Source organism: Macaca mulatta, chromosome 5 (assembly GCF_049350105.2).
Source record: "Macaca mulatta isolate MMU2019108-1 chromosome 5, T2T-MMU8v2.0, whole genome shotgun sequence".
Classification (NCBI taxonomy): domain Eukaryota; kingdom Metazoa; phylum Chordata; class Mammalia; order Primates; family Cercopithecidae; genus Macaca; species Macaca mulatta.
This window is the reverse complement of record NC_133410.1, coordinates 65,229,597-65,358,022: the sequence shown is the minus strand read 5'-3', so window position 1 is coordinate 65,358,022 and position 128,426 is coordinate 65,229,597. Positions and strand designations below refer to the sequence as shown.

Sequence of the window (128,426 nt, the reverse complement as noted above, 5' to 3'; positions counted from 1 at the left end):
GAAAGAAAGAAAGAAAGAAAGAAAGAAAGAAAGAAAGAAAGAAAGAAAGAAAGAAAGAAAGAAAGAAAGAAAGAAAGAGAAAGAAAGAAAGAAAAAGAAAATATATAAAAGGCAAACAGGTATATTTAAAAATCCTCAACATTGCTAAGCATCCGGGAAATGCAAATAAAAATCACACTGAGATGTCATCTTACCCCAGTTAGAATGGCTGTTATTTAAAAATAAATAAATAACAGATGCAAGAAAATGGAACTCTTATACACTGGGAGTGGGAATGTAAGTTAGTATAACCACTATGGAATACAGTATGAAAAGTTCTCAAAAAACTAAAAGTAGAACTGCCATACAACCCAATAATCCCACTACTAGGTGTCTATACAAAAGAAAATAAGTGTATCAAAAGGACACCTGCACTTGCATGTTTATTGCAGCACTATTCACAACAGTAAAGGTATTGAGTCAAGCTAAGTGTTCATGAACAGACAAATGGATAAAGAAAATGTGGCATATATAAGCAATGGAATACTATTAGGTCATAAAAAAGAATAGTTATATCATTTGCAGCAACATGGAAGAAACTGGAGGTCACTGTGTTAAATTAAATAAGCCAGGAGGAGAAAGACAAATTCCACATGTTCCCACACAGATAGAGAATAAAGTGATAGATACCCACGGGTGTGAAGGGAGTGAGTGTAAGAAGGGCCAATGAAGAGAGGTTGGTGAATGGGTACAAACTTAGATAGAAGAAATGAATTATAATATTCGATAGTAGACTAGGGCAACTATAGTTGTCAACAACATATTGTATATTTCAAGGTAGCTAGAAGACTTGAAACGTTACCAACACATAGAAATGATAATACTCAAGTTGATGGATATTCCCAAATACCTTGATGTAATCATTACACGTTCTATGCATGTAGAAAGCACTCATATGTATCGCATAAATATGTAAAATATTATTTATCTACAAAAAGCAGGGTAACAGTTTGTGTGTGGGAGGGGTGAGGAAGGTACATGGGAATTCCTTGAACCTTCTGTTCAATTTCATGATAAACTTAAAATCACTCTGAAAGAATACAATATATTAAAAACAAAAATGTGATAAATGATTAAAACATTGAACTATTAGGTCCTAGTTCATGTAGCATATGAAGATTTTAAAAGGAGTGATCTTCATACAGCTTTACAAGCCTTCATAAAACAAATTCTGAGGGTTGACAGGCATTAGTAATTTATACTATAAAAGTGAAATTACTACACATGAATTTTCTTTCATTAGCATTCAGCACCCTTAGTTAGACACATATTGCCACATGTGGGCCAATACCACACTGTGTTTTTTTATTGTTGTTGTTTTTTGGTTTTTGGTTTTTTTTCGAGACAGATTCTCGCTCTGTCACCCAGGCTGGAGTGCAGTGGCATGGTCTTGCCTCACTGCTACCTCTGCCTTCTGGGTTCAAGCGATTCTCCTGCCTCAGTCCTTCCAGTAGCTGGGATTACAGGTGGGCACCACCACACCGAGCTAATTTTTGTATCTTTAGTAGAGATGGGGTTTCACCTTATTGGCCAGACTGGTCACGAATTCCTGACCTCAAGTGATCCGCTGGCCTCGGCTTCCCAAAGTTCTGGGATTACAGGTATGAGCCACCACGCCCAGCCCACACTGGTTTCTATTGCTGCACTGTTGAATGATTTATTATCAGTCAAAAGACAATGCATGTTTGATGCAATACATCAATAAGGAAAAGTCAATGATAAAATGACATTACACCAGGATGTCAAGGGGAGAGTTAAGATACTGCCAAATTGATCATGTTTCTTCAAAATCAAAGAATTTTTTTTTAAAACCCCAACATTTAGAATAGGCTTTCTAAAAGGATTCTGTGCCCTTCCCTATAATTTTTGACTTTAAAATAAATTAATTAAATGTTTAACTTAATAAATGAGTCATCAGCAAATAATTTAATTTATACCTACTAATAACCTAAAGGTTGGCCTTAAGTTTTGCCTTGTACTTGTGATGCAATCAATGTACTATTTTTTCCACTGAAGAAAGAACATAAGGGAATTTAGTGCAGAATCACACCTTTCCATGTATGAGCAATCAGATCCAAAAGATGAGCATCCAGAAGATGCAATCTTGGAAAGAAGAGGCCACCTTTAACAGCGACAGAGAGTCCCAGGAGTTAGAATGAATGAATCATAGGCCTGAGGAAAGGCAGACCAAATTGAGTGGCCTTTATTATAAGAATTGATATGATTTGTCTCAAAAAACTAAAACAATAAAAATTGGAGAAACTCATGATAAAATCTATTCATTTCTATGAATCACTTCCATTTGCTCATTAAATTCTGGAACTGAGAGAAACAATATATGTGCATTTTAACTCAAAAAGTGTGTCTTGGAACACATCAATGTTCAAGTCAATAATTTTTCATCAGATCTTTATTTTAGAAAACTTTATTTTTAAGCAAAACATATATTTTACACCTAAGAGAAAAAGGTCACATTTGAATTATCAATATATAACTTAATTACTTCATTATAACCATATTCAAAGGTATACATACTCTATTATCACTCAAAGGTCAAGTGTGAAATGGTGTCCTTGCTGATAAGTATGTGTAATAGTACCTAAAACAATTTTATCAGTTTTAAACAGTACAGTGAAACTGCAGGAACTGACTTAACACAGCATTCTTTGGTCTCTTCATAGTTTTGGGGGTTTCTATTTTCCAATAGATTTCTAGCTGAACTCCATCATTTGTTTCTTTCTCCTTCCAACACACATTCATGCTCGCTAAAGACTGTAATTACCCATAAAAAGCATTTTCATCATATGACTATTTTTTAAAAATCTTTTGGCTCTCTGTTTTCTACCTCATCAAGAATATACTTGACCTTCAAAATTTTCTAAGAATTAAATCTATCCCAACTTCATTTCTCATAATAGGTCACATTATGAACTTTAAGTCTAACTAAGCTTTGTCATTTTTAAAACATGTAATTCTCATTCTAACTTTGTAATTTATCTTCTATTATCACAGCCTCCTTCCCATTGGAGTATTCTCTGCATTCTTTTCTCTCACTTAAATATGACACTTTGAAAAAGCTCAGTCTAATTACCACCTCCTTAACGAAATCTCTGTGAGATTAGGACAGCAGTTTAAAGTGCAGTTCCTGTATATAGACTGCTTGGACTCAAATGTTTGTTCTGCTAAGAACTTTTTGACTTTGGTTAAATCACTTTTTCTGTGCCTCCATTTCTTCATCTGCAAAAGAAAGATGAAAGTAGCATTTATCTTTTAGAATAGTTCTGAGTAGTAAATGAAATAATGAATGTAGATGAATTGGAATGCTAATAAATCACTAAATAAATATTACATCATTATCAACAATGACAACAGTTTAGTAGTAGTAGCATACTATTCCATTAACTCTTAGCCTGTACTCTATAAGTGATAGATTTCTTGGAACACTATGTAAGAAATCACTTAATAAGTCAGGCACGGTGACTCATGCCTGTAATCCCAGCACTTTAGGAGGCCGAGGTGGGTGGATCACGAGGTCAGGAGTTCAAGACCATCCTGGTCAAGATGGTGAAACCCTGTCTCTACTGAAAATACAAAAATTAGCCGGGCATGTTGGTGGGCGCTTGTAATCCCAGCTACTCGGGAGGCTGAGACAGAATTGCTTGAACCCGGGAGGTGGAGTCTGCAGTGAACCGAGATCGCGCCACTGCACTCCAGCCTGGGCAACAGAGTGGGAGTCCATCTCAAAAAGAAAAAGAAAAAGAAAAAAAAGAAAAAGGAATCACTTAATAAATATTACATCATCATCAACAACAACAACAGTTTAGTGACAGTAGCATACTATTCCATAAATCTTAGCCTCTCCTCTATAAGTGATAGATTTCTATCACTTATAATCCATGACATACAATTTAGCCCTTAATTATATGTGGGTTTGTGTTATTTGCTATTATCATATGTATTACTCTAGTTTTGTCTCTTCAAGTACATTAAAAATCCTAAAGACTCTAAAAACTCAATCTTTTGTTTCTTAGATGTCTTCCAGTGTCGGCTATTGGAACTTTCATTGCTGTTACAAAGCAATGACAAACCAAAGCTGGAGTCCAGTGTTAACAGAAGCAATCTATTCTGCAGATAGGAAATAAGCGAGTACATTATCTATGAAGAATTTTAAAACAAAGTTGGTGTGGTTATTATGATGATCACCTCTCACCAACAATTTTCAACAACATCACTGATAAAATATACCTCCTTGCTGGGGGTAGAGACTACTACCCACTGACACCCTACCCCCACTCTTCCTCCTAAATCACTGCTCTAACACTACCCTTCCAGGAATTAGATTTTTTCCTGGTCAATATTGGGGTTTCTGACACTTCTGAGTGCAGCATTATTTTTCAAAATTTTTACTATGTTCCACAGTAAAAATATATTTTAAATTACAGCACAGTACACACATAGATACACATACATGTTTCACAGGAGTCATGTGACTACTAAAAGGTCATGGCACTGATTTTGAAAAAAAATATTGCTTTAATTTGATCCTTAGCAATCCAAATTAGAGCTACCAAGAATCTTTTCTAAAATGAATTTAGGTAGTTTCCCTGGGGTCCTGTGAACTAGATATATTTCAACACTGAAACAAACTAGACTTCTGATACTGAGGGGTAAAAAACAGAAATAAAAGAGTTAACTTATTTTCTTGGGCCCTGTATACTAATAGGCATAAACAAGAGATAACTGTATACCAAAGCTAATCCCCAGGCTCAGGGGTGAGTATGACGGACTCCCCAACTTTGCTCTTTGGAATTTTTATTCCCAAGTGTGGCCCTAACCATCTCTCAATTTCTCCTCCATTTCTATTCCTCATCTAAAATATGCTTATTACTCTTACTGAATTCTAGCCAAATTTGTATTCCATTCCAAATTCACAGAACACTGAAGCTCATCAATGTCCATGCCTTTCTAGACCATGTGTTTTGTTTCATTCATCTCCAGTGAGCGTACTAACTCATTAGTTATCTCTCTCACTATCTATCCATAAATCAAGTACCTGTCACTGGAGAAATTACTTTATGCCCGTAATTCATGAATGAAACCAGTCATGATGCAATATTGGCTGGTCAGGATTTCCTCATGAAAGCTATAGTTAGAAGCCTAATTAACAGTAAGATGAGAAGTTTAGGCTTAATGACACATTTCAAATATTATAAATTACTCCTTCTTACCTACTCTTTGGTTTAGGAAAGAGAACAGTTGTAAACAGAGACTTAATCATTATTATACAATTTCCAGAAGTGTATTTAAACAATGAAAACTTTATCAAAAAGCCCTTGGTAAATATTGAAAAGAGGATGATGTATCCTTAGTTCTACACGAATAGCCATACAGTTACTTCACATCAACTACAAAGATGACCTAAATCTGTTTCAGTAGGGATTGTAGGGATTCATTATAGATTAATATGCATACTTTCATTGACTAGCTAGTGTTAATATGGGCTTTTATTTCCTCTAAGCTACGGTTTCTCTAATTGTTAAAAATTAAGGTTATAAATACTATCAACAGTTCTTTCTATGCTCATGATAATATAATATAGCAGGAAATTATACAAGAACATTTAACACCTTGCAGGTAAAAACACTATTTGCAAAAATGTGATTTTCTACATAGAAATTCCAAGCTAATTAAGAGGAAAACTGAACTAACAAAGAATTTGACAGTAACTTAATACAAAAAATAAATATACCAAATTAAGTAACTTTATAAGCCAACTGTAAATAATTTAAAAATCATTTCATTCACAAGACCAAAAATCATACAATATAATAATAACCTTTTAAAATGTGGAGAACTCATGTAAAAAAAGTTATATACATTTTTAAAACTTAACTTAAATTTATTTTATGTTCTGGGATACATGAGCAGGATGTGCAGGTTTCTTACACAGGTAAACGTGTGCCATGGTGGTTTGCTGCATCTATCAACCCATCACCTAGGTATTAAGTCCCACATGCATTAGCTATTTATCCTGATGCTCTCACTCCCCCCACGCTCCGTGACAGGCTCCAGTGTGTGTTTTTCACCTTCACATGTCCATGTGTTCTCATTGTTCAGTTCCCACTTATAAGTGAGAACATGTGGTATTTGGTTTTCTGTTCCTGTGTTAGTTTGCTGAGGATAATGGCTTCCAGCTCCATCCACGTCCCTAAAAATGACATAATCTCATTCTTTTTTATACTTACATAGTATTCCGTGTTGTATATGTACCACATTTTCTTTATCCACTCTATCGATGGGCATTGGTGTTGACTCCATGTCTTTGCTATTGTGAATAGTGCTCCAATGAACATATGCATGCATGAATCTTTGTAATAGAATGATTTATATCCCTTTGGGCATATGCCCAGTAATGGGATTGCAGGGTCAAATGGTATTTCTGGTTCTAGGTCTTTGAGGAATCACCACACTGTGTTCCACAATGGTTGAGCTAATTTACATTCCTACCAATAGTATAAAGGTGTTCCTATTTCTCCACAGCCTTGCCAGCATCTGTGGTTTCTTGACTTTTTAATAATTGCCATTCTGACTGGCATGAGATGCTGTTTCATTGTGGTTTGGATTTGCATTTCTCTAATGATCAGTGAGGTTGAGCTTTATTTCATATATTTCTTGGGCATGTAAATGTCTTCTTTTGAGAAGTATCTACTCATGTCCTTTGCCCAATTTTTAATGAGATCGTTTGTATTTTTCTTGCAAATTTGTTTCAGTTTCTCATAGACTCTGGATATTAGACCTTTGTCAGGTGGATAGATTGAAAAAATTTTCTCCCATTCTGTAGGCTGTCTGTTAAATCTGATGATAGTTTATTTTGCCGTGCAGAAGCTCTTTAGTTTAATTACATCCCATTTGTCAATTTTTGCTTTTATTGTAATTGCTTTGACATTTTCATCATGAAATCTTTGCCAGTGCCTATGTCCGGAATGGTATTGCCTAAATTTTCTTCTACATTTTTTATAGTTTTGGGTTTTACATTTAAGTGTTTAATCTATCTTGAGTAAATTTTTGTATAAGGTGTAAGGAAGGGGTCCAGTTTCAATTTTCCACATATGGCTAGCCAGTTCTCCCAGCACCATTTATTAAATACGGAATCCTTTCCCCATTGCTTGTTTTTTGTCAGGTCTGTCAAAGATCAGACGGTTGCATATGTGCGGTCTTATTTCTGAGTTCTCTATTCTGTTCCATTGGTCTATGTGTCTGTTTTTGTACCAGTACCATGCTGTTTTGGTTACTGCAGCCTTCTAATATCGTTTGGAGACAGGTAGTATGATGTTTCCAGTTTTATTCTTTTTGTTTAGGATTGCCTTGGCTATGGGGCTGTTTTCTGATTCCATATGAATTTTACAGTAATTTTTTCTAATTCTGTGAAGAATATCAATGGTAGTTTAATGGGAATAACATTGAATTTATAAATTACTTTGGGTAGTATGGCCATTTTTACAATATTGATTCTTCCTATCCATGAGCATGGAATGTTTTCCCATTTGTTTGTGTCCTCTCTGATTTCCTTGAAGAGTGGTTTGTAGTTCTTGAAGAGTTCCTTCACTTCCCTTGTTAGCTGTATTCCTAGGTATTTGATTCTCTTTGTAGCAATTGTGAATGGTAGTTCATGCATGATTTGGCTCTGCTCGTCTACTGCTGGTGTACAGGAATGCTTGTGATTTTTGCACGTTGATTTTGTATCCTGAGACTTTGCCAAAGTTGCTTATCAGCTTAAGGAGCTTTTGGGCTGAGATGATGGGGTTTTCAAGACATAGGATCATGTTATCTGCAAACAAGATAATTTGACTTCCTCTCTCCCTATGTGAATAACCTTTACTTCCCTCTCTTGCCTCATTGCCTTGGCCAGAATTACCAACACTATGTTGAATAGAAGTGGTGAGAGAGAGCATCCTTGTTTTGTGCCAGTTTTCAAGGGGACCGCTTCCAGGTTTTGCCCATTCAATATGATATTGGCTGTGGGTTTGTTATAAATGGTTCTTATTATTTTGAGGCATGTTCCATCAATACCTAGTTTATTGAGAGTTTTTAACAGGAAGGGATGTTGAATTTTATCAAAGGCTTTTTGTGTGTCTATTGAGATAATCATGTGGTTTTGGTCATTAGTTCTGTTTATGGGATGAATTAAATTGATCTGCATACGTTGGACCAGCATTGTATCCCAGGGATGAAGCTGACTTAATTGTGGTATATAAGCTTTTTGATGGGCTGCTGGATTTGTTTTGATAGTATTTTATTGAGGACTTTTTCATCAATGCTCATCAGGGATATTGTCCTGAAATTTTCGTTTTTGGCTGTATCTCTACTGGGTTTCAATATCAGGATGATGCTGGCCTCATAAAGTGAGTTAGAGAGCAGTGTCTCCTTTTCAATTGTTTGGAACAGTTTCAGAAGAAATGGTGCCAGCTCTTCTTTGTATCTCTGGAAGAATTCAGCTGTAAATCTGTCTGGTCCTGGGCTTTTTTTGGTTGGTAGGTTATTTATTACTGCTTCAATTTCAGAACTCGTTATAAGTCTATTCAGGGATTCAACTTCTTCCTGGTTCAGTCATGGGAGGGTGTATGTGTTCCCGGAATTCAATCATTTCTTCTAGATTTTCTAGTTTATTTGCATAGAGGTGTTTATAATATTCTCTGATGGTTGTTTGTATATCTGTGGGGTCAGTGGTCATATCCCCTTTACCATTTTTTATTGCATCTATTTGATTCTTCTCTCTTTTCTTATTTATTAGTCTAGCTACTGGTCTATCTATTTTACCAATTTTTTCAAAAAAAAAAAAAAAAGCAGCTCCTGAATTCACTGATTTTTTTAAAGGGTTTTTTGTCTCTGTCTCCTTCAGTTCTGCTCTGATCTTGGTTATTTCCTGTCTTCTGCTAGCTTTTAGGTTTGTTTGCTCTAGTTTCTCTAGTTCTTTTGGTTGTGATGTTAGGGTGTTGATCTGAGACATTTCTAGCGTTGTGATGTGGGTATTTCATGCTATAAATGTCCCTTTTAACACTGCTTTCCCTGCGTCCCAGAGATCCTGGTATGATCTCTTTGTTCTCACTGGTTTTAAAGAACTTCCTGATTTCTGCTTTAATTTCATTATTTACCCAGGAGTCATTTGGGAGCAGATTGTTCAATTTTCATGTAGTTGTATAGTTCTGAGTGAGTTTCTTAATCCTGAGTTCCAATTTGATTGTGCTGTGTTCCAAGAGACTGCTTGTTATGAGTTCAGTTATTTTGCATTTGCTGAGGATTGTTTTACTCCCAATTATGTGATCAGTTTTAGAGTAAGTGCCATGTGGTGCCAAAAAAAATGTATATTCTATTTTTCTGGGTGGAGAGTTCTGTAGATATCTGTCAGGTCCACTTGATTGAGAGCTGAGTTCAAGTCCTGAATATTCTTGTTAACTTTCTGTCTCAATAATTTGTCTAATATTGACAGTGGGGTGTTATAGTCTCCCACTATTATGAGAATCTAAGTCTCTTTGTAGATCTCTAAGAGTTTGTTTTATGAATGTGGGTGTTCTTGTAATAAGTGAACATATATTTAGGATAGTTAGCTCTTCTTGCTGAATTGATTTCTTTACCATTATGTAATGCCCTTCTTTGTCTTTTTTCATCTTTGTTGGTTTAAAGTCTGTTTTGTCAGAAACTAGGATTGCAACCCCTGTTTTATATGATTTCCGTTTGCCTGGAAAATTTTCCTCTATCCCTGTATTTTGAGCCTATGTCTCCTGCACATGAGATGGGTCTCTTGAATCGAGCACACCAATGGCTTTTGACTTTTTATCCAGCTTGCCATTCTGCATCTCTTAATTGGGGCATTTAACCCATTTACATTTAAGGTTAATATTATTATCTGTGAATCTGATCCAGTCATCATGATGCTAGCTCATTATTTTGCAGACTTGTTGATGTAGTTATTTCATTTTGTCATTGGTCTTTGTACTTAATAAGTATCCTTATTAAGGATATAAGTGTGTTTTTGCAGTGGCTAGTAACATTTTTTCCTTTCTATATTTATTGCTTCCGTCAGGAGCTCTGGTGGTGACAAATTCCCTCAGCATTTGCTCAGCATCTGAAAAATACCTTATTTCCCCTTCACTTATGAAGCTTAGTTTGGCTGGATATAAAATTCTGGATTAGAAATTATTTTCTTTAAGAATGTTGAATATTGGTCCCCAATCTCTTCTGGCTTCTATGGTTTCTGCTGAGAGGCCCACTGTTAGTCTAATGGGCTTTCCTTTGTGGGTTACCTGGCCTTTGTCTCTGGTTGCCCTTAACATTTTCATTTCAACCTTGGAGAATCTGATGACTATGTTTCTTACTGGGGTTCTCTGGATTTCTTGAATTTGAATGTTGGCCTGTCTTGTTAGGTTGGAGAAGTTCTCATGGATGATATCCTGAAGTATGTTTTCCAACTTGGTTACATTATCCCCATTTTAGGTATAGGTTCAGTCACAGGTTCAGTCTTTTTACATAATCTCACAGTTCTCAAAGGCTTTGTTTCTTTTCATTCTTTTTTCTCTAATCTTGTCTGCCTGTCTTATTTCAGCAAGATAGTCTTCAAGCTCTAAAATTCTTTCCTTGCTTGATCTATTTGGTTACTGATACTTGTGTTGCATTGTGAAGTTCTCATGTTGTGTTTTTCAGCTCCATCAGGTCATTTATATTCCTCTCTAAACTGGTTATTCTGGTTAACAGCTCCTGTAGTGTTTTATCATGATTCTTAGTGACTTTGCATTGGGTTAGAACATACTCCTTTAGCTCAGTGAAGTTCGTTATTACCCACCTTCTGAAGTCTACTTCTGTCAATTCATCCACCTCATGCTCTGCCCAGATCTATGCCTTTGCTGGAGAGGTGTTGCAATCAAGTGGGGGAGAAGAGGCACTCTGGCTTTTTGAGTTTTTGGCATTTTTTTCATTGATCCTTTCTTATCTTGTGAGTTTATCTAACTTCAATCTTTGAGGTTGCTGAACTTTGGATGGAGTTTACATGGGACTTTTTCTTGATGCTGCTGTTGTTGTTGCTTTCTGTTTGTTTTTCTTTTAATCCTGAGGCCTATCTCTGTAGGGCTGCTGCAGTTTGCTGGGGGTCCACTCCAGAAACTATTTGCCTGGGTCCCTCCTACACCTGGATTGTCACCAGTGGAGGTTGCAAAACAGCAAAGATGGCTGCCTGCTCCTTCCTCTGGGATCTCTGTCCCAGAGGGGCACCAGCCTGATGCCAGCAGAAATACTCCTGTATAAGGTGTCTGGCAACCCCTGTTGGAGGGGGCTGTTACCCAGTCAGGAGGCATGGGATCTGGTACCCACTTAATGAAGCACTCTGGCTGCCCCTTGGCAGAGGGGGTGTGCTGTGCTGGGGGGAGTCCCACTTGTCTGGACTGCCCAGATTCCCCAGAGCCAGCAGAGAGAAAGACTAAGTCTGCTGATCCACGGAGACCATGGACACCACTCTCCCCAGGGGCTCAGTCCCAGGGAGATCAGAGTTCTGTCCCTAAACCCCTAGCTGGAGTTGCAGGGAGTTCCTGCAGGGAGGCCCCATCCAGTAAGGAGGGATAGGTCAGGGTCTGGCCTAAAGAGAAAGTCTGGCCACCATCTGCCACAGCCACTGTGCTGTGCTGTGGAGAATTCCTCCTGGGCCCAAACCATCCAGTCTCCCTGCAGTGGGATAATTTAGGAATCAGAGAGATCGAGGGGTTGAGGAGGATACTTATTATTAATTATTTAGGTGCACCAGCCCAGTCAGATTAACATCCAAAAAGACTGAGTTCCAAACATAGAGTCTGGTTACCTTTTAACCATTTTGTGGGGCAGGGGGAGATCTGTGCAGGGGGAAGCATATTACAGAAGCAAGAAACAAAGACAGTTATTCAACTGAGACATGCGTTACATCATTTCTTATTTTTCAAGGAAAAACATGTTTTACAACTTGAGATTATCTGTCTAGTGACCTTGCAGCTGCACAGCTAGAGAAACAGAGTCTTCATGATGCCTTGGAAGGGGAGAGACAAGGCTCACCAGCCACAGAAAAACAGGCAGTTAATTTTTAATGGACTTTGGCTCTTTCTCTTCCTCTGGGATAATTGGATTTTCTTACATACAGCTGAGTTTTTGCTTAGACATTCTTTAATTTCTTTTAACTCCTGTTTCATCCCCAGCATTGGCAGGGGGAAAAACCACAGACTGGAGCTGCAGTGATAGCAGCTGCCCCTACCACTGGGAGCTCAGTCATCTTAGGCAGCAGGCAGCCGCAGTGATGGTGGCCTCCCCTCCCCCTGGGAGTTCAGGTGTCTTAGGCAGCAGGCAAAAAGAATGAAGATGGCTGCCCCTTTCCCTGGGGAACTCTATAGTTTTAGGTGGTCTCCAGTCGAGTGGCCACTGAGAATCTGCACAGTTTTGTGCTTGGCACCCAAAGCCTCAGTGGTATGGGCTCAAAAGAGGGATCTCCTGATCTGCAGGTTACACAGATCCATGGAAAGAGCATGGTTTCCCAGGCAGGGTAGCACGATCACTCACTGCCTCCTTTGACTGGGTATGGGAGCTCCCCTTGCCCCATGTGGCTCGCAGGTGGGCCGTCACACCACCCTGCTTTTCCTTGCTCTCTGTGGGTCATACCAAATTCCTAGAGTCCCAGTGAGAGAACCTGGATACCTCAGTAGTTGGTGCAGGATTCACTCACCATTTTCATTCTTCTCGGTGGGAACCTCTGACCACAGCTGTCCCTAGTCAGCCATCTTGGCCTCTCCCTCAATAGCATGCATTTTAAAGATACTACAAAGATATGCAGAAAAATATTACAAAAAAAAATATTTTTACAATACAAAATGTGATTTTTATATATAAACACTGGCAATATAAAATTGTTTAAAAAGTGTAACAGTTTTAAGTATGAAATTTCATATTAGGTATCAGGATGTGGAAGAGTAGAGAAGGGAACAAGTAGAGGTTTTCAGCAAGATAGAGAAAAAAATGGGTGGCAAACAGTAAAACAAATAAAAGAAAGAAAGTGAGAAGAGAACATAGGAAATTCTGGGGATTACAATATTAAAATGTTCCTTTAGGTATAAATTTTAGAATGTTCTCTGGTCATGGCTCTTCAAATTTTTTTTATCTATGATCTCGCAGAGGCTGCAGTTTAAATGGCAGCAAGAGAGGGACAGAACACAATTGTCAAATAGAAGGCTCCACTGATTGTCACCCAACAAGGACACCAAGTTAACAACCATCTACACCAAAAAAATAACCTTCATAAGAACCAAAAATCAGGTGACTATTCATAGTACCTGGTTTTAACTTCGTATCACTGAAAGAAGCACTAGAAGAGGGCAGACAAGACAGTCTTGAATCACGGATGCCATCCCTCCCCCATCCACTGGCAGCAGTGGATTCTATTTTTACTTGCCTCTCCACCCCCTGGAGTTCCACTTCAAGTGGGAGCATGAGTAAATGTGCATCTAACCTCCTTTCCCCAAGTCTTTTTCATTCTCTTCATAATTTACCCAATAAGAAAAGTTCTTTTTTTTTTTTTTCTCCAGAATGGACCTACCTTATCATAACTTTCTTCCCTGAGGCAGTAATCCTCAGAATTTAGTTTTAAATAAGGAAGGAATATCCTTTCTACACTATGGAAGGAATGTTAACAATCTTGTCCTGGCTTGGCTCTAAAAATGATCATTGGAGCTAGCAGGATTTAGAAAATACTTTTTTTTTTTTCATGACAAAGCTTAGCTTTCAAATTATGGCTTTCCCTCAACTACGAATAAATTTTACTTTGGATTTCAAAAGTTTTATCATTCTCTTACAAAATATTCATTGTAAAATTCCTAACCCAAGGCAAATGGATATACTCGGCATGATGAGGGGTTGTTCATGCATGAAAAAATGCAAAAGAGAAAAGCACAATGATGTAATTTTTAAAATATTACCTTATTACATATACTTGTCATCCTTTATTTCCCACAATACTGTACTTTTCATAAAGAACATAATGAATAGAATCTTCTGACAGTAATACTATCTCCCATTTTTCCTTAAGTATGGAACCCACTATTCTAGTCACTCATTTTCTTCTCTTTTTTTTTTAAATTTTCCCTACTCCATGTAGAACTTCAGCTGAACATCTCCCCTTTTGACTTGTGTGAATTTAGGCTTCCATATTTAACTGTGGTTTATCCTTTAACATATCAGTATAGTTATAGGGAACTTCCAGTTAAGAAATTTATAGGAAGCAGAGTATCCCAGTATAAAGATCTTGCATTCTGGAACTCTCAGGATTTTTTCTTAAATCATTAACTCTCCTTTGCTTTTCTCTCTTAAAAGCAATAATGTAGAATACATTATTAGATTTATAAAAATATATACCCATTCAAAACCATGTACATAGAAAGTGTCTTTAAACAATTACAGTATGAGATGTGGATCATAATATGAATGTGTTTAATGTGTGTCTTTGTTAGGCTACAGGTAACAATAGGATAAGAAAACAAAGCAAGGTTGACATTTATAATACCTTTGGGTTTTTCCCTAACTAGGATCTCAAGTTTCTTGGGTGTGTTTTTTAAGGAGTTCTCTTGTGTTGAAATTGTCTATGACTTACAGTCCAATCAGAAATAGCTAAAGGGCACATTGTTCCTCTCATTTTTTCACAGAACAACTATGATATACATATTCAAATCATGAGGAAAGTTGAAATTCATAGATGCAATGGTATCTTTACTTATATACAAAGATATTTTAATGATTTTCAACCTTAAATTTCCAATTATGAAAGCATAGCAATCGAGATAAAAACCACTGATTTTCTATCATGTGCCATATGCCTCATCATATCATGTTTAATCCACATTAGAGCACTTGAGGTATTACTATCCCCCTTTAACATATGAAGGAATCAATACTCAGAGAGGTTAATGACCACATTCTAAGTCACACAGCTTGTAAGGAGTAGGGCCAAGATTTTAGCTTGCAGAGATTGACTTTTTCTACTACACTACGTCAGCTATTAATCTAAGGGAAAATGTTGATATATGTCGGTCTCTTCTCTGTACTAAAATTTTCTGCATGCCTGCTCTCCAAAATTTAAGCAAAGGCTGTGAATTAACAGTAACTGCCAATATCTCTCACCTCTTTCTCTAATTCCACAAATGTATGGGCTGTTGAATCCCAGACAATGGATATGAGGCCTCTTAGGATCTATATGACTGACTTCCTGACAGAGTTAACTCATTCTTGGCCTCACTATCTTTTTCTGAAAGGTGATTTTTAAAAATTCAAATGACTCTCTTGTCTGAAAAGAGGTGATATCACAGAGAGATGGGATTAAGAAAGAGTCAGAGTAGAAGCCCAAATGTCAAATATCTATTGAGCAACCTAAAAGGAAATACAACCAAGATAAATAGACAGCAGGAGCCAGACACAATCCCTGATACCTCCAAAAAGCTAAGCCCTCAGCTAAAAAGAAACCAAAGAAAATAGTAAGCAAAGAAGCAAGCAGCAGACGAATGGATGATTCAGCTAAGGCTAATTTATCTCTAAAAAAAAAAAGTCCTTTGTCACTATAAGAACTGATACCAGAGCATTTTCACAAAGACTACCTGTGATTCAACACAGCAAAGGAAGGACCATGACTCATGACTCACACAGTGACTGGAAAGACACATCCCAGATATGAGGGGACAAGAACAGGATATGTTACTCTGATTCAAACTATTTTACCTTACCCCCTTAGTATAATTTTTTAGTTCTGCTGTCTCACTCCCTTAAAAAAAATGTTATAGACAACAGGAATGGAGACAGTGGGTCATTATGACAGCAAGAAGGAGGATGTGTTAGAGAAAAGAGAAGATATGTTCCTGCATGTGTGGCTGTGTGTGTGTGTGCGTGTGTGTAATAGAACAAGAACTTCGGAGGGGAGCAAAAATTACATGCTTGAGTGTTTTAAGCATTTTGTTTTGTGGAGGAGTACTGAGATATCAATGTCTAAATCTATGGCATTGTCTATGGTAATGGTTTCATGGGTGTATACTTATCTTCAAACTCATCAAGATGCATACATTAAATACATACAGCTTTTTTGTATGTCAATTCCTTTATTTGTTATATATAGATCAGGCTAGAAATAGGGACAGGGGAAATTGGCATTAATCTGCCAACAGAGATAAAAAGTAGAGTCACCAGCTACAATACAAGATGCCCAACTGAATTTGAATTTCAGATAAAAATAAATTTTGTAGTGTACGGTGCGTGCAATAGTTTACATACTCCTACACCCCAGAACTGTACTGCTCAGGTCTTAAGGTTGCCACTTATTTTCTAGGACAAGCAATATTTAGGACATATGTATTCTAAAAATCATTGTTGTTTACTAAAATTCAAATTTAACTGGGTGCCTTGTATTTTTATTATAAAATCTGGCAACTTTATTCCAAAGTACATGATTGATCGATGCATATATTTTTCTAAATTTTTATTATCATGCTTCTCAGCGTGTGTGTTTGTATGCGTATGTGTCCATGTGTATGGGGGTGATGGGGGTGGAAGAGAGACTGAGAGAGAGACAGACAGAGAGAGAAAATTTAGATGACTTTGGATGAGGGATAACAAATATATTCTTCACATTACTAAAATACTTTTATTGTATTAGTATATACAAAATTTAGAAAACAAATAAGAATATAAAGTTATAACATTTATAATTCCATCACCTGGAGATAATCACTGTTAAAATTTTGGGTTTTCTTAACTCTTTATTCCTCATATCCACAAATACAAAACTGTTATGAAATGTTAAGAGCTACATAAATACTAACATTTATTGCAGACTTAATATATGCCAGGCAATGTATTAAGAGCTTTATGTGGATTAATTCATTATAATCTCAGTGAGAATCCCCTATTCTTGTCACTACTGTTTTACCAATGAGAGAACAATGAATAAGGCACAAAGAAATTAAGCAACATTCCCAAAATTACTCAGTAAATAAGTGTCCCAGCTGGGATTCAAATCTGAGCAGTAATGCTCTGGAGTGTGGGCTGAAAGACCATGCCCAATCTATAATTCAGAGACTGAACTTTATTTGGAGCTATTCACTCATTCACTCATTCATTCATTCATTCATTCATTCATTCATTCATTATAACATTTAACCTACTAACAATGTCAAAACCACAGACCTCTTTTTTTGTTGTTTTTTTGTTTTTTGTTTTTTTGGCTTTGGAGCTAGGAACAAGATATTTCCCATAGAAAAATTAAGCTACTTCTTCAATAGAATGAATAAGTCATTAGCAGTTCCTGTGACTGATTGGAAGTTTAAGAAAACTTTTAGAAGTGAATTTTTCCATATGGCAGAGCATCACAACTGAATTAGATATATTTGGATTTTTCAGCTCTGCTGTTTACTAGTTACATAACATTGTGGATGTGATATTTCAACCTTAATTTGCAAATTTTTTGATAGAGAAAGTAAGAATACTTACCCCAGGGATAGCTTCAGGAGAGTGCAACTTGTGTAGTCTTATAGAGCACCACCCACTAGAATGGCCCTTGCTAGATTTAAAGTTTTATTCTTGCCATCTTTAAATTCTTAACAATTTTATATTTGAACGTGCATTTGAGTAGAGGCAACATAATAGGCAAGAAAGAAGGAAGAGGCAACCCCCGTAAAGAGACAGAGGGTGGGGACCTCCAACCCAAAAGAGGAAACCCCAAGTGTGGCAGAAAACAGTCAGTTATATGAGGAGGCAATGTCTGATTTGCATAGGACCCAGGGGATTGGTTTGACCAGCTATGTCATTCAAGTAGCAGTGGCAAAAAAACTGGCCCTCCAACCCTGGCCTTTTAACATGCAAATACAGGGCGCCATGATGTTCTACACACGTGGGGATATGTGGGGGCAGCCATATCGCCAGGCACAGGTGGGGACCTGAAGAATTGGCCGGAATCGCCATGTTTGGGTGTACCCAGCTTCTAATGGTGGGCCTTTGCATATGGAAGCTTGCTGGCCCAGCCCGGGCTTTTCTGTTGTACAAGAAAATTTTCTGGAACTGCTTTAAAAATAAATACATAAATAAAATAACTTCCCAAAGACTCCTTGTCCTATCTGCCTAAAATAGTTTCTTAATAACTCCTATAACAATTAGAATAGCATTAAATCTGTAAATTGCTTTGAGCAGTATGGCCATTTTAACAATACTGATTCCTCCTATCCATGAGCATGGAATGTTTTTTATTGTTTGTGTTATCTCTGACTTTCTTCAGCCATGTTTTGTAATTCCCATTGCAGAGATCTTTTACCTCCTTGATAAGCTGTATTCTTTGGTATTTTATACTTTTTGTGGCAATTGTAAGTGAAATTACATTTGTGATTTGGCTCTGAGATTGGATGTTATTGGTGTATAGAAATGCCAACATTTCTACATTGATTTTGTATCCTCAAACTTTACTGAAGTCATTTTTCACTTCTAGATGCCTTCTGGCAGAGACTATAGGATTTTCTAGGTACAGAATCATACTTTCTGCAAACAGAGATAGTTTGACTTCCGATTTGGATGCCTTTTATTTCCTTCTCTTCCCTAATTGCTCTGCATAGGACTTTCAGTACTATGTTGAAGAGGAGTGACAAGAGTGAATTTACCTGTCTTATTCAAATTCTCAAGAGAAATGCTTCCAGTTCTTGCCCATTCAATATGATGTTGGCTGTCGGTTTGTCATAGATGGCTCTTACTTTTAGGTACACTTGACGCCTAATTTGTTGAGGATTTTTAACAGGAAGGGACACTTAATTTTGTCAGAGACTTTTTCTGTGTCTATTGGATGATCATGTCATTTTATTGTTAATTCTGTTTATGTAGCAAATGACATTTATTGATTTGCATATGTTAAACCAACCTTGCATCCCAGAAATAAAGCCCATCTCAATATAGTGAATTAACTTTTTGATGTGTTGCTGGATTCAGTTTGCTGGTATTTTGTTGACGATTTTTGCTGTTATGTTCTCAGAGATATTGGCCTAAAGTTATCATTTTTCATTGTATCTCTGCCAGGCTTTGGTGTCAGAATAATACTGACTTTGTAGAATGAGTTATGGAGGAGTCCCTCCTCCTAGATTTTTGAAATAATTCCAATAGGAGTGAGACCAGTTCTTTATACATCTGGTAGAATGTGGCTATAAATCCATCTGGTCCAGGACTTTTTTTAGTTGGTAGGCTTTTTATTAACAAGTCCATTTCAGAATTTGTTACTGGTGTGCTCAAGATTTTAATTTCTCCCTGGTTCAGTCTTCAGAGGCTTGTGTTTCCAGGAATGTATCCATTTCTTCTAGGTTTTCTAGTTTGTGTGCATAGAGGTGTTCACCATAGTCTCTCAGGATTTTTTGTATTTCTGTGGGGTTGGTTGTCATATCACCTTTGCCATTTCTAATTGTATTTATTTGGATCCTCTCTCTCCTTTTTTTTTTTTTTAACTAATACAGCTAGCGGTATATCAATCTTGTTTAATCTTTTGAAAAACAAACTTTCGGCTTCATTTGTCTTTTGCATGGGTTTTTGCATCCCAATTTCATTCCATTCAGCTCCGATTTCAGTTATTTCTTTTCTTCTGATTGCTTTGGGGTTGGTTTGCTCTTGTTCTTCTAGTTCCTCTAGGCATGACATTAGAATGTTAATTTGAGATTTTACTAACTTGTTGATGTAGGCATTCAGCGCTATAAACTTTCATCTTAAAACTGCTTTATCTGTGTGATTTTGGTATATTGTGTCTCCATTTTTATTAGTTTCAAAGAATTTTTTTTTATTTCTGCCCAAATTTCATTATTTACTCTAAAGTCATTTAAGAGCACATTGTTTAACTTCCATGCCATCGGATGGTTTTGATAGATCTTCTTGGCACCATGTCTAATTTTTTGCCCTACAGTCTGAGAGTGTGGTAGGTATGATTTCTATTTTTGTTTAATTTGTTGAGATGAGCTTTATGGCCAAGCATGTAGTTGATCTTAGACTATGTGCCATGTGCAGATGAGAAAAATGTGTATTCTGTCATCACTGGATGGAGTATTCTCTACATATTTATGAGGTTTAATTGGTCAAGTGTTAGTTAAGACCATGATATCTGTTAGTTCTCAGCCTCAGTGATTGATCTATTACTATCAGAGGAGAGTTGAAGGCCCCCAGTATTATGTGGTTGTCTAAATCTCTTCATAGATATCTAAAAACTTGCTTTATGAATCCACATGCTCCAGTGATGGGTATGTACATATTTAAGATAGTTAAGTATTCTTGCTATATTGATCTATTATCATCATGTAACACCCCTTTTTGTTCTTTTTGATCATTGTTAGTTTAAAGTCTCTTTGAACTGGTATAAGCATAACTACTTCTGCTGTTTTTAGTTTTCCATTTGCCTGAATAGATCTTTCTCCAGTTCTTTGTTCTGAGCTTATGGATGTCATTACTCTTAAGATGGCTCTACTGAAGACAGAAGACAGTTGGGTCTTGAGTCTTAATCTAACTTGCCACTCTATGCCTTTTAAGTGGGGCACTTAGCTTATTTACAATTAGGGTCAATATTGTCATTGTACTATTAGCTGATTGTTATGTAGATTTGATTGTATAGTTGCTTTGTAATGTCTATGAGGTATGTGCTTAAGTGTGTTTTTATGGTGGCAGGTATCATTCTTGAATTTCCATGTTTAGTGCTCCCCGTAGGCACCTTTGTAAGACGGACCTTACGTATCTGGTAATAAATTCAATAAGCCTTTTTCTGAAAAGGCTTTCTCCTTCTCTTCTGAACTTTAGTTCATCAGGGTATGAAATTCTCAGTTGGAATTTCTTTTACTAAAGGATAATGAAGTTTGGCCCCCAATCTCTTCTGGCTTGTATGGTTTCTGCTGAAAGGTCTATTGTTAAGCCCAATAACATTCCCTTTTCAAGTGACCTACTCTTTCTCTCTAGCTGCCTTTAATATTTTTTTCTTTCATGTTGACCTTGAAGAATATAATGACTGTGTGTCATGAGAATGGTCATCTTGCATTAGTATCTCACAGGAGTTCTCTGAATTTCCTGAATTTGCATGTTGACCTCCCTAGTGAGACTGGGAAAATTTTCATGGACTATATGCTCGAATATGTTTTCTAAGTTGCTTGATGTTTCTCTCCTCTTTCTGGCATGTCAACAATTCGTGGGTTTGGTCCCTTTACAAAATCTTTTTTTCAGAGGTTTTGTTCAGTTCTAAAAAATCTTTTTCTTTATTTTTGTCTCCCCGTGTTGCTTCAAAGTGGTGATCTTTAAGTTCTGAGATATTTTCTCAGCTTGGTCTATTCTGCTGTTAGTGATTCCAAATTCTGAAATTCCTATAGTGAATTTTTCACTTCTAGAAGTTCATTTGGGTTCTTTCTTAAAATCGTTATGCTGTCTTTCAACTCTTGGATTATTTTAAGGTTTTTCCTTGGATTGTGTTTCAACCTTCTCTTGTATCTCAATGAGCTTCCTTGCCATCCTGATTCTGAATTCTATGTCTGATATCTCAACCATTTCAATCTGATTAGGATCCATTGCTAGGGAGCTACTGTGATCATTTGGAGATAAGAAGACATTCTGGATTTTAGAGGTACCAGAGTTCTTGTGCTCTTTCTTTCTCATCTGTGAAGGCTGAGGTTCCTTTTTCCTTTGAAGTTGTTGTGCTCTGGATGGGACTTTTTGTTTTTAAAGATCTTTATTGCCCTTGAGGTTTTAATAGCGGTGCCAGTTGGATATAGTTGAATATCTTCATTTCTGGATGCTTTTAAGGGGAAGGCTCAGCTCTGCACTCATGGACTGTGGTCCCTTTAGGTCAAGCCTTGGCTGGGCTGGAGGGGCTGAGGTGCTCTCAGACAGCTGAGAAAAGCACTCCACAGGGGATGGTGGGGAGCACCAGAAGCAGAAGGTACCCCTTCCTTAGGAATTGTTCAGGGCCTGGAACATGTCCTAGTGCTCAACAACCCTATGAAGGGTTCTCAGCTTCCTCTTCATTCAGTCTGGCATCTTAGTCAACTCTAACTTCTCTCAGTGTATTCTCTCAGATGGTCTTTTCAGAATATTCCAGTTTACTCAATATTCTGGTCTGTCTGGGTTGGAGAAGTTCTTCCTAACTATCTCTAGTTGGCTATCTTAGCGTTCTCCCTCATGATCACATTTAATGGAAAATAACACTATTTTCATATGAGGCTTTAGATGAACCAATTATTAAGGAGAAATAATTTCAAATTTAATTTTTTTATTGTACAGGTACTTTAAATTATATACAAATCACGAGGCCTCTTTCATTTTCTTATATTATTTCCATAAGTTTCAGGAGATGTCAGAAGAAACATTAAAACGCCACTGTGTAAATATATATGTAAAATTGATTTCAGACTAACAGAAAACTGATTTATATGAAGAGTTATATGTTTTTAGAAAAGTTTTTCTGTAAAAATTATCAGCTGTAGATGTACTGAAACTTAAGTTTTGAAATACTTTATCATTAATTTATCTCAATGTTGTCAGAGTCTAAAAAACACACTTAACAGTTCCAGTATTAGTTGTCATAAAAGTTGTATTTAAATTTTGACCCAGGGGTGAATTAGGTGAGGGAGTCTTATCTCAGCCCCTCATCACAGAACACTGCTGCCAACTGAGCCAAAATACAAAAGACCTATCCAGTAGGTGGCACAAGTGGCGGGCGCCTGTAGTCCCAGCTACTCGGGAGGCTGAGGCAGGAGAATGACGTAAACCCGGGAGGCGGAGCTTGCAGTGAGCTGAGATCTGGCCACTGCACTCCAGCCCGGGCGACAGAGTGAGACTCCGTCTCAAAAAAAAAAAAAAAAAAAAAAAAAAGAAAGTGTTAGCCATCTAAGTGCTGGCTAACGCTCTCAGGCGCCACCTATTGGATCACAGCCCACAATACACCATCAAAATATTCTTGCCATTATACAGAATCTGTGGAAACTAAGGCAAAGGCTACCTGCCTCCAGCACCCTATCCCAGCTAATGCACGTGCACCCTGCTGCGATACTGTGGCTACTGGCACACGTGAGCGAACATGGATTCAACTCCCACTGCCATGAGAAGCACTTTGGCCAGCACCTCCCATCAGAGTGTTGTGGCCAGCAGCCCAGGAATGTCTCAGCCCCTCCAGCACAGCAAGTTCCAAATATTTAGGAGCCAGAGAACAAAGTAAAGGGGGCTGGGTACCAGAGTCCCAGAGTTAGAATATGCAGCCCAGGAGTGCTGACTCGAGCAGCTGGCACCCTAAAATCTTCCAAGAATCAAAGTCAGTCTATAGAACCCACTTTATACCATAATCAAAACCCCAAGGGCATAAAAGAAGATAAAAGCAAAAAGGAAATCAACTTCAAAGACTGATGGAATATCACCCCACACAGATGAAAAAGAACCAGCACAAGAATGCTAGCAACTCAAAAAGCCAAAGTGTCCTCATCTCCAAATGACTGCACTAGTTCCCCAGCAATGCTTCTTAACCAAGTTGAAATGGCTACAATCTCAGACATATGACTTAAAATATGGATAGAAATGAAGATCATTAAGATGGAAGAGAAAATGAAAACCTAATCCAAGGAATCTGAAGAAACAGTACCTACTACAAGGCAACAGTAACCAAAACAGCAGGGTACTGGTACAAAAACAGACATATAGACCAATGGAACAGAATGCAGAGCCCTGAAATAAAGTGGTACACCTGCAACCACCTGATAATCACCAAAGTCAACAAAAACAAGCAATAAGGAAAAGACCTGCTATTCAATAAATGGTGCTGGTATAACTGGCTAGTCACATCCAGAAGATTGAAACTTGACCCTTTTTTTATGCCATATACACAAATTTACTCAAGATGGATTAAAGACTTAACTGTAAAACCTGAAATTATGAAAATCCTTGAAAGAAAACCTAGGAAAACCATTCTGGACACAGGCCATGGCAAATATTTCACGACAAATATGCCAAAAGCAACTGCAACAATAGCAAAAATTGACAAATTGGACCTAATTAAACTAAAGAGTTTCTGCACAGCAAAAAAAAACTACCAATAGAGTTAACAGATAACCCACCGAATAGGAGAAAATATTTGCAATCTATGCATCTGAAAAAGGTCTTATATCCAGAATCATAAGGAATTTAAATTTACAAGCAACACCATTAAAAAGTGGGCAAAGTACATGAACAGACACTTTTCAAAAGATATACACGTGACCAGCAGGCATATGAAAAAACATTCAACATCACTAATCATTAGAGAAATGCAAATCAAAACCACAATGGGATACCAGCTCATATCAATCAGAATGGCTTTTTTTTTTAAGTCAAAAAATAACGTTGGCAAGGTTGCAGAAAAAGGAAACATACACTGCTAGTGGGAATGTAAATTAGTTCAGCTATTATGAAAAGCAGTTTTGTGATTTCTCAAAGAACTTAAAATTACCATTCAACCCAGCAATCCCAGTATTGGGAATATACCCCCAAAGAATATAAATCCTTCTACTAGAAAGACACATTTACTTGCATTACTTGCATGTTCATCACAGCACTATTCACAATAGCAAAGACATGAAATCAATGTAGATGCCTATTAGTGGTAGTCTGGATACAGAAAATGTGGTACATGTACACTGTGGAATACTATAGAGCCATAAAAAAGAATTAGGTCATGTCTTTTGCAGCAGCATGGATGCAGCTGGAAGTCATTATCCTAAGCAAACTAAGGCAAGTACAGAAAACCAAATACCATATGTTCTCACTTGTAAATGAGAGCTAAATATTGAGTACACATGGACACAAAGAAAGGAACAACAGACACAGGGGCCTACTTGAGGGTGCAGGGTGGGAGGAAGGGGAGGATCAAAAAAACTACCTATGAGGTAGTATGCATATCATCTAAGTGAGGAAATAATCTGTACACCAAACCCCCATGACATGCACTTTACTTATATAAGAAACTTGCTGCCTTGTGTGGTGGCTCATACCTGTAATCCTAGCACTTTGGGAGGCCAAGGCAGATGGATTACGAGGTCAGGAGATCAAGACCGTCCTGGCCAACATGGTGAAACCCCGTCTCTACTAAAAATACAAAAATTAGCCGGGTGTGGTGGTGTGCACCTGTAGTCTCAGCTACTCAGGAGGCTGAGCCAGAGAATAGCTTAAAACTGGGAGGTAGAGGTGGCAGTAAGCCGAGATCATGCCATTGCACTCCAGCCTGGGTGACAGAGCGAGACTTCAGCTCAAAAAAAAGAAAGAAAGAAAGAAAGTAAGAAAGAAAGAAAGAAAGAAAGAAAGAAAGAAAGAAAGAAAGAAAGAAAGAAAGAAAGAAACTTGCACATGTATCCCTAAAACTAAAAGTTAAACAATAAAATAAAATAATGGAATTGGAACACACACAACAACAACAAAATAAAATACATTTTGAAAAAGCAACCAAGCTTTCTGTAATCAATAGATTACACTTGGAGACATCAGTATGAAATCATCATACTCACCAGTATAAACTCAGCTTAATACAGACACAGATTGTTACCATGGCCAAACCTGGAACAATTTGAACAATAAAATTAGTGAACTAGTATTGGATTTTAATCTAAACTATAAAATAAGTATCCAAGAGTCCACAGTGGTACAAATACATGATTGAATAAATAAATGAGAGAGAAGAGACAAATATCCCATGCAGAAAAATTCCAAATAATTTATGTAGATATTCCACCCTCAGTGAGGTGGGTCATAACTCCCCACTCATTACATGTCATCTCTAAACGGTGATTTCCTTCCAAACAGTACAAATGGAAAGTGGGGAAATGTAACTTTATGGTGGAGAATCCTGACAAACACTACCTAAGCTAGATGATCAAAGTAATATCAACAGAGATAAGTTATACTGATAGTATAAACCAGTGATATGATATGATTAAAATGGCACTTTACCTCTGTGATCTTCTCCTAAAAACCCATGACTCCAAATCCAATTATGTGAATAACATCAGAGAAATCCTAATTGAGGAGCATTCTATAAAATACTTGACAAGTATTTCTCAAAACTGTTAAGATCATCAAAAGCAAAGGAAATCTGAGAAACTATTATAGCTAAAAGGATCCTAAGGAGACATGATGGCTAAATGTAATGTAGTATCCTAAATGGGATCCTGGCACAGAAAGGGGCCATTAAATAAAAACTAAGGAAATATGAATTCAGTATGGGTTTTCATAATAATCATGTACCAATATCAGTTCATTAATTGTAACGAATGTACCATACTTTGGATGGCAGCAACAGGGGAAACTGTGAAATATATAGAAACTTTCCCTACCATCTTAACTTTTTTGTAAATCTAAAACTGTTCTAAAATGAAAAGTTCATCTTTATAAAAAGTAAAAAAACAAACTGTGATCTTACCAAGAGCAACTGGCATTAATTTCAATTATATCAACTGAAGTTTAAAAAGAATAAATTTTGATAAACTAACAAATGAGTTTCCAGAAAAGCAGGAAAAAAATTTATGAGAAATCAAGATTACACATTATAAAGTATTATTTCTTTTATGATCTAAAATTAGAACACCAAAAATTGTATTTTTGCAATTTATTAGTTTATATTGTTATCCACATACCATTTTCATCCCTATTATGTTTTATAGGTGATAAAATATTTTTGAAGTTAAAAGTTTAAGGAGCATTGCATTTTCATTTTTCACTACCACTTGAAAATTATTACTTAGCACCCAGTCAGTTGCAGAGATGTATGCCTATAGTCCGAGCTTCTTGGAAGCTGAGGTGATAGGATTCTTGAGCCCAAGAGTTGAAGTCTAGCCTGGGCAACATAAAAAGAACCTGTCCCTTTACTATAATAATAAATAGACAAATAAGATAATCAATGTTATACTTACCTCACCACCACATAGGAAAGTGCTTAATAAATGCTATTATTAGTGAGCTACAGTTAGTAACCAGTTATTAATTCTCAAGAAGAATTATTCTTCATAGAATGTTTTTAACACCTCAGTTGAACTTTTAACTACTTCATCCAAAATCACTTTATATCGAACTGGTGTTACATAGCTGATGGAAGAGATCTGCATACATATTTGCATGTGAAATAAAATATCTGAGAAAAAATGAGTGAAGAGGTAGGATTTAAGAGTACTTTCTGATTTAAATTTGCTGATTTCCTATTATTGCACTGGGCACTTTTTAATACTTCACTTCCTTAATTATTACAAATGCTGTGAAGTACACACTTTATTCCCATTAAACTGGAGAGCAAACTGAGATCAGGGAGCTTGAATCAACTTCTCAGCTCACAAGGTCACAATATGAGTAACAAGATTGAGATTGAAACCCAGTTTTTATTAATTCCAAGTAGTTTTCATTACCTCACAGTGCCTCTTATCACAGTGCAGGCAGGTACTATTTATTTGCTTTGTCAAAATTTCCTCACTTTGGTGAATACTGTAAAATGGTTGGATACCTCTAAAGAGCTTATTGTAAACTCAAGAACTTATTTTAAACAGGTCAGAATTAAGAATGATTCATTCTCATGTATCTTTTACAAGCTCAACTTCCAGAAATAGTTCTTTTTTACAACTACAATCCATTATCATTATCTCACTCTTTCAGCTCTATAGGGTTACTGGCTAAACCTAGTTTTGGAATTTCTTGGATTCTAGATTGTAGTTTTCTCTAGAATGCTCCTAATGATACTTCAGAAGACTGTCTGGCATCTACCACAGTAGATTATACCATAGAAAAGGGCTTTCAGACTTTGTTGGAGGAAAGTTTGTTGACGTTTTCACATTGGGGTCATGTTTTCATGGTACTACACCTGCTCGGCCAGCCAGTTCCATTGAGCTGCCTGTTCCCAGTCCCTCCTAGGGTTCTCAAACAAAATCTGACAGCATATTGCCTCACTGTTTACACTGCATTTCTTGTTTCTCACGTGAGGTTCTTCTATTGCCTCTGAGACACTGTGGAGGTACACTGATTTGCCCAGTTTTGTTTGTGACGTTGCAAACTATACATGGACAGTGGCAAGTGTCACTGACTTGCTTCCACTCACTAGCTTACTTCATGCAGTGTGGCTGGCACTGTGGATGTCGTCACTGCTGTTTTGTGATCTTGCTTCCTCATAGCTGCTAGAGGGCCAGGTGGTACAACCTAAAAGTGTATCACAGTTGATGTGTCATGGGATGAATTTTTTCCAGTGGTAGATACAAGAAGGTGAATTCTTCTCCCTTCCTGTCCCTAGACAGATCATTCAGAAACGCAGTGGCTCATATAGACTCTCCAAAGATATCCCACTAGCTTGATATAAAACTCTAGCCCAATTGATAATGTATCTCTTACATTTGCTTTCCATCTCCATCCCCTCTTTCTCCATTGATCCCTTTCCCTCAGTCCTTCTTCCCTAGAATTGCATATCCCTAGAAATGCCTTGGGCTCTATCTTCCAAAAACAAATCCAGACTAAAAACAATTTGCCATCCTATGATCACTACCATTATTCAATAGTTAATAAAACCATTTAGGGGTTTATTTATAATTGTTTGATTGAGAGACGAAAGAGGAACAGAAGAGAGAACCTTATTTGCCAGGCTCCAAGAAGGTAGAGGAGGTTGCCCCACTTGGAGAACTGTGCTAAATTTCCTGACTCCAACTTCTATACTTCGTAGGTAACAGATGGCATGGTGGGTGGACGGGAGTTACACACGCAACTATTCAAATCACTAGCACTGAAAATATCTTGATTGCAAGAGGTGATGCTTAGGAATTTTTAGAGACACACATGTCAGAAGTAATTCTGATGTAGCAACAGCAGAATATATAAACAGGTTATCCCGCAGGTAATTGTTTGCTTGCGCACTATTGGGATTTATATTGATGCATAGTATGCATTCTTTACCAAATATCCAGAGCAAATGTGCTAATGTATTGTGTTTAAAGAATTGCAGCCGGATTTGGGGAAAGAAAGGAACACAACAGGACCACTATTTCCACTCCTCTCAAGGGAAGAGAATGAAGTGAAAACAACTCTATCTAATTTGGGGGCTATGAATATTTGTCCTACAATCAGTGGCAATCTAACCGATTTGGTTCTGCAGATGTCAGAATAAAAGGCAAGGAACCCAATAAACATGACAATGTGACACTGACAGTAAAAATTGAGATGTCTTCAGACAGAATACTATATAGTGAATAGTTTAGGTCACATTAATGTCTTATGAAATGTTAAATATATCTTTTGTTGACCTAATGAACATATGAAACAGATTTTGTTTTGATTACATATTAAGTAATCTCATGACGTGTTCTTTTGTGGAGGTTGAGGTTGTACGAGTTCAAAATGTGTTGGTAGTGGATGAGTAGGCATCCAAGTGGCAACACGCACTATCTAATTTAAAATAATACGTTAGAGGTTTAACTCGATTGGGGTTACAGGAAGCTTTGGTTAATGTCTTATCATTTGAGCAATGAAATGAATATTTATGTCTTCTACTTGTATCTCAAAAGCAATGTTCTTTAATATGTTTAAGTTGCAGCCTTTTAGAAAAAAGACTTTCATTTCCCTCTTAGGTATCTGATTGTAATTGGGCCAATTCTATGGCATTTCATTTATTAACAAGAAGTTCTTATTTCAGGCAAAGACTCAATGATGACTATAAAGAAGAAGAAAAGAGTCTTCTGATGCTATTTTAATTTGAATTCTTTACTGAGAAGATGAAAAGGGCTACATATAACCTAATTAATTTGCCTTGTACTACGCATTTGAAACTACTATTTTGTGAACCTGTTTATTTACTTAGCAAATATTTACTGAAGGTTCACCATGTGTAGGCAGTGTTCTAGATGCTGGAGTGACGACGGTGATACAACAAAGCCCTTGCCTTCGTGGTCATTTATATTTAAAGAGAAGAGACAGGTAGTAAACAAGTAGATACATAATACAATGTCGGGTTGCCTTTAGGGCTGTGAAGGAAACTGAAACAGAATAAGGGACTGGAGAGTGAAAAGAACTTGGAGACTACATTAGATAGTAAAGCCAGAGAAAACCTCTCTGAAGATGTAAGATTCAAGTAGAGACCTGAAGAAGATAAAAACTGATAAAAATCAAAATATTGCAGGGTGTGGTGGTGCACGTCTTTAATCCCAGCACTTTGGGAGGCTGAGGCAGGCAGATCCCTTGAACCCAGGAGTTTGAAACCAGGCTGGTCAACATAGTGAATCCTCATGTCTACAAAAAATACAAAAATTAGCCAGGCATGGTGGTGCATACCTGTGGTCCCAACTACTTGGGAAGCTGAGGTGAGGATCACTTGACCCGGGAGGCAGAAATTACAGTGAGCTGAGATCATGCCACTGAACTCCAGCCTGGCAGACAGTGTGAGACTCTATCTCAAAGAAAAAAAATCAAAATATCTATTTATTCATTGGCTCTTTTAAATGAATTTGTATTTTAAGAATTGCAACCCCTCTTCATATTTGGAAGTGGTATGTAATATACATTCAGTTTAAGGCATGGGTTGGCGTACTAACGGATTTGAGGATTTCTTGTGATAACTCCACAACTCACTACTGCCCCTAGGGAACTGCTCCTTTAGATCCATCCCATGTGCCCAACCTATCCCTATTCTCTTTAATGGGCATTTTTTTCCTAGTGCTTCCACTTGCGCCATGCTCAGCCCTTTGACTATTATTCCCCTCACCTGAAATGCCAGCCTTTTCTCAACTGTCTACCGATTGAAATTCTCTCTTCCCATCAAATTCTTTCTTCTGTAATAATAGAGCACTACTTTTTTAAACATTTACTATGTGCTAGGCGCTATGCAAAATGCTTTATGTTTATTATATTTATGTACAAATACAGGTAGCAACTATTGTGATTCCTACTTTGCAGACAAGGACATGGAAACTTGGGGAGTTTAAGAAACCTGTTTAAGTTCATATAGCTTGGCAATGTCAGGGAATGCCTACAATTTTTCTTTACTTTTTGATGGAAAATTGATTTTAAAAAAATTATTTTATCAAAGTGTATTTTCTGTACCCACTAATCAACCTCTCTTCATCTCTCCCTTTCCTTTTACCCTTCCCTGGTAAAGACCAATTTACTCTATCTTCATGAGACCTACTTTTTCAGTTCCCACATATGAGTGACAGAACAAGTGATACTTGTCTTTCTATGTTTGTGATGGTCACATTTTAAATTATTATTCTAGTGTGCCTTCCTAGACCATTCTAGTACAACTATTCTATCTTGGTATGATCTTGCCCTAGAATGTTTATCATCAGAATTGCTGATTAAAAGAAAACCACATTAGGAAATTTCACTAAAAATTACACAAATAAGAGCTATACAAATGCTGGTTCATTTTAATAATTTTTATTAGCCAAAATCAAATGAACAGCCTCAAAAGTGAGGAGATCCCTGTTCTCAGTGGTGTTCAAGCAAAGAAAGAGTGATTCTCTCAACTGGGTGAGAAGTTGGATTTAGTGACCTCACATGTAGAAATCTATGATTTGGATATCTATGCTTTTGCAGCAAGGTTCCATAAAAAGAAGAGGTGGGTGAGTCATAAGCATCCTAGAGGTGTTCATAAATATAATATGCTTACAAAAAAGTTAAGTAGAATTTTTATGACCTGGTAGTATTTTTGAATTGTTTACAAGACTATATTACATACAAGCACTAATGTCTCTTTGTAATTAATCCCTATGTCAGTATTTCAGTTAGTATTTTCCTCTGTGGTATAAAACGCTCAGGAGCCCTTCAGATAAGATGTCCCAGGAAAGTATTTTATTAGTCCAGAGCTAATATTTAGCCAGAGAAAATATGACAGAACCAAGAAGAAAAAGCTACTTTTAGAAGTGAAGGGTTTTTTTATTCCTTCAGTTTTACTTTTAAAGAAGAGATAATCTGAAAATCTTATTTTTGAAATCCGGAAAAAGTCTTTAAGCAATAAAATTTTTGAAAAGTGCTTTTTATTAGCATTCACTGAGAAGAATTTCACTCATTCATGTGTTTTATTGTTCCTTAACAAACCTTATCCTGGCAAATATTATTAGAAGACAATACTTTTACTGAAGCCCATCATTGGACAAAACCTTAAGATTTGTATAAATCTTTAAATATTTTTAACATATAAACCTGAGCTCTTCCAGTGCAGTTCTCACGAGGAAGTGGATATAAGTAGTGCATAGCACAAATGAACAAGTATATAAGTATAAAGAGCCCCAACTTGTACTGTCAGTGTACCACTTGATTCAGCATATTAAGCTTCTACTGTGTTCAGTAGGCTGTTTGTCTCATAACTTTATAATAATGGCACAGAGAAAAGAGACATCGACACATTATTTTAAACAGACTCTGGTTAGCGTTTGATATGGCTTGGGTGTCCTGACTCAAAACTTCTCTGGAATTTCCATGTGTTGTGGGAGGGACCAGGAGGAGGTAATTTAATCATAGTACTATCAGTGTGCCACTTGATTCAGAATATTAAGATTCTGCTGTGTTCAGTAGGCTGTATGTCTCCTAACTTTATAAAAATGGCACAGAGGACTTACAAAGAGACTTAGACTTCTATACAATAATAATGGGAGACTTTAACACCCCACTGTCAACATTAGACAGATCAACGAGACAGAAAGTTAACAAGGATATTCAGGAATTGAACTCAACTCTGCACCAACCAGACCTAATAGACATCTACAGAACTCTCCACCACAAATCAACAAACTATACATTCTTCTCAGCACCACAACGCACTTATTCCAAAATTGACCACATAGTTGGAAGTAAAGCACTCCTCAGCAAATGTAAAGGAACAGAAATTATAACAAACTGTCTCTCAGACCACAGTGCAATCAAACTAGAACTCAGGACTAAGAAACTCAATCAAAACTGCTCAACTACATGGAAACTGAACAACCTGCTCCTGAATGACTACTGGATACATAATGAAATGAAGGCAGAAATAAAGATGTTCTTTGAAACCAATGAGAACAAAGATACAACATACCAGAATCTCTGGGACACATTTAAAGCAGTGTGTAGAGGGAAATTTATAGCACTAATTGCCCACAAGAGAAAGCAGGAAAGATCTAAAATTGACACCCTAATATCACAATTAAAAGAACTAGAGAAGCAAGAGCAAACACATTCAAAAGCTAGCAGAAGGCAAAAAATAACTAAGATCAGAGCAGAAGTGAAGGAGATAGAGACACAAAAACCCTCCAAAAAATCAATGAATCCAGGAGTTGGTTTTTTTGAAAAGATCAACAAAATTGATAGACCGCTAGCAAGACTAAAAAGAAGAAAAGAGAGAAGAATCCAATAGACACAAAAAAAAAATGATAAAAGAGATATCATCACCGACCCCACAGAAATACAAACTACCATCAGAGAATACTATAAACACCTCTATGCAAATAAACTAGAAAACCTAGAAGAAATGGGTAATTTCCTGGACACTTACACTCTCCCAAGACTAAACCAGGAAGAAGTTGAATCCCAGAATAGACCAATAGCAGGCTCTGAAATTGAGGCAATAATTAATAGCCTACCAATCAAAATAAGTCCAGGACCAGATGGATTCACAGCTGAATTCTACCAGAGATACAAGGAGGAGCTGGTACCATTCCTTCTAAAACTATTCCAATCAATAGAAAAAGAGGGAATCTTCCCTAACTCATTTTATGAGGCCAACATCATCCTGATACCAAAGCCTGGCAGAGACAAAACAAAAAAAAAGAGAATTTTAGACCAATATTCCTGATGAATATCGATGCAAAAATTCTCAATAAAATACTGGCAAACTGAATCCAGCAGCACATCAAAAAGCTTATCCACCATGATCAAGTGGGCTTCATCCCTGGGATGCAAGACTGCTTCAACAGACGGATATCAATAAATGTAATCCAGCATATAAACAGAACCAAAGACAAAAACCACATGATTATCTCAATAGATGAAGAAAAAGCCTTTGACAAAATTCAACAGCCCTTCATGCTAAAAACGCTCAATAAATTCGGTATTGATGGAATGTATCTCAAAATAATAAGAGCTATTTATGACAAACCCACAGCCAATATCATCTTGAATGGGCAAAAACTGGAAAAATTCCCTTTGAAAACTGGCACAAGACAGGGATGCCCCCTCTCACCACTCCTATTCAACATAGTGTTGGAAGTTCTGGCTAGGGCAATCAGGCAAGAGAAAGAAATCAAGGGTATTCAGTTAGGAAAAGAAGAAGTCAAATTGTCCCTCTTTGCAGATGACATGATTGTATATTTAGAAAACCCCATCGTCTCAGCCCAAAATCTCCTTAAGCTGATAAGCAACTTCAGCAAAGTCTCAGGATACAAAATTAATGTGCAAAAATCACAAGCATTCTTATACATCAGTAACAGACTAACAGAGAGCCAAATCATGAATGAACTCCCATTCACAATAGCTTCAAAGAGAATAAAATACCTAGAAGTCCAACTTACAAGGGATGTGAAGGACCTCTTCAAGGAAAACTACAAACCACTGCTCAGTGAAATAAAAGAGGACACAAACAAATGGAAGAACATACCATGCTCATGGATAGGAAGAACCAATATTGTGAAAATGGCCATACTGCCCAAGGTAATTTAAAGATTCAATGCCATCCCCATTAAGCTACCAATGACTTTCTTCACAGAATTGGAAAAAAAACTGCTTTAAAGTTCATATGGAACCAAAAAAGAGCCTGCATTGCCAAGACAATCCTAAGCAAAAAGAACAAAGCTGGAGGCATCACGCTACCTGACTTCAAACTATACTACAAGGCTACAGTAACCAAAACAGCATGGTACTGGTACCAAAACAGAGATATAGACCAATGGAACAGAACAGAGCCCTCAGAAATAATACCACACATCTACAGCCATCTGATCTTTGACAAACCTGACAAAAACAAGAAATGGGGAAAGGATTCCCTATTTAATAAATGGTGCTGGGAAAATTGGCTAGCCATAAGTAGAAAGCTGAAACTGGATCCTTTCCTTACTCCTTATACGAAAAATAATTCAAAAGGGATTAGAGACTTAAATGTTACACCTAAAACCATAAAAATCCTAGAAGAAAACCTAGGTAATACCATTCAGGACATAAGCATGGGCAAGAACTTCATGTCTAAACACCAAAAGTAACGGCAACAAAAGCCAAAATTGACAAATGGGATCTAATTAAACTAAAGAGCTTCTGCACAGCAAAAGAAACTACCATCAGAGTAAACAGGCAACCTACAGAATGGGAGAAAAATTTTGCAATCTACTCATCTGACGAAGGGCTAATATCCAGAACCTATAAAGAACTCAAACAAATTTACAAGAAAAAAACAAACAACCCCATCAAAAAGTGGGCAAAGGATATGAACAGACACTTCTCAAAAGAAGACATTCATACAGCCAACAGACACATGAAAAAATGCTCATCATCACTCGCCATCAGAGAAATGCGAGTCAAAACCACAATGAGATACCATCTCACACCAGTTAGAATGGCGATCATTAAAAAGTCAGTAAACAACAGGTGCTGGAGAGGATGTGGAGAAATAGGAACACTTTTACACTGTTGGTGGGACTGTAAACTAGTTCAACCATTGTGGAAAACAGTGTGGCAATTCCTCAAGGATCTAGAACTAGAAATACCATTTGACCCAGCCATCCCATTACTGGGCATATACCCAAAGGATTATAAATCATGCTGCTATAAAGACACATGCACATGTATGTTTATTGCGGCACTATTCACTAAAGCAAAGACTTGGAATCAACCCAAATGTCCATCAGTGACAGACTGGATTAAGAAAATGTGGCACATATACACCATGGAATACTCTGCAGCCATAAAAAAGGATGAGTTTGTGTCCTTTGTATGGACATGGATGAAGCTGGAAACCATCATTCTCAGCAAACTATCGCAAGAACAGAAAACCAAACACCTCATGTTCTCACTCATAGGTGGGAGCTGAACAATGAGATCACTTGGACACGGGAAGGAGAACATCACACAGCGGGGCCTATTGTGGGGAGTGGGGAGGGGGGAGGGATAGCATTAGGAGATATACCTAATGTAAATGACGAGTTAATGGGTGCAGCACACTAACATGGCACATGTATACATATGTAACGAACCTGCACATTGTGCACATGTACCCTAGAACTTAAGTATAGTAATAATAATTTAAAAAATGGCACAGAGAAAAGAGACATAGGCACATTATTTTAAACAGACTCTGACTAGTGTTTGACATGGTTTGGCTGTGTCCACACCCAAATCTCATCCGGAATTTCCATGTGTTATGGGAGGGACTGGGTAGAAGGCAACTGAATCATGGGGGCAGTTCTTTCCCATGCTGTTCTCATGATAGCAAATAAGTCTCATGAGATCTGATGGTTTTTAAAAGGGGAGTTTCCCTGCACAATCTCTTTGCCTGATGCCATCCAGGTAAGATGTGACTTGCTCCTCCTTGCCTTCCTGCATCATTATGAGGCTTCCCCAGCCACATGGAACTTTAAGTCCAATTAAGCCTTTTTCTTTTGTAAACTGCCCAATGCAGGGTATGTCTTTATCAGCAGCATGAAAACAGACTAATACAGTAAATCGGCATCTGTAGAGTGGGGCGTTGCTGAAAAGATACCCAAAAATGTGGAAGCAACTTTGGAACTGGGTAACAGGCAGAGGTTGGAACAGTTTGGAGGGCTCAGAAGAAGACAGGAAAATGTGGAAAAATTTGGAACTCCCCAGAGACTTGTTGAGTGACTTTTACCAAAATGCTGATGACACGGACAATGAAATCCAGGTGGAGGTGGTCTCAGATGGAGATGAGGAACTTCTTGGGAACTGGAGCAAAGGTGACCCTTGTTATGTTTTGGCAAAGAGACTAGCAGCATCTTGCCCCTGCCCTAGAGATTTGTGAAACTTTGGGAGGCCAAGGTGGGTGGATCACTTGAGGTCAGGAGTTTGAGAACAGACTAGTCAACATGGTGAAACCCCACCTCTACTAAAAATACAAAAAAATTAGCCAGGCATTGTGACAGGCACCTGTATTCCCAGCTACTAGGGAGGCTGAGGTAGGCGAATTGCTTGAACCCAGGAGGCAGAGGTTGCAGTGAGCCAAGATTGCACCAGTGCACTCCAGCCTGAGTAACAAGAGTGAAACTCCATCTCACAAAAAAAAAAAGAAAAGAAAAGAAACTTTCAACTGGAGAGAGATGATGACTTAGGGTATCTGGTGGAAGAAACTTCTAAGCCTCAAAGCAATCAAGAGGTGACTTGGGTGCTGTTAAAGAAATTCAGTTTTATAAGAGAGGCAAAGCATAAAAGTTCAGAAAATGTTCAGGCTAACAATGTGACAGAAAAGAAAAATCCCATCTTCTGAGGAGAAATTCAAGCCGGCTGAAAAAATCTGTATAAGTAATGAGGAGCTGAATGTTAATCTTCAAAATAATGGGGAAAATGTCTCTAGGGCATGTCAGAGGTCTTCTCAGCAGCCCTTCCCATCACAGGTCCAGAGGCCTAGAAGAAAAAAGTGGTTTTGTGGGCCAGGCCCAAGGTCCCCATGCTGTGTGCAACCTAGAGACTTGGTGCCCTGCATCCCAGCCACTCTAGCAGTGGCTGAAAGAGGGCAATGTAGAGCTCGGCTGTGGCTTCAGAGGGTGCAAGCCTCAAGCCTTGGCAGCTGCCATGTGGTGTTGAGCCTGCAAGTACACACAAGTCAAGGATTGGAGTTTGGGAGCCTTGGCCTAGATGTCAGAGAATGCATGGAAATGCCTGGATGTCCAGGCAGAAGTTTACTGCAGGGGTAGGGCTCTCATGGGGAACCTCTGCTAGGGCAGGACAGAAGGGAAATGAGGGGTTGGAACTCCCACACAGAGTCCCTACTGGGGGACCACCTAGTGGAGCTGTGAGAAGAGGGCCACCATACTCCCAACCCCAGAATGTTACATCCACTGACAGCTTGCACTGTGTGCCTGGAAAAGTTGCAGACACTCAACACCAGCCCATGAAAGCAGCTGGGAGGGAGGCCGTACCCCACCAAGCCACAAAGGTGGAGCTGCTCAAGACCATGGGAACCCACCGCTTAATATCAGCATAACCTGGATGAGAGACATGGAGTCAAAGGAGATCATGTTTGAGCTTTAAGATTTGACTGCCCCATTGGATTTTGGACTTGCATGGGGCCTGTAGCCGCTTTGTTTTGATCAATTTCTCCCATTTGGAACGGCTGTATTCACCCAATGCCTGTACCTCCTTTGCATCTAACTAACCTGCTTTTGATTTTCCAGGCTCATAGGTGGAAGGGGCTTGCTTTGTCTCAGATGAGACTTTGGACTATGGATGTTTGAGTTGATGCTGAAATGAGTTAAGACTTTGGGGGACTGTTGGGAAGGCATGATTGGTTTTAAAATGTAAGGGCATGAGATTTGTAAGGGGCCAGCATGGAATATGGTTTGACTGTGTCCTTGCCCAATCTCATCTTGAATCCCCACGTGCTGTGGGAGGGACTTGGTAAGAGGTAATTGAATCACAGGGGCAGATCTTTCCCATGCTGTTCTCATGATAGCAAGTAAGTCTCACAAGAGCTGACGGTTTTAAAAAAGGGAAGTTTCTCTGCACAAACTCTCTTTGCCAGCTGCCATCCATGTAAGATGTGACTTGCTCTTCCTTGTTCTCCACTGTGATTGTGAGGCTTCCCCAGCCACATGGAACTTTAAGTCCAATGAAACCTCTTTGTTTTATAAATTGCCCAAAATCAGGTATGTCTTTATCAACAGTGTGAAAACGACTAATATGGTGTTCTAATAAAAATACAAATGATATGAGATCAGAGAACAGAAGAGGAGAGAATAATTTTTGCTAGCAAGTCTTTTTTACATGGAATTTGAGCTGAGCTCTGAAGGAAATCAGAGTTTTAATTGGCATGTTGTGTTGCTAAAGGGAGGAACCCATAGGCAGGACTGGGAATTTAGATACCATTTAGATTATGAAGGACTTGAAAATCAAATTTTAAAAGTTATGCTTCTTAGCGGGGCGTGGTGGCGCATGCCTATAGTCCCAGCTACTTGGGAGGCTGAGGCAAGAAAATCGCCTGAACCCAGGAGGCAGAGGTTGCAGTGAGCCGAGATCACACCATTGCACTCCAGCCTGTGCAACAGAGTGAGACTCTGCCTCAAAAAAAAAAAAGATAAAAATTTATGCTTCACCTATTAGTAAATCACCAAAGACTTGCAAGACTAGTTAGGAAACCATCAGGAGTTAGGACTCGGGAAAAGATGCCAGAAAAGGAGAGATTAGAGGTGATAATAAATTTTCAAGAACAGTAATGCCATTAAATAAATGGGTGAACACATAAAGAGGAACATATATGTAAGTCAAATGATAAAATGGGGTGGACATATTCACTTTTGGGGGTCTTGCATTATTTGGAGTGGTCAAGTAGGTAACTGGAAGTATAAAACAGAGTGTAGTGTTCTAAACCTGGCAGTTATTACAGTTATCCTGCATTTGTATTTGCTGTATACTGGTACTTTCCACTAGGTTATGTGGCTTTTAGAGCAGAAAGTATTACTTAAATACATCTTTATTTATCATGGAAATTCTTACTGCCCTATGCAAGAATGAGTTTTCTTTTTAATGGAATCACGGTTTATATTTTTATTTGCCAGAAATAGGGATGGGGGGGTGTAAGTTTTCACTTTGTCTATTCTTCTGCCTCCTGCTGGGATTGTACTTTGCTCATTTATGAGCGTTCTCAAGTTAACAATGTTAAGTTTGACATTTATGGGAAATATGTGAAGCCCGATACTTGGGTTGTAGTGCCCTCTGCTGGGAAAAGTGATAGAACATCGGTGTCTTCTTGTGCAAAAGAAAAAAATAGAAGTTCAGATGTCAGAGACAGTAATTAAAGGCTTTTTATCCTTTAATCAAACATATATGTGCATATCTATTTTACATTAAAAAAACTCAAAATAGTGCATATATTTAAATACCAAGTTATTCTGGTAATTTAAAATGCAATTCCGTTTATAAAAACTAGCTTAACATAAATTTCATTAACACATTTATGGAAAACAAAAATAAATGATAAATCTATCATATGCCGTTATGTCCCATTTGAGCTTAAAGAAACATAATTATAGAATTTCAGTTATTTGTGACTATGCAACCATATGATTTTCCAAGACTGTTCAATGCAAAATTTTCAATTCATTTCTATCAAGCCAAATGTCCCAATTTAGGCTGGGAAAATATATTCACCATATTCATAAATATCTCATCAATATTTAATGACTAACGATTTATTGAAAATACACTATTTAAATTGAAATTTATTTAAACAAAGGTTAATGAATTTTTTTTTCCTTTTGGTTATAAAGTAACCATGCTCATTATGGAAAATATAAGACAGACTCTAGAAATCATTCATAAAATCACTAGAATAAACTCTGTTAAACAAACAAAAAAAACCCTCTGGTCTCCTGTATTTTTTCTAGTCTTTTTTTCTACTCGTGTTTTATATAGCAGAGACAAACTAGAGAGTAGTTTTATGTAACTTTTTTCTTTGCGTTACGACTTATAAGTCTGTGCAATTTTAAAGAATTCTCATCCCAACATTGTACTTCTTTCCTTTTCCCTTTTCTACCCAATTAAAGATAAAAGCTCCCCAATACTAGCACAGAGCTTTTGATCATTATACCGGAAAGAATCTCTTGCTTGTCAGAGCCTTCCAGGCTCTACTTCTACTCCTCTTTGATCTGCAACTGCACTGCTGCCTACTAGTCAACATTCTAGTTTATTCCCAGAGCCCTCTACTGTTTACTCTGTGAAAACTATTTCTTCTTTGCTACAGTAGAAATTAGTGCCAGCAGTCTTTTTCAACAAATTAGTTTAGACCAGAGAAATTTCTGTGTCTCCAAATATATATGTCCTGTCTCACGTTTCTCAGTCCCCTTAAAGTTAAAAGGGGCCATTTAATAAGTTTTGACAAATGATCTAGGAGCATTAGTGGATATATTTTCATTCTGTTAGTGGGTCTATTAGCAGCATTCTCTTGCTCTGTGATTAGGATTGTGAAGGCAATGTTCACACTGCATAGCCACAAGATGAAAGCAGCCTGGTTTGCTAATCTGGCAGCCTAGGAGAGTCATCCTACTGTCAATAGCCTATGAGTGAGAAGTATATTTTGGTGTGCTAAGCTATGGAGATTTAAGTATGTGGAACCACAATAACATCTAGCCTATCCTGACTAATGCATGATAGTATATTCAGTCACAGTGTTTGACAATGTTGTTTTCTCTACTTTGGGTGCCCTTCCCAAGCACCTCCACCCCTTCACCAAGAAGTTTTTCTTGGGCTTCCTCTTATTCATCCTACAGGGCTCATCTCAGGGGCATTAACTTGATAAACCTTTGATTGCCCCCATCCCTCATTCTGGATTAGTTGTCTGTCCCACCTGCTTCTGTAGCACCATAAGTATATAAATGAACAGTTCTTGGATATTTATGGATTGATGAAATTATTTTGTAGATATTGGTTATATAAAATTTCCTTTAGAATACTTATTAAAACAATTAGAATAGATCAGCAGTTTTCAAAGTGTTTTCTGCAGACCCCTAAGGGTCTCTGAGACTTTTTCAGGAAGTCTGTAAAATCAAACTAACAGTGAAAATAGATTAGTGACAAAAAACTGGGACTTTTAGCAAATCAAGGTAAAAGCACCAAACTATACCAGGAGTTATAGGATCATTGTATTTTTCACTGCCATGCATTTGCAGTAAAAAAATCCAACTTTATTTAAGAATGCTCTGGATGAAACATTAAAGATTACAAATTGTATTACATTTTGAAGTTGAGTGCATACATATCTTGGTTATATTATGAATGACAAAATGAGAAGTAGACATAAGATGGTTGCTGCATAATTGAATTGAATGGCAATCTTGAGTAAAAGCACTGAAGTAATTTTATGATTTGCAAGCTGAACGCATCATTTTTGTCATGGAACAACATTTTATCTGCTAAGAGTGACTGAAAACCTATTAGAATCAGAATCAGTAATTATTTAATATATTTAGAATCTGCATGTGGCAGATATTTTCTTGATAAAGTAAGCTTCTTATAAGGAAAGTGACTGTTGCTAATTATGAAATATGAGATTTATTAAGAAAATTAGAATTTCGGTAAACTTATTTGTGCTACAAATTAATAAACTCTGGCTCTCAGAGGCAGACAGAAGCAAAAAAGATGCCAACTCCCAGACAGAGTTCTGGCATGGATTCACATAAAACAATTACACTAGTATTCAAGTTGCATCTGAAGGCTTAAAAACATAAAATTACAAGATTAATTAGAATATTAGCAGTCACTAGTATCACTTTCCATAATCTCTACTCCTACCCCCACCTCAAGACTAGATCCTTTAATCTCCTCTGCCCCTTCTAGAGGAGTCGGCATCCAGGATCCACCTGAATGGGAGCCAAATTTGCCAGACCATGATTCAGAGGGCATTTTCATATAGGCTCAAATGAGAAATATACAATACCCTATAAATATAAATACTTTTGTGAAAGTAATCCTGATTTCATTTCCCAGCATGGACTTCTTACTGTGTTAGGTATTACCCAAAGCTGTAAGAAGTTTTCACCTTTTTCAGGAAAAGCAAGCAAGCAAACACACAAACACATAACACCAACAAACAAAAACTCCCACAAAAATGTAAATTATCAACAGCTTTGGGCACGGTGGCCCACGCCTGTAATCCCAGCACTTTGGGAGGCCAAGGCAGGCGGATCACGAGGTCAGGAGATCAAGACCATCCTGGCTAAGACGGTGAAACCCCGTCTCTACTAAAAAAAAATACAAAAAATTAGCCGGGCGTGGTGGTGGACGCCTGTAGCCCCAGCTACTCGGGAGGCTGAGGCAGGAGAATGGCGTGAATCCAGGAGGCAGAGCTTGCAGTGAGCCAAGATAGCCTCACTGCACTCCAGGCTGGGCCACAGAGCCAGACTCTGTCTCAAAAAAAAAAAAAAAAAAAAAAAAAAAAAAAAAAATTCACTTCCTTATCCTGGACTTCTATGACTAAAAGGCAGGATTGTGTAAAGTGGGTGTTGTTCTGCATTCTTGGACAAGGTTGTTAACCTCTTGGTATCTGTTTATTCATCTATAAAGTTAAAATAATAATAGTACTCCTCATGGAATAGACAGAAGGATCAATTGGGATAATACATACAAAGTCATTAGAATTGTGCCTGACACATAGTAAGAACTCAGTAAACGTTAAGCATTACTGCTTCAATTATGATGATGATAATGAATACAATGTGTAATGTTAATTACCACCAAGGGAATTAAATATCAATATCATTAATAACTGAAATTTAATACGCTGAGACTACTTTAAAAGATCTTTGGTATTTCAATGTTTTAAGAAACTGAGTTTATGTATGACATAAAGGAACTAAAAATGCCATTTAAAAGTGATTTAATAAAATTTTAGGACAACTATTATTACATATATACTTATTTGAGATCTTTGGCAAATGCAAAATGGTTATCAGTAGATAGTATAAAATCCACACTTTCTGGAAGAAGAAAACTCAGTAAGTAAAAGATTTTCTCATCTATCTAATCTAGGTCATGGACGCTCAAGTAAAATTTAAATATTGTATAAGGACTTATCAAGACACTAAGTCAAATTTTCAGTAAATACCAATAAAAATTTTAATTTTTTAAAAGTGAGTATTACAGACTGTAGTTACTTAATGCGTGGAGATTGTGTGGTTCATAAAACAGGGCTCTACGCAAGCTTCTAGGGACTGTGGGACTGGGACCATGGCCAGAAATTAACATTTATGTCACACAAAAAACCCACCTGCAGACATACCGTGCTTACCTCCTTCTTGAACTCCCTTCTTTCCCGCCTCCAGCCTCTGACTCCTCCTTAACTTCCTCCCCAGACCCCCACTCCCTCTGCAGCTTCCAGAACCATCTTCTTGGCCTTATCCCCAGCCCAAGACCGATTCAGCCTTTCTTTTGTGCGCGTGTCTATTTAGCTCCTTTCCAAAGAACCGTGAGCCAGAATTACTGCGCCGAAGTGGAGGCCGCCGACCGCAGCCTGGTCAACCCGCAGCTGCTGGCGTCCGTTACCTACCTCTCTGTCTTCCTCCATTTCCACCGCGACGACGTGGCCCTGGAGGGCATGGGCCACTTCTTCCGAGAGCTGGCCCAGAAGAAGCGACAGGACGCCCAGAGTCTGTGGAAGACGCAAAACCACCGCGGAGCCCTCTGCGATGCCACCCAGAAGCCGTCCTGGGATGAACAGGACAGCAGCTTGGGCGCCCTGCAAGCCGCGTTGGCCCTGGAGATGAGCCTGAACCAGGCCCTGCTGAATCTGCACACCCTGGGCGCAAAGCATGCAGACCCTCACGTCTGTGGCTTCCTGGAGAACGACTTTCTAGGCCGCGAATGAAAACTCATCCGGAAGATTGGCAACCACCTGACCAGACTCAGCGGGCTGGAGGGGCCCAACCCGCGCTGGCCAGGCCTCTTCCTCTGGCGCAACAAGGAGCCTGCGGCTCCCGGAGGCCTTCAAGAGGCCCGCCGGCCCCATTCCTCTGTCAGACCTGTGGCAGCGTCCACCGGAGCTGCTCCCTTCAGCCTCAAGATACTGTTTTTGTTTTGTTTTGTTTTGTTTTGTTTTGTTTTGTTTTGTTTTGTTTAGAAGAGTCTCCCTGCCTGGAGTGTAGTGGTGATTTCTCCTCACTGCAACCTCCGCCTCCCCGTTTCAAGTGATTCTCCTGCCTTAGCCTCCCGAGTAGCTGAGATTACTGGCGCCAGCCACCACCCCCCAGCTAATTAGACGAGGTTTCACCATGTTGGCCAGGCTGGTCCCAAACTCCAGACCTCAAGTGATCTGCCTGCCTCGGCCTCCCAAAGTGCTGGGATTACAGACATGAGCCACCAGGCCCGGCCCTCAAGATACTTTTTAACCACCCTGTGTCCTCCCGCAAGCCATGGTCCAAGTACAGGCAACCCTTCTTTTTATGGAAAAAGAAGTTAGAAAGGAAAACCCACGCACGAATTCTCAAAGCAAACAAAAACCAAAAAGAAAACTGTCATTGAACAGTTTGCTTTTAAATTTGTTTTAATTAAAATACATTACATATTTTCAGGGTGCATACTTTTCAAAATATGTTACAAATAAAGAATTTCCACAGAAACTTGTAACAACAGTGAAGAACTACTACTCTGCCTGGTCTCTGTAAGTCTAAAATGTGCTGTTTTGCCTGGTTTTGCTGATGTGAAATTCTTTCACAGTGATTGCAAGAATTGATCAAGACTTCATACAAATAAAAGAGTGTAACTCAGTGCCTACATTCAGACTAGATTTAGATCACAACCACACACCTTCCACAAACACTATGATATGAAGGCAGATATAGCATATTCCAACCCAGTCTGCATAAAGTATTGATTCCAGTTACAGTGATTAATTTGCCATGGACAAGGACACACTTTCACAATTCTAGAAAGTCTGAATGACAAAAACCAAGAGTTTATGCTGTGATGAGATAGCCATGATGTGAGTTAATGAAACAGAAAAATAATTCGTATTATAATAGTCTGTTTTTGATGTGAACACTGTCTTTGCTTTGGTTTTTCTGGACCAAACCTGAGATGTCTTGTTTTATTGAGTTAGCTTAGAAGTCCACAGATATTCCCTTGGGATGACAGTTCTTTCAAAACAGCCATTGTACACACTAATTTAAAATGCATGTTAAGTAAGGCTTAGGAGTAACAGGCAAAATCAACCTATAATAGTTGCTAGGAGATGATTTTCTGTTAGACACCAGTCTTAGAGGCAATCCAGTTGCGGTAGGTGGTCACTCGTGTGTAGACCCCTGGACTATTGATTGCACCACATTCATTCCTTCGCCAGCTCACTACTCCAACAAGGTATTATTTTGAGAATTAGGATGAACTAATGGTCCTCCAGAGTCACCCTGAATAAAACAAAGAATATATATCGTTGTGAGAATTTCCTTTCGGATACTTCATTTACACTAAATGATAACTCCAGATAAAGTTTGTGAGTCATTAGCATTTTACCTACAGTGTAAATCCCTGTGTCACCATTAACTTCAACTGTGACTGACCAGAATACCTTGCCTAGGACTCTGGAGTTTACCTAAAACTGAAAGGTGTGATTTATTTTTTAAATTTATTTATATTTTAGAGACAGGATCTCACTCTGTCTCCCAGCCTGGAGTGCGGTGGCATGATCACAGCTCACTGCAGCCTGGAACTCCTGGGCTCAAGTAATCCTCCCACCTAACTTTCTGAGTAGCTAGGAATACAGGCATGCCACCACACTGAGCTAGCTATTTTTTTGTTTTTTGTAGAGATGAGGTCTCACTGTGATGCCCAGGCTGGTCTTGAACTCCTGATATCAAACAGTCCTCCTGCCTTGGTTTCCCAAAGTGCTGGGATTTCAGGCATGAGCCACTGCACCAAAGGTATGATTTAATAAGTTACAAGCTTTAATTCCATGACAAAGCTTTGGGAGACATATGAATATACTTGGAATACGGGACTTCATATCTGAGAAAAAAATACCAGAACTCTAACCATGAGGGGGTAAGAAAGTGAGAGGAATTTCAGAATGGGCTGAAAGTAATTGAAAAAATTCTGAGATGATTATTTATTGAAATGTAGCTAAGAATCTGGACTGTGGTGCTAGACAGCCTAGGTTTGTATGTCAGCTATGATGTGCAAATTACTAAAATTTACCTGCCTCTATTTCCTCATCATAAAATGAGAATACTGGTATTATCTACATCATAAGAGTGTAATGAAGATTAAATGAATCAACATTTGTAGAGGACTTAAAACAGTGTTTGACTCAGAATAAGTCCAGCATAAATGTTTGTTAAACACTTAGAAACATATGTTGCATGTAGGGAAGAATTACTTTAGTGCCAAAGCTGAGAGGAACTTTGACAGGATTGGAAAAGTGCAAATTAATTGAAGTATAGAATTGTCTCCATATTGATGATTTTCGTAAAGTAAGAGCAGTTATTTATATACTACTGGTCAATGTAAATAATAGCCAGAATTACCTGGCAGGCACCAATATTTCCTTCCATGTACCCAGCACATAGCATTGTATCCTGCACCATACCATGATAGGCTTCTTTAGCATTGCAAGTGTTTGTATCAATAATCTTCACAGATGCTTTCTGAAGGAACACTGGATATTTACCTAAAGGAATTAAATATCTGCAAACAAGCTGAAAGAACTGGATGACCTTGCTTTATCCTCTGTACATAAGACCCATATTTGACTGTTGCATACTTTTAGAATGAAAAAGCCCACTCACTTTCCTCATTCAAACTGATAAAAAAGAAATGTTCAAATTATAATTTGAAATATCTTTCTAATGTTGCCTGTCTCTCTTTATCTCTCTTCCTACATCTTTGGACCACAGCTTTCTCAGTTGGCTTTTCCAGGTTAGGGAGGTTCTACAACCAAATTGGTTTCCTTGGAATGTTTGAAACCCAGGCAGTTTGCAAAGTCATAACTCCATATGCACCATTCCCTAAGAGATTGTCTGAGAGTACTCAACATCTGGAGGTAAATGATGCCCTTGACTCTACACCTAGATTACTATTTTCCTGTTGCTTTTGTACCTTACATGGTATGTTACATTTTCCCTGGTCTTACCATTAAATGAAAGTCTTCCCCATCCTGTAACAACAACTCCTTCACCAGGTGCAAAAATCTATGTGGCTTCAGGAAGAAAAACTCGATGTACATCATTCTTAAATAAAACCTTTTTAGTGAGCAGAATAAGTGCAATATCATCATGATGTTCATCCTGGATGTAGTCTTCATGAATAATAATTTGTTGAGCATCATGTTGCATATAGGGTAGAGTTACTTTCATGCCAAAGCTGACAGTATAGTTTTTTGGGTTTTTTGTCCTAAAGAAATAAAAATCATATATTTTGTATTTATTTCAAGATAATAGAAATACATTCTGTATCTACTGTACTCTTCTTGGCATGAATACTTCCTTGATCTATAGTTCATTAGCAATTTATAATCTGATTTTTAACTCATTTTAAAAATCTTGAGCTCCTACACCATACACTATATAAGGCAATGGGGGAATAGAATAAAAATAAGTGGCCATGCCATAAAAAAGTTTAAATCTAGTGAAAGGTAGGTGTAAACACTAGCAGTTATAATAGGTTAAATAGTGGTGTATATAATTAGTGAGACTACAGAATAGGAAGACTTAAATCTGTATTCTTAAGGGAATGGAAGATTTCTTAGGGAAAATAGTATTTTGGATAAGACTATGGGTCTAAGTCGTATTTGCCTAAAAGATGAGCAGATGGGGGCAGGCATGTGCGGAGAGGAAGGTACATATGAAACAGAATGTGTTTCAGCAACTACAAGTAGTTTAGGATGACTGTATTATAAAGTGATGAGAGGTAAGTATCATGTGAAGAAAAAAATGCACTGTCAAGAATGAATGACTCTTCCCATTTTTACTGAAAAGGTAGGAAAGTCTTAGATAGGCTTGCCATATAATTTTTCTTCCAAACCAGGACACTTTTGAGAATGAAAGGGAGTGCTGCTAATATTTAAACAGGGATAACAGGTACAAACTGGAACTTCCTCCAAAGCCTTTGGTTTCTGTTGCCTTGGGCAACATAATGAACTTACACTTTAAAACAGTGAGCCACAGTCACCAAGTATCTTTCACTGATCAATGATGCCCTACAGTAGTGTTGTCCATTCATTTTAAGGCGTGCTTGCCATGGCCATTCTCCTTCCTGAGCAGTGGAACCTACCCTGACTCTAACAAATGTAGGTGACATCCTTGCGCATCTCACACAGCCTGTCAGAAAAAGTCAGTTTTGTTTCATTAAGAATAACATTTGATTACAAAGCAGAGAGTGAGCTGAGTTCGCTTTGTACAGTTATATCTGACAATATCTTGTGCTTATAGCTACAGTGTAATCTGTACAGGAATCATTAGCAGCCAGTGGATTGCCTGCATACCAGCATACTGTCATCAAGACACTAGCACTTGGAGAATGTGTGAGCTGTGGAAGGCAGATAAAGTTATAGTTAAGTTCATGCTCTGCAATCAGACTCCCTGAGTTTGTATTCTGGCCTCATCGTTTACAAGATAGATGAATTTGGGCAATTATTTCACTTCTTTGTGCATCAGTTTCCCCGTCTCAAAAATGGAATCATAATCATCCCCATCTGTAGGATGGTTACAAAGATTAAATTAATTACTCTATGTGTGAAACACTTAGAACTGTTCCTAACCAACAGTAACAAATCATGACTGCTATGCTTTAGATCACCTCAAAACTTTAATTAAAAAGTATCTGAACTTACGGTTGTTGATAATTTCTGCAGCATTGACCTTACTGATTTCTGAAATAGAACAAAAAAATCGCAGTAAATTTAAAACCTAGCACCACTGACCTTGGGGCAATGGATTAAGATGATAGGTACAACAGGGCGGAAGGGTCCATAAATAATTTGCAATTTTAAAATAAAGTGTTAATACAAAGGAGAGAACACTGGCTTATTGGAATTGTTCTTTTACTATACATGAATGTATGACGTGGAGGTACCATCTTCATGGCTCCGCGTGCAAGACTTCTTTCTTATTTAATTAGAATTGTATTCCACATCATCTAAAGTGGAAAACTGTGAGTGTCTTTTCTTAGAAGAAGAGGAATTCCCTACAAGTGAACCTAATTCCTGCCAGTATACAAAAAATAACTTTTAAAAAGTGACCTGTCTTATAGTGGTGGATCCAATGCTGCTTTTGAAAGTTATGGGAGATTTTGTAAAAGATTAGCAAGACACATCAGTACTTATAAGGACTGTTTAGAGTATTAATATCTGCTTTTGAATGAAAAGCAGCCTGCCCTCACCCCTGAATCAAACAAAGGTTTGGTATTATTGTGATTTGATTGTGTTTTTAATAGTGAAGAATACAAATAATTGCTCTGATGTAAAACAATGATGTTCATTAAAAAATACTGAAGGTCAGTTTTGTGTCTGATATTTGTGATATATGCTAGGGATAAAATGATGAAAGTAACGCCACTCCCATCATGAGCTTACCCATAAGCCTCAGAGAATTCAGATCTGTAGTCAAGGATCCTGAATGGTTCTTCAGCATCTAATGGAAGATACTTTCAATTCCTTTTCCTGTGTTTTCTTCCATTGATCTGGGACCCTTGAATACCAGTCGTATATGTGCTGTCACGCTGTTGTTATCAGGACTGGAAACAACATAAAGTTTTCATATGTTGCTGAAAACAGCAGTTTCTTCCTCATTGTCTGATCTTTCATAACTTGGTTTCTTCTGCTCCTTTATGGGTTTGTGGAGTACCTTTAGGTTAAGCACAGGACTATCCATCCTCTTATTTTTGCTTGGTGACAGTATGCATGCAACTGTATTATTCAATATGGAGGACAAGCAGTTACACAAATCTAAAAAAAGGGAGGCCAAACGTGGTGGCTCCCGCCTGTAATCCCAACACTTTGGGAGGCCGATGCGGGCAGATCATCCAAGGTCAGGAACAGACTCAAAGTGATACAGTAAATTGCCAAAGATTCTAGGGCTATTAAATGCAAATTTGTAATATATATAAAATATATACTATATATTTATATTATTTAATATAAATATAAACTACATATAAATATATAAATATATAGTATATATAAATTATATATATAATTTTTATCTGATACATATATCAATCATAAACACAGAAAAGAGAATGTTTGAGATAGTAGATGAAGATACGAAGTAAATAAACAGAATAAAATATTGGTTGAGACAGGAATATATACTATAAAGAGATTTTCATCTATAATAATCAACTGTCAGATTATGAATAAAAATAGTTACCACATAAGCATCTACTATGTGAAGATATTTTAGAAAAACTTTATGAAATATATTAATCTTTCAGGAGAAGTGTAGTCTCAGAGAGACTAAGTAATTTACCCAAAATTATATAGCCACTAAGAAGAGCCAAGGATCAAAACTCAATTTGTCTGACTCCAAAGCCCATACTTAAGCTATTACATTTCCTTCCTAAATTGTCATAGATACTAAGCTACTTGACATATGATACATGTTATCTCCAATGTGATACATATTCAACATTTAGGAATATGCTAGATACCACATAAGAGTGCCTAGCATATAATAAGAACTAAATAAATATTAATATTATTTTGCAATATGATTGTTGCCTTTGAAGATCATCTTGTGGAAGAGATGATATGAATGAAACCATTACATGTGGTATTAATATGATATAATTAAATGGCAAAGTTTATTTTTCAATTGCAAGTTCTATGTGAATGCAGAAAAGGAGACAATATGATTAAATATAATATAACTATAAATGTGAAAATATTTTATAATAAAGTTGATGGAAAAAGAAGTCAGAAAGCTCTCAACAAAATGCTGAAAATGGGTTGATTATAAGTGATTTATGAAGGAACATTGTTAATTTCAGTTAGTTTTTCTGTGGGTTATAGATCTTTTACTATAGAGATAAACTGATAAAGCTTTATAACAGTAGTTTACTAGGTTTTTTTTATAAGTAGCAAACAAAAACTAGACCTTGAAACTATGCAACTTCTCTCTCATAATTCAATTTTTACAATGCATCATTCAGATATTTGGATTCCTAATTATTTCTACCTATTACAATGTTCAACAGCCATGAATATTCCTTAATTAATACAAGATTAAATTAATGTAATTAAGATTGGAAGGATATGGATTGGTTTGATTACAACTGAATGGAGCTCTTTTCCAAAGAGAGTGAATAAATTGAATCTTTAATGTCTATGGCAATTAGGATAAAGAAAACATACCCTAGGACAAGAAAATCAACATTTGAATATCCTGTTACTAATTTAATTCTGTGTAGCAGTCTTAATGGGACACGGAGATTGCTCACTAACTATACCGAGGTCACTGTGAATACAGTCATTCTGCTCAGTTGATACCTAATGAGATGAAAATAACTTCTAGGAATGGGATGTCTACAAGGCATACTTGTACCATACGATTAACATTTCCATCTACGTAAGTAGTTTAAATGCCAGTATGAATTGAGAAAGATGTATAATAGAGCAGAAAAGAAAGGAAATCATTCTACAACTTTTCCATTACTTAATTATTTAAAACCTATAATTAAGTATGTTTAATTATATTAAAACATATTCTAGAAAGAAAACCTAAAACACACACATATACATATACATTTTTTTCCTGAGTGCTCTGGATGCAATATCAAGGTTTAAGCATAAATTATGAGAGGACTTCTATCTAAAGACGACAGAGCAAAATCACTTTTACATTTTCCTACCCCTAAGCCCAGAAAAAGAACAAAAGATAAGAATAGTGGGCTCCATTCTAAGGAAACAAACAATAAAGCTACCAGTTACAACTTCAAATTTTAAAATGTGAAGCAAATATGCTCCAAACTGTGAAATATACACTGAAGTGAGAGATTATGTACGTCAGAGATACATCTCACAAATTAAGCTAGATGTACATTTTTCTAAAAGTTCTCAGTGACTGAGTATTAAGACTTGAGAGCTGGCCAGACGTGGTGGCTCACACCTGTTATCTCAACACTTTGGGGGGCTGAGGTGAGCAGATCACCTGAGGTTGCAAGTTGGAGACCAGCCTGGCCAACATGATGAAGCCCTGTCTCTACTAAAAATACAAAAATTAGCTGGGCATAGTGGCAGGAGCCTGTAATCCCACCCACTTGGGAGACTGAGGTAGGAGAATTGCTTCAACCCAGGAGGGGGAGGTTGCAGTGAGCCAAGATTACACCACTGCACTCCAGCCTGGGCAACAGAGCAAGAGTCCATCCCTAAAATTAAAAAAAGAAACAAACAAAAAAAAGACTTCAGAGCCTATAAAAAGACAGGAAGATTTCTGTAAAGGCCTATTTTAACACTGCATAATGGCAAAAGTAATAATAAAAGTGAAATCATGCAATTGTGACATTTTTATTGTATATGATCCAATCTTCCCGCTAAGGCAACTTGCTGAAAGTAAGCTGGGGAAAAGAAATAAGGGACGTCATAAATTATTATATCATAATTAGAGAGATTTCTTCAGGGCCATCCCAGCTTCTTAACTCTTAAAAAGTGAAAGTAAACGGACCCTGGGGTTAAAGAAAACAACAGTGAGATAAGAGAATGTTTGAGATAATAGACAAAGATATAAACTGCAGATTCCTTCAGCCTAGAAGTCCGAGACAGAGCAATAAGGGGAAAAAAATCCATAATTAGAAAGGAGAAAGTTAAATTGTCCCTGTTGACAGGTGACATAATCTTATATTTAAAACAAAACCTAAAGATGTAACCAAAACAGTCTTAGAACTGATAAATGAACTCAACTAAGTTTCAAGATCAAAATTCAACATATAAAAATCAGTAGCCTTTTTACACATCAATAACAAACTGGTTGAAAAAGAAATCAAGAAAACAATCCCAATTACAATAGCTACAGAAAAAGAGAAAGCTACAAACGAATTTAACCAAGGAGGTGAAAGATCTCTATAAACACAACTACAAAACTCTGAGGAAAGAAATAGAAGACACTCAAAAAAATTAAAAGACATCACATGTTCATGGAATGGAATAATTAATATTGCTAAAATGACTATACTATCCATAGCAATCTACAGATTCAATACAACTCCTATCAAAATACCAATGACTTTTTTTAACCATTGACCTTTTCAACAGAAATAGAAAAAACAATCCTAAAATTGATATGGAACCACAAAAGACCCCAAATAGCCAAAGAAATCCTGAGCACAAAGAACAAAGCTGGAGGCATCATACTATCTGACTTCAACATATACAACATATACTTCAACAAAGCTGTAGTGACACTAATGGTATGGTATATATTTACAGCTATCTGATTTTTGACAAAAGCAACAAGAGCATACATTGGGAAAGGACAATCTTTTCAATAAATGGTGCTGGGGAAACTGGATATCCACAAACAGAAGAATGACACTAGACCCCTCTCTTACATCGTATATAAAAATCAAATCAGGGTGACATACAGACTTAAATGTACGGCACAGAACTGTAAAATTACTGGAGGAAAACACAGAAAAAATGCCCTAAGACATTAGTCTGGGCAAATGTTTTATGAATAAGACTTCAAAAGCACAGGTAATAAAAACAAAAATAGACGAATGGGATTATATCAAACTAAAAAACTTCTGCACGATAAAGGAAACTATCAATAGAGTAAACAGACAACCTGAAGAATAGAAGGAAACTATTCATCCAACAAGGGATTAATATTTAATATCTGGAATATATAAGGAACTCAACAGAAAAAGAAATCCAATTAAAAATAGGCAGCTGATCTGAATAGACATTTTTCAAAACAAGACAAACAAAGGGACATCAGGTCTATTTTTAAAAATGCTTGACCATGTGTGGTGGCTCACACCTGTGATCCTCACACTTTGGGAGGCCAAGGCGGGTGGATTACCTGAGGTCAGGAGTTTGAGACCAACCTGACCAACATGGTGAAACCCGTCTCTACTGAAAATACAAAAATTAGCCGGGTGTGATGATGGGGGCTTATAATCCCAACTACACCGGAAGCTGAGGCAGGATAATCACTTGAATCTGGGGGTTGGAGGTTGCAGTGAGCCAAGATCGTGCCACTTCACTCCAGCCTGGGCGAAAGAGCGAAACTCTGTCTCAAAAAAAATAAATAGGCCGGGCGCCGTGTCTCAAGCCTGTAATCCCAGCACTTTGGGAGGCCGAGACGGGCGGATCACGAGGTCAGGAGATCGAGACCATCCTGGCTAACACGGTGAAACCCAGTCTCTACTAAAAAATACAAAAAACTAGCCGGGTGAGGTGGCGGGCGCCTGTAGTCCCAGCTACTCGGGAGGCTGAGGCAGGAGAATGGCGTGAACCCGGGAGGCGGAGCTTGCAGTGAGCTGAGATCCGGCCACAGCACTCCAGCCTGGGTGACAGAGTGAGACTGCGTCTCAAAAAAAAAAAAGAAAGAAAAAAAAAAAAGAATAAATAAATAAATAAATAAATAAATAAATAAATGAAATAAAATAAAATAAAATGCTCAACATCATTAACCATCAGGGAAATGCATATCAAAACCACAATGAAATATAATCTTACCCCAGTTAGAATGGCTATTATAAAAAGACCAAAATTAACAAATGCTGGCAAGGATGTGGAGAAAAGGGAGCTCTTACACAACATTGGTAGAGATTTTTAATTAATACAGCCATTATGGAAAACAGTATGAAGTTTCCCAAAAAGCTAGAAATAGAACTACCATATTGTCTAGCAATCTTACTACTGGGTATATACATATCCAAAGAAAAGAAAATTAGTTTGTCAAAAAGAAATCTTTGCTCTCATGTTTATTGCAGCACTATTCACAATAGCCCTAAGTGTCCATCAACAGATGAATAGATAAAGAAAATGTGGCATAAATACATCATGAGATACTATTCTGTCATTTAAAAAAAATGGAATCCTGTCATTTTCAGCAACATGAATGGGGTACATTAAATGAAATAAGCCAAGCAGGCACAGAAAGATAAATACTACATGTTCACACTTACATGTAGAAGCTAAAAACTTTGATCTCATAGATATAGAGAGTAGAATAGTGGTTACTAGAAGCTGGAAAGTGTAGGAGAAGGGGAATAGGAAGAGGTGTGTTAACAGATACAAAATTACTATTAGGTAAGAGGAATAATTTCGTTTCTTCTAAAGCACTGTAGGATGGCTATATTTAACAATAATTTATTATATATTTTCAAATAGCTGGAAGAAAAAATTTTGAATGTTCTCAACAAAAATAAACAGATAATGTTTGAGGTAATGAATACGCTAATTACCCTGACTTGATCATTACATATTGTATACATATATCTAAATATCATGCTAAACCTTACAAATACATACAATTACTATGTGTCAATTAAAAAAAAAAAAAAAAAAACACTCCCTCCGCCTATAATCTACCCTCTAGGCCCACTTCTTACAGTATTCTTTAGAAAACATCTATCCCAAACCCCAAAGAATAAATAATGTTACAAATAATGCAGTAGGAACTTTGTAGATCTTGGAGGGAAAAAAGCCAAAAGGAAGAAAAAATATTTTTAAAAACTAGAAGAGGAATTACTAAGGAAACAAAAATGTGTTAACAGCTAATTCCAATAGTCTCAAAGATGCAGTATACAAAAGAACTAAACAATGTACAACCATTTGGTGAAGAAGACAAGTAAGCTGCAGAATTTAGTAAAGGAATGGAAGAGGAAAATAAGACTATCAGAGATAAAAGCCACATTGAGAAGAACAGGTACAGATTTTTTAATATCTTGTAACATGAGGACAGGCTTGAGCAAAACAAATAAAATAAAATTGAAAAGAGAAACTAAAATTATTGAAGGAATAAACAACATGAAAGGAAAAGGAGGTCCAACAAATGCTAAATTGGCAGCCCTGAAAAAAAGAACTCAACAAAGACATTTAAATCTGTAGCTTTAAAGGGCCCATTTGTTCAAAGAAAAATTAAAGGATGAACACAATACTAAGACTGACTGGATTTGATGAATCTATAGCATAAATAATCTTGTGATGATTTGGCAGAAAAAAGCAACAAAAAATCATTTACATTTATATTTACAAATAGGAAATGGTCAGGATCTTTTCTTTGACAACACTAAATTGACAAAAATACAGTGGGAATAGTTTACAAAGTTCTAAGGAAAAGATAATATAAACAAATACGTTTTTGCTTATATATTTTTATGCATGTAAAATCTCAGGAATTTCAGCAGCTCAAAATCTTAAAGGAATGACTTCAAGAAGACTGATAACCAACCTAGAGATTAGTCATAATAAGAAACTCAAGAATCAAGAACATTCACTTAAAGATGATAAATTTAATAAATGCATCTGTACATATTTCTTCCCCAAATCCCGCTAAAATGATAGGAAAAGTGTGTGGTTTGGGGTTTTAAAGAAGTTATCCCACAAAGACAATGATAATGGGAGAGGAGGCAACAACAGCATTATGAAAGCTGGAGGCAGGTGAGTGGTAATTCGCCTAACAGACTAAGAAACCTAAAACCTTATATTGTAGTGGGAAAAGTAAAGGCATGTGCTGTCTTAAAAGAGTAGCTTAAATGGTACCAGGTACTCATGGAAGTAGGAATAGAAGAAATGAAATTAAAACCAGAAAAATTGATTGAAACAACTAGCTCCTGGTGTCTTCCCCAACTGCTAAGGTTTTCATACCATGGAGATTAAAACAGTTGAGGTCAGGTGCACCACACTCAAAACATCTATGCTGGACTCTTCCCAACTTGACTACAGAAAGGTAGCAGCAAATATTATATGCATGCAGAACAAGGGAGGAATTTTCCCCTATCTAAGAATTCTGACCAACTCAAAAGAAAATACCTAAATATACTGGTAATTTAGATTCTCTCAACAAAACATCTGACCAGATAGAACATCTGTAATAAAAACTATCACCAATAGGCACTTCCTTCAGTCAGGTCTTTGATCCCCAATTTTGAAAATTTGCAGACACCAAAGGATCAACATATATTTGAGAAAAGTATGTAATAGGAAATATGACTGAAATAACCAAAGAAAACCTTGAAAGAAAAAGACTATTCAGGCAAAAAAATAATTTAAACATTATTATCCTCAGAGAAAGTGTTTGTAAGAAATAAAATCAAGATGCTATATAAAGGAACATTTAGATAATTAGAAAAGTATCTGGGACTTTAAATATATAATAACAGAAATAAGAAATCAATAGAAAGTTTAGAAAGTAAACTTGAGAAAATCAAGAAAGTGATTTTTTTTTTTTTTTTTTTTTGAGACTGAGTCTCACTCTGTTGCCAGTCTGGAGTGCAGGGTTGTGATCTTAGCTCACTGGAACCTCTGCATCCTGGGTTCAAGTGACTCTCCTGCCTCAGCCTCCCGAGTAGCTGGGACTACAGGCACACACCACCATGCCCAGCTAATTTTTGTATTTTTAGTAGAGATGGGGTTTCATCATGTTGGCCAGGATAGTCTCGATCTCCTGACCTCGTGATCCACCCGCCTTGGCCTCCAAAAGTGCTAGGATTACAGGCATGAGCCACCGCACCCAGCCAAGAAAGTGATTTTTTTTAAAAAAGATGAAGAAAGGAAAATATAAAGGAAAAGATTTAAAAAAATAGATGTCACATTTAGGAGTCTCACTGTCAAAATAATAGGAGCTTCAGAAACAGAGCATGAAGGACAGGAAATCAACAAAGACATAATCCAAGAAAATTTCCAGGAACTGAAGTATAATGAATTTTCAGATTGTCATAGCCCACTAAATGTCAGCACAATAGATGAAAACAAGATCTCCACTCTGTCACATTACCATGAAATTTCAAAATACTGTGGACAAAAAAAAAAAAAAAAATCCAATGAGGTTTCAGAACATGATGGACAGGGGTAGAAGAAGTTTCCCTCAAAAATTCTAGAATCAAAATGTCATCATGACAGACTACAACGTGCTAGCAGCCCTCGCTCACTCTCAGTGCCTCCTCAGCCTCGGTGTCTTCTCTGGCTGTGCTTGAGGAGCCCTTCAGCCCACTGCTGCACTGTGGGAGCACCTCTCTGGGCTGACTGAGGCCAGAGCTGGCTCTCTCTGTTTGTGGGGTGGTGTTGGGGGAGAGGTGCAGGTGGGAACCGGAGCTGCGCATGGCGCTGCAGGCCAGCGTGAGTTCCAGGTGGGCGTGGACTCAACAGGCCCCACACTCGGAGGGGCCAGCCGGCACTGCCAACCCCGGGCAGTCAGGGGCTTAGCACCTGGGCCAGCAGCTGTGAAGGGGGCACCGGGTCCCCCAGCACTGCCAGCCTGCCCGTGCTGTACTCAAATTCTTGCTGGGCCTCAGCCACCTCCCTGCAGGACAGGGCTCGGGACCTGCAGCACCCCCATGCCCGAGCTCCCCTACGGTGGGGTCCCGTGCTGCCCGAGCCTCCCCGACAGGCACCGCCCCCTGCTGCACGTCCTGGGTCCCATCGACCACCCAAGGACTGAGGAGTGCAGGCTGTGCAGCGGGACTGGTGGGCAGCTCCACCTGAGGCCCTGGTGCAGGACCCACCAGGGGAAACCAACTGGGTTCCTGAATTGGGTGGGGGGGGGGGGACTTGGAGAACTTTTATGTCTTGCTAGAGGATTGTAAATGCACCAATCAGCACTCTCTGTGTCTAGTTCAAGGTTTGTAAACACACCAATCAGCACTCTGTGTCTAGCTCAAGGTTTATAAATGCACCAATCAGTGCTCTGTGTCTAGCTAATCTAGTGGGGACTTGGAGAACTTTTATGTCTAGCTAGATGATTGTAAATGCACCAATCAGCACTCTGTGTCTAGCTCAGGGATTGTAAATGCACCAATCAGCACCCTGTCAAAATGGACCAATCAGCTCTCTGTAAAATGGACAAATCCACTCTCTGTAAAATGGACCAAACAGTAGGATGTGGGAGGGATCAGATAAGGGAATAAAAGCTGGCTGCCTGAGCCAGCGGCAAGCTGCGGGTCCCCTTCTCCACTGTGGAAGCTTTGTTCTTTTGGTCTTTACAATAAATCTTGCTGCCACTCACTCTTTGGGTCCACACCACCTTTATGAGCTGTAACAGTCATGGCGAAGGTCTGCAGCTTCACTGTCAGCGAGACCACGAACCCACCAGAAGGAAGAAGCTCCAGACATATCTGAATATCTGAAGGAACAAACTCCAGACATACCATCTTTAAGAACTGTTAACACTCACCGCGAGTATCCGTGGCTTCATTCTTGAAGTCAGCAAGACCAAGAACCCATCAATTCCAGACACAATCAGACTTCTTGACAGGAGCTTTGAAGGCAATAAGACAACAGAGCATCAGCATCAAAATGAAGAGGAAAAATTGTTTTCAACTTAGAATTCGATATTATTAATTAAGGTAAACGGTAGATTTAAGACATTTTCAGGCACACAAGTTGTCAAAAATGTACACTTCCCATCATAACCCTTTCCCAGAAAGCTCCTGGAGCATATACTCCACTACAACTGAGTGAATACAGTAATAAAAAGAAATATGGAATTCAGGTATTAGGGTGTCAGACTCAACAGGTAGTTGAAGGTAAATGCTGCTAAAGGGAAATCCCAAAATGACTGCTATGTCGCCAGAGTATGAATGTGTACAGAATCTTCATTCTTCCATAGTAGAAAGTGAACAGATGATGCCAACAATTGAAAAATTAGAATACAGCAGTATTAAGAAGCAGAGAATTGAAAGTGGTTGTGTCTGAGAAATGGAAAATAGGGATAGTGAAGGAGAGCCTGTGTTTGCATAAAAAACCTCTGAGTAACTATTTGATTATTTATGAGTATATCCAACTATGGAGGAAGAAAAACAACACCCAGGTGTAGCAATACCACGAAGAAAGTGTTGATGGTGAGTATATGCTCCATCTAAATATATATTCGAAACCAAACAACTGTAGTAACATTTATTACAGACCAGAACAAAGTGTTACAAATGTTCACAATGTAATAAGAATAACATTGCTAACAAACTACTGAGAAGTGTAGGAGGAAAATGAAAAGTACAAATACATGATTTTCTTGTCTTTCATAGTAGGATATAAATGATACAATATCTAAAGTTAAAACATAGCATTTTTAAAAAATGACTCTAACTTTTCTTATGTTTTCCAAAGTCTTCCTATCTGTGTATTCATGTCTGTGTATGAATATCCATTCTTTTACCTGTGTATAGTAAAAAAGATGCCTGCAATACAGTGTTTGACAAATGTTAACAATGCTGATTTCTGTAATCTGTGGATCCTGGTGCCATTTTAAAGGGAGATAATTCACTGTTTCAAATTTTTTTATCTTTTGTAGAGATTGAAATAAAGATTACAATAAAATGAAATAAATAAAATGTATTATTTACCAACCTATTGCCAGAAAATGAACCAGGAGACTATTAGTTATTCCAAAGATTAACAACACTCCAAACACAAGAAGGGCAATCATCCATAGTGACACAGATGTACGGGAAGCCATGACTGGTCCGCAAGTAAAGGATGATATGAATCTGAAGGCTCTACTAGAAAAACCCACAGTCATTTTAAATCTGTATTTCTTGTCTCCTGCTTGCCCCTAGAAACTCTATAATTCAGATACAATAGTAACAAAAGACATTTTTAAAAGGAGGAAGAAAGGGAGAGTGGGAGGGAGGGAGGAAGAGTGAGAGCAAGAGACAAAAATTTTTTTAAAAATCAGTTTCCCTTAAAGTTTTTGATTGAACCTCTCTAAATCTGTTATGAGATTACATTTAGGAGTACAGTGGTTGGTTACAAGTTATCTATACTTGGCACCTTGCTCCCTCCCATGATCAAGGATTAGAAACAGAGTATCAGTAAGTGAAGATCTTGTCAGGTCAGAGGGGTAGGGAAGGGAAGGGAAATGTCCTAGAAGTTCTTTATGTCTAAGCCCATATTAATCTTTTAAAGTATGATCATGATCCTATATTATTTATTATCTTTATTTTATACAAAGAACATGCAAAAATATGAAGTGCTATACTGTGTTAGAGAACTGTCCACCTATCTTATTAGCTTATTTATTACTCTCTTTCAAAGAACTCTTTCGTAGAAAAGCATGTCATGGTGAATCTATCAGGTATTTTCACTATGTCTTGTTTAGGCAAAAATTGGTATTGAGAGCCTCAATCTAAGTTGAAATAAGGATCTGTGGGAGTTTTCTAGACAAAATGGCATAGGAAGACATCTAGGAAGAGGGAACAACATGCAATGCTTAAAGAAAGACCAGCAATTCCATTTCGTTATGGCAAACTGTGAGTCATGAATCATTCAAAGATGACATTGGAGAGTATGATGGCTAATTTTATGTGTTACCTTTGGCTAGGCTGTGGTGCTGAGCTGTTTGGTCAAACACTACTTTAGATGTTGCTGTGAAGGTATTCCATTGCTGTAATAACATTTATAATCAATTGACTTTAAGTAAAGGAGGTTACCTTTGATAATGTGGGTGAATCTCATCCAATCAGTTGAAGATCTTAAGAGCAAAAATGAAGGTTTCCAGGAGAAGAAAAAATTCTGCCTTGAGATGATAACATAAAAATCCTTCCTGAGTTCCAGCCTGGCAGCCTGTTCTATGGATTTCAGACTTTCAAATCACACAAATCACACAGTTGTATGAACCAATTCCTTAAAATAAACCTGTGTGTGTATGTTTGTATATATGTGTGTTTCTATATCTGTATCTTCTATTGGTTCTGTTTTCCTAGAAAACTCTGCCTGACACGAACAGAGAAGTAGGAGCAAGAATTACCCTTGATACTACACAAGGGTGTTAAGATTTTGACTTCTGTATTGAGACTCTTTCAAGTGCAATTGGAGAGTGGCCTTAATCAGAATCACCCAAGGTGATTAAACTGCAGATTGTGGAATCTTATTCCAGATCAAGTGAAATAGAATTCCTAGTAGGGCCTGGAAATTTGCACTTTAATAATCCTGTTGATGCAGATTCTCACTACACTATGCACTATCTTTATGGTAAAATATAGAAAGACTTTAATCTACGAAGGCATGTTGTCAGCTTTTTTTCAGATATATTTTCAGATTAAAAGTAGCATCTGAGTGCACTGTGTATGATACATTGGATCATAGAAAAAATAAATTGGGTTGATGCTTTCAGGAATATAAGATCTTTTTTGAAATCCATCCTCTACTGATGTTTTATCATTTTTCTAGAAAATGATTTCATATCAGTTTTCTCCTCAAACTTCCAGCACCATCTGACTCATCCTCACGCCTAGTTGATAACTGTAGTATTCCACTGAGAAAATGGAAGACATCACTAAAGAATTTTTACAATTCCATCATCATATTTCTGAACTTCTCTTCATCTGTGCCCCAAACTCTCTTTTCTTTAAGTTTCTATAAATAAACTGCATGTGTCCCTGTCTTAGGCCAACCCCTCCACTATCTCTTCTCACTCTCCAACAAATAACCTATGTTCTAGACATTTCAAACCATTTACAGCTCTATGGACACATAAGACTCTTGTCTCTATGCCCTTGCACTCTGTTCTTTCACCTAAAATGTTCACCTCAAGTCTACCCTGTGAGCTTGCACTCAAACTTTATCACTCAACTCTGTCATATCCTTTTCATTGTCGTCTTCTGTGGTCAACCATATTATGTCCTACATTCATAGTATTTTTTTGTGTTTACATTTCAGTCTTTTTACCGTTAGTTTTAAGCATGTTGTGATCTGGGACCATATCATTATTTGTTATTTTTTGTATCCAGGATATTGCACAGTGCCTAGCATTAAAGGTTGAATAAGTGAATGAATAAAGGCAAGGGAGATCAAGGGCAACTACATTTTGGAGGAAAGATCAGAGGGACCCAAGTTATGTAAAGCCTTCAGAGTTAGTCAAAAGAGTTTCGACTTTATCTTGTGGAATAACTAACACGAGGGCTTGTAGTGCTTAGGAAGATGAAACTGCAGGTAATATGCGTGATAATAGTGGAAAGGAGGAAGAAAGTAAAAGAAAATCAACAAAGAAAGCTATTCTATTCCATGGGACTGGAGTGATGGGATTCTGCGTGATGATAATTAGAAAGAAAGTAGGAATTCAAAAAAGTTTACAGGAGTAAAATATATGCAAGAACTTGGTAATTAGTTTACTATATGGATAATGGATAAGGATATGTTAATGAACAAATTTCCCTCAAGAGGAAGGGGAGAATGAAATGAAATCTAGAAGAGATAATTTGGGGAGAAAAAATTGTAAATTTGTCGTATTTTGAGTTTGAGGAGCATTGAAATTTTCAGGAAACAATTGGAGATGTCAGACTCTTAGTTAAATGAGGACTGACACTTGGAAGTATAAATTTAGAAGTTATCTAAAAACAAGAGAGAATCAAGGCTGTGAAACTGTATCAGTGTGTCAGATGGCTTATTATATTAAAAATTAGACAAAATTAGTATTTCTTTTTCCAAGGCAAACATTTGTTTTCATTCCAATGATGGCTAATTATCTCAAATTTTTTATACCCTCCCTAAATGTCACAGTCTTATTCTTTACTATCTCTCAAAAGCCTTTAAATAATGAGCATTTTTTTTTCCTCATTGTCAAATTTAAAATATTGCTGATCTTTTAATGATGTGTCAACACTTAGTTCATCTCATAAGCATTCAGCTCCACCAAAACTACCTTACTCACTGGTTGGTTCTCTAATCACTTTTCTGTCTCCTGTGAACTCTTACTAATTACTTTTTTTCCTTAATCATTGTTTAATTGAGGATACATTTGTACATTTCTTATTTTGGCTCATTTTATTGTTAAGTTTTTAATTCAGAACAGGTCTTTGCATATATTTTGGGCAAATCTTTTGTTTTATGTCTACAGTTTGTTTTCAGAAGTTGTATTCTATGAGAACAAAAAACCCTAAATTTATTAAATTGTAATCAAATAAGATGTTTTAGAATTCACCCAGACACTGTGGATTAAAGGTGAAAAACTGAAATGACGTCCTAATTTTCAACTTTATGTCATTAGAATTGCTATAGGATTTAATATTTTCATTCCTTATTCCCTTTTCCATATTGATTATCTCTTGTCACAACACAAATGATTCTCTGGGTTGTAGCTACCTTTAATTTGTAACCTAAAGACTTCATGACAGTGACTAGATTAAATAGCTGCCTAAAAATGGCAGAGACTTCTCAAGCAGCAAGAATATCAGCTATTAACCAATTTCTGGTAGTCCATACAACAAATTCTTCTGGAAAATCACATAAGGAATTACTCGGAGGGGACACAGAATATAAATTATATTTTGCCATAAAAAAAAAACTCCTGGATGTAAACTTCTCAATACTTCTTTGCAAAAATCTAAAACATTGCCTTCTTCTGAGATGTTCCTCATTCTATTTAATAGGACTAACTCTAAGAAAAAATTTGAAATTGATAAAATGTGGTTTTGAATTCTTTATTTCCACTTCCGGTATTTTTTTTTTCTTTCTCTTAACTATTCATCAGACACCCACATAAAAGCACAAAGTTCACTAAGATCTTCTCAAATGTACATGCAAGTAAGCTATATTTCTAAATCCCTCCATGTTCTGCTGTGTAATCAGATTAATGCCTCATTATGAGAAGCTAATCCCTGAATTAAAGCTTGAACCTTTCCCAGGTAACAAGGACTTATTCGAAAGAATGGCTTTATCTTTTGAAATCTTTTAGGTTAGAACTTCTCACGAGTGTCAACACGATGAAAGATCACTCGGACTCAGGAAGGGGAACATCACACACCGGGGCCTATCATGGGGAGGGGGGAGGGGGGAGGGATTGCATTGGGAGTTATACCTGATGTAAATGACGAGTTGATGGGTGCAGCACAGCAACATGGCACAAGTATACATATGTAACAAACCTGCACGTTATGCACATGTACCCTACAACTTAAAGTATAATAATAATAAATAAATTTAAAAAAAAAAAAAAAAAAAAAAAAAAAAGAAAATGAGGAGGTGCCTTAAAGGAAACAATATCCACTCAGCATAAAGGTGATGACTCCCTGGCAGGCAAAACAAAACAAAACAATCATGCTGTTTCTTTTCCACTTTTAAATGTGTTTGATCACTCTTTTATTGATAGATCAGAAGTGTTGGTAATAAGAAAACATCAGGGTTATGAATAAAATAGTATCCTTAATAAAAAAGAAATAGTCACACAACAAAAACCTTTTTACTTTAGTTCAAGAAAAATTCTTAGTATATTCTATCACAATGAATGTTCCCTGTCAAATCACGTTTTCATATGAATACTGATATTGTGAATATATATATATAAACACATACACACATATCTTAAAGGGTTCAAATATTGACTTAAAATACACATTTTAGAAAATTATTTGTGTAAGGTATGTACTTATATTTCACAGTTATCCAAACATTAAGTGTTATAAGTTAAATTCAGTTAATTTTGCTGTATTTTATATATGTAGATGAAAATTCCTTGTGAGCTGAAAGTATGTTCTTAAAATTTTGCCATTAATGATCACTGTTCACTTATTGTGATAATTATCTAGTTAGATACTTTAAAAATAGATGCATGTGTAAATACATAATTGTACGATTCTGGTTCATGAATATTTAACAAGTAAAATATGTGCATTTACATATGTTTCAACAGAGAATACTTATGAAGCAATGATACTGTGAGATTCAATATATTATTCATGAAAGCCTTTAGAAAGCAAAAGTTATTAAACAAATACAAGGAAATCCTAATCCTCATCACTATCAATAACAATTTATCATTTGTTTTATAAGAAAAGAAAATGTTCCCTCTGCTACCTGCTCTCTACAATAGTGACACATTCATATTATTTTTCATTCACAGGAGGTTTAGCTGCACATCACTTTTCTAAAGCACTCTTCAAATCATTACAAAAAAAACTATAAATTGCAAACACAAGTGTGATAGGGTTGTCTCCATGCAGGAAACCAAAAATGCTGTGGAAAAACTACAAGTTTCTTACCCAAACTCAGCTATTTTACCGCAATCTTTGGATGGGGGTCATATTGGGGAGATAGTGTTAATTCTATTGATGTCAGAATTTTAAGCAAGCAAATCTCCACTTACCTATACATAATGTGCTGATATAATGGCTGTTCAAGTAAATAAAGAAAACTTCTGCGCTTCTTTTGTCGTGATCAGTTCTTCTCTGGTAAATGTGCTAACCACAATGACAGTTGAGATTTTGAGGGCTGGGTAAAACAGCAAAAAACAAATAAAAGGAAACTTGTTTAACAAGTGTGATGACAGCTATGGATCTGTGATTTAAAGGAAGAAATGTAAATCCCCTTTGAGTTGGATATTTAGAAAAAAAAAATAGATATTACTTGGATTGGTCTTCTGAGAGGTCCACCCTCAAAATACCACCACAGATTGGTGAGTCTGTGTTCTGACTCAAGTTCCATCCATCCTTTCATGGCATAGAGCTCCTCCCCAGAAAAACCAACTATCTAACAGAGATGTCTTTGACAAATAACTTAAATGCAAATTGTCTTTATTTGATACAATTATTCTGCCACAGCGTTACTCATTTGAAACATGCTTAATCCAAAAATTCTCAATGAGGATCTGCATATACTTTTGCAGAAACTGATTTACAGAGGGAGGGAGGTTTTAGAGTAAGAAATAGTTCTGGTTTAGAAATTCTTTATAGGAAATGGAATTATTTAGTCAAGAGTTGTTTTACTAAGTGAATATGGTAATTCAATATAATACCACGAAAAAGAAAAGAAACACTAAATAAAATTGCACATTTTTAATGGGTGCTAATAAATGTATTTAAATTCATGTACATGTTTATAAAGACATAAATAAATATCCAAAAATATCTGGAAGGATTCACAAAATAAGAATTACCTCAGAGAAGGAAAGAGACCAGAAGTGGAAATGATGATTGGAAAAATATTAGCCTGATCTATAATGGGTTCATTTTCTTCACAAACATAATGTATTCATATATTTCATATGTAATTAAAAAACAATTAGAATACTTATTGAATTGAAATAAAAGCATATCTTGTATATGGATCTGAGTAGGGAAAAAAGATAGAATTAGCAATAAAATTTAGCTTTTGGGGATGTCAGGACAAAATTAATATAAACTAAAAATGAACTGTATTTGTTGACTTCGTGAAACTTTCCAGACTGAGATGGTGTCTTAAAGCAATAGGCACAATCTATGAGAATACAGTGGATAAAAAGTCTCACAAAAAGTGTGAACTAGTTTTTAAAGCATAGTAAGAATATATCAAGAAAAAAAATGTCAGAGAAGGGCTTCCCAGACTTGGAGTACACCACTTGGAAAGACACATAACAGCATGTTCTATAAATCCCAACTAATTGAGGGGTTGAAACATAGGCAACATGCAAGGACATGATGGGACATGAAAAAGAAGCATGTAGCAGCCAGATCCTGATAGTGCATCTCATTTTTGTTCAGCTGGACACCACGACTACCTCCATGAAGCTAGCCACCAGTCCAGGACCACAGAGATGAGAAAGAGCTCTTGAGGGGCTCACAGTCTAGTAGGAGATTCAGATGCGTAATTTTTACATCTGTGGAAAGTGTAGTGACAGGTGTAAGCCTGAGGCAACCTGAAGCCACCATCCTGGGGATATAAGGAAAGGCTGCCTGGTGGGAGTTACACCTGAACTGTGTTTTAAATAATGAATAGGAAGAGTAAGTCAAGCTTTTTATGGATTTGCAAGTCATAATAAAGAATATGGGTTTTATTTTCTAAGCGCGGTAAGACAGGGAGGTAAGGGGAGGAATAGGATTTTAAGCAGGAGATAGAAGTGCTGCCAGACTAATTCTCCATGATCATTAAGATGATTGTTCTTGAAGAATGCCATTATAGTACATTAAAGATAGGTAGGAGGACTAACGATTCAGATGGCATGCCACATTTTCTTTTTTTAAAAAATGCCAGATTAATTTACAACATAGCACCTCTCTGGCTCTTAAGTTACCTTCTCTGATGATGGCTTGGTTTGATTTTTTAAAATCTTCTCTTTTTTAATCAAATGCCTGGGAAAGGTAATGTGGGAATGCTCTCTCATTACTCTGGTTAGTGATTTCTGTCTCATTGAATGTTGTCTTTAGCAGATGAGATAAATCTGACTTAAAGAGCATAAATCTAAATTTATAAAACCTGAGGTGGTTATTTAATGGATTCTTGTATAACATGTATTCCTATATTTAGTGAAAATAAAGTTTTGTTTTTACAACCATGAGTGTCTATTGTGACAAATTTTAAATGAAGATAATTAATTTTTAAGGCAACAACACAAGAAAGTATAATATATTGGTCAAGTGCAGTGGCTCACTCACGCCTGTAATCCCAGCACTTTGGGAAGCCAAGGCAGGTGGATCACCTGAGGTCAGGCGTTCAAGACCAGCCTGGCCATCATAGTGAACCCCATCTCTACTAAAAATATAAAATTAGCCAAGCATGTTGGCGCACACCTGTAATCCCAGCTACTCAAGAGGCTGAGACAGGAAAATCACTTGAACCTGGGAGGTGGAGGTTGCAATGAGCTGAGATTAAACCATTGCACTCCAGCCTGGTCAAGAAAAGCAAAACTCCATCTCAAAAAATAAAATAAAGTAAAATAAAATAATTTTAAAAAATAAAGTGTAATATAATTATTTAATTTTCACAATAAAGTATAATAATTATGTAGGACAACAACATATTCTAATATAATTGGGTTATTTTGAAACCCATTAATCACTATAAACTGTAAGTCTGAAATGCCCTTAACACATATCATCATGAAATGTTCCAAAAACAGATTCTTCTGAAACTTTCTCTTGCATTGAAATTATGAAAAATAAAAACCAGTAAGAGACTTTACTTACCACCATCAGTGGCAGGCAATACTTAGGGCATTTAACAACATATCTGGCACAGTGGCCAAAAGCTCGTTTGTAATGTTATCAAACAGAAATTGTGCCCCAGTTGCATCATCTAGTGAAAATTTCTTTCAAAAACATAAATGAGAAATAATTACATTCAGTGGTGTGGGGTTAGTGTCTAACAACAAGGTCTTGATACCGGTGGGAGGGAGCTAATTAAAAACATTTGCCAATTTCCACAGTATAAATACACCATGGCCAATTTCAAGCTATATACATGACATCACTATGGATTTAGGCAAGGATGAGCAGTAGCATTCTATTATATATCGCCAGCATATAGATACAACATATGCAAATAATCTCAAGACCATGAATACTAACAAAATTTAAAATAATGAAGACATCATGCATTTTGAGTATTTATTACCTTTAATTTTTAACTATTGCTGTTTCACTACTAGCTTATATGATTCTTGAAGTTTTAACACTCAGTTCTTGTACATTGCTGCAAGCCAGATTCAGCACATCATTGCTCCACTTTAACTATTAAAATTTACAAATACTTCACAAGTTTGAATTTTTGAAAGGACTTATAAAACTCCGCACAGAGTACTCACATAAAGCTTTTATATACAAGTATATGGCCGGGCGCGGTGGCTCAAGCCTGTAATCCCAGCACTTTGGGAGGCCGAGACGGGCAGATCACGAAGTCAGGAGATCGAGACCATCCTGACTAACACGGTGAAACCCCGTCTCTACTAAAAAATACAAAAAGCTAGCCGGGCGAGATGGCGGGCGCCTGTAGTCCCAGCTACTCGGGAGGCTGAGGCAGGAGAATGGTGTAAACCCGGGAGGCGGAGCTTGCAGTGAGCTGAGATCTGGCCACTGCACTCCAGCCTGGGCGACAGAGTGAGACTCCGTCTCAAAAAAATTAAAAAAAAAGTATATGATAATTATACACTGTACACATGTATCAAAATAGCACATGTACTCCCAAAATATGTAGAAACTATTATATATCAATTAAAAATGTAAAAATAAATAAAGAATGCAAAGCAGCAAGAGAGAGAGTGTAGGCAAGTATTAGGGGAGCCAAGAGATATACAGGTGCAAATGCCCCATGGTCCCTGCTCACACATACACACATTTTGTCTCCAGATTGAACCACTAAAATCAATGTGATGAATCTTAACTTCATGAACACTCAAGGCAGAAGTTCTCAGCAGGATCTTGGGTCTGCAAAACAAAATGGCCCAGAGGTTGCTAGGAGAGCTTCAGACTTTAAACCTCACTTAAATCTCACTGGACTTACTCTGGCCAAGAGTCAAAGCTAAGCAACTTTTTTCCCAAAGAAAAGTATTCCCAAAGAAAAGGATAGAGTTTTCCCAGTCCAGCTGTATATTAAGTCTATCTTATACAAAATCCAATAATGAAATTAACAAAAAATAATGCCTCAAATATATGTTACCCAAGATGATTTCAGGTTCATGCTTTTGAAATGTAGAAGACTGAGAAAAGATGAGCAATTCTATTTTGACATACTAATAAAAACTGCCTATTAGATTTTCAAGAGGAAATTTTTAGAGATATGCCACTGAAGGTTCAGGGGGATGGCAAAACAGTGATTTCTAAAGCTACAATTAAAACACTTGGAAGTGGAAGCATAGAGTTGGCATTGAAAGCCATTGAACAGGCATGTGTGGTGGCTCAGGCCTCTAATCCCAGCACTTTGGGAGGACAGTGGGTGGATCACCTGAGGTCAGGAGTTCAAGACCACCCTGGCCAACATAGTAAAATCCTGTCTCTACAAAAAAAATACAAAAAATTAGCCAGGCATGGTGGTGGGCACCTGTAATCCCAGCTACTCAGGAGGCTGAGGCATGAGAATCACTTGAACCCAGGAGACAGAGATTGCAATGAGCCAAGATCATACCATTGCACTCCAGCCTGGGTGACAAGAGTGAAACTCTGTCTAAAAAGAAAGCCATTGAACTGGATAAGATCACCTAGGGTATGAGTGTAAGTAGAGAAGAGGAGAGATACGAGCCTGAGCTCCGGGACAGTCCAACATCTAAAGTTGGGGAAGATGTGGAAGATCCAGCAGAAAAACTGAGAAGAAATTGCAAATGACATAGAAAGATTGCCATAAAATATGTTTTTTTTTCCTAGAAGCCAGATAAAGAAAGTGTTTCCATAAAAATGATCAACAATGCTAAATATTACTGATAGATTAATTAAAGGAAGAATTGAGAATTGAGCATTGGAGTTGCAACACGAAACTCATTGGTGACCATGACTAATGCAGTTTTGGAGGAACATCTGAGTCAATATTTGGAGTGAGTTTGAGAGGGAATGAATGGAAAGGAGAAAAAGACAGCACTTTGAACTAGTTTCACAAAGAAATATAACAGGTGAAGATGTAGGATTAAAAAATAAGTATGTTTTTATCTGGAAGATATTGCAAAGGTTACTGTGTCTATGGAAATGATCCAGTATAGAAGGTAAAATTGATGACATAAACAGGGATGGGGAACAGTTACAGAAATAAAATCTTTGAGAAGGTGAGTACAGATGGGTTCTTAGCACAAGGGCGGAGTTTGGCCTTAGAGTGGTGTACAAACAGTTAATCCACTGTAACAAAAAGGAGGATAGACAGCAAAAACACCTAATGCCTATCTTGCATTTGCTATGTGTTCTAAGTACATTACTTTTAACTCTTTGAATACCCCCAAACAACACCATAAAGCAGATATCATTCTTATCCCCATACCACATCAAAGAAACTGAGACATAGTGATTTCAAATAATTTGCCCAAAGTCACCCATCTTGTACATGGCAAAGCCAGCATTTGCACAAAGGCTGTTTAGTTCAAGTTCAGTTCCCTATACTGCCCTTTGAGAAGCAAATAGATTTGCAGATTTTTATGGTAAGTGCCAGTAGAAACTCTCATCTTGTTCCTCTTGTTTTCTTGGTGAAATAACGAGCATGATCATCTGGTGAGTGTAAGGAGGAGAAAAAGACAGTGTTGGAGTTAAGGGTAGGAGAGAAGTGAATGAGTTATTTAGGAGAATAAGAGGGCGTTTTGGTTAAGGAAGTGCAAAAGGATTTTCAGAGAGCATTAAGGATCTAGCTGAGGTTTATGACTATGATTTTAAAGAGTAGTCAGCATGATGTGTGTTTTTCTCCAGCTAAAATCAACAACTATGGTACATGCACTAAAAAGTTGAAGAGTTGGATTAAACCGTGTTTGTGTTTTTGCCGAGCTAGATAGTGAATGGGGAGATAGGGGCAGGGACAGTGAATGTAGATGTCATGACTGATCACAGTATTTAAGTCATGACAAATGGTAAATGACAAGCTCAATGAGGAGAACATGAAGATATTTGCGGGTATGCCAAAAAATAAAAATAAAAATTCTAGTCAATGGAGAAAAGCTTCTAGCAGGCTTTGAGCCATTAGACCAATATCTAAGACCAACTTTTTTTTTTTTTTTTTTTTTTTTGAGACAAAGTCTCGTTCTGTCTCCCAGGCTGGAGTGCAATGGCATGATCTCGGCTCACTGCAAGCTCCACCTCCGGGATTCACGCCATTCTCCTGCCTCAGTCTCCCAAGTAGCTGGGACTACAGGCGCCCGCCACCACACCCAGCTAATTTTTTGTATTTTTTAGTAGAGACGGAATTTCACTGTGTTAGGCAGGATGGTCTTGATCTCCTGACCTCTGATCCGCCCGCCTGGGCCTCACAAAGTGCTGGGATTACAGACGTGAGCCACTGCACCCTGCCTCTAAGACCAAATTTTTTAAAATAAACTTAAAAACATTTTTAGATACTTGTTATCACTTTGTCTCTTCTGATTTATTTTTCAGTGAAAGTATTCCTTGAATGCATTAATAGAAAAGTCTGTGTTGCATAACAAAATACTGCCTTATGAGTTAAAAAAGAGTTCTCATCCACTGATAAGTTGGAGGTGTTTCTACAGTAGACACAATCCTTGAACAAGGAAGTCACTTTCAAAAATTCCTTATTAAAGCCAAAACTAGTTGGTTAATTGGAGGCTTTGCAAGAAGGAGGGAACAACCTTGTCAACTTTGTGCTATCATATATGGCATTAATTTTTTTTAATCTTTAAAAAAATGCCATTTTAATTAGCACTACATTCACAAAAAGATCTTGGCTTATGCTTCATAGCCAAGATATCCGTATCTTATATCACAAAGAGTTTCATATTTCAAACACATAAATTTTTATGTTTCTCAAGAACATATGGACATTTACTAATAGTTGTGGTCCCGCTAGTCAGTAATGGTATGCTCTTTGTCAAATTCTTGCTCAGTGGATTCCTTCAAAATGGACTTCAACTTCCCCTACTTAAAAACAGGAAGAAAGAATTAAATTAGACCAAGCTGTTTTTTGCTTTATTTTGTTTTGTTTTTTTCTGCTTAGCTGGGGGATGAGGGGAGCATAAGATACCTCCTTAATCATTCATCTCTGGTTTCTTTTCCATACCACTTATGAGTTGTAAAAGCATTTTAAGAAAACCTTTTACTTTTTAATAAAATGGTGACTAATTTTGTAATGCAAATAATGACACTTTTGTCAATTTAGCATTTTAATTTTCATGCATTGTGATTAGTGTCGTTGGTTTTATTTCTCAAGGCAGACCTCTAATTCTTTGCTTGTGTGAACTTCTCAAAGTGCTGTTAACATCAGAAGGCCAGGAGGGTGCAGTCTATTACTACCAGAAAGAAAGAAAAAACACTTACTTTTAGCTGATCCACCACACATAGAGTCCATATGAATGTAAAGATTCTAAGTTCTTAAGACTGAAGTAAAGGCTGCTATTGCACCCCATAAAGAATCCACCTTTCGCTGAATAATAACTGCTTTACCTTATATAATTTGCGCCACTTGCTCCTTACCTGCACCAAGCCTAGAGATTGGCCACTCATGCTATCATTTCCCTGCTTGTTCAACCAGAGAGCCTCAATCTTGAGAAATCTTCACTCTTCATTTCTTTCTCATGGACCCCTTAGTCTCACAACTTCTCTTCCTCCACCAATCTCCCACCCTCCTTCAAATTCCCGTCTACCCTTTCCTTCCAATCACTTTCCTCTTTCTTCCATATTGGGGTTATTACTCATTCAGTTCCATTTGTTTTCCCTCTGGAAGAAGCAAGGGACAGACTGTGATTCAACTCATAATGTTGGGGATAAATTAAATGTTTGTAACATCTGACCTCTGAATTAACTATCCTCAAGACAAGGAAATCATTACACAGCCTGCAATACCTTTGGCCTCTTAGTAATACTAAAGTTTGTTCTACTTTGAGTTGCACTATAAAAGGACGTCTTCTGTTATCTTACCAAGGTATAGTCCTAGCCCAAGGAAAACGGTGAATATGTGTTCATTTCTTACTAGGACAGCTGCAGTAGCTTTCTAAACTGTCTGCCTGTATCTCATTCTGTGCTCTTCACCCCCACTCCAGCCAATTGTCTTCATCAAAGTTAAGTAATCTTTTCAAAGTATGTATTAGATTATCTCACTCCCTTTGCTCAGAAAACTCCTGGGCATCCCATTGCAGTTAGAATGAAAATCCAAGGTCTTTACCATGGCTTACCAAGTGGTACTTGACTTGGCCCCCAGCTACCTCTTCCATCTTCTTTCCTACCGTCTCTCATTTATCCACGGGGTTTCAATCACATTGGCCCTCTTTCTGCCCCACATATCCATCTCACTTTTCTCTCTCTCTCTGGATCTTATACTTGTTCCCTTTGGATATCTTTTCTTTCATATGTTTTCTATGTTTTGGCTTTTCATTCTTTTTTTTTTTTTTTTTTTTTGAGATGGAGTCTCGCTCTGTCACCCGGGCTAGAGTGCAGTGGTGTGATCTCGGCTCACTGCAACCTCCACCTCCCAGGTTCAAGGGATTCTCCTGCCTCAGCCTCCCAAGTAGCTGGAACTAGAGGCACGTGCCACCACGCCCGGCTAATTTTTTATTTTTAGTAGAGACGGGGTTTCACCATCTTGGTCAGGCTGGTCTCAAACTCCTGACCTTGTGATCCACCCGCCTTGGCCTCCCAAAGTGCTGGGATTACAGGCTTGAGCCACCGCGCCCGGCTTGGCTCTTTTCATTCTTTAGGTACAGCTCAAATGGCTACCCCCTCAGAGATGTCATTCAGACTTCCCAATCTAAAGTATAGCTTATCTGCTTCATCATTTTCTATCACATTACTTTTTATTTCCTTTATAACATTTATCATAATGTAAAATTATCTTATTTATGTGTTTAGTGCCTATCTTTATTCCCTAAATGTGGTATCCTTGAAGGAAGACATTGTATCTATACCTGACATTTCCTGAAACACATTAGGGACTCAATAAATGTGTGTGGCTGGCCCGAAACAGAAGTGAGGAGAGAAAGAAACCATCTTGTTACAGTTGGTTATAGATTTGCTTGATGTCAATATGCATGTCATTTGAGCCATATTTTATAATAAAGAATAAAATAGTAACTCTACAAACAACTGAAGAAAGGAGTATTTTTTTAGTTTATTTTAATGGCCTTTAAATTTTTGGTGACTTTTACATTTGGAAAATTACATAAGGTAAATTATTTGTAGAGATTACAAAGTTAACCATCCATATGATTGCACTTTTACTATAAGGAGATGCCACACAGTTCTCTGCCCTTGATGACCTCATATTATTTTGCTGTAAGCAAAAGCAAATGACAAAAGATGAATATGAAGAAAATGTTGTATAAATAATTGCCACTCAAAAGTCATTCTTTAATTCCTGACAAATTTTGGATCTAAACTCAATGAGGACAAATATGTGTAAGGATAAATTTATCAACTTATCACAGATGATGGAGAGTGACTTTAAGCAAATCATTTCTCTTCTCTGGTCTTCAGTTTCTTGATCTGTAAATTGAAAGACTCAGTCTAGTTGGACCTCTGATACTCCTTCTTCACTGCAAGATTGCATGATTTTATGAGGTACATGAATCATTTCACATATAAGTAAAAAATTAATTTACACTGTCGCACATGTTCCAGTTTAACAAAATGAAATTATAATTGATATAATAAAAAGTAACTCATTTGATAAATCCCCTATATATGTTCTCATACTTTCAAAATTGATATTTTATTTTCTTTTGATTCTGGAAAACAAATTAAAGTCAATTCTGAATATAATGGTAAAATGAATCACAATTCAGTTATTAAGAAAAATTATATATTAGCCTTTTAGCCTTTTTTATTTTCTTCTTCTTTTTTTTTTTTTTTTTTTTTTTTTTGAGACAGGGTCTCACTCTGTTGCCCAGGCTGGAGTGCAGTGGTGGCGCAATCACAAATCATCACAGCCTCGACCTGCTGGGCTCAAGCAATCCTCCCACCTCAGCCTCCTGAATAGTTGGGACTACAGGTGCACGCCACCATGCCTAGTTAATTTTTGTATTTTTTTGAACATGGATTTAGTCATGTTTCCCAGGCTGCACTCAAACTACTGGGCTCAAGCAATCCGCCTATCTTGGCCTCCCAAAGTGCTAGGATCATAGGCATAAGGCACTACACCCAGCCTCTTCCTATCTCTTACATTAATTTAAAAGATTAATAAATGCAAGGACAGTGTTTTAGCTATAACAAAATATTAACAAAGACATTTATATTTTTATATATAATAAAACAATTAGTTTACCAACAATCAAAATAAAGATATCCCGAAGCCACAGATAAGGATAGCCTGCAGTTGTCTTTATGTTCCTTTGTATAATTCCTTTTCTTTCAGAGTCTAGTCTTGGATATAATCCAATTGTGATAAGAAGTCACTCGAGTATAGACACCTGGCTTATTCTTTTTACCACATTCATCACCCCAGCTTACTATTCCAACAAGATGCCAGATATTTCTGGAATCAGGGTAAGCTAGTGGTCCACCAGAATCATTCTAGAAGAAGAAAAGAAAAAAAATGTTTCTTGTCTTAACAAAAACTTTCCTTTTACCTGTCCTGTGGAGTTGTCAATACCTCCTGAGCACTGAAACCAGTTCACTCTCTTTGGGCTTAGAACTCTGAAACCCTTAAGATTTTTTTTAAACACAAGACAGCTACAAACCAGAGTATATGGCCTAAAACTGCCAAATGTTGACTTGAGCAAACCAGAGTTTGACTTATATAATGAGTGCAGCTTGAATATGGAGAAGGTGACTTAGCTACTTGCACTGAGCTTAAGTCTCTATGATGAAGCCTTTGAGGAACGAGTAGCATAGGCACATGCCCAGACTCCTGATGCATCTCTGGATAAAGAGAAGACAACATTCTAGGCCTGCAGGTTGCCTGGAAAGTAGGACAAAATTCACCTTGCAAACATCTTCTAAGTATTATTCTTTGTATGAATTCCTAGATTGGAAACTTCACGAGGGCGGGAGTGTGTTCACCTCCACATCCCTAGCATGTAGGCTAGTGTCTGGTACATAAATGGGATTAACATACTAATAGATTTTAGTGTATTGAAATACAAAGCTACTATGTCAATATCACTAACACAAAAAAAAAATTATGTGGATAAAAACTTCCATTTGATTAACTGTTTGGGAGAAAACAATTGGTTAATGTAACTAGACATACCTGACATGCATCAGCTTCTCCTGACATAAATCCAGCACATAACATTGTATCAGTCACAAAGCCAGAGTATGCATACGGGGCATTGCAAATTTTGTTGTCAATAATCTTCAAAAAGGCTTCTTGAAGTATCACTGGCAATGAACCTAAAAGCAATAAGTACTGCATATTATGCAGATCTTAGACTTTGCTGGGACAAAGAATATCTGCAGGATAAAGCAGATTCTCTTGGTCACCAAGAGTCAGGCCAGTCCCAGGTTAGATTAGTCTCTTTCAGGTGTTTGTAATTGTTGGCTGCCTAACATAATTTCAATTTTTCCAATTCCTATTCCTAGAGATATTTTAGAAAGTGAAGACAATTTGACATCATGCTTTTTGTCCTACCACTTGGTTTTCTTTTCAGTATATTTACTGATTGATTAATGGCATGAGGGGATGATTGATTGATTAAACAGTTATTCCCATGCAGCTATTATGATTTTATAAAAAAACTTACCATTCATGTTAAGTGTTCCCCATCCTGTAACAACAACACTGTCATTTTCTGAGAGCTTCATTTTGGCTTCAGGAAGACAAATCCTGCGAACGTACTTCGTAAAAGAAACTTCTTCAGCAAGCTGCACAAGGGCAATATCATCATGAAGCCCAGGACTGCTATAATTTTCATGAAAAATAATGTTTTGGACTTTCCGTGTCATATATGGTTTATTTACTACAATTCCAAAGTTGACAGTCCAATCTTTTGAATTATTTTTCCTAGAGGACACAATGTAATTAGAATACACTCAGTTTCTGGGTCACAACAGTGTTCGTAGTGGTGATTATCTCACAAATTTAAGGCATGAGGTTTCCAAACAACACTATAACCCACTGAAATTCTATTTGGAAAAATATCTTTGACATGGAGCTGTTGTAAATGTTGCAGTCACATAAAAATAATGCTGAGGACTCTGACTTGTCAGATTTCTGCCGATCCTTTCAAGTAGAGTCACTGATGTTTTCCCCTGCTTCTTCAGTTCCATCCAGTTTCTAAACATTTAATTTGGTCAGGAATCACATAAGCATCCTCAATCCCATAAGTGGATGGGGTCCAAAATTAGTCTTATTGCCACATACCCTCGGTTTCAATAGCTACTTTTTTGACCCTCACCCTTCTACCACCCTCAAGTAGGCCCTAATATCTATTGTTACCTTCCTTGTATCCATATGTACTCAATGTTTAGCTCTCACTTATAAGGGAGAACTGTGGTATTTAATTTTCTGTTCCAGCGTTAATTCATTTAGTTAGGATAATAGCCTGCAACTGCATCCATGTTCCTGCAAAGTCCATGATTTTATTCTTTTTTATGGCTGCATAGTATTCCATGGGGTATATTATCCACATTTTCTTTATCCAGTTCACCATTGCTGGACATCTAGGTTGAATTAATGTTTTTGTTATTGTAAATACAGCTGTGGTGTACATACAAGTGCATATGTCTTTTTCGTAGAACAATTTATCTTCCTTTGGATATACTCAATTTTTGGGTCCAGGTTAAATTTTACATCAGATGGATATGCTGTCTTTCTTCTTCAAATTTCCATAGTACTTACTATCTTTGTAATACATGTTATGTTTACAACACTATGCAGCCTTGTACTTTTAATATATGACATTTAAATTTTTTCAACTAGATTATAAATTTCTGGATGGCAAGACAAGGAAGCACCTAGTAACTGGAGTCAGACATACTTAAATTCACATTCAATTTCTATTATTTAAGAGCTAGGCTGGGCACGGCGGCTCATGCCTATAATCCCAGCAATTTGGGAGGCTGAGGCAGGCGGGTCACCCGAGGTCAGGAGTTCAAGACCAGTCTGACTAAAACAAAAACAAAAACAAAACAAAACAAAAAAGGCCAGTCCGACTAACATGGTAAAACCCAATCTCTACTAAAAATACAAGAATTAGCTGGACACGGTGGCACGTGCCTGTAATCCCAGCTACTCAGGAGGCTGAGGCAGGAGAATCATTTGAACCCAGGAGGGAGAGGTTGCAGTGAGCTGAGATCGCGCCATTGCACTCCAGCCTGGGCAACAGAGTGAGACTACATCTCAAAAAACAAACAAACAAACAAACAAACAAACAAAAGAGCTGAGTGATCTTAGGCAAGATTTGTCACCTTTCCTGAGTGAGCCTTGGTTTCCTCGTCTTCAAATAGTTTAAACTATACCTTCCATACAGAATTGAATGTTGTGATTAAATGAAATGATGTTAAGTAAAGCACTTAATGTCAGGCCAAGGTACCTATTTGGAAAATGTTAATACTTCCATTCGCTTTTCTCTCCTTCCCTAATTTAAATGCTTTTCCTGCTCTTTAATTATGCAGGTGATCGTAAATGTTCTATATGATTGTAAATTTTATATGGTCTTGGTGAACCTTGACACAGTAAGTTAACCCCTACATACTATCCAAAATAGTTTTGCACCCAGCATCCTTCATTTAGTCAAATGTTCAAACTTACTTAGCAAAGCAGTGAGCTGCAGATAATAGCCACCTGCTGCTGATCAGAGAGGCTCCACAGTAGTGATGGCCTTTCCATTGCATGCTGGCCTGCCATGGCCATGCCCCCAAAAGGGCATTTTTTCCATTCACAATTCTGTTGTCAGTTATGATACTGTTGGCTAGTTGTCTCCCACAACCTAGAGAAAGGATTAATTTACACAAGAGCAGGTATCTTTGATTATGCATTATAAAAAATATATCATTAAAAATTACTTGAAACCTTCAGTGATTATTCAACATCTTCTAATTGATGATGTTTCTTTCCTACAAGATATTCCTGTGTTGGTTCTGTATTCTATCTTGGTTTGAGTGGTTCTTACTTATTCTCTTTTCCAGTCTCAAACATCTTTCAACCACTATCTTTTGTTGTGTCTACGTGTTACAACTCTTGTCTCTAAGCAGATTCTTGAAGGTGGAGACTTTGCCTCATTGGTGTCTACATCTTGCATAGTATATGCACTGCTGTCTGTAAGACACCATGTGAACAAAAGATACTCCATAAATATCCATGGAGTGAATGAATGCATGAATGTACCTTGTGGACAACATGATACTCTAAAGAGAATGTATTCAAAAGATGTAACGGGACAGTGATGTGCTCCCATTAGGCCCAGCTAATTGGGAGGCTGAGGCAGGAGGATTACTTGAGCCCAAGAGTTCCAGGCTAGTCCACTATAATTGCACCTGTGAATTGCACTACAGCCCACACAACATAGCAACATCCCACCTCTAAAGCAAAAAATAATAATAATGTTTAAGATGCAGAACTGTTTTTATCTTTAATAAATATATTTTATATAGCCAGGTTTTATATTTTCTTCTTATCCTAAATTGTCATTTCCTTCAGTCTTTCTCATTTTAACATATTTAAATATGATACTTTTCACTCACAATTTTATTATTTGGAATCAATTCTTATTTAACTTTTTATATATGTTTAAATAAATGTTAAAATTAATAGACCACTGTTTTTCAAAGAGAAATTCTAAGTCAATATCTAGTATATCCAGTAATTTGGAAAGTGTGTTATGGGATTTCCACATGATATATTTCAAATATTTTTAATAGAAAAATAATGAGAAAATACCTGTGAGTTCATCAAATTTATAATAAAAAGGTCCTTAACTTACAGTTGTTGGTAAGCATTTCAGAAGCAGCCTTGCTGATTTCTGAAAGTGAAACACAAAATATAAAATTGACCAAATACCACCAAGCAATTGACTTCAACCTAAGAACATAAATGCTAACTTTCCTAACCCAATATTGTCCAACATTTAACTATTTGGAGTAGTTCAGGTATTTTCAGCCCCTCTGACTCTTATTTGTTATATTACAGCCATCTCTCCATATCTCTGCTAGGTAGCCTAGAAAAAGAGAAAAAGGAATAAAAAACAAAAATCAGTCTTATGATTATTGAAGTAAAATATTCAGTGCTGTAAGAAGCTGGCACCCTTACAAATATTTTTAAGAGATCTTGGCAGGGATTTCTTCCCCATGATAATTCTCTTTACTCTGAAATGCCGAGAATTATATATATTTTAAGGAAAAATGTGCCAATTAAAATTATACTTCATCGGGCCTATCCTGCTTTTTAGGGAAATCTCCTTACTAAGAATGAATCATGAAATTTTGAGAACTTAAATTTAAATCTTTGTCCTATTGATAAAAGACTTCAGAGAGAAGAAGAAGAGGAGGAAGCTAAAGAAACACCAGAAAATGATGACTATACTCTATGGGACACAGAAAGAGAGTAAACAATGTATCCCTCTTTCCCAAAAGCTACTCACAGAAAAATTATATTGCTCTTTTGAAAAGTTATACCTCAGGTTCACTTCTTACTAGTGATTCACTGGTAACAGGATCTTTCTTGTGTGGCAAAGGAGCAGTAACTGGCAGATGTTGCTGGCCTTTCAAGTCCTCAAGGACGCTAGGATTAATAGTCTGGCTGCAAGAACCATGAAACTGGACTCTGAAACCACGTGCTTATCACCTAGCTGGCCTTTTAACAATCCAAGTGACAGTTTCAAGACCTTTGCAGAACCTTCACGATCTTTACAAACTTCACTTTCTGTAAGGAGGCAAAATCTTAACATTTTCTTCCCTTATTTTCTAGGGAATTTTCCAGACAATTTTTTTTTCTTTAAAAGTGGTATTAAGGCCGGGCGCGGTGGCTCAAGCCTGTAATCCCAGCACTTTGGGAGGCCGAGACGGGCGGGTCACTAGGTCAGGAGATCGAGACCATCCTGGCTAACACGGTGAAACCCCGTCTCTACTAAAAAATACAAAAAACTAGCCGGGCGAGGTGGCGGGCACCTGTAGTCCCAGCCACTCAGGAGGCTGAGACAGGAGAATGGCCCGAACCCGCGAGGCGGAGCTTGCAGTGAGCTGAGATCCGGCCACTGCACTCCAGCCTGGGCGACAGAGCGAGACTCCGTCTCAAAAAAAAAAAAAAAAAAAAAAGTGGTATTACTCCAGTTTTCTCACAAGAATCGGTAAGAACTCGCATCCCCAACATTGTTCTTACTCCTGCAGTCTCCTTACTGAAACACCAAGAAAGCCCTAAATCTGCTTTCTGTCATGAGATCCTGGCAAAAGTAGGGAGAAGAAAAGAAAAATACTTTGCCTGGGCTCCGTGGCTCACGCCTGTAATCCCAGCACTCTGGGAGGCCGAGGCGAGCGGATCACAAGGTCAAGAGATTGAGACCAGCCTGACTAACATGATAAAACCCCCTCTCTACCAAAAATACAAAAAAATTAGCCAGGCATGGTGGCAGACGCCTGTAGTACCAGACTGAGGTGGAGAATTGCTTGAACCTGGGAGGCAGAGGTTGCAGTGAGCCGAGATCGTGCCGTTGCACTCCAGCCTGGGCAACAGAGCAAGACTCCATCTCAAAAAAAAAAAAAAAGATACTCAGTTAGAACCCTTCACCCCCTTTCCCATGCATAATAGCCAAACCCTTCCAAACTTACATCCATGCTTGCAATGTAACCCTCATTCCTATCATTCTTGAGACAATGATTCCTTGGCACTGCCCTTTCCACTACCAAGTCATTGCTAGGGGTGACGGAGTTAGGTACGCATATTTTTTTCCCAAATTACTAAAACTCTTAGTTCACTTTTTAGTACTTTTAAAAAAAAATACAGAAAAAAACCTATGTAATAGAAAATAATGGAAATAAGTCAAATACCCTTGAGTTTAATGGAAGCGGGAACTGCGTTCCAGGATGCCATGTTGTTTTTCAACATCTGATGTAATATAGCCTTGATTTTAGTCCTCATGCTAACTCTCTCTGCTGGAGGAAACTTGAATTTCAGCTGTAACTGTACAGTTGAACCATTGGCATTAGGCCTAGAAACAACAGACATTTTTTAATGTACTGTTTCTTGATCTTTTAGAGGTTTTGTGAACATATTAAATTTCACGCATTTTAATTATCACATTTTCTTTACATATATTAAAGAAAAATATACAGATACTATCTAAACATGTATAAAATGCAAAGATACGTAAAAAATCTTCTAGTATGTCTAGTTCAGACATACTATTCAAGGAAGAAAATATAGACCACAAACTAAAATCAGAATATTTCAAACACATACAGGAAACGGAATACTGGCCAAGACATGATTGGCATGAAGTCTTACTATAATACAATAAAAACCAGTGCTCTCATACAGAATTTCTCTAATAACTTCATTTTAGAGAAAGAGATCAATGAGAAAGTAAAGGTAGGGCAGGGAAGCATTCAAAACATAATTTCCAGCATGTGTTTAGAAGCCAGTGCTAAACTTCTTCCCATGGTTTTTTTATACATAACCAGTATGCCCACAACAGATTTATGCAATGAGAAAGCTCAGAAAGAGAATTCTAAAGCATGAAGAACATCTCGATTATATATTCAGTACACTATTTTTATTAATCAGGAAAAGAGATTACTTCATTTTGGAAGACTTTCAAACCAAACCATATCAATCAGAATTTTTGAAAATATCCATAATTTCACTTTCAAATAATCATGATCAATTATAGGGTCTTTGAAGGTTTTTGTTTATCTGTAGGTAAGTAGGTTGGTTAGGTCAGCTGGATTTTTTGTTTGTTTTGTTTTGAGAGTTCAGAATTCTCCAGAATAGATATTAACAATTACCAATTACAAGTGAGCTCTACCCTCATTACTCTTCCCCCATACACCATACCTTCCTCCCTGCATCCCTCCCTACCACCACTATCTTCAGGCATCCTTCATAGGTATGTCTATACAGATGTTATCTTAAAATATTGTCTTTGTTCCACAGTCATTGCAAGAATGAAAATTATTAAGGAAACTAAATAGGATGTTTTTAGGGAAGGTATGGGCTAAAAACAAACAGTTGAATTATTTGTTTTCGATGGAGTTATAATTTTCTTTCATCATAACAGTCAGTTAGGACTGACCACCACCAATAACCTTATAATTCTTTTGCAGGTATGAAGATTAAAGATTTGTGTATAACTACTCTTGCCTAGAACAGAAATTTGCTAGATACAGTGATACTTTCATTCATGGAGAACTTGATTTTTCTTTTTCTTTTTCTTTTTTCTGTTTCCTTCGTTCCTTCCTTTCTTTCTGTTCCTTTGTTTCTGTTTTTCTTTATGTTTGTTTTTTGGTGTTATTGTTATCTAAAATCAAGGTTGTATGATATATCACCTACTTTCCTTTCATAAAATCTTGAATGAACTTGTACTTACAGAAGTTTGATGACCTCAGATTTGATATATTCCTTATATATACTGGAATTTTGAAATGCATTTAACATCTGACAAGAGAAAAAAAAGAGTCACCATATATATTTCAATCAAATTTATGATAAAATTAACTTTAAAAATCTCTGATTTACCTTAGTCTCAATATCTTTGCTTAGATTTGTGCTGGCTTGTGAAGCTACATTTTCACAATTGTCATTGTACGTGACTCCAGAAATATGAAAATCACCTTGATAATAGTAAGTCTTCTCTGCAAAATTAAGGAAAAAAAAAAAAACCTCAATGAATTTTAAAGTGGAAAGTGACTTTAAAGCAATTTATACCTCTGCCTCAACATTCAACCCAGCTTTAGAAATAATCCATTTATACCTCTGCCGCAACATTTATACCTCTGCCTTAACCATTTATACCTCTACCTCAACATTCAACCCAAGTTTAGAAAAAATCCAAGGGAGGGAGAAAAATAAAAGGAGAGGAGTGAACAATAGTTTATTCCAGAAATGGCAAATCCGTATCGTTCATTCAATGACCCCACCTTTCCCTTTATGTGATAATAGACATTACTGTCCTGCCAAGTCCAGATATACCCTCAGCACCCTTCTCAAAACAGCAATGCCTGCAATCACTAACAATCCACCTGAGTATGCACTAGAGATAAAACATCTTTTACATGTATAGTCTAAACTCAGCCTAGCAATTACCCAATTAATCTTTCTAAGCAATTTTAATAAAGGAAACATACAAGCATCAGTCATCCTTCACTTTCTGGATGATATACCCTGTCTTGCACCCTTTTGCATGCCCTTTGCCTGCTGGCCTGGTTTCTATTCCTTGATGTTATTCCTGGAGGACTCCATAGTGCCATTATTATATTATTAGTAGTAGTAGTAGTAGTAGTAGTAGGAGTATACTTTAAGTTCTGGGATACATGTGCAGAACGTGCAGATTTGTCACATAGGTTTACACGTGCCATGGTGGTTTGCTGCACCCATCAACCTGTCACCTACATTAGGTATTTATCCTAATGCTATCCCTCCCCTAGACCCCCACCTCCCAACAGGCCCCGGTGTCTGATGTTCCCCTCCCTGTGTCCATGTGTTTTCATTGTTCAATTCCCACTTATGAGTGAGAACATGCGGTGTTTGATTTTCTGTTCCTGTGTTAGTTTGCTGAGAATGATGGTTTCCAGCTTCATCCATGTCCTTGCAAAGGATATGGACTCATCCTTTTTGTAGCTGGCTAGTACTCCATGGTGTATACGTGCCATATTTTCTTTATCCAGTCTATCATTGATGGGCATTTGGGTTGGTTCCAAGTCTTTGCTATTGTGAACAGTGCTGCAATAAACATAAGGGTGCATGTATCTTTATAGGAGAATGATTTATAATCCTTTGGGTATATACCCAGTAATGGGATTGCTGGGTCAAATGGTATTTCTGGTTCTAGATCCTTGAGGAATCACCTCACTGTCTTCCACAATGGTTGAACTAATTTACTCTCCCACCAACAGTGTAAAAGCATGGTGCCCTTTTATTTCTCTACAGCATATGATAGGTGGTGCTTGCTGTGTGTCACAAGGTCTCATATCTCCATCTTTTCCTTTCCCCAAATACAAACTGTTTCACCTGGTACATTAGGTCACCACAATTTAAAACAGGACAAATCTTTTAAAAATAGGAACTGCCCAGATGTGGTGGATTATACCTATAGTCCTAGCACTTTTTGAAGTCGAGGTGGGAGGATTGCTTGAGTCCAGGAGTTCAAGACCAGCCTGGGCAACATAGTGAGACCCTGACTCTACAAAAAATTTTTAAAATTACCAGGCATGGTGGCACACGCCTGTAGTCATGCTACTGAGGAGGCTAAAGTGGGAGAATTGCTTGAGCCCAGGAGTTCAAGGCTACAGTGAGCTGTGATTGCACCACTGCACTCCAGACTTGGTGACAGAGTGAGACCCCCATCTCAAAAAAAACAGGAACTAATATGAAACAATGCCCTGTTTTGTTTAAGTAATTAGCCATTCCTGTATTTTGAGAGCACTTGTGCTTTTGATCCACCTTTACCATACACCATGTAGTCGCTAAGTGACTGAAAAGTATGATCTCCTGAGCTGAAATAATTTGTTACGCTATAAGTTAGAAATAACTTTAAAATAAAATAAAATAAAATAAAATAAAAACTGGTTTCCTATATTTCCATAGATTCCTATATTTTTCCTTATGGTAACCAGTACATACAAAAGCCCCAATGCCAAAGTCTGTCTGAGAAGTTTCCTGAAAAGACAAATGCATATGAAGCTAGAGGAGCTAGTTCCAGCCCCATCACAAATCAGCTGTGCTGTCTTGGTGTATTTAACCCGCTGGGATTTTCTTTATTAATTACAAAAACTAAATTGGAGCCTGGTGCAGTGGCTCACGACTGTAATCCCAGAACTTCGGAGGCAGAGGCGGAAGGATTACTTGAGGTCAGGAGTTCAAGACCAGCCTAGCCAACATGGTGAAACCACATCTCTACAAAAAAAAAAAAAAAAAAGAAAAAATTAACTGGGAGTGTTGGTGCATGCCTGTAGTCCCAGCTACTTGGCAGGATGAGGCAGGAGAATCGTTTGAATATGGGAGGTGGAGGTGGCAGTTAGCTGAAATCGTGCCACTGCATTCCAGCCTTGGCAATAGAGTGAGACTCCATCTCCAAAAAACAAAAAAACAAAAACAAACAAAAACTAAATTACAATAAACTCTAACACCCTCTTCTTTCTACTATTTTATCATTTTGTCTGTGAAGTTTGTCACCAAATGAATTAAAGTAAATAATTAGAATCTGCTAACTTTGTGTTACACCCAGAATGCTGAACCAGGGTATTTACAAGTAGTTAGATTAATTTGTCAAAAGTCTCATACATCATGCCCAGATTTCAAGAAACCATTATGGTTAGATTTCTGATTCCAGTTATGATTTTACTGGAGAATTCTGTCAGTTCAAGGTACCATTTTACAATTAATTTTCACTTGATTATTATTATGGATTGAATTGTGTCCTCTCCAAAATTCGTATGTTGAAGCCCTAAACACCAATGTAACTGTATTTGGAGACATGATCTTTAAGGGGGAATTATGGTTAAATGACGTCATAAGGTTGAGACATGAATCCAATAGGACTAGTCTCCTTATAAAAGAGAGACCACATCTCTCTCTCGTGCATGCTCTCTCTCTCTCTCTCTCTCTCTCACTCACTCACTTCATGCCATCTCCCAAAATACACACAGAGGAAAGGCCACAGGAAGGCACAGTAAGAATCCAGCTATTTGCAAGCCAGAAAAGAGGTCTCCTCGGAAACCAACCAGCATATTGGTCTTAAAAGTCCAGTCTCCAGGATTGTGAAAAATGTCTGTTGTTTAACCTAGCCAGTCTGTGGATTTTGATATGGCAGCTTGAGCTAATATAATTATTTAGATAAACTGAATGGAAGTCTATTCCATATTCTATACTGTGGTCAGTGATTTTCAGTTTTACAGACATAGAAACATTAATCTTTACATGGTAAACTGCCCTCCATTTCAAAGTTTATAAAGTCTTTTTTCTTAAGATAGACATTATTTTATTACTTCTCTAAAACACTGTTTTATACTAATAGATTGTAACACCACCTATATATCATAATCTCTACAGACTTTCCAAAAGGCATGCATGGGTAGGTCCTGCCCTGGTCCAGCTGAATCAGCTAACCTAAGGGTAGGCCCTAGGGAATAAACACTACTTCAAAAGCGCTCGACAGCTGATTCTGAGAAGAAGGTAGGGTTTGGAACTATTAGATAAACTATCTGAAGAATTATGAAATTGGTTATACATGTGTATATAATCTTTTGGAAATAACATTGTTAAGTAAAACGGTTGAGAAAGAGATGAACCAAAGTCATTCTAGAATAATGATCTTCATGAAATACTTATTTCTGAGTTAATCGAAAAAGTGGAAACTCAAAAGTTTAAAAAAAATTGATTGAGAAATAATAGATGTATTTAGACAGGGAAACTAATTTCATACTACTTCAATGAGGGATTACAATAGCTGCCAATCAGCTAATTTCATACCACTTAAATGAAAGATTACAATATCTGTTATCCAGCTTAAGTTGTTCTCAATATTAACAAATATTATATTCGTTCCTAAGCCAGAGTCCTAGAGCAAAAACCCATCTTTCAAACTGACTTCAAACAACTTTTACCGCAGAGTTTGTATCCATTTTTACTTCACAAGGAGTGCAGTTCAAGTAATTCAACTTTAAGCAATTTAAGCTACTCTAGCCTTATATCTGAAATAGTAGGTGGTTGACCATGTAGAGGCATTCAAGGGTGAATTCTCGTCCCATGCACCTCCTGCTCCAGCCAGGGTGCTGTAGTTCCCCTTTGCACCACTCCTTTCCATTGACACTGCTTCCCCAGGAAAGGGGACCTGTTAAGATGCAAAGTGTATATTGAAAAACTGGATTTATTCACAAGGGCTTGATTTTGAAAACTCAGAGTGCTGTCTTTAAGGAAATTTTGTGAAGAACGTTATTTTTTAATGAGTAGAGGGAAAGAAAATTTCATGGATAGATATGGCAGACAGGAGATTGAGCACCCATTATCCTTCTGAAAGACAAGGCTTAAGAGGACTGAGGAGAAACAAAGGAAAAGAAGCCAGGTTGAAAGAAAAAAATGTCATTTTTGCTAAGTCAGCCAAAATTTGTTGACATTGCATTATTGTATAGGGTTACATATTTCAGAGATATAAAGCTCAGAAAAATCATGATAAAGTGGTATAATTACTTAAACTATTAAGTATATTAATATGCTACTTAAAAGCTTGTGATATCAAGCAAGTCATTTTACTTTTCTGAGCCCCAGTGTACTGTATGTGAAAATAAGGATAGTGGTAAAATCTGTCATCCCTAGCTCACAGGATTATTGGGAAGATAAAGTGGAACAATGGATGTCAAGTTTATTTTCAAACATTAAATAACTACACAAGTTTAAGGACTTATTTTTCAGAAAGGTAAAAATAAATTGGAAACTAAGCTTTGTGAGTATACTGTTAATAAAAGTTTTAAAACTAAAACCATGTTTGTGCAAACATTTAGCCATTCAACCATGGTTGACTATCTACTATTAAAAGAGTTATTTGTAGATTTGTAGATTTTTCATTGTTACTTATTCATCATATCTTAATAACCAATAGCAGAATTGAGCCAAGAAGAGAAGGAATCTCTAAAGTGTGAGATGTATTTACTACAGGATGTAACAATTCAACTACAAGCCTACTATAAGCTCCTTTAATGACAAGGAATATTGACATCAAAGCATTGAACATTTGTCTTGCTCCTGCCCCCATAGTTGGTGATATAATTTACAAGGAGGCCTCTGATTCAAAAAATTTTATAAACTTCTGTATTATAATAAACTGTGTTGAAATAAAATAGTAAGTAAATAAGAAAACTCCCAAGAAGAAATTTAATGTTCATGGTTTTTTTTTCAATTTTTAAAACTAAAAGATTTATAGCAAGGATGAAAATTGAAAATAATCTATACTGACCAACTGCCAGAAAATGAACAAGAAGACCAATAGTTACTCCCAAGATTGCTGCCACTCCAAGAAATGTAAAGATCGTAGTCCACAGTGGCCAAGATCTTTGGGAAGATATGCTGTGCCTATGAAAGAGGAAAGAATTGGTTCAAATCAGATAATAACAATCAAAATCTACCTGCCTCTCCTTCAACTCATAGTACATGAATTGTAATTTATACATTGGTCCTTTATGTTACTTGAAAACCTAGAAACCTCAAATGCCTCAAAGAGGATAGACCATAATGCTCATTCACTTAACAAATCATTATTGAGCCCAGGTTAGCTACTGGAAATATATCGATAAGCAAAATAGACATGATTTCTGTCCTCATGTTGCCAAAGAGAAATTGACTTGCTTTTTTAAAAAACTGAAGCAGGTTGCAAAACATTAGTTGTAGTCTGATTGTATTTTTGTAAACTACAGCCATATCATGCACAGGGACATATAAAGACTTATAGACACAATTAAATACATAATATAACAAGTTTTAATTATAGGTTTGATAAATGCAGATGGAAACACCATGACGTCAACTGCAGTAATCTCTATGTAATAAAATTATAGATTTTTTTGTTTACTTTTAACTTAACTATATTTTCTAATTTTTCTTTTTTTTATTTTCTTTCTTTTTTTTTTTTCTTTTTTGAGACAGAGCCTCACTCTGTCACCCACGCTGGAGTGCAGTAGTACAATCTCAGCACACTGCAACCTCTGCCCCACTGGATTCAAGTGATCCTCCCACCTCAGCCTCCTGAATATCTGGAACCACAGGGGTGCACCACCCTACCCAGCTATTTTTTTTTTGTATCTTTTTAATAGAGTCAGTGGTCTCACCATGTTGCCCAGGCTAGTCTCAAACTGCTAAGCTCAAGCGATCTGCCCATCTTGGCCTCCCAAAGTGTTGGAATTACAAGCATGAGCCACCACCTCTGGCCTATTTTCTATAATGTTTCTCCAACAAATGTAAATTATTTGCATAATATAAATTAATAGATCAGTTAGTTGTTTTATCATCAAAGTCAATCAATTAGATGAAAGAGAATTAGAAAATATGGTGGTTCTGCATCATACAGATAAAGCAGTGTATGGTTACAGTTACATTGTATGGCCGCATTAAGCTTAATCTACATGAAGTTTGAACCCTAGTTATTTTTCATATCTTGAGAGATTATGTTATATAATTGTCCATTGGAGGAAGGGCTGTAACATAAACATTCATGATTTCAAATTCAAAACATCCTCAGCTGCTTCTTCAATCTCTATTCTGTATCATTCTAAATAAACCTTGCAAAAGAGAAGAGTTTGCAATCAGGGAACATATTTGGTGAATTACATATTTCCTGTGAATATGTGAACCTTTTCATTCTCATCCCATCCAGGACCAACTGACTTTTAGGTAGATACATCTTTGTTTCTGTTTTTTTAGCATTACCTTATACAACTGTGCAACTCCACCTAAACTTGTTTCCTTTTCACTCTGTTCTACATTCTTAATCCTACCTCTTCCTTATACCTCTTTATCTCTTTTGATGACTTGTTAATTAGTGTTTCCCAGAACCAACATTGTCAAAGCTCTTCAAAGAAACGCCTTCTTTCAGACACATTTCATGTAGTTTTTCATACCAGAATTCTGTTGTTTAATATCAGCCTCAGATAAAAAAGCCTACTCAGGCATAGCATTTTTAATACAGTATTTATAACTTTATTAATATTTGATAACATGTTTCTTTTAATGACTATAAAAGTGCACTGTGACAGTAAGGTCTTAAGTTTGTTTTGCATTAGCTAGTTATAACAGTCTGGTAGATCAGGCTTTCTGAGAATAAATAAACCTTTTTCCATAGAAAACTTTAAATCATTAGGGTGAGAATTGTGCATAAGGAGCAGAGAAGTGTAATGATCAAATGGGTAATGGCCTCTATCTTCACTTTCTCCTGGAACTTTGGAAAAAAGAGAGTCTACAAAAGGAAGTCATTTGAAAATTTATGAAGTTTTGAGAACCTGCAGTTTGCTGGTTGCTAATTCAAAATCTATATTGAAAAGTACATTATTCCAAAATCTATAATGGCATTCATATTTTTCATTATTCCTAAGAAAACCTATTAATATTAGAAAATTTGATTTCAATTACATTACTAGAGAACAGAAATGGTAGTGTTTTTATGAGTGATTATAAAAGAAATCTTATGCCTCATTTCCTTAAGATTTCAGGTCAATTATATATTTATATTCTTTCCCAGTAAGCAAAATTTTGCTGAATTATTATTTTTCTTTTTAACTTTTGAAAACTTTCCCAGAGATGTCAAAGGGCCTGTAGACCTCAGACAATAGCGTGTTTCTTGACAGTGTCCAGAAATAAAAACTGAATTATAAAAAGCAATCAATTAACAAAAAACTAGAACCCACTTAATGGCAACTTGCTAAACTTTGCAGACTTACTCTCCCCAGTGAAATCCCCTTTACCTGTACATAATGTTCTGATGTTGTGGCAGTATCAGGTATAATGGTGGTAATGATGATGATGAAGATAACGATAACAGTGATGATGCTGGTAATAGTGATGATAAAAATTAGAATCTTCTGATGTAGCTTTTGACTTATGTGCTACATCTAGTGTTGCAGCTTGGTTTTTATGGGCTGGGAAAGATGTAGCGAACAACTAAGATGAAACTTGTCTGACTAGTGTTAATGACAGTCGTATTTCTATAGTTTTAAGATAGGAGTCACCCCAAGAATGACAAATTTCCTTGACTTGGCGATTCAGAAAAAATTACAGTCCAGTTTGGTCACCTAAGATGTACAACCAGGAAATAGCTTTGGAGTATATAGGGATAATCCTCACTCTGTATTTTACCAATTCCATTATACTACCTTGTCCCTTCTCAATTGAAACTAACTATAACTAGTTAAAATTTTCCAATAAATGTCTTTCTACAATATGTCAATTTTAATATGGCAAATATTGCCATCATTCTCACACAGATGAAATTCTATTTCATTGTGGCTTGCATTTGCTGTTCCTTAATTACCTGTGAGAATAATCATTTCACATATTTTGAGGGAATTTGTATTTTCACTTTTGAGAATCCTGTTCATAAGTTTAGCTTTTCGTCAACAGGCAGCAGATGGTAAAAACAAAATGGGTTGCTAATCTTTTTTTCTTATAGTTATATGTGAGTTCCTTATATGATCTGGATATTAATATATTATTATACTGGATATTAACCTGTTATGTTCACCTATTTATTAATTACTTGTCCCCAGGGTGCAGCTTAACATTTCATTATGTAAAGAGATTTCAGTTCTTTAAAAACTTTAAGAATCAATTTACTTTTGTAATGACATGAAATGATAATTTAATTTTATATTGTATTAATTTGGAATTATTTTTTCTTACTAATGACCTGTTTTCCAAGTCTTTTTTATGGCAGAGTTCATCTTTTCTCTACGGATGTGTAAGTCCTCCTATGCCATATACAAAACCTGCGTGTTTCTTAACTCTCTATTCTGGTCTATTGGTCTATTTACCTTATCTTCTGTCAATACTAAATAGTTTTAGTTACTATAGATCAGGAGTCAGCAAGCATTTTCTGTAAAGCACTAGACAGTAAACGTTTGAGGCTCTGTAGGCCATATGGTCTTCATTGCAACTGTTAAATTTTGCCACTGCAACACAAAAACAGCCTAAAATGCTAAGAAAAAAAATGCAGGTCCGGCGCAGTGGCTCACGCCTGCAATCCCAGCACTTTGGGAGGCCGAGGCGGGTGGATCACGAAGTCAGGGGACCGAGACCATCCTAGTTAACACGGTGAAACCCCGTCTCTACTAAAAATACAAAAAATTAGCTGGGCGTGGTGGCGGGCGCCTGCAGTCCCAGCTACTAGTGAGGCTGGGGCAGGAGAATGGGGTGAACTCGGGAGGCGGAGCTTGCAGTGAGCAGAGATCTTGCCACTGCACTCCAGCCTGGGTGACAGAGCGAGACTCCGTCTCAAAAAAAAAAAAAAAAAAAATGCATGCAGCCATGGCTGTTTTCCAGCATTTACTTATGAAAGCAAGTGGTGAGCCAGGTCCATGCGTTGTAGTTTTCCAACCCCTGCTACAGATTACAGTAGGTCATGATTTCTGAGAGCATATGTTTTCTCAAACACTTCTTCAAATTTATATTGGTAATTCTTCACCTTCTATTCTGCCATATGCTTACTGGATCAGCTTATTAATTCCCATTATTAAGTCCCAAGAAGATAATTTGAGATTTTGAGACTTCGATAGAAATTTTGTTTATCTCACAGAATAGTTTGGAAAGATTCAACATCTTATATTGTTAACTGTTTATCAGCATGACACATCTTTCTATTTATTCATTAATTTTGTTTTGTCATTTTACTCATAAAGTGATATAAGGCACATCTTTTTATATTTATTCCTCTGTTTGAAGTTTTTCTCATAGTCATTAATATTTTTCCTATTAAATTTTCTGATTATTTATTGCTAGTGTATAGGAACGTTACTGATTGGTATTAGTAGGTAGCATGCCCAGCAAATTTTAGTTACTTTTAAAATTAATAGCTGTCTTTAGATTCTTTGAATTTTCTATATGGATGATTATGTTGTCTATAAATGTTAAGATTTCCAAATATCATTCAGTGCAGTCCCTTCCTTTCTTGGATTGGCTTTCCTTCAGTTTCTGATATTTTTTGTCACTGTCCACTGCCTTCATATGGTTAATTTTTATATTATTTTCCTAAGTTTATAATTATTAACTCTAGAAGGCCTCAATGTAAGGTAGTTTGCCATTACCGGAATGCTTTAACAGTAACTTTTAAAGAACGGAATTTATTAATTTTAATTTAAAATTTATCAATCTTTTCTAAGTTTAGTGTTTTATGTATACCTGTATGTGGTCTAAGAATTATTTGCTTTTCACAAAGACATTCTCTCATGCTTTGTTCTAGAAACTATAATGAGTTACCATTTGCACTTAGATTAATAATTCACCTAGAATTTACTTTTGTGTACATGATGAAGTGGGAGTAAAGGTGTACTTATTTTTATTGGCTTTTAATTTTGCCATTATTTTGCCATATCACACTGCTTTAATTATTGAAATTATAAAAAGTCTTGATGACTGGTAATATAAGTCCATATTTATTTTCCTTGTTCAATGTTGTCTTGGCTATTTTCAGTTCATTGCATTTACTTATAAATCTTAACACTATCTGATCAATTTCTAAAGAGAAATCTCTAGAATTTTGTTGATATTGCACTGAATGTACAGATAAATTGGAGGATAATTGGTTTCTTAAAATAGTAAAGCTTTCAATCCATGAACTTGTATACATTCGTCCATTTAGATTTTCTTTAATTTTTCTCAATATCTGGATAGAAGTCATACATGTTTCCCTAGAATTAATTTATGGGCTTCATATTTTTCTGTCCTATTATAAATAGTATTATTCCTTGAATTTTGTGTTACATTTGTTGCCAGAATATTGAGATACAATTTATTTTTATATAACAATTGAAAATTGATTAATTTATTAATTTTTTTGTTTGGACATCTTTTGAAATTTTTCGTATACATGTACATCATCTTGTCATCTGCATAAAAACTGCATAAAAACAGTGTTACTTCTTTTCCTTTGTTTATATTTTTTATTTTGATTTGTTTGATTAAATGATTTTTTTTTTTTTTTTTTTTTTTTTGCTTATGGCATAGAATTCCAGTTCACTATTGAATGGAATGGTGATAGCAGGGATTCTTTTCTATTTTCCCAATTTCAGAGAAAGACTTTTAGTATTTCACCACTAAGTAGAATGTTTTCAGTCACTTTATCAAATTAAGGAAATTCTCTTGTTTTTTGTTTGCTAAGTTTTTATAATAAATAGAGTTTGAATTTGACCAAATCCTTTTGTCTGCATTTATAGAGATAATCATGTCTGCTTTTATCTTATGAATGTCGTGATCTACGTTGACTCATATTCAAATGTTAAACCAACCTCGCATTTCTGGAATAACCTCAAGTTGATTGCAATTTATGACACATTTTATATACCACTGAGTTTCAGATGCTAATATTTTGTTTAAGATTTTTTGATATATACTTCTGAGAGACAATGACACATAGTTTTCCTGTCTTTTATTCTCATTGTTAAGTTTCACAGCTGAGATTATGTTAGCCTTATAAAACAAACGGGAAAGTAACTATTTTACTGCAAATTATTTGAAAAGGTACATATATATAAAAAAAAGGCAGGTTGCCAAAACTAATATGGTACCATTATAAGGAGAGCTACCCGCCCTTCAGGGATACCACATTTTGGACTTTGCATAAACTTGAAATAAACTTTTCTTTTACAAGCCCATCAAGATTTGAGAATTTATCTGTTGAAACAGATAATACAAATATCTATAACTAATAAAGATCCTATTTGATGTTTATAGTCAATTAACTTTTTTAAACACCTTAAAAAAACTTAAATATTTTAAACTGATATATAATGTGTTTGTATTAAATCTCAATCATTTCACATGCATTCATTCTTCCTTTTGATTTGCTCTAATATCAGAAATAGCCACTGTGGACTGATGAGGTTCTCTAACTTTCCACGGGCGAGCAGTGTTGCTGCTGAAACAGGATGATTCTTTCTTCCGTCTTGAACAAAGCCTAAAATGTCAGTGTTTATGCCATTTTCTCCCTATAGCTTCGTAGCCACAAACGATTTGTCAGTTATGAAGGAGAAGCACATACATCACGTTGTGCTTATGGTCTCATTGAATCATCATTCTTTAAATGAATGAGTTAGTAAACATACATTTGTTCCAAGGACACTCCCACAGACTGCATGTCTCAGTTTCAATTGAACCTGAAGTCTCGATGTCAGCTTGGGTAAGAATTAATCAAATGCTCTGTAGCAACTGGGATTATCCACCTCATGACAGCACTTCCTCTTCCTGGGTTTCTGTTTCTTTAAAAGCTTTACCATGTCATTCACATGTAGATATACTTCAAAATTATTCAAACCAACCTTAAGACTTACAACTGAATCTTCTACAGTAACCCTGGCCCACATCCATTTTATAGTTTTCTGAGATCAAATTGCATATATCTCATAATAACTAATTATTACATATTCTTCTACTTGTGTCATATTTGTTTCCCCAAATAGATTATAAATTCCTGGAGTGTAGGGTTTATGTTTTATACTAGTTTCCATACCTTCCATGTTCTTAGTAAGCAGTGACAGGTTAATTATTCAATCTTTACAACATGGAAGAGAAAGAAAGACCCTTTCTCCTCCCCTGTTTATTTCTACATAGTATTTGGTTCTTATTAGCATTATTTTCTTTTCATTTGCAATAATATTTTGAGTTAGATTGGCTGGCAAAGTAACAGAAGCCTTTTTTCATCCTCAGACATCTTTTACTTATTTATTTATTTGCTTATTTATTCATTATATATAATAGACTTCATTTTGTAAAGCGGTTTTAGGTTCACTGCAAAATTAAGTGGTAGATATAAAGATTTTCCATACATGCCCTCTGCCCCCACACATGCTTAGCCTCTCTGTTTATCAACATCCCCCATCAGAGTGGTACATTTGTTACAACTAATGAACCTAAATTGACATATCAGTATCACCCATACTCCATAATTTACATTAAGGTTCACTCTTGGTATTGTACATGCTATGAGTTTGGACAAATGTATAATGGCATGTATCTACCATTATAGTATCATACGGAGTAGTTTCACTGCCCTAATAAATAACCAAGAGGCCGTTTTTACTACACTGTTCCTTGGTACACTCACTTCTAATAGGATCTACTTCTCAAAAGATCAAAATCAGAAGCTCAAACTTATCGGTACTGTGTATCATGACCCAGCTCTAGGGAATTACTTCACATTTTTCAGACTCATGAGACATATCTTGCTAACCAAGATGTCGTTTAGTTAAAATGGGAGGTACCTATTTCCTGCTTATGGAATGCATGATACATAAGAAGAAAACTCTCCAGGAACCTGGGTTTCCTTCTCAATAAGCATGAGATTTTACAAGTAATACGTATATGTCAAATCCAAGTATTCTGGAATGTAACTGCCCACTTCTATAATCCTTTTAGATTAAAACATCATTTTTACACATTGGTAATTTTTGTTACTGAAAATATAAGTTGAATATATAATTTTTTTCTTTTTTTTAACAGTCACTTTAGCTTCAGATGATTGTATAAACTGCTCGTGCTAAGGAAATTAAGGAAAGATTGACATGCTTTGAGAATCCTTGTAAATATAATGAACGTTAATAAAAATCTTTTGATTGTAAGAGACTAAGTTGCTGTTTCATGAGTTTCAGTCTCTTTTTAAAATTAATTACCTCCTAAGGTACTAAGAATATTTACAAATGAAACTGCTGAAGTATTACAGCTGTTTACAGAATTTTGATGGTTATTTAAACGAGAGAAATATGAGAATGGAGATAATACTTTATTTTTTAACTGGGAAAAGTTAGTATTGAAAACCATAGGCCGGGCAAGGTGGCTCACACCTGTAATCCCAGCACTTTGGGAGGCCAAGGGGGGTAGATCACCTGAGGTCAGAAGTTCGAGATCAGCCTGCTCAACATGGCAAAACCCCATCTCTACTAAAAATTTAAAAAAAAATTATCTGGGCATGGTGGCAGGTGGCTGTAATCCCAGCAACTTGTGAGGCTGAGGCAGGAGAAATGCTTGAATCTGGGAGGTGGAGGTTGCAGTGAGCCGAGATTGCGCCATTGCACTCCAGCCTGGGCAACAAGAGCGAAATTCTGTCTCAAAAAAAAAAGAAAGAAAGAAAGAAAGAAAACCATTTGACACTGAGCCTGATATCAATTTTGAGGGGAAAAAAGCCACAATAAATTCCTAAAAGTATGGCTGGGCAAATCTAAAAAGACTAAAAAAAAATCTAAAAAGACTGCAATTATTACTTTGAGCCAACATTGGTTCACTTAATAATTATTGTTTAAATAGATATCCTAATAACCTCTCAGAATTACCTGCCTTAAAGCAGTAGGTTTTTCCTGGTTTAAGCTCTGATTTCCACATTAGTAGCACCATCTAGAATCCTACCTATATATTTCCCTATCGAAAGAGTCAATTTTTCATGGCACAAATGGAATTTATATAGTACTGCCTTCATATTTATTTTTAAATATAGAACTCCTTTGTATAGAGAGTATCATTAATTTAAAAAAATCAAAATAAAACAAAACTGCTAAATTCATAGGGTATATATAAGTACTTACAATTGCAAAAGAACTTATTCTTTCCCATATAGTTTTAGTAAGGATTTGACTGAGTTTATCTGGATATTTTCCTACTTTGGTTCCTACATGCCTATATGCCTGGGAAGCTTCCCACCCTTCTCCCTGACATCCTACTCTCACAGACCCCCCACCACAACTTGCCTTGGAGGCCTTCAGGACAAATCCCATTTTGCCCTTTTTCTCTGTTCATATCACTTACCTCAGGAACCTCTACACTCCCACTTCATGGCAGTCCCATTCTTCAATATGAGACCTTCTCACTCCTTTCACTAGCTCTCTAAACCCTACTATATGACGGTCTCTGGAAGTCACAGTATGCTTTCTGCAACTTCTTTAGGACTTCAGTCTCTTCTCCAAACATCCACTCCATATTCTTGCTCAAACTAGAACCTGCCTTTCCTCCAGTATGCAGATTTCATCACCTCCCTCTTATAAGGTGCCTACTATTTACCCACCACTCCTTCTACTGCTGTCCCTATAGGTGGAGTGCATGCACTCCTCAGTCCTCAGTGCCACTTCCAGACCTCTGCTCTCTAAAATCAGATTGTACGCTACTATGCCTTCACCTGGGGGGGTGTATTTTGGATTCACATGGAAGGTGTAGTATGCTACAAAAAAATTGGCCACCTATAGATACCCGGTCTTAATCCCTAGAACCTGTGTTATATATATATATTTTAAAATCTTTGAAAATATGATTATGAATGTTGATGTAAAGAGAATTTTTTTTTAAATTTTAAATACAAGAGTACACATGCAGGTTTGTTACATGAGTATATTGAACCCAGGTAGTGAGCATAGTACCCAATAGGTAGTTTTTCAACCCACCATACCATCCTGCCCCCTCTAGTAGTCCACAGTGTCTATTGTTCCCATATTTATGTCTGTGTGTGCTCAATGTTTAGCTTCTACTTAAAAGTGAGAACATGAGGTATTTGGTTTTCTGTTCTTGTGTTAATTCACTTAAGATTTATAGCCTCCAGCTCCATTAATATTGCTTCAAATGACATGATTTCATTCTTTTTATGGCTGCATAGTATTCCATGATGTATATGTATCACGTTTTCTTTATCCAATCCACCACTGATGGGCATCTAGGTTGATTCCATATCTTTGTTATTGTGAATACTGTGTATGTGTCTTTTTGGTGTAATGATCAATTTTCCTTTGAATATATAACCAGTAGTGAGATTGCTGGGTCGAATGGTAGCTCTATTTAAGTTCTTTGTGAAATCTCCACACTGCTTTCTATAGAGGCTGAATAATTTATATTCCCACCAGCAGCGTATTAGATTTCCTTTTTCTTCACATTCTTGTAAGCATCTGTCGTCTAGACTTTTTAAAAATGGCCATTCTGACTGGTGTGAGATGGCATCTCATTGTAGTTTTGACAAAAACAAGCAATGGGGAAAGGACTTCCTATTCAATAAATGATCCTGGGATAGCTGGCTAGCCATATGCAGAAGATTGAAGCTGGATCCTTACCTTTCACCACACAAAAATTAACTCAAAGTGATTATTCTTGATTGTTCTGGTAGGCTCTAAATCCAATCACAAGTGTCTTTATAAAGGAGAGGTAAAGAGACAATAAATAGATACTCAAAAGAGGAGCAGGCAGTGTAAACACAGAGATCGGAGTGATGTGACCACGGTACTTTAGTTTTGTTTAAGTTTTAAATTTTCTGTGTACATAGTAGTATATACTTATGGGGTATAAGAGATACTTCAATAGAAGCATACAACGCATAATAATCACATCAGGGTAAATGAGATATCCATCACAGCAAGCATTTATCCTTTCTTTGTGTTACAAACAATCCAATTATCATCTTTTAGTTATTTGGAAATGCACAATAAATAATTCTTTTTTTTTTTTTTTTTGAAACAGGGTCTCACATCTGTTACTCAGGCTGGAATGCAGTGGCATGATCACAGCTTACTGCAGCCTCAATTTCCCAGGTTCAAGCTATCCTCCTCTGTCAACCACCTGAGTAGCTTGGACTACAGGCACACACCGCCACACCCAGCTAATTTTTGTATTTTTTGTAGAGACAGGTTTTTGCTATTTTGCCCAGGCTGGTCTTGAACTCCCGAGCTCAAGTGATTCTCCTGCCTTGGTCTCCCAAAATGCTGAGATTCAGGCATGAGCCACCATGTCTAACATATTTCCCACACTTTTGAAGTTCTGTTTGAAGGTGACTTTGTAGGAAGCCCTACTCAGGACAGATATGTTAATTGAGAAATGAGAGAACCCAAAAAATGCACTGTGAATAAGGTGTTGCAGGCCTAAGGGAAAAAGTATTTACTTTTACTTCACATAATATGATTGTGAACCATCATTTTCTAGATTTGCCTTTATCTATACTTATAGCAGCTAACAGATAGTTCTCAAGTACCTTGTCTATTGGCTGGTGGTATAATATTTATCACCACAAGTTATTTATCACTAGAAAATATTCTGATACTTTCTTCAGTAAGCAAAACTTTTGTTTTTCCTCATAGGAGATAATTATATGTATAATTTCTCTAACCTGTAAGTAAAAAATGCATTCAGTATGAGATCAGCAATTTATGACGTGATTTCAAATTTAAAGGTTAAAGCTGAAAGATCAAATCTAGGTGGGACACTGTAGAAGGCCAACACAGGTGGATCATTTGAGCCCAGGAGTTTGAGACCAGCCTGGCAACATGACAAAACCCTGTGTCTACAAAAAAATACAAGAATTAGCTGGGCATGGTGTCATGTACTGGTAGTCCTGCGTACTCAGGAGGCTGAGGCAGGAGGATGGCTTGAGCCTGTGAGGTCGAGACTGCAGTGAACCATGATCATACCACTGCATTCCAGCCTGGGCAAGACCCTGTCTCAAAACAAGAAAAAACAAAACAAAACAAAAACAGATTAATTGTAGAGTGTGGTACTTATTCTCAATAGTCTAAATGCTGCCAGTCTAAGGACATCCAGATAAAAGGTAGTGGGCACTAGAGCCAAAATCAAGTCAGGGAAAAAAGACTTTTGTCTAAATAAGTGAAGTTTTAAAATGGTAAAATTTAACTTTAATAACTTGCTTCTATTTTAAGTTATTTTCATGCATCATTTTCTTTCTTAGTCTTTTTAATGTGTTAATTGCTTAACTGTTTCACTCTTTCAATTACTTTATTAGTTGTAATGCAGTTGTCCACTTTCTCTTTGTCCAGATACTTTCTTCCTCAATGTTCTTAAGAACACATCTCTGGCAGCCATGAAGAAGAATGAGTTCATGTGCTTTGCAGGGACATGGATGAAGCTGGAAACCATCATTCTCAGCAAACTAACACAGGAACAGAAAACCAAACACTGCATGTTCTCACTCATAAGTGGGAGTCGATCGATGAGAACACATGGACACAGGGAGGGGAACATCACACACTGGCGCCAGTTGAGGGGTGGAGGGCAAGGGGGGGGAGAGCATTAGGACAAATACCTAATGCATATGGGGCTTAAAACCTAGATGATGAGTTGATAGGTGCAGCCAACCACCATGGATGTGTATACCTATGTTACAAACTTACACGTTCTGCACATGTATCCCAGAACTTAAAGTAAAATAATAATAATAATAATAATAAAGAACACATCTTCTTAATCTCCTTTACTTTTTCAAAGGAACTTTAAATTTTGTAGTTTTTAGGTTTGGTCCAAAGTTTTCTCTCTTCTCGCTCTACCATCTCTCTCTGCTGGAGCTTATCCACTCACCCAGCTTAAAATACCACCTATATGGTAACAATAATAAAATGTATATCTTAAGATCAAACTGCAATTTTTGGTACCAGATTTACTTGTTCAACTCCCCCTACTCACCTGCTCCTTTCACATTCTTCATAGACATCTCAAGAATATATCCAAGAGTAAGCTCATGATCTCTTCCCCAAAACAAGCCCTTCCTCTTTATTCATCTTTTCCTATCTCGGTAAACAGCTCCTTAGGGTTTCATTTTGCATATCAGAAATGAGGGTCCATTCTTAAAGACTCCTCACTCATCCACTCCCGTGACCCACCAGTTGTCTGCATGGCCAAATTTTCTTGCTGAGTATTTTTAAAATTCATCTGCTTCCTTTTATTACCTCTACTACTACTCCTGTTGATATCACCATCGTTTACTACCTGAACTTCTGCAAAAGCTTTGTACCTGAGCTCTCCACATCACACTTGGCTGCCTTGCATGTAACAACTCTTCTCTAGACAGGGTAGGATCCCTGAAACACAACCCTGACTGGGTCCTTCCCCTAATTCCAGTGGCCATCAGGTTTAGGATGAAAGAATCCTCAACACAACCTACCAGGCCTAACAGAATCTAGTCCCTGACAACTTCTCAGTCTTATCTCAGGCTGTTGTTTCTCACTCTTCAAGCTAAAGTCACTGTGGCCTTCCTCACAATTTTCCTATGGTTAAGTTATGCACTTCTGGGCCTTCTCACGTGCTAATCTCATAAGCTAATCTCTTGACCAGAACATTCTTCCCTTCACGTCTCATCTTAAAGGCCACTTCTTCAGGGCCACCTCCTCCCTATATTCCAAGCTAAGTTAAGTCCCCTTAGAGACCTTCTTTGCTTCAATTATGACTTCAACAGTAATTTTATTCACGTGGTTTTTAAAATTATTCAATGTCTGTCTTCCTTGCTAGATTATAGGCAGGGGAGACAGAGAGATGTCTTACTCTTTTTTTTAAAGTAGCTAGATTACAGTCATGCCCTTCATACCTGTTTGATCAATATATATTGAATGACTTATGATATGTCACTTTTTCCTTATTTGGATTTTCTTTTTTGGTATTTATTTGTATTTACTTTTTAAGTTACAATTTTTTTTCTTCTCTCTGACTTCTGATAGGCTATGATCCATTATGAGCAAAGAGTACTTCCCATCTTCTTCCTCCAATGTCACACTTTCTAAGCTATGTAACTTAAGAGATTCATAGGCCAACTTCTTATTTTGAGGATAATACTATGTTTTAACTTATATTAATACAACATTTGAACTACTAGATTATGACCATCTTTTCAAGTATAAACCTTCTCACCTGTCCACAAAGATGATGTAATGGTCATTCTAAAAGACTCTTTAGGTCAGTATTTATTTCTCTGCCAATTACTCCTTTAAAATAAGTCAAAACAAAAATGTAGTATTAGTTAAGCAGTCCATAAATGTTTGGAGTACCAGAGTTTCTTGAGAAAGGATGCTTTCTAATTCTCTAGTGGTTAAAGAACGTGGCATGTAAGATTTCTCCTCTAGGGAATCAATTATAATTTTCTCAATGACATACCTGGCCAATTTTTGTTTTAGTGTGGCTCTCATGAACAGAATCTGGCTGTTTTGTTTTTTTTTTAAATCACAATCTCAGAATGTACTGGATACAGTGATGTGCTGCCCAGATTCCCCTTCAAGATCAAAGCAGTCATTCCTCTAGCTGCCAGGAATTGTACTAGGTAGTAGTTTACAGCTCATTCCCTACACAGAAATTGCGCCCAACCAAAACGGCAGCCATCATTCAATGACTAATTACTGGGGAGGGAGGAAGTTGGTTTTAAAGCCCGAGCATCAAGTGAAATAACTCAGAAACTAAGTCGAATAACACATATTCTCACTTATAAATTGGAGCTAAACAAGGACAATATAGAGCGTAATAATAAACACTAAAGACTACAAAAGGTGGGAGTGTAGGAGAGGCATGAGGGTTGAAAAATTACCTATTGGGTACAACGTTCACTATTGAGGTGACGGGTATAATAAAAGCCCAGGCTTCACCACTATACAATATATGCATGCAATAAAGCTGCACTTGTATCCTCTGAATACACAAAAAGTAAAAATTAAATTTTTAAAAGCTAGGGTCTTTGATTGGATTCCAGACATGTCTGAGAGGCCATCTCAGCTTCAGAGCTCTGTGTGATATTGATTGAGGCCCTTGTGGCAACTTCTTCCTCTTCCAAATCTTGCTTCCTCACCTTTTTCTAGGTATTATTCCTGTGAGCATTGTTCAGTAAACCCCAATATGCAAATGTCTGTCACAGAGTCTATTTGCTGGTAATTTATGGCAGATTATCTCTGGCTTTTAAATGAATCTAACTCATTTATGTTTATTATGATTATGCATATATTTAGACTTGTTTCTACCATTTATTTTATGACTTATGTTGATTTGTTTTTATTGTTATTTTCTTCTTTATAATGAATTAAGGATATTTCTTTATTTTTTGTAATCTCTGGCAGTTGAAAAATTGCATATTCTTTCAATTTATATAATGATAACAATGTAATTATCTTATTTCAATGTATGCCTTCAGTTTCTACCAAAAATTTAAACATATTTGTCTATCATTATCTAGGGCTAATAGTATCTACAAGAGAAGAATTTTAGCATCCGTTCCCTTCTTCTATTAAAATAATCTGGCATTTTAACTTTAGAATTTTTGTTTGTTTTCATGTTATATGGGAAATATAATTGCAAGGTAAAAGTTTTTCTGGTACCTTTTAATCTTTCTTACTTTGGTCTCAGGTATAGTTTTTCTAAAGTACCTTAATTATTTTTAAACTACATATTTTTAACACTTGGATGATAAGTGTAAGCCCCACTCACATCACAAATAATTTCCAAAAGCTAAGCATTAAAAACATAAAATAATGTAAAGAATAGAAAAGAATGTTGAAAGCTTTTTATACATTATTGAGTATGGAAGAATTAGGACACAAAACCTATCAGTTTGACAACTTAAAAAATGTAAAACTGCAATATGATAAATGTCATTTATATAATGTTAAAAGCAAGTGACTAATTAGGGGGAAAAAACTTACTAAATATGTAAGAGGATTAATATTCATAATATATAAAGAAACCCAACACATCAATATGAAAAAGAATTCTTCCTAGAAGAAATTTGTATGACTAATTCAAATTAGTCTTTACTGAGAAAAGAAAAATAGCTCAGAGCAGTCTGGGCTTTGTGAGGTCTGCAAAATATAATGAGATCAGAAAGACACGAGCATAGCAATTGTTTAAGGCATTTTGTTTCTGACTAACTGCCTCATCCATTATCTTCATGTTCTTGGAATTTGTGATACAAAGAGCAATATATAGCCACTCTGTAGCTTATATTAATATAATATAAATTCTTAGTAAACAACTTAGGAACAGCTTCTTTTTCTTTAAAAATCCACTTGTAACTGCTGCTAATCACAATGTATATTCAAGGCAACTTGAATCTATGTTCCCAGGTTGCAGTCCCCAAACTTGGTCCAAATAAAGTCCCTATTTATATTAAATTTGTCTCAGCTTTTTCCTTTAGACAGAGAGTACCATGGCATTCAGCACGTTATGAAGGCTTTGTCTTACCTTCTGGAAGAGTTTACATTAGATTTCAGTATTATTAACCTTCATTTGTAGAGTTATCACTCTTCTGCTCAAAAGTTCCTCGGCTGCTGTGCCTATGGAGTAAGCATTCTTTTATTCCTTTACTTTCTTAAAAAACTTGCTTTCCCTTTAGTCTTTGCCCTGAATCCTTTCTTGCATGAGATCCAAGAACCTTCTCTTGAAATGTAGATTGGCACCCCTTCCTGGTAACACCTTCCTGGTGAACCATGAAGAGACTACTCAGAGGAGACCCCCAACCCAAAGGAAATAGACTGCAGCACTAATTGGCTGATTTTGGGTAAGTGGGGTGCATATACCTGGGTAAAGGATGGGATTAGGTTAGAGGCCCAACTTAGATGAGTTAGAGTCACTCCTAAGACAGAGAGGGTTAAAGGCCCCACTTAATAAAAGGCAAGTACGCTTGACTGAACTTAGGTTTGAGGCCCAACTTAGGAAGGTTAGAGTCCTTCCTAAGGCTTACGGGATTAAAGGCCCATCTCAGTACAGTCCCTCCTGGCTAAGAATGACAGGGGCCATCTGGGGGAATGTTGGAGTCATGCCAGTTTGATATTGGGTGGTAAGCAGGGTGGCTACTGTAGCAAATCTCGTGTACCTTGTGCCATAAATTTGTCTTTCTGTATTGTTCTGTCATAAAGAGGGGTACCTTAGGATAGAACACGGGGCTAGGACCTTATACGCCTGCTGTTCAAATTAACCCAGTAAACTGGTCAGTTACAAACTTTGCTGCAAATCCCTGGACAAAAAAAAAAAATTGAATAAAGTTTTCATTTCATTTTGTTTCATGTCCTTAGAAGCTTGACCTTGTAAAGACATGGTGGTACTTTCTCTTGGTTTCCACTATCCAGCAGACAGGAATTTTGGAATTCATGTCATAGTTAGCCCTAAAAACTATCTTGAGCAGTTAAAAGCCTTTGCAAGCTCAAAACTGGCCACTCTAGGCTCCTTTTAGGAAGGGCAATGGGAACTGCCCAGTGCTGTAGCTTAGTAACTAAGGCTTTGTGTTTTCACAATGGCGGCATGTGTTCAGGGTTCGATTCCTGACTTAAAGCATGAGTCCTTTCTGTTTGATATCTGTGTGAACTTTGCCATTTATTTATTCTCTTCCCCTCCATGAACTATCTTGCTTTTTTTTTTTTTTTTTTTTTTTTTTTTGGCACCTGGGAGGATACCTTTGGAAAAGTTCAAAAGCCAGAAATGTTGGCAGTTTGGTGTGGCTAACCAAGGGTAATAAAGAAATTCAAAAGGATTTTCTTTAAAGAACACTGTATTAGCCTATTATCATGCTGCTATAAAAGAACTCATTTCTTAAGTGGTGGCAGCCAAGAGGGCATGTACAGGAGAACTTCCCTTTATAAAACTCAGATCCCATGAGACTTATTCACTATCACAAGAACAGTGTGAGGGAAACTGCCCCCATGATTCAATAATCTTCACCTGGCCCTGCCCTTGACATGTGGGGATTATTACAATTCAAGGTGAGCTTTGGGTGGGGACACAGCCAAACTATATCAAGAACTTTGGTTAAAAGTCAGTTTAATTAAAAGTAGATAGATCCCTCTGAAAATGTAAGGCTCTGTTTTGCAATGCGTTATATGATGGTTTTTACTCTTGGGGGTATCTGAAACCACTTTGCATTTTGTTTAATAACTTTGATGTGTAATAACTAGGTAGAAAAGATAGTTTTGGAGATCCTCAGCTCTTTGCATGTTTGGATCAGAGAAGCATGCTCTTGGCTACCTGGAAGGTATGAAGATGTCCCAAACCCCCAATGAGAGAAAAGACTCCCATGTAGGATGGGCTAATCACAGAATGGGCTGATTGGATTTTGTTTCCCTTGCAATAAAATCATTGCACTGTATTGTTCTGTAGAGTTTTTTTGTTTTGGGATTTAAGTTATGATATAAAAAATGGGATCCTTAATTTTGGGAGATATGTTTTAACTTCCAGTTGTGCCTGCTTATAAGGCCATAGAAACTTCATGCTTTCCTGGCCCTGTTCCTCCAAGGGCTCCACCCTGAAGTCAATAATCCAGTTAAAGAACTAGGAAATGAAAGCTCTTAAAACTACTTAAAACTACTGAATCTTCTTCTGTCTGTGTATTTATATGTCGTGTATGTGACATGAAAGAGCTTTGATTAATTGGTTTAAAAATAATAAGAGCTTAAATCAAATACTCTATCAGAAAATAAAAACTGTAAAATATTTTAGTTCACATGGCTTTAGCAATCTTTTGGAAATAAAAACAGTTTTACATGCAACATGTGTAAGGAAAGTAATATGTACTTTTGGTACATATACGGTTCCTTTTTCAGGAAATCAAGGACAGTATTTTTCCACCACCCTAAATAGAGTGACCATATTTTCCATGGTTACTGGGACCCTTCCCTGTTTTGACAGGTCTACATCTAAGGTTCCTTTTTCAGGAGAGCAAAGACAGAATTTTACCACTGCCCTAAATAGAGTGGCCATATTTTCCATGGGCACTTGAATCATTCCCTGTTTTAACCGGAGTTTAATATAGAAGAGATAGGTATAATTTTTATACTCCGTGTGACCAATAGTTAACCCGGACCACACACAGACTACTCACCAGTCTTCAGGGAGTTGAACACGGGTATCTATGGACCATACCAATGCTGTTTCTCCACAACTACCAAAGGGAATCAGGTTCCCACATGCACTTAGGAAAAAAGAAAGAGCATGTTCGTGCCAGATATTGGGGAACCACACCCCCGATATTAACATGGGTTCTTTTCTATTCCCTAAGCGTCTCTGCTGGTTTGAAAAATAAAGGAAAAGAGTACAAAAGAGAGAAATTTTAAAGCTAGGTTTCCGGGGGAGATGTCACATGTCGGCAGGTTCCATGATGCTCCCTGAGCCGTAAAACCAGCAAGTCTTTATTAGAGATTTTCAAAAGGGTAGGGAGTGCACGAATAGGGTGTGGGTCACAGAGATCACATACTTCACAAGGTAATAAAATATCACAAAGCAAGTGGAGGCAGGGTGAGATTACAGGACCACAGGATGGGGTGAAATTAAAATTGCTAATGAAGTTTCGGGCATGCATTGTCATTGATAACATCTTATCAGAAGACAGGGTTTGAGAGCAGGTAACCTGTCTGACCACAATTTATTAGGCAGGAATTTCCTCATCCTAATAAGCCTGGGAGCACTATGGGAGACTGGGGCTTATTGCATCCTTTCGGCTTTGACCATAAAAGACGCCGCCCCAACAGGGGCTGTTCATAGGTCTACTCTCAGGGGTACATTCTCTTTCTCAGGGATGTTCCTTGCTGAGGAAAAGAATTCAGTGATATTTCTCCTATTTGCCTTTGAAAGAAGAGAAATATGGCTCTGTTCCTTCCAACTCAACAGCAGTCAGACTCCAAAGTCTTATCTCCTTTGTTCCCTGAAGATTGCTGTTCTCCTGTTCTTTTTTCAAGGTGCCCAGATTTCATATTGTTCAAACACACATGCTCTACAAACAATATGTGCAGTTAATGCAATCATCACAGAGTCCTGAGGCAACATACATCCTCCTCAGTTTAGGAAGATGACAGGATTAAGAGACTAAAGTAAAGACAGGCATAGGAAATCACAAGGGTATTGATTGGAGAACTGATAAGTGTCCATGAAATCTTCACAATTTATGTTCAGAGATTTCAGTAAAGACAGGCATAAGAAATTATAAAAGAAGATTTCATGGACATTTATTAGTTCCCTCAAATTAATACTTTATTAATACTTTATTAATTTGGGGAACTAATAAATGTCCATGAAATCTTTACAATTTATGTTCTACTGCCACAGCTTCAGCTGGTCCCTCCGTTCAGGGTCCCTGACTTCCTGCAACATATTGTAAGTCAAGAATGTCACTTTCTCACAGGCTCAGAAGCCCCATATTACCTTGGGACCTCAAGAGGAGAGAAATTTACCCAACTCATGGGTATTTGAGGGTACAAACTCATGGCTGGGCTCGGTTTTAAAAGTCTTATCTGAGGTTATGTCTATGGAACTGATTTCCATCAAAGCAAATTTTTTAAAGCCTATGTAAAAAAAAAAAGTATTTAGTGAACTTTATACAAATAATCAGGCCAAGGCCAGGCACAGTGGCTCGCACTTGTAATCCTAGCACTTTGGGAGGCCAAGGCAGGAGGATCACGAGGTCAGGAGATCGAGACCATCCTGGTTAACACGGTGAAACCCCGTCTCTACTAAAAAAAAAAAAAATACAAAAAATTAGCTGGGCATGGTGGTGGGCACCTGTAGTCCCAGCTACTCAGGAGGCTGAAGCAGGAGAATGGCATGAACCCGGGAGGCAGAGCTTGCAGCGAGCTGAGATGGTGCCACTGCACTCCAGCCTAGGCAACAGAGCCAGACTCCATCTCAAAAAAATAAATAAATAAATAATCAGGCCAAGTATAATAAAGCAAATCAGTCTTACCGTGATTTGTCTTTAGTAAAAATGGGAAACTGGAGAGATAAAAAAATCATGTTTCAAAAATTGTGGTACATCTGTTACTAGATCCTAGTCTCATAAGTTGTTTTGGAGTTTTTTTTCTGAGATTTAAACTGACCCTACTTTTTCCTGTGAACCAACCAGTGATCTCTGGCGGCTGCTCAGGAGAAACAGGAGAGATGCATGATGTAAAAATCTGGATCAGTATTCTAATTCTGGGCAGTTGGAATCAGCTAGCAACCCATATCAACTTGGTTTCAACAATTGCCCAGTTCATGATAAGCCTTCTTATTTCATTTACTTGGGATAATTTTACTTATTTTGCTTTACTATTGTGGAATATACTGCTGTTCTACTCTCTCCGTAGGAATGCAGGATAAGCTTACCAAATGTTTTCTTAAACTAAACACTTATTAATCTTCCAGATATCACCTTTTGTTAGAACTCAAGAGTTATGAGTGGCCCTTAACATACTGATGTTTTCTAGCTGAGTTGCTCTCTACCCTGAATACAAGAGACCTTAGTAGTTAGGTAGGAATGTCATTGCCCCTGTTCACCGTGAAGAAGTTACAGAAGGTGAATCTTCATCCCTCTGCAACCCTTAGTATTAAGGATTCCCTTGTAAAAGGGAAGGGGGGAAATATGTCAGAGACATTTGAACCAGAGCAACTTCATCTTGAATAGGAGCTGCGTAAAATAAGGCTAAGAGACCTACTGGGCTGCATTCCCAGGAGGTTAAGACGTTCTAAGTCTCAGAATGAGATAGGAGGTCCGCTCAAGATACAGGTCATAAAGACTTTGCTGATAAAACAGGTTGCAATGAAGAAGCCAGCCAAAACCCACCAGAACCAAGATGGCAACGAGAGTGACCTCTGGTCATCCTCACTGCTCATTATACACATATGATAATGCATTGACATGCTAAAAGACACTCCCACCAGTGCCATGACAATTTCCAAATGTCATGGCAACATCAGGAAGTTACCCTATATGGTCTAAAAATGGGAGAAAACCTCAATTCTGGGAATTGGCTACCTCTTTCTCAGAAAACTAACTAATAATACACCCCTTGTTTAGCAAATAATCAAGAAATAACTGTAAGTATCCTTAGTCTAATATCCCAAACTTCTGCTCTATGAAGTAGACATTCTTTTATTCCTTTACTTTCTTAATAAACTAGCTTTCACTTAAAAAAAAGTTCCTCATATTCCAGAGGGCAAATGCATTAGGATAGCATTCAAAGTTCTCCATAACTGTCTACAACCTGCTTTTTCTATCATGTTTATTAGTAGTTCTCCAACAAAAACCTACTTTACTTCATTAAAAGATGATATTTTTATTTAATGTCCCTAAGACATATGATACCGTTATTCTCCTTCACTTACTTTATATTTTACTTCTCATTGTTATAAGTTCTTATTATTTTTCTGTTAACAGGAAAATCAAACTCTAAAATATTTTAAAGAGGTTTATTCTGAGGTAATTTGAGTGACCATGAGCCCAGAGAAAACACAATCTCAAGAAGTCCTGAGAAAGTGCACCCAAGGTGGTTAAAGTTTGGTTTCATACATATTCAGGAGGCAGGAGTTACAGGCAAAGATATTAATCAATACATGGAAGGTATTCATTGGTTTGACCTAAAAATGGTGGGACATCTTGAAGGAGGAGCAGCTTACAGTTTATAGGTGGATTCAAAGATTCTTTAATTTGCAATTGATTAAAGGAGTAAGGCTCTGTCTAAAACTTAAAGTCAGCAGAACAGAGTGTTTTAAATGTTTTAAGTCAAGATAAAGATGTAGAAGATAAGGATATGGCAAGACTGATGGCCTGCGGGTGAGGCTTCACACTTGCCTTGCATGGCGTTTGGTCTTGTTTATAATTTACTATCTTACTGCAGCAAAGTGTCTGTTATGTCAGTCTTAAGATCTCTATTTTAACATTAATGCTAGTCAATTGTTACGCCTAAACTCCAAAAGGGAGAGAGTATAAGGTGGCATGTCTGACCTTCCTTCACGTCATAGCCAGGAATTCAGTTTTGTCTTATTTTTGTTTTGTTTTGTTTTGTTTTGATATTGGGATGGAGTCTCACTCTGTTGCCCAGGCTGGAGTGCAATGGTGTGATCTCGGCTCACTGCAACCTCCACCTCCTGGGTTCTAGCAATTCTCCTGCCTCAGCCTCCCAAGTAGCTGGGATTACAGGCTCCCGCCACCACACCTGGCTAATTTTTGTATTTTTAGTAGAGACAGGGTTTCACCTTGTTACCCAGGCTGGTCTCGAATTGTTGACCTCGTGATCCACCTGTGGAATTACAGGCATGAGTCACTGAGTCAGGCTAGGAATTCAGCTTTTAAGGTTTTTCTCCCCTCGGCCAAGGGAGTGGCTTAGGATATTACTTTTAGTTTACAGTTTTCATAAAACACCCTATTTTTTTCCTGTCAATGAATCCTACCCATTTTTCAAGATCTAGCTCAGATTTTAGCTTTTTAGAGAAACATTTTTAAGCACCTTAACTGCCTGTGATTCTTCCATATATCAACTCAATTCTCACAGCAACCCTATGAGGTAGGTATTATTACCTGTTATTTTATAGATTGTTAAACTGAAGCATGAAGAGGTTAAATAACTTGCCAAGCATTTCGTGATTAGTATGTGACAGGTGAAATTCAGACCCAGAAGATCTGCTCCAGAGTCCTTGCCATTGCCTGCTCTACTATTGTAATTATTCTAAATTCCTAGAGAAGAAGAAAATATGGTAAATTGGAAGAAGATACACTTTGAAAATCTGGTTGCAAATCTGAGCTGGGTTGTTTACATTCTATATGACCTTGAGCAAATTAAACTCTCAGAGTCTCGTTTTTCATTTTTAAAAAATAGACAATTGTGAGGATGAAGTTAAAAAGATATATCTAAATTTCCAGGCACATAAGTGTTACGTATTGTGTATTCAAAGAGAGCCAACAGCTTTTGCATAGATTATAATGGTGAGAAAATTATGACAGTGAAAGAAATCTAATCTAACTGACTCCATCTTGCCTGTAACCTCCAAGCTGCCTTTGTTCATTCTTGGGCATAGGCCAAACTAACTCTGGGAGGAATTTAGTTTATAATTTAACTTTGGAGCAAAGGTGATAATAGTGCTTCCCTAAACAAATTCCCTTCTTGCTTGGGGGACCAGACTGCCTTCATAAAGCAGACACAAGATTCATAAAATGAGACACAAGATAAGAAATTATGACTCAGAATTCATGCAGCTAGAGGCTACAAGATTCCTAACCTCCCCAGTTGTTCCTATAAATAACATAACTATTGTAAAACCGAACATTGGTGTTCAAGATATTTTTTAGACCCTATGTTCTGATAGATCAGCTGGCACCACCCAGACTGGTAAACTGGCTCATGTCATCTTGTGGCCCCTACCCAGGAACTGACTCAGCACAAGAGGACATCCCCAACCCAACTAATCAACATTCCCCATTTCTTAGTTCCTGCCTGCCAAAGTATCTGTAAAAAACCCTAGCATCTGAATTTGAGGGGAGGCTGATTTGAGTAATAAGAAAATTCTGCTTTCCTATTTAGCTGGCTCTATGTGTATTAAACTCTTTCTCTATTGCAATTCCCCTGTCTTGATAAATCAACTTTATTTGGGAAACAGGGAAGAAAAACCCACTGGGTGGTTACATCTTTACCTTCCTTCATCTTTTTTATAAAAACAAGTCAACATGTTTTATCTGCTCTTCCATTAAGAGGTCATTTGTGAATTTCATTTAACTCTAATTAACATTTAGCCTTTTAGCTTTAGTACAACAGACAGAACTGGTTTGGGTTGAGTACTGTTTAGGTTAATACTCAATGTTTCGGAACTTGAGCCAAGCTTATAAATTTACTCAAGAAAACAAGAAGCTACATTCACCAGCCACTGCCTGCTGATCAGAGAGGCTCCACAGTGGTGTTGGCTTCTCGGTCATATATTGGCCTGCCATGGCCATGGGCGCTGTACAGAACTCCTCCCAGTCAAAAGTCAGTCAGGTTTTCCAAAATTGGTGTCTGATGATGACTGTCACCTACAGGCTGGCAAAAAAAGTGGTTAGCTTGTCAACTCCAAGAGCAGACTTATCTATTTCTATTACATATTCATGACTGCAAATCAGCACTTACATTAATAATGCAAAGTACTCTGATTAACATTTATATTAACCATAACTACTTGTGAGGTTTCCTCTGTGCAAATTTGGCCAAAGTCCCAAAAGCTGAGAGAACATTACAATAAATATTAGCCCCATATCCTAGTGTAAGGTGTGTAAAGACAAATAATAATTAAAAATAAGAGGCTTAATTCTCCCTGGAAAATGAAGAAATTTCCCTTTCTTCCTCTTTCAGCATTTATTTTAGAAAAACAGTAATTGTAAGTATTTTCATCTTTCTTTGAAATGTATGTAATCTTTATGAATACTAAATAGCCGGGAATGTCTTTCTCAAGACCTGGGAGCCACCTCTTTGAAATGTAATTAATGGGAGATAGTGCCCCTGTCTCCCAATTTCTGTGCAAGGACATGAGCTTAACCTCAGTTGATACCTTGCTACAAGTTACAAAACTACCTCCTACCATAAAGGTGTGAGAAGTTTGATTTTTGTCTGAGTAAATCCAATTAGCTAAAACAGGTGCTCATATAATTACCAGGTAAAGTTAGAATGAACTAGGGTGGTGTCAAGTCCTCTTACTTGAGGATTAATCCTGAAAACTTGTATGTATGGGTTGTATCAGTTTGGCTCTATAAGACAGTGAAGTTCCTTTTTGTCTTTGAAACCTCTTAATGGTTGCCAACTCCTTTGTGATTGCTTGTGATACATGTCACATTCAGTTTAATGCTAATTCAATTATAAAAATGTTTTCTTTCTCTGTTACCTTTGTGGAGAGATTTCTTGGTTGAGAGACAATTTGTTTTCTAATTATATTTCCCCAACATTTCTGGCAGAGGGGAGAGAGTGAGATTGTCAGTTCCTGAACTGAGCAGACAACTAAAGGTCTGCAATTACCATGTGACATTAGGATGAACTATGCATAATAAATGGTGGTGTTAAGTTTACTTACTTCAGAACTAGTTACTATTTATCTTTAAAACTTGTATGTAATGGGTTGTATCAATTATATTAAACATTGAGATTTCTCTTGGTCTTTGCAACTTCTTAATTGATTGCCTGTGATGTGCATCACATTCTGGTTTAATACTTTTTAAATTTAAAAAAGTGTTTATTTATTTATTTATTTATTTGTTTGTTTTTTTTGAGACAAAGTCTCGCTCTGTCACCCACACTGGAGTGCAGTGGCATGATCTCAGCTCACTGCAACCTCCACCTCCCAGGTTCAAGCAATTCTCCTGCCTCAGTCTCCCAAGTAGGTGGGACTATAGGTGCATGCCACCACACCCAGCTAATTTTTTTGTATTTTTAGTAGAGACAGGGTTTCACCATGTTAGACAGGACTGTCTTGATCTCCTGGTCTTGTGATTCACCCACCTCGGCCTCCCAAAGTGCTGGGAATACAGGCATGATCCACCGTGCCCAGCCTACTTTCTCTACTGCCTTTGTGGAGAGAATTTCTGGGCTGGGAGAGTTTTGTTGTTAGATTTCTTAAGCAGGTGCTACCTTTGCAATACGCTGAGTTGTTAACAACCAATTATTTTATCTTTCCTGATAGATTAATAATGTATTTAAGATTGGGGGCTTTATGCTATTCTGCTCTGTACTCCTATTTAGTGGTACACTAAGTAAGAATTACACATAGTACACATAGTGTCTTACACATAGTACAAATTGAGATGAATATATATCATGAGCAACATGATATTGTATAGGTAATTCATTATAAAATTACTAGTTTATTTTATTCTTTCTATAAAAAAAGATTAGTTTTTATTTTCTTTGACTTCTCAATTCCTCTTTTGTTTCCTTATTTTATTTTATTCAGATATGACAGCTCTCACTTCTACTTCTCTTAACCATTGCTTTGTTTCTGTGTTATATGGAACAGTAACTGACTAAAGGATTCCAGAAATGTCTGTTGCACTATTTTAAAAGATATATGTATGTATTAGTCCATTTCACACTACTATAAAGAACTACCCAAGACTGAGTAATTTATAAACAAAAGAGGCTTAATTGACTCACAGTTCCACATGGCTGTGGAGGCCTCAAGAAATGTACAATCTTGGTGGAAGGAGAAAAGGAAGCAAGGCACGTCTTAAATGGTGTCAGGAGAGAGAGAGCATGCAGGGGAAACTGCCACTTTTAAACCATCAGATCTCTTGAGAACTCCCTCACTATCACAAGAACAGCATGGGGAAACTGACTCCATTAGCCAGTCACCTCCCATGAGGTTGCTCCCTTGACATGTGGGGATTACAATTTAAGATGAGATTTGGATGGGGACACAGAGCCAAACCATATCATTCTGACCCTGTCCCCCCACCAAATCTCATGTCCTCACATTTGAAAACCAATCATGCCTTCCCAACAGTCCCCCAAGTCTTAGCTCATTTCAGCATTAACTCAAAAGTCTAAGTTCAAAGTCTCATCTGAGACAAGGCAAGTCCCTTTCACCTATAATCCTATAAAATCAAAAGTAAGCCAGTTACTTCTAAGACACAATGGGGATACAGGCATTGGGTAAATGTTCCCGTTCCAAATGGGATAAATTGGCCAAAACAAAGAGGCCACAGGCCCCATGCTAGTCTGAAACCCAACTGGGCACTCATTAAATCTTAAAGCTCCAAAATCCCTTTTGACTCCATATTTCATATCCAGGGCACACTGGTGCAAGGGGTGAGCTCCCATGGCCTTGAGTGGTGCTGGAGGGTACAGCTCCTGTGCCTGCTTTCACAGGCTGGTGTTGAGTGCCTGTGGTTTTTCCAAATGCACAATGCAAGTTGTCAGTGGATCTATCATTCTGGGGTCTAGAGGACAGTGGCCTTCTTCTCACAGCTCCACTAGTCAGTGCCCCAGTGGGGACCCTGTGTGAGGGTTCCAACCCCATGTTTCCCCTCAGCATTGCATTAGTAGAGGTTCTCTATGAGGCCTCCGCCCCTGCAACAGACTTATGCATGGACATCCAGGTGTTTTCACACATTCTCTGAAATCTAGATGGAGGTTCCCAAACCTTGACTCTTGTCTTCTGTGCACCCACAGGCCCAACATCACATAGAAGCCACTAAGTCTTGGGGCCTGCACCCTCTCCAGCAATGGCCCAAGCTATATGATGGCTGGAGCAGCCAAGATGCAGGGCACTGTGTCCCAAGGCTGCACAGAGCAGTGGGACCGTAAGCCCAGTTCACATGAAACCATTTTCCTTCCTAGGCCTCCAGGCCTATGATGGAAGGGGCTGCTGTGAGGATCTTTGACATGTCCTGGAGACATTTTCCTCATTGTCTTGGCTCTTAACATTCAACTCCTTGTTACTTATGCAAATGTCTTCAGCCAGCTTAAACTCCTTCCCAGAAAATGGATTTTTCTTATCTACTTCATGGTCAGGCTGCAAATTTTTCAAACCTTTATGCTCTGCTTCCCTTTTAAAAATAGGTTCCAATTTCAAACCATCTCTTTGTGAACTCATATGACTGAACGCTTTCAGAATCAGCCAGGTCACATCTTGAATGCTTTGCTGCTTAGAAGTTTCTTCTGCCGGGTACCCTAAATCATCTCTCTCAAGTTCGAAGTTCTACAGATCTTTAGGGCAGAGACAAAATGCCACCTGTCTCTTTGCTAAAAAAAAAAATAGTATGAGTGACCTGTGCTCCAGTTCCCAATATGCTTCTCATCTCCATCTGAGACCACCTTAAGCTTGGCTTTATTATCCATATCACTATCAACATTTTAGTTAAAACCATTCAACAAGTCTCGAGGAAGTTCCAGACTTTCCCACATCTTCCTATCTTCTTCTGACCCCTCCAAACTGTTCCAGCCTCTCCCCCTTACCCAGTTCCAAAGTTGCTTTCACATTTGCAAATATCGTTATAGTAGTACCTCACTCTTGGTACCAATTCTCTGTATTCATCCGTTTTCACACTGATATAAAGAACTACCTAAGATAAAGAAAAGAGGTTTAATTGACTCACAGTTCTTCCAGGAAACTACAATCCTGGTTGAAGGGAATCAAAACACGTCTCACATGGTGTCAGGAGAGACAGAGCATGCAGGGGAAACCCACTTTTAAACCATGAGATCTTGTGAGAACTCTCTCACAATCATGAGCACAGCATAGGGGAAACCGCCCCATGATCCAATCACCTCCAGCAGGTTCTTCCCACCTCATGGGATTACAATTAGAGATGGGATTTGGGTAGGGACACAGAGCAAAACTATATCATTCTACGCCTGTGCCCTCCCAAATCTCGTGTCCTTTTCACATTTAAAACCAATCTTGCCTTCCCAACAGTCCGCCAGTGTCTTAACTCATTAACTCATTAACTCAAAAGTCCAAATCCATAAGTAAAGTCATGTGAACTAAAAGGTATTACAGTTTTTTTTTCTGAAAAATATTTTATTTAAACTTACTATTTTAAAACCAATTAATCAATGTACTATCATCTTTAGCAAAGGATGCACCTTGAGAAAATATTAGAGGATGTGTTACATTCATTACAAATTTCTCATTGTTGATTAAAATGTCAGCATTCCTCTCATTATGAAATTTGGGGAAAAAAGGGAACATATTTTAATCCAAACTAAGTAACTAATGGTCAGTTGTAAAAGCTTATTTGGATTATTTCATTACTCAAAAACTGGCTCACTGACGATTCAGGACTTTTTGCTCTTACCACTTACATTTTAGTCATTACCCCATGTATCCACTAGATGGTGTGTAAGGACAGAAAAAAATAAATCAAAAAAAAAAAAAAAGAATTTAGAGGGATATGACTACAGTGTTTAAGTGAAGAGCTGAGAATTTTCTCTGGATTTTAACATTTGTAATTCCAGTTACTCTAAAACAACTGAGAAAGATCTATACTAAAGAAAACCTTTTTAATGTCATCCAGGCCAACATGGTGAAACCCCGTCTCTATTAAAAATACGCAAATTAGCTGGGCGTGATGGCGCACACCTTTAGTCCCAGCTACTAGGGATGCTGAGGCAGTAGAATCTGAACCCGGGAGGCGGAGGTTGCAAAGAGCCGAGATCGCGACAGTGCACTCCAGCCTGGCAACAAAGCGAGACTCCATCTCAAAAAAGAAAAGAAAGAAAGAAAAAAAAATTATGGCATTTGCCTACCAAAATTACTTTTTGAAAAAGTTTTCGAGTCATTGAACATAAATGTCTTTTCTGTCAGAGGCATGCATAGAAATAGAGATGAGAAGGCAAAAGGAAGCAACACTAGCAACCTCTGAGACAGGGAAGAAAATGTGGGCTGCTGTTTTGACTAGCAACCATCTACAGAGGAATTTTATTGCTCTTTGAGAAACACTCAGTCCCTTCTAGGTCATGGCTCGCTGATGGCTGTGTCTGCCTTAAATGACAGAACGGTAAGGAACAGCTAGCTGTCGGTCATTCTACTCTTTGGAACTACCAGGATTCAGCTTCCACAAAATAGAGGTAGAAACAATGTAGGTGGTATTTGCTTGATATGCTTATGCTGTTAATGCTTTTGGATCGTGTCACCTAACAAGAATTTTACTGACTTAACTGAGATGACTCTGTAATTGATTTTTGCAAAACTCCCTCGCTCAAAAAGTAAAACAAACAAACTGAGAGTTAGTATTTTATTTTCTTAGTTCCCCTGGGAATTCTAGAACCTTGTTTTTGCAGGAGTGGCATCTCCATATGCCCATACGGAATTTGTGCACCAAAGGAAGTTAAGGTTGCCTATTGATATGTATTTGCATAGTACTTTATAAATGAATCGGGGCGAAAAGGGAAGATAAAGGGAAGATACAAACACTTTGGTGCTGTACTGACTGGGTAACTAAGGTCACTCAAATTACTCAGCCTCAGGAATCTAAGGAGCTCATTATGAATAACAAAAGAAACTTCTGTCACTCAGAAAATTCCAAGGGTTTTAAGAGCTTTTGTGCCTGGAACCAGAATGCCAAACATATTTCTTATTCTAACACAGCCAGATAAACTAGAATCTTTCAGTGTATCAGAGATTCATCAACAGAGAACAAAAATGAGCTTACATTGTCAGCCGTGGTGGTAACCTCATTTCAAAGCTATGTATACTTTTGAGTGATATAGATATGAATATAACAAAATTCTGATTTACAAGAATCTCAGTACATTTGCTCAGAGCTGTGCTAGGCTGTGATAGTTCTTTTTCACAACTACCATTGTAGGTGAATGCCAGATATATAATAATCACTTTCATACTAGTAAGTTTTCTCTATGAAAAAATTTCAAAGAATTTTGTGTCAGTAAAGAGTTGTGACTTGAGAAATAAAAATAAAATTCTAAGCCCCCACGACTGACTGACTGGATTTCCTCTTGACCAAGGGAACCACAGAGAAAACCTGCATTCACAACCACAACGGGATGGGAGCTCAGTCATGCCTCATCATAACCCCTCCCTTGCTAACTGTCATTAGGTTTTCTTCCCTAAGTGTTACCAATAAACTCGGTAGTCCCAAAAGTGGGATCTTTCCTTGTTTGGTATTGCAGAGCCAACTCATGAAACCAAAAATGAGAACAAGCGGATCTAGCTTTATTTGATGGCCATGGAAAGGAGAAACAGAAACATAGCTCACAGATCAATTTCTCACCTACTGAGAGATGAGATGTTAAAATGTAGGGTCTCTTTAAGGAAAGGCTTGGACGTTAAAAGTGAGGGGAGGAATATTCATATCCTTTCTGGAAATGGGCAGTGATATCAGAACCAGAGTCCAACCTTGTTGTTGTTCTTTTATGGTTTCTTCTGGTCATTGTCATGGCGGTTGTTGACTATCATGACTCTGCTGGAAGTGTCACTTAGCATGAAAATTGGATTATAATGAAGTCTGAGATCTCTTTAAGGCCACTCAGTCAGCCATCTTGATTCTAACTGGTTTTTGACTAATTCTCCTGAGGAGGAACTTCTGTCTGCATGCCTTCCTGTTTCTAAAAATAAGCAAAGTTACAGCAAGGTAGAAGTTCAGCTATGTCACAAAAGCATTGTACTAGGTAATAAATCAACTAAAGAGAAATCAGCCTTTTCAAAAGATTGCTAACTCGTCTTCCCAGGTATAGAACAAAGGTAAGATGAGATTAATAATTCCTTCACCTTTCCCTGAGACATCTGCTCCCTCTATTCCCTTTTTTCCTCAAATGTTCACCTATCTTATGTAAATTGTTCATTTACTGGGCACTAAATAATGTCTCTCAAGTGTGTAATCATTTGTCTCACTGCCACTGTCATGCGTGTCCATGTGCAGAGACCACCAAACAGGCTTTGTGTGAGCAACAAGGCTGTTTATTTCACCTGGGTGCAGGTGGGCTGAGTTCGAAAAAGGAGTCAGTGAAGGGAGATAGGGGTGGGGCCGTTTTACAGGATTTGGGTAGGTAGTGGAAAATTAAATCTCTGGCGGGCAGGGGCGGGGCGGGGTCACAAGGTGCTCAGTCGGGGAGCTTCTGAGCCAAGAGATGGAATTTCACAAGGTAATGTCATCAGGTAAGGCAGAAACCCACCATTTTCACTTCTTTTGTTATTCTTCAGTTACTTCAGGCCATCTGGATGTATAAGTGCAGGCTTAGGCTCAGAGGCCTGACAGTCACCATCCTTCCTTTTTTGAAGGAAAATTCATAAATACTAAACCTCCCAAGAACTTCTTTGGAAATGATTGATTTCTGTCATATGTACTTCTCAGGTCATGTTTAACAGAGTAATCCACCAGCAAATGATTATTTAAAACAAAGAATCCAAGTTCCCCCGAGACCAATGTATTTGACTCTGGGAATGGTGCTCAAGACATTGTATATTTTTGACAGAATTATCAAATTCTGATAAATTTTACAAATATCACAGCTTGGAAACAATTTTTCTCCTTTCTCTCTCTCTCTCTCTTTTTGTGTGTGTGTGTGTGTTTTTGTTTGTTTGTTTTTTGTTTTTTGTTTTTTGTTTTTGAGACAGGGTCTTGTTTTATTGCCCAGGATGAAGTGTAGCGGCATAATCATTGCATAGCTTACTGCAGCCTCCACCTTCTGGACTCAAGCAATTCTTTTGTCTCAGCCTCCTGAGTAGCAGGGACTGCAGGCGTGTGCTACCATGCCCACCAAATTTTTTTTTTCTTTTTTTTTGAGACGGAGTCTCACTTTGTCGCCCAGGCTGGAGTGCAATGGTGCGATCTTCGCTAACTGCAACCCACATCTCCCGGTTCCAGCAATTCTCCTGCCTCAGCCTCCTGAGTAGCTGGGATTACAGGCACGTGCCACCATGCCCGGCTAATTTTTTGCTATTTTAGTAGAGACGGTTTCACCATGTTAGCCAAGATCATCTCGATCTCCTGACCGTCCTCGATCATGGTCTCGATCCACCTGCCTCAAACTCCCAATATTTTGTTTTATTTTTTGTAGAAACAGGGTCTCACTATGTTGCCCAAGCTGGTCTGAAACTCCTAGCCTCAAGTGATTCTCCTGCCTCAGCTTCTCAAAATGCTAGGATTGGCCAGGCTCGGTGACTCACGCCTGTAATCCCAGCACTTTGGGAGGCCGAGGCAGGCAGATCACGAGGGCAGCAGATCAAGACCATCCTGGCTAACATGGTGAAACCCTGTCTCTACTAAAAAAAAAAAAAAAAAAAAAAAGAAAGAAACAAAATAGCTGGGCATAGTAGCAGGCACCTGTAATCCCAGCTACTCCGGAGGCTGAGGCAGGAGAATGGCATGAACCCGGGGGCCAAAGCTTTCACTGAGCCAAGATCGTGCCACTGTACTCCAGTTGGGGCGACAGAGCGAGACTCCATCTCAAAAAAAAAGAAAAAAAATAAAAGTGCTAGGATTGCAGCTGTGAGCCATCACATCCAGGCATACACTATTTCTCTAGGAGTTCTGTTTTTTGTTTGTTTGTTTTTGCTTTGTATTGTTGCTGCTATTGTTCTTGTTTGAGACAGAGTATCTCTATATCCCCCAGGCTGGAGTGCAGTGGCATGATCTTGGCTCACCGCAACCTCCACCTCCCAGGTTCCAGTGATTCTCCTGCCTCAGCCTCCCAAGTACCTGGGACTACAGGCACACTCCACCACACCTGTCTAATTTTCATATTTTTTAGTGGAGATGGAGTTTCACCATGTTGGCCAGGCTGGTCTCGGACTCCTGACCTCAAGTGATCCACCCACCTCGTCTTCCCAAAGTGCTGGGATTACAGGCATCAGCTTAGTTTTAGTAAAAGTAAACTCTAGGATGTAAAGAATAAGTGTCTTTCTTTTAAAACTTTAAAGAATTCTAATCCTCAAAGGATGAGATCAGTGGGTTTGGCCTATGTTGAAAATAGTGAAAGAAATTATTAGTACACCCTTGCATATCCAAGCACCAGATTTTTAATATTTCACATAAGTACTACATTTTAATTACTAATATTGTACTAATGTTAATTTGCTGTTCTCAGTAACTATTCTATGGTTATACGAAATGTTTGTGTTAGAAGAAGTGGGGGGAAAAATATAAGGAAACCCCTTTTACTATTTTTGCAACATTTGTATAAGTCTGAAATTAGTTCAAAATAAGTTTTTTTAAGCTGCTTAAGTCGTTGAAAAATCCTTATTAGACCTTGTTGCAAATATAATAAAATAGCCCAGTGTTTTGAACACCGTGACTTATGTTCTAGTTTCAGCTATATTATCCAACAACATTTTTCCTTATGGCTCAAAAGATTGGACTAAACTAGAGCTAGATCCACTATGACATTGCTTCTATCCCTAACATTATGTAATTCTATGATTCCAATTTATATATTCTGGATATAATATCCTCATCCAGTGTATATATTGCAAATATATATTTCCAGACTGTGGCTTTCTTTTTCATTCTCTTAACAGTGTCATTTCATAAACAGAAGTTCTTAATTTTAATGAAGGCCAATTGTCACACTTTTCTTGATGGTGAGTGCTTTTTATGTCCTGTTTAAGAAATGTCTGCCTACTACAAGGCCATGAAGCTATTCTCCTATGTTCTTATCCTCATGCTCATTGTTGATATGGTTTGGCTTTGTGTCCCCACCCAAATCTCATCTTGAATTGTAATCCCCAGGTGTTAAGGGAGGAACCTGGTAGCAGGTTATTGGATCACAGGGGCAGTGTTCTCCCCATGGTGTTTTCATGATAGTGAGTGAGTTCTCATGAGGTCTGATGGTTTTCTAAGTGTCAGTTTCCTCTACTCTCTCTTTTTCTGCCACTTTGTGAAGCACATACTTGTTTCTCCTTTGCCTTCCACCATGATTGTAAGTTTTCTGAGGTCTTCCCAGCCATGTGGAACTGTGAGTCAATTAAACCTCTTTCCTTTACAAATTATCCAAATCATGGGTATTTCTTTATAACAGTGTGGAAATGAAATAATACAGAGAAGTGATACCAGGAGTGGGGCACTGCTATAAAGATACTTAAATGTGGAAGCAACTTTGGAACTGGATATTGGGAAGAGTTTGGAACAGTTTGGAGGGATCAAAAGAAGACAGGAAGATATGAGAAAGTTTGGAACTTTCTAGAGACTTGTTGAGTGGTTTTAACCAAGCTGCTGATAGTGATATGAACAATGAAGTCCACACTGAGGTGGTCTTCGATGGAGATGAAGAAACTATTGGGAACAGGAGTAAAGATCACTCGTGCTATGCTTTGACAAACAGACAGGCAGCATTTGCCTTTGCCCTGGAGATCTGTGAAACTTTGAACTTCAGAGAGATAATTTAGGGCATCTGGCCAAAGAAATTTCTAAGCAGCAGGCATTCAAAAGGTGAACTGAATTTTCCTGAAAGTGTACAGTTATATGCATTCACAAAGAGATGATTTGAAATTGGAACTTATGTTTATTAATACAAGGGAAGTAGAGCATCAAAGTTTGGAAATTTTGGAGCCTTACATTGAAGTAGAAAAGAAAAACCCATTTTCTAGGGAGAAATTCAAGCTAGCCACAGAAATTTGCATAAGTAATGAAGAACAAAATGTTAATAGCCAAGACAATGGGGAAAATACATCCAGGGCATGCCAGAGATCTTCACAGCAGCCCCTCCTACCACAGGCCCAGAGGCATAGCAGGGCAAAAAAAAAATGGTTTCGTGGGCCAGGCTCAGGGCCCTGCTGCTCTGTGTAGCCTCAGGACTTGGTGCCCTGTATCCCAGCTGCACCAGCTCCAGCCATGTCTTAGAGGTGCCAAAATACAGCTTGGGCCATTGCTTCAGAGGGTGCAAGCCCCAAGCCTTGGCAGCTTCCATGTGGCATTGGGCCTATGGGTGCACAGAATATAAGAATTGAGGTTTGGGAACCTCCGCCTAGATTCCAGAGGATATGAGGAAATGCCTGGATGTCCAGGCAGAAGACGGCTTTACAGGCAGAGTTTTTCCATAAGGAAACTGGAAAGGGGAAATGTGAAGTCGGAGCCCCCACACAGTCCACACTAGAGTACTGCCTAGTGGAGCTGTGAGAAGAAGGCTACCATTCTACAGACCCCAGAATGGAATATCACCAATAGCTTGCATTGTACACCTGAAAAAAACCACAAGTACTCAATGCCAGCCCATGAAGGAGCCCACCCTTTCATCCGTGTGCCCTGGTTGTTAGACATGGAGTCAAAGGAGATCTTTCCAGAGCTTTAAGATTTAATGACTACTCCACTGTACTTTGGACTTGCATGGTGCCTGTGACTCCCTAGTTTTTGTCAATTACTCCCACTGGAGTGGGAATATTTACCCAATGTCTGTACCCCCATTGTGTCTCGGAAGTAACTAACTTGCTTTCATATTTACAGGCTCATAGAGGGAAGGAAGGGACTTGCCTTGACTCAGTTGTGACTTTGGACTTGGACCTTTGGGTTAATGCTAGAATGAGTTAAGAC

At 37.4% G+C, this 128,426-nt stretch overlaps 2 protein-coding genes and 1 pseudogene across 7 annotated transcripts; 1 reads left to right on the top strand and 2 right to left on the bottom strand.

Annotated features, from left to right (window-relative positions):
- Positions 1-27,419: 27,419 nt before the first annotated feature.
- Positions 27,420-65,826, top strand: LOC144340945 (ferritin light chain pseudogene; annotated as a pseudogene). The gene is made up of 5 exons (XR_013417495.1): positions 27,420-27,510; positions 44,052-44,814; positions 44,846-45,385; positions 47,635-47,758; positions 61,167-65,826. The product of XR_013417495.1 is annotated as a ferritin light chain pseudogene (transcript).
- Positions 45,251-67,570, bottom strand: LOC144341178 (transmembrane protease serine 11B-like protein). Of its 5 annotated transcripts, none has more exons than XM_078003520.1 (6): positions 66,954-67,570; positions 60,025-60,134; positions 50,288-50,448; positions 49,547-49,585; positions 47,244-47,386; positions 45,251-46,127 (listed from the first exon to the last, which is right to left on the bottom strand). In XM_078003520.1, exons 3-6 carry the CDS (start codon positions 50,343-50,345, stop codon positions 46,068-46,070), a joined length of 300 nt encoding a protein of 99 aa, XP_077859646.1. In that variant the 5' UTR covers positions 50,346-50,448; positions 60,025-60,134; positions 66,954-67,570; the 3' UTR covers positions 45,251-46,067. The 5 variants fall into 5 exon arrangements, with proteins under 5 accessions (XP_077859646.1, XP_077859645.1, XP_077859644.1 ...); XM_078003519.1 differs by having other exon boundaries at positions 50,288-50,558; positions 60,051-60,134; positions 66,954-67,569; XM_078003518.1 differs by having other exon boundaries at positions 60,051-60,134; positions 66,954-67,568.
- Positions 67,571-76,273: 8,703 nt separating this feature from the next.
- On the bottom strand, positions 76,274-93,938 carry TMPRSS11B (transmembrane serine protease 11B). Its single transcript, XM_015138610.3, has 10 exons — positions 93,724-93,938; positions 91,227-91,342; positions 85,796-85,911; positions 85,647-85,714; positions 84,109-84,269; positions 82,050-82,088; positions 80,879-81,056; positions 78,870-79,129; positions 78,377-78,519; positions 76,274-77,697 (listed from the first exon to the last, which is right to left on the bottom strand). The coding sequence occupies exons 1-10, from the start codon at positions 93,729-93,731 to the stop codon at positions 77,536-77,538; spliced, it is 1,251 nt and encodes a 416-aa protein (XP_014994096.2). The 5' UTR covers positions 93,732-93,938; the 3' UTR covers positions 76,274-77,535.
- Between the last annotated feature and the right edge of the window lie 34,488 nt (positions 93,939-128,426).

Excerpts from the sequence above, each read along its gene's own strand:
- LOC144341178 (XM_078003520.1), bottom strand. The coding sequence starts at position 50,345 with ATGCTGAAGAACCATTCAGGATCCTTGACTACAGATCTGAATTCTCTG. Across the intron at positions 49,586-50,287 it reads GAATTCTCTGAGGCTTATGG|AAATCAGTAAGGTCAATGCT; the intron begins GTAAGCTCATGA and ends GTTCTATTTCAG. Across the intron at positions 46,128-47,243 it reads GAAATATTGGTGCCTGCCAG|GGTGACTCTGGAGGACCATT; the intron begins GTAATTCTGGCT and ends TGTTTTATTCAG.
- TMPRSS11B (XM_015138610.3), bottom strand. Across the intron at positions 84,270-85,646 it reads TCTGAGGTCATCAAACTTCT|GCCTAATGCCAATGGTTCAA; the intron begins GTAAGTACAAGT and ends TGTTGTTTCTAG. Across the intron at positions 79,130-80,878 it reads GCAGCTCACTGCTTTGCTAA|GAAAAATAATTCAAAAGATT; the intron begins GTAAGTTTGAAC and ends TGTGTCCTCTAG.